The 138,838-nt window shown below is 43.2% G+C and overlaps 13 protein-coding genes and 1 long non-coding RNA gene across 26 annotated transcripts in view; 12 read left to right on the forward strand and 2 right to left on the reverse strand.

The window, feature by feature from the left end:
• The window catches only part of LOC119017231, a 14,145-nt gene extending 3,083 nt beyond the window's left edge, over nt 1-11,062 (forward strand). The window contains exons 2-10 of one of the 3 annotated variants that reach the window (XM_037093769.1): nt 323-1,089; nt 3,823-3,985; nt 4,085-4,191; nt 4,343-4,491; nt 4,575-4,711; nt 5,684-5,945; nt 8,150-8,466; nt 10,169-10,287; nt 10,410-10,657. In XM_037093769.1, the coding sequence (XP_036949664.1) occupies nt 323-1,089; nt 3,823-3,985; nt 4,085-4,191; nt 4,343-4,491; nt 4,575-4,711; nt 5,684-5,945; nt 8,150-8,466; nt 10,169-10,287; nt 10,410-10,511 (2,123 nt within the window). In that variant the 3' untranslated portion in view covers nt 10,512-10,657. Of the gene's footprint in view, nt 1-322; nt 1,090-3,822; nt 3,986-4,084; nt 4,192-4,342; nt 4,492-4,574; nt 4,712-5,683; nt 5,946-8,149; nt 8,467-10,168; nt 10,288-10,409 lie in introns of all 3 variants that reach the window. The other 2 variants (XM_037093767.1, XM_037093768.1) reach the window with 2 other exon arrangements.
• A 4,620-nt stretch (nt 11,063-15,682) lies between these two features.
• Nucleotides 15,683-22,612, forward strand: matn1 (matrilin 1). 2 transcript variants are annotated; one of them, XM_037093280.1, is made up of 10 exons: nt 15,683-16,852; nt 18,217-18,401; nt 18,491-18,655; nt 18,744-18,966; nt 19,805-19,927; nt 20,016-20,188; nt 20,273-20,504; nt 20,612-20,764; nt 20,863-20,943; nt 21,068-22,612. In XM_037093280.1, exons 1-10 carry the CDS (start codon nt 16,759-16,761, stop codon nt 21,115-21,117), a joined length of 1,479 nt encoding a protein of 492 aa, XP_036949175.1. In that variant the 5' UTR covers nt 15,683-16,758; the 3' UTR covers nt 21,118-22,612. The 2 variants fall into 2 exon arrangements, with proteins under 2 accessions (XP_036949175.1, XP_036949176.1); XM_037093281.1 differs by lacking the exon at nt 19,805-19,927.
• Nucleotides 22,613-22,791: 179 nt separating this feature from the next.
• sesn2 (sestrin 2) lies at nt 22,792-32,521 on the forward strand. Of its 2 annotated transcripts, none has more exons than XM_037093278.1 (11): nt 22,792-23,611; nt 24,887-24,952; nt 25,567-25,755; nt 27,747-27,929; nt 29,515-29,733; nt 29,951-30,089; nt 30,184-30,299; nt 30,433-30,516; nt 31,287-31,393; nt 31,503-31,647; nt 31,901-32,521. In XM_037093278.1, exons 1-11 carry the CDS (start codon nt 23,270-23,272, stop codon nt 31,985-31,987), a joined length of 1,677 nt encoding a protein of 558 aa, XP_036949173.1. In that variant the 5' UTR covers nt 22,792-23,269; the 3' UTR covers nt 31,988-32,521. The 2 variants fall into 2 exon arrangements, with proteins under 2 accessions (XP_036949173.1, XP_036949174.1); XM_037093279.1 differs by lacking the exon at nt 22,792-23,611 and adding an exon at nt 23,996-24,146.
• A 1,130-nt stretch (nt 32,522-33,651) lies between these two features.
• On the forward strand, nt 33,652-52,552 carry yrk (Yes-related kinase). Of its 4 annotated transcripts, none has more exons than XM_037093363.1 (14): nt 33,652-33,794; nt 33,987-34,170; nt 41,025-41,068; nt 42,753-43,007; nt 44,597-44,699; nt 45,843-45,941; nt 46,179-46,282; nt 46,454-46,603; nt 47,917-48,081; nt 49,380-49,559; nt 50,266-50,342; nt 50,439-50,592; nt 50,758-50,889; nt 51,360-52,552. In XM_037093363.1, the coding sequence occupies exons 4-14, from the start codon at nt 42,776-42,778 to the stop codon at nt 51,566-51,568; spliced, it is 1,605 nt and encodes a 534-aa protein (XP_036949258.1). In that variant the 5' UTR covers nt 33,652-33,794; nt 33,987-34,170; nt 41,025-41,068; nt 42,753-42,775; the 3' UTR covers nt 51,569-52,552. The 4 variants fall into 4 exon arrangements, with proteins under 4 accessions (XP_036949258.1, XP_036949260.1, XP_036949257.1 ...); XM_037093365.1 differs by having other exon boundaries at nt 33,718-33,871; nt 42,753-42,998; XM_037093362.1 differs by having other exon boundaries at nt 33,719-33,871.
• A 516-nt stretch (nt 52,553-53,068) lies between these two features.
• Nucleotides 53,069-70,669, forward strand: ahdc1 (AT hook, DNA binding motif, containing 1). Of its 3 annotated transcripts, none has more exons than XM_037094088.1 (6): nt 53,069-53,650; nt 63,826-64,020; nt 64,304-65,617; nt 65,733-67,438; nt 67,900-69,619; nt 70,385-70,669. In XM_037094088.1, the coding sequence occupies exons 3-5, from the start codon at nt 64,421-64,423 to the stop codon at nt 69,611-69,613; spliced, it is 4,617 nt and encodes a 1,538-aa protein (XP_036949983.1). In that variant the 5' UTR covers nt 53,069-53,650; nt 63,826-64,020; nt 64,304-64,420; the 3' UTR covers nt 69,614-69,619; nt 70,385-70,669. The 3 variants fall into 3 exon arrangements, with proteins under 3 accessions (XP_036949983.1, XP_036949984.1, XP_036949985.1); XM_037094089.1 differs by having other exon boundaries at nt 63,826-63,939; XM_037094090.1 differs by lacking the exon at nt 63,826-64,020.
• A 2,513-nt stretch (nt 70,670-73,182) lies between these two features.
• On the forward strand, nt 73,183-79,857 carry LOC119017463 (methyltransferase-like protein 24). Of its 2 annotated transcripts, XM_037094201.1 has the most exons (6): nt 73,183-74,119; nt 75,058-75,156; nt 77,320-77,456; nt 77,656-77,923; nt 78,802-79,056; nt 79,274-79,857. In XM_037094201.1, exons 1-6 carry the CDS (start codon nt 73,832-73,834, stop codon nt 79,295-79,297), a joined length of 1,071 nt encoding a protein of 356 aa, XP_036950096.1. In that variant the 5' UTR covers nt 73,183-73,831; the 3' UTR covers nt 79,298-79,857. The 2 variants fall into 2 exon arrangements, with proteins under 2 accessions (XP_036950096.1, XP_036950095.1); XM_037094200.1 differs by having other exon boundaries at nt 73,198-74,119; nt 78,802-79,857.
• Nucleotides 79,858-80,709: 852 nt separating this feature from the next.
• wasf2 (WASP family member 2) lies at nt 80,710-89,881 on the forward strand. Its single transcript, XM_037093595.1, has 9 exons — nt 80,710-80,867; nt 82,542-82,705; nt 82,849-82,983; nt 83,195-83,348; nt 84,760-84,877; nt 85,019-85,140; nt 87,314-87,460; nt 87,665-88,155; nt 88,481-89,881. The coding sequence occupies exons 2-9, from the start codon at nt 82,573-82,575 to the stop codon at nt 88,636-88,638; spliced, it is 1,458 nt and encodes a 485-aa protein (XP_036949490.1). The 5' UTR covers nt 80,710-80,867; nt 82,542-82,572; the 3' UTR covers nt 88,639-89,881.
• A 432-nt stretch (nt 89,882-90,313) lies between these two features.
• Nucleotides 90,314-93,943, reverse strand: gpr186 (G protein-coupled receptor 186). The gene is made up of 2 exons (XM_037093292.1): nt 93,677-93,943; nt 90,314-91,981 (listed from the first exon to the last, which is right to left on the reverse strand). Exon 2 carries the CDS (start codon nt 91,951-91,953, stop codon nt 90,961-90,963), a length of 993 nt encoding a protein of 330 aa, XP_036949187.1. The 5' UTR covers nt 91,954-91,981; nt 93,677-93,943; the 3' UTR covers nt 90,314-90,960.
• A 3,417-nt stretch (nt 93,944-97,360) lies between these two features.
• Nucleotides 97,361-98,861, forward strand: LOC119017366. Its single transcript, XR_005074411.1, has 3 exons — nt 97,361-97,500; nt 97,800-97,910; nt 98,281-98,861. It is a non-coding gene; the product is annotated as an uncharacterized LOC119017366 (long non-coding RNA).
• A 15-nt stretch (nt 98,862-98,876) lies between these two features.
• On the forward strand, nt 98,877-102,183 carry cd164l2 (CD164 sialomucin-like 2). The gene is made up of 6 exons (XM_037094029.1): nt 98,877-99,146; nt 99,590-99,676; nt 100,112-100,204; nt 100,295-100,336; nt 100,536-100,695; nt 100,946-102,183. The coding sequence occupies exons 1-6, from the start codon at nt 99,068-99,070 to the stop codon at nt 100,959-100,961; spliced, it is 477 nt and encodes a 158-aa protein (XP_036949924.1). The 5' UTR covers nt 98,877-99,067; the 3' UTR covers nt 100,962-102,183.
• A 1,602-nt stretch (nt 102,184-103,785) lies between these two features.
• On the forward strand, nt 103,786-112,995 carry sytl1 (synaptotagmin-like 1). Of its 3 annotated transcripts, none has more exons than XM_037094026.1 (16): nt 103,789-104,256; nt 104,719-104,818; nt 106,110-106,235; nt 107,155-107,303; nt 107,425-107,545; nt 108,236-108,293; nt 108,380-108,416; nt 108,497-108,537; nt 108,778-108,897; nt 109,037-109,203; nt 109,303-109,405; nt 109,593-109,754; nt 110,127-110,205; nt 110,303-110,402; nt 110,603-110,808; nt 112,548-112,995. In XM_037094026.1, exons 3-16 carry the CDS (start codon nt 106,111-106,113, stop codon nt 112,688-112,690), a joined length of 1,611 nt encoding a protein of 536 aa, XP_036949921.1. In that variant the 5' UTR covers nt 103,789-104,256; nt 104,719-104,818; nt 106,110; the 3' UTR covers nt 112,691-112,995. The 3 variants fall into 3 exon arrangements, with proteins under 3 accessions (XP_036949923.1, XP_036949921.1, XP_036949922.1); XM_037094027.1 differs by lacking the exon at nt 103,789-104,256 and adding an exon at nt 104,372-104,419; XM_037094028.1 differs by lacking the exon at nt 104,719-104,818 and having other exon boundaries at nt 103,786-104,256.
• Nucleotides 112,996-115,315: 2,320 nt separating this feature from the next.
• Nucleotides 115,316-116,685, forward strand: efcab1 (EF-hand calcium binding domain 1). The gene is made up of 6 exons (XM_037093557.1): nt 115,316-115,494; nt 115,643-115,801; nt 115,917-116,021; nt 116,110-116,261; nt 116,374-116,478; nt 116,574-116,685. Exons 1-6 carry the CDS (start codon nt 115,419-115,421, stop codon nt 116,622-116,624), a joined length of 648 nt encoding a protein of 215 aa, XP_036949452.1. The 5' UTR covers nt 115,316-115,418; the 3' UTR covers nt 116,625-116,685.
• rbm48 (RNA binding motif protein 48) lies at nt 116,638-118,377 on the reverse strand. Its single transcript, XM_037093556.1, has 5 exons — nt 118,217-118,377; nt 117,858-118,048; nt 117,613-117,758; nt 116,907-117,472; nt 116,638-116,814 (listed from the first exon to the last, which is right to left on the reverse strand). Exons 1-5 carry the CDS (start codon nt 118,343-118,345, stop codon nt 116,752-116,754), a joined length of 1,095 nt encoding a protein of 364 aa, XP_036949451.1. The 5' UTR covers nt 118,346-118,377; the 3' UTR covers nt 116,638-116,751.
• Nucleotides 118,378-118,471: 94 nt separating this feature from the next.
• pex1 (peroxisomal biogenesis factor 1) lies at nt 118,472-129,895 on the forward strand. Its single transcript, XM_037093555.1, has 24 exons — nt 118,472-118,691; nt 119,602-119,748; nt 119,821-119,904; nt 120,240-120,354; nt 120,572-121,236; nt 121,328-121,447; nt 121,598-121,727; nt 122,603-122,709; nt 122,825-122,910; nt 122,998-123,130; nt 123,278-123,374; nt 123,487-123,657; nt 123,785-123,939; nt 124,032-124,218; nt 124,323-124,489; nt 125,323-125,457; nt 125,550-125,614; nt 125,800-125,942; nt 126,434-126,537; nt 126,687-126,863; nt 127,253-127,492; nt 128,520-128,714; nt 128,857-128,987; nt 129,571-129,895. The coding sequence occupies exons 1-24, from the start codon at nt 118,584-118,586 to the stop codon at nt 129,653-129,655; spliced, it is 3,747 nt and encodes a 1,248-aa protein (XP_036949450.1). The 5' UTR covers nt 118,472-118,583; the 3' UTR covers nt 129,656-129,895.
• The last annotated feature ends 8,943 nt before the right edge of the window (nt 129,896-138,838 follow it).

Consider the following 138,838-nt stretch of genomic DNA (forward strand, 5'->3'; position numbering starts at 1 on the left):
TGATTGTTCTGTGCATCTGACATATTGCACATCTGTCAATCCTGGGAGACTTCTCCCTCCTCTGTGGCTCTTCCTGAGTTTTCATCCATCTTTTTTTGCCCCGTTAAAAGTTTTTTTTTTGTCAATATGGCAAGCTTTCTGGTACAAGTTACAAAACCATGAAGAAGTCTCTGCAGGTCTGGTTTAGGTTGATAATCAGAGTTTTAGAGACAAAGTGCTGATAATTGTAACACACATTATGTCTGTTAAAGAGGTCCAGGCTTTACAGATCGTAGACAAGAGTAAAAAAAATAAAAATTCTTCTCACTTCACTCTGTTACAGACTGTCCAAGCCTTCTGTGTGAAGAACTGGAGGACTTTGAAACAAAGAACGGCCGAGGGATTATTGGGAAGAGGAGGAGGGATGGAGAAGGGGAAGTGTTTAATCAGAGGGAGGATGAAGAGCCAGGAGGGGAGACAGGGAGTGAAAATAAGGATGGGGAGGGGGAGGATAAAGAAAAGCAAGTTGTCATGTCAGAAGAGGAAGTGATGGAGACAGAGGAAAAAGAGGAGGAGGAGGAGGAGGAGCAGGTGAAGCTAGAGAGTAGGCAGGTAGTGGACGATGCACAGGAGGTACAGATGGAAGAGAACAAGATTAAGAACAATGAGGAAACACTCGCTGCTATACAAGAGGACAAAGACACAAAAGGTCTAGAAGAGAGCGATGAGAAGAAAAAGAGTAGGAAGAGACGAGGTAAGAAGCAAAGTGAGCATGTGAGAAACAGGAGAAGTTTAAAAGATGTCAGTGAGAGGCTTGAGGAGGAAAAGAGCTGTATGATACAGGAGGTGACAGCGGTGAGCTCAGAGGACAGCTCAGCTCTGTCGGAGCCTCCCATTGGACTGATGAACAGCTGCGACCTGTCTGATCCTGTCTATCTGGGTTGTGGGGGGACTGGGCTGTACTGCCCGCCAGTTCCTGTTCCCCTGCTGTACTCCTCACAACCTCCAGTCCCGATCCAGCCTGCACCTGCTCAGCCTCACGGGACGAAAAGGCCACACAGCCCCATGCTTCCTCACAGTCTCCCCCAGCAGGGCCCACAGCCTCTTGAGGTGAGAATAGAGTGTCACTGTGTACCAGCCACACACAGTAAACACAGATAGTCAACAGCCTTGCACCTGAACTTCTTTCCAGCACATTTGGACTCATGAACACGCATTATTTCCCTTTATCTGCCCTTTAAATGGTACTCGACAAATAAATTACTGTGCTCTTAGAATGTTTTCAGACTCACAATGGACAGTTTTAAATGTGCATCTAAACATATCATCTTTTTTTGAGTACCATGTGGTTCTTATGTCTGCCTGCCTGCCTGTTGACATATTTTGTAAGCATAAAGAACAACTGTAAAATATGCAGTCACAAAATTTTACAGATTTTGAAATTTGGCATGGTCCAAGCAAGGGTGGCAGAACTAGGGAGGTAGGAATTAGGGAAGGGGTTATTTTTCTCCCACTTTGTGCCCTGGGCCCACATTTATTTTAATTTGCAGATAACTGTATCACAGTTTCAATCATTCCTGTCAACTGTTGTTTAGCTGTTGTTTTTGGCCTGTCTGTATACATATTTTTTCATTGCAATAGAGTCACAACCACGAAACATGCACTATCGTTGCATTTGTGGAATTGAGAACAAAATGAAGGCCAAGTTGAAAGATCGGAGATCCAAGCAAGGGAGCTGAAAGTCTGTCAGAATGTGGGGTCTACACCACCCACAATACAAAAGGTGGTAAATAGTTCAGTCAGGTGTGTTTAATGCAAAGAGCGACTTATATAGCCTTGTGCCACTGGCCTCAAGCAGAGAGAGGAGGAGGCTACAAAGAATTTGTAAGCTCATTCCTCAAACTCCAAATCCTTGCACTGTTATTTCCTTTTCAGATCAAACTGATGCAATTTATTAGATTTTATGAAACTCCGTCTGGAGTCATGAAAGGTTTTATATACAACCTTTTCACGTATGCGATAGTACTCCCAAAGACATGTAAACAGACTTTGATGTGTAAATGTGGTGGAGTTTCCCTTTAAGTGGCTTCACGGTTATAACAAATCCAACTTCAGTCTGCTGCAGCCCCTGCAACAAACTCAGTTTTGGCTGATATTTTCAGACACTGATGAATACAATTTTATGTTTACTATAGAGGGAAAGCGTGAATGTAGTGTTATTGATATCAATCCAATATATAGATGTGTTCAAATTGTTTTGTCTGTGCAGAGTATTGTAAACTCTATATAACATAAGACAGACCAGTACAGAAACACCACTAACAGCAACCTCCATGCTAGAACATCTAATTAAATAAACACATCTATAACAGTGTTGAAATCATCAAAATAGATTATATGGCAGCTGTACCAAATGGCATCAGATTGTATGTATGCACTTAATTAAGTTTAAACTATTGGATGGATAGAGGGATGCTTGGATGGATGGATTGATTGATTGATCCCCGAGGGGAATTTAGGTAATCATAGCAGCGGTACAAATAATTACAATTATTATTAAGAATTATTCATTCCAGTTGAAACATTTTGATGTCTGCTGCTTCATTTTTGTTCATTTCAGCTTAGACCCAAATTCAGCCGGACAGCTTAGAGATATTTGGAAACTTTGGGTAAATTGCATGAACTTGAAAATAAACGTCTGTGGTTTTGAATAATGTTTGATTGCAGAGCAGCATGGCAGACATTTATGCATCTTCTAGTTAAGATCTCCATGTTACTCATTTGTCACACATAATTACAGTGTGATGTGTATGAAATGATTAACACCTACAGTCTACTGCAATATTAATGATGTAGTTGTGAATACAGCCTCCTGATTTAAATCTCTGGCTCAGTGTGTGATCTGGTGTTATATCAGTGGGCGAAAGACTTTCATTGAAGCATTGGAGTACGCACATGCAGAATTTGATCATGTCAAACTGTGTCAAATCATTTCTTCTAACTCTGAAAATGTGTGAGGGGAAATGTACTGTAATAATTTTTTTATTATATGCCAGTATAATCTACTGTACCTACACCATGAAATTTGTCAGTAATCTTTATTTTGTAAGTTGGCATTGTTCACCATCCACAGCTGCAGATAATCATAAAGTCACATTATAAACAGCAAAAAATGTAAATTTTCCTGATTTCAGGCTTCAGCTGCACTCATTGGAGAAATACAGCAAGCAGAAAAACAAACATAAACCATAAAATACAAACATGCCTGTTTTGCTTGTCCTGTGAGTCGGGTTGTGGATAGGGCCAAATAATACAGCTGCTGACACTGAAACAATAAGTCAATTAATTCCTATATTAACAGGAAATTAATTGTAACTTATTTTGAGAACTGTTTAATAGTTCAAGCCTTTTTTCTAGCCAAACAATGGCAAATTAAATATCTTTGGGTTATAGTCTGTCAGACAAATGAGGCAATTAAAGAAATGATCTTGGGCCCCATTTTTTATATAGTCTAAACAATTAATTGGTCTGTCGAGAAAATAATTTCAAATCATTTAAAGATGAAAAAATCATTACTTACTCAGAATCTTTGTTACTTTGCCTTCTGTGGGCTGAAACATTCAACTGCGCTCTTTTTGCAGCACTTCAGTTGTGTTTTGGCAGACAAAGATCCCTGCTGGCTTTTGGTTTACACCAAATTTTTTGCCATCCTTCAAACTTGAGTTCAGCTTTAAAGAAATGTGATTATTCACACTTAACAATGCAAATAATTACAATTTTTAATCAGACAATATTTGACCGAGTTGAAGAGTACTGAGGCAATGTTTGTCTGGTAAATGGCAGATGGAGATAACCCAGGTCTACTCCACCCGGCGCTCCATCCGATACAGCACCAGGGGTCGAGGCCGCGCCCTGAGCTTCTCTCTACTGCCGGGGTTAGAGACTGTGGACAGCTGCCTGCTGCCACCTGCACCAAAGAAGAAAACACGAACACTCTACAGTACTGGTAAAGTGTCAGTTTATCCAGGTGTGTTCAGATTTGACTAAGCAAATAGTTTACCTCCATTTGGTGTGTGTGTTTTTGTACATTTGCATATGCGTGCAGATCAGTTAGAGCATTTAGAGGCCTTGTTCCTGGAGGACCACTATCCTGATGCAGAGAAGAGGAAAATCATCGCTGCTGCAGTTGGTGTCACACCTCAAAGAATTATGGTTTGACAGCCATTTTCCGCTTTTGATCCTCTGAGAAATGTCCCCTATGAATGTAACTCTAAGAACAGATTAAGTGCTTAGCAAACAGGGAGTTTCTCACGACCATCCTAACATTCTCTCCAATATTTGACTGCATGTTTTTGTGTGCCAGGTCTGGTTTCAGAACCGCAGGGCAAAATGGAGGAAAGTGGAGCGTTCCATTACGGCAAAGGTTGAACACAGACAGAGTAGAGCTGGATATAACAGCAGCCCTATACATCAACCAATTAACTCCACCCTACCCACACTGGCACCTAACAGGTATCACAGTGTCATCTTTGTGTTTATGTAGTTTTTTAGCTGTCATATGGTGTATTATTAGTTATGTTCACTCTCTTTTTCAGTAAGGGAGCTCCCTCTTTTTCTGGTCACTTTGCCACCAATGTGCCCCAGCTCACCTCCACAGCACCTTCTTTCCCCACCGTGTCCAACCAGACTGTGCCTTCCTACAGCAACCTGCTGACCAGCCTCAACAGCCCAGGTCTCTAAATCCTCATTGATGTACACATTTGCTCAAAATGTACTGCTCTTGATGCATTCGATCGTGCTCAATAGTTAGTATTCAAAATCAGTATGGTTTCTGGGGGAACTATGCTATTTCCCTTAACCAACCAGACTCAGGATGTCTTTGTTATTTCATTGTGTGAAACCAGAGGTTGTGATAAATGGTGAAATTAGCTACATTAGCTTAATTAATGAAGGTCTTTGTGATTGAGCAGCATTCAAATGACACTTTCTCCACAGCTGAGAGTTTAATAGTCTTTGCTCAGAGGTCTAGCATTAATAATCTTTAATTAATTCATGTTAGATTACATTTGTTGTGTGCACACAGCCTGAGGTTGTGTTCAAATGAAAATAATGCAGCTGCCTTGTTCTTGTTCAGTTCAGTGAGACCACGATATGTGGGGATACTGATGCAGAGGGCATCAGCAGAACAACTGCGGGGTTGTCTGGCAAAGATAGGAAACTGGTGAAGCTGTAAAATCCTGTCTCATAATTCAGCTATAGTCATGCTAAATGCAAGGCTTGTTTTGGTCTGAATGTCCCACCGAGAGGTCCCACTGATGGCACCAACAGCCCCTTAGTATGTATCATAAAAATGAAGAAAGCATATGTTGTTGGACACAACATTAGTATATGTCCCCAAAGTGCAGGATGAGTCATCAATATTTTTATTGAATTCTTCTAAAATACCTACAAAACGACTTTATTTTGCTGTTCTTGGGCCTGATACTGGCATATAGGTGGGATATATAGACATTTACACTTAATGGGAATTTAAAGAGAGCTTTATCTTGATTCTGTAGGAATCCATGCTTTGAGTTCAGCCAAATTTAATCTCAGTGCTCAGTGAACCCTTCACACTGCATGCTAAGAAGAGTAAAATTCCCCAGAAACCAAACTACAGTATCGCTTTAATCTCAATGTTTAATCTCTTTGTATAATCTCCAAGGCCAATCCAGAGGGAGAGATGGGGGCCAGCACCAGCTTTCATCTCAGGGGGGGTTGGCAGAGTACCACCCACGCCCCATGCACAGCCCTCCCCCACTGCGCCGAGCCAGTCTCCCCCTTTTCACAGCGACCTACAACCCTGCCAACCCAACTCCGCCTCTTCTCAACACCCTGGCTCACACCCCACCTCTGTTCCTGGATGCTGTGGAGGCTGGCTCCTCCTTGGCCCATCGTGACTCCCAGTCTCTGCAGACAGACACCAGGTCAGCTCAGCTCACAGCCGGCAGTGACATGAATACTAGAAGATGATTTGAACGGGGACAACGAGTACAAGAGATGACAGGAGGACAGTGGGTTGGCAGGCTGCAGACACGAGCAGGGATCCTGCGAAATACTGATATAATGATGCCTCAGACAGCGCCTGTAATAGAGGGAGTCAGTTTCAGCTGGTGCTCTGAAATATCTCTGAAATCATGCTGTGAGACGTCTCAGTTGCTTTGCACAAAATTATTTTTGTTTGTTAGATGACATTTATGAATCACAGCACTAAAAGTCCCCCAATGCAAGACGACACAAAGACAAACATTGAATATTAACACATTTTCAATCTGGTCCTGCTATTAACGTTAGAGGGTCAGTTCACTTAAATTACAACGGAACATATTTTCACTGGTACGACTTTGAACATAAATAATAGTTCCTTTGAGATTGGTTGACAGTGTGTTCTGTAGAGTAACTGGGACATTCTGCCTCAAACAGTGAGAGCACTAATAACCCAATGACTCCCTGCAGTGTTAAACATTACGAGGTAATTGAGAAAATGTTTGTTTTGTATAGCTAGAGGCATGTCTCTGGATGGCAATGTTGGTTGGTCAATCTGCTTTGCCATGAAAGAGGATGAACCCTGCTGATTCTGGCGATCTCCTGACAGTCAAAGTTTTCGCTTAAAAACATGCCTGATTGGCACAAAGTTTATCATCCTCAGACTCTACTTCTCTCATAATAGTGACGTTTAAGGTAAGTACAGACTGTAGACCCAAACTTAAACTATTTTTTTCAAGATAACGGAATGGCTTACTTTAGTACAATATCTTCAAAAATGTTGATATTGCAGAGAAAAATTGACACAATACTGAGTCATAAAAATAACAAAGGTTGGTGTTAAGATAGAGCGAGTACATGCAGTTGATACGGGTAGATCTGTACAGTGTAAACATTCAGAATTTTTGCATTGGTATTTCGATGTTTTTGACGACACTTTTGCACACATACACATAGACGCAGAGCAGTATGCTGTAATTTAACTAGCACATAATTTCCATGCTCAATTGTGTCTGACATAGCCACCATATAGCACATTCACTAGCAAGGACCACACATTCAACAAGATTCGTTTAAAAGATTTATTATGAAAGAAAGAGAAAACGAAATGTTGAGGATCTTGGTACTTCGAGTACATTGTGGGGAAGCTCTGTAGAGAATCCGCCGCCGTACCCGGGCAGCGACAGACCCCATGGTCCTACGAAGGGGAGGAAATTAAAGAACAAACAGGGAGAGAGAAATTGGGGGGGGGGGGGAGGGGCGCTGAATACGAGAGCGAAGACGAGGAGAGGGTCAGGTGGTATTTATAGGAATATCGGAAGTTGGCTCTGTTGAGGTGTGGTGCTGCTCCTGAAACTTTGCCATGTAAGCTTCAACTCGAGGAAGATTTTCTTTTCTTCGACAGTTTGTGTCCTGAGTATAGAATAGCTCTTTGGTTGTTATTTTTTATATAGTACCATAAATCTCTGTGCAGTATACATTGTTGAAACTGTTTTAATACAGTGGTACCTGAGCTGACAAGATTGCAGTTCAGTCACTTGAAACAATCCTCACTCCACTAGTGGAGCGGAGCAGTAAACAAGTCTCTGTGTGTGGCTCTCATCTGGTTGTTGCTTGGGGTGGGTATGGCGGAGGATATTTGCATTAACTAGAACTTTTTTTCAGCTGTCCCCAGAGCATCTTTCAAATCTCAGTAGCTCAGCTGGGCATGGTGGGCTGCAACACTACAGGTCCAAATCATAATTAGCGGCAGCCTTTACTGTCCCTGCTCTTGATTAGATATGTGTGAACAGCCCCTAAATCTTTGGGTGAACTGACCCTGACCCACAGGGAGCTGAGATGAGTGATTTATAAAGTAATCGTAAAAAATATCACAGATTTCCGTCTGGACCCCCTTTTCCAGATAAAAATGTTGTCAGTCATTTTTGACAGTCCTGTCACTGCACAGCCTTCACCTAATGTCTCCTTGTATGACTCCCTTTCTCTTTGTTTTGGAGCAGAGTGATACAGATGACAGATGATTCAGAGATATATGGATTTATCAGAGGAGAGACGAGTTTATGACCATATGGATCTCTCTCTAGTAACACTCTATATTCATGGGTGTGTGCGCCTGAGACTAAATTCTTCTTTGTATCGTCCTCAGTTCTTTGTTTGACTTTGGGGAGAAGCTCGACTATCTGACTTCAAGCCAGCAGAACAACAACCTCCCCTATCAGCTGCAGACCTCCTACCCCACCAGCCAGCCCCAGCATCAACCTCAAGCATCTCTGCCCCGCATGGCATACCTCACCCCCTCCCCCTACCTCACCCCAAACCCCCCAGATTCTAACCCTACATCTTACCTGACCTTTGGACCTGGAGGAAACTCCACTGGCATGGTCACCTACTCGACTGGAGGCCATGCCTACTTCCAGTCCCAGAGCACAGGGCAGATCCTGCTGCAGACGGCAGGCCATCATGGTGAGTCACAGGGATGGCATTTGATTTATTTATTTTTGGAACCAATCTTACATGTTGAGATGAGAACATATTTGCAAAATACCAAAAAAAAAGGAAACCAAAACATGTAGATTTATTTGTGAACACAATATCTCAGAAATGCTTGAAAAGTTTGACACCAATCACCACTTAAACTTGAGGAGGAACTGATCAGAATTTGGTGGTTAAAGGTCACTTTGACCTCCCAAACAGATTTTTTGCCATTTCTCAAGAATTCATACAATAATTACAACTAAATTGTACAGAAATGTCTAATAGGATAAAATGGAGTGATGTCATTTACAAACCAAAGGTCACCTTCAGTGCGACTTCATAATGTTCTATTAAACATGTTGTCCACATTATTCCGTGCAATAGCTCAGGCACTGCAACTGGGCAGACACGAACATGAGGCAGTAATTCTAGGTCTTATTTGTTTGTGACAGTGTAATAAAACACCTGTATGAAAATGGAGAATCTGGTTGCATGGACGCACAATGGCCTTGGTGTTACAGTCATGTTGAGTGTGGAGTCAAAGTTTTCTTTCAGTTAGTATCTCAATATTCCTCAACATAGAAACACAGGATTTTCATGGTAATTGTAGTTGTCAACTATCCAGTCAGAAGCTTCCTTTCTGCAGTTGGGAATAAAATACTACATGTTCATCCAAAATTAACCCAGAATTTCAAAATGAATTGTTTTATCATGCTGAATGTATTATTGGGTTTCTAAAAGTATAGTTGTATACTTACAGATATATCCTAGTTGTTTATCTTTTTATACTGATGATTTAAATGTAACAGTTTCATACCGTCCAAATCTTGGAAGTGCTTAGTCAACAAAATTCCTCTATTCAGTTCTTCTCTACTCCTTAATGACCCCATAAACTCTTCCTGCTGAGCAGTTGACTCTCGAGTAAAGACCACAACCAACAATGAAAATACAAATGTTTATTTTGGCGTTAGCATTTGGCCTTTTTATTTATTGAGTAAACCTGGACAGTAAAGTACAATCATTGCATTGCCTAATTTAGTGAAAACAAATGGGAACTTGTCCTCCTGTGCTCTTATTATCTACTTTATTATAATGTACACTTAATTTACTTGCATTTGAACCTCATACAATATAAACATCTTGGGTAAGCAAGAGGGAAGACATGATACAGATGTCCGTCGTACAAAACAAAACTAGAATCTACGAATTGCATAGCAGGTGGCTGAATCACTCAGACACCAGGACACCCCATTATAAGTGTTTATTGAACTTTAAACGAAGGATTAACAATGATAATGATGTGTAATCTAATCACACTTAAACCCATATTTTTATCTACTAAAGCCTAATCAAATTTGGCACAACTACATCGACCATGAAATATGTATTATTAAAATGGTTCAAGAATTCATTTGAAACTTTGTAAAATGACATAAAAGCAGCAACGCAGATTTAAACCAGACAGGTCACAAAATTAAAAATGAGGTGAGCTGCTCCGTACAACAAAGCAATCCATTTTCCCACGTTATCCTCCTTCACACCGGCCGTCAATCAGGGCCTTTGATGTGTCAGACTCAAATAATTCCCACTACCAGACAACTGAATGAATGCCAAATGCGTACAAAGTACCAATATAGGGAATTAAAAACTCATTACTTACTTGTTGCGTATTTGTGCATTGCAATAATAGATCTCATGGCACACCATCAACCACTTATGGGCTTATGGGGACCAATGAGAGAGGAGGGAGATAAGAGAGGAGTCAAGGTGGGGAACAGAAAAAAGGGAACAAACAGGAATGCAGGTCAGGTAGGCATTTATAGACATATTAGAGGATGAGGTGTGTTTGAGATGTGGCCCTGCTCCTGAGCTAAAATACCCTCGGTAAAGTTCAGCTGTCACGTCTGTGTTTTAAATCTGTTTCCTTGCAGGTGGGATCACAGCGTACCAGTCGTACCCATGGGGTAACATGTACAGTCAACCAGCCATCCACCAGCACGCTCAGTGCCCTTCAGCTTACCCCGCCAATCTAGGAGGGGCTCGAGATCATCAGCCACCCTCCTCCACCACACTGCCTCCCCCATCATTCTTCTCCCGGGGAGACCACGGGCCTTTGCATGCAAGCTCTCAGCGCTTATCACACACCCATACACACAGCACCACCACCACAACCACCAGCAGCACCACTGTCCTCCCTCCTGTGTCCACCCTGCGGCCTCCTTGCCTCAGAGCAGAGATCACTCCAACCAAGGCTTCTTCCCTTCTGCCTTCTCAGGTCAGCCCTACCTCTCCAGAAAGCCCTCCAGTACCCCCTTGTGTCAAGATTGAGTATGACAGCCCTCGAGAGATTCATAGCCACTTCCACTGTGACTTCTCCCCCATACATTTTTGACTTAATATTTGTTTGTCTGAGTGTGTGTGTGTCTTTGAAGTATCTATGTCAGTGTGTTGTGTGTGATCTTCTGCTTGTTCTATTTACATTACTATTGGGATGTTTTCAGTAGAGATGTTAATGCCAGCATACTTGTTCTAGGTTGCATGTGGCTTGGTTACAATAAATGTTCATTGCTCTGTTAATCCTTTATTTAATATGTGTCCAACATATTTTTAGTTTTAATGAAGACAATTTTGTTGCAGACCAACAGCTTGTACATAGAGGGGTGTGGGAGGTCGGGTAAAGCGTAGTTCTACATATCCTTTTTCTAAGTATGCATACATGATTGTGACCACCTACCAACACCCACATAAGCCTTGATTACAAGTAATAAAATGACAGATTGAAAGAAGAAAAATGAAAAAAAAAAAAAATACTCAACAGAAAACTGCTTAGCATTTCCCATGTAAATAAACATTTATAAATGGGTTATAAGACACTCTAATGGAGTTGTGATCTCCATAAGTAGAGGCTGATGTAAAAACGCAGTTACGATAATTTAAAAATATTTTTTAAATATATCTTGACATTGTCCTTGTAGTAGAAGATTATACATACATTTTTAATTATTTAATGATCTTAAAAGGCGTATTAATGCTAAATAGAGGGGTTTGGGAGTTCACCTAAGCATGAACATTTTATCATCGTGTACCCCAACCTCAACCCCATGCTGATGGAAAGTTGGAGTTCACAAAATCTCTGGAGCTTCACAGCAAAACAGTAAATAGTAGATGAGTTTTCATTTTACAGTTAACTTATCAAGTGTTACCCAAAAACATAACTTGGTTTCTTAATAAGTCAAAACTACAGATAGTTCTCAGGAACACTAGAAAAAATAGAAAAATCACTATATTGTTCACGATAATTACTGCACAAATAGACACTTTATTAATCACAACGGAGATTCAAGTATAGACTGCTATAATCTCCAGTGTTATATGATTATAATTGAGTTTGTTTACTTCATTTTATGGTCTGCTCCTTGCGGCACATCAGCAAATGTTCCAGGGCCTTATAATGGATCACAGATGAGTGTTGGGAACCGCTGATTCAAGAGAGATGTTCTGTTTAAAAGCCTTTATGCCTTAAGATGGTGCTGTTCCTTCATGTGAGATGACCACATGCTGCGTTTGATTAAACAGCATGTTTGTCAGCCTCAACTGGGGGGGGGGTGTACACACACACTCACTAATCTGATGGTGGAGAAGGAGGGCGGAGTGGTTTCTAGGGTAGAGGTATCCCAGACAATCAGTGATACAGCCCAAATCCTTAATCTGTGTTGCCATCTGCTGTGTTCACACACTTACTGCACATTCCGCTCTGTTTGTTCTTAGTATGCAAGTCAGTCATGAGTGCTTGAGGAAACCAAATCCCTGTATGAAACTCCGCCCCTGAAAGAGCTGAAGGAGTTTTCCTGAGACTAGAAAAGACGTCTTGGGACCAGCGTGTCATTTTTTTGCCCTCAGTGGTGAAAGTAAAACAAAAAGTTTCTTGTTTTAACTCTAGTTAATATTCCTGGTTCGTAGTCCTGCCGTATGTAGAAGTAAAGTTTGAAGTGAAGCTTGGATGATGATGATGTGGGAGTAAGAGAAGGAAGCGTTTGATGAGAGCGAGGAGGAGGTGGCAGGGACCAGGGGAGCACATAAAGGCGGGGAGGAGGGGGAGACGGAGGAGTGAGGCAGCGTGTGTTGGTCTGGGAACAAGGGAGGAGAGCTGAGATGAGCTGTTGCTATGGGAGGAGGAGAGGATGATGGGTGGGCTCTGCCAGCAGGCGTGGGAGGGAGAAGACGATGGGCATGAGGGAGGAGTGTGTTCGTAGCACGGGGGGTTCTGGGATGAACAGAACTGTTGGTTATGTAACTGCTGTATTTGGGTTTTTAATGAACCTCTCTCTTCCTGCTCACTGGCTACTGAGCTGTTACTGTTGGCAGGAGGGGTGCAGCATAAACACACACACACACAAATACACACACACATAAAAACTTATTTTGCAGGGCAGAAATTTGTCAAACACACACAACACATTCATTTCAGGAGTGAAACCCAGAGTGTGAGAGCTCTATTCAAACTTAGAGTAGCAAAGATTTCACCCTGGATTTTACTTTCATGTATGTATAGGTGAAGTCTCTCATTTTGTCTTTCAGTGTAGTTTTATCTTTAGATTCATGTGTTGGTGAGGTGAGGGTGAGGTGAAGGTGGGGGGCATGTGTGACTGAGGAGGGCTTCATGTCGGTTTAACTTTGCTATTAATTTTTCCAGGACTTCCCTGGTGTGAACAGAGAGCGCTCTGAGCACAGCAGCAGCGGCGCAAGAGCATGTGTGTTCGTGCATGTATGTGCATATGTGAGAGTGTGTAAAGTACAGGTATGGGATGCTTCAGTTCACCCCGATCCTGCCGTGTCAATATTTACTCAGTATTCTGAGATTTGAAGAAAGGGAACTTGTTTCAATATTTATGGATGTGGTCGAACACGAAATTCTCGCAGTCTTTCCAAACCCTTTGAGTGTACACACGCACGCACACACACACACACAGGCTGCAGTTAAGCACTGTAGTTTATTGATATTAGTGGATAAAGTTTATTGATTTAACTGATTGAGAGTGATAATGTTTGTTGTGGAACAAAGCTGAAACTCGGTTTGGAGATCCTCCAGTCCTTTGCTTCTCTGGTTCGGCTGCCATTAGGTTGTTGATCTGTGGTTTGGTTTAAAAAGACACAACAAATAGACTTGTGTTGGGTTTGGAATAAACAGGGAACACTGTGGAAAGTGGCGGGGGACAAACAACAACTTGCTTGATAAAGTTAATAGATTTTGTCTATAAAAATATTGTGTAAAACTGAAGACAAACAGTTGACGGTCCAGATTTGACAGATAAAATATCTCACCTAACCATGTTGATAGTCAACATGTTTACTGAAGGTGCTGTTATTTGAATGTGGCCTTGTATAAAAATGCCTAATGGCATGCAGTGTGTCTGAGATGAGGTGTATGTTTGTTTTAGACGTGTTTCCATTTACTCTATGGGTCTGGTAGTACTATTGTGATAAATATCTTCTAAAATAAGCTCCGTGAGGTGGTTTGGCTGTTGGCAGTGAAGGAGGACTTACAGGAACATTTCCTTTTTCTGTAAAAAAGCAAATATGCCATGTCTTTATATCAGATTTATATTTTGCTGCTGGAAAGGAAACGGTGGAGAGAGGGTAAAACAGAAAATAACTGCCCTTCTGTGGTTATGGTAAATATCTGGTGTGTCAGTGTCCGTACAGCTGAGTAAGAGGAAAACATCTGATTACTGCTAAAAATGATGATATTAGGGCTGGACGATTTGACCTTAAAATAATATTGCCGCTTTTTTTTAGGCTACATCACAAGACATGATATATATCTGTTTTGAAATCTCCACAAAAACACTTCATAAATGCTCAGAATGTGTGAGAAAATCAAATATCAGTGTTTTTGACCAAAACACCTCAGTGTCATTATTGAGACAATATTTTAGGGATGACTGTCGGAACTTTCACACAAAATGAACAGATGAGATTTTGATAAATAATCATCAGTAATGTGGATATAAATACTAAGTGGATAAAAGCAGGTATTAGAAAAAGTGGAGCAGTTTCAACAAGGTAATGACATAATGCAGATATATTGCCCAGTCCAAGATGACATTTATCAACTACAGTCTTGATAATCAGTCGCTCTGGGGGTGAAATTAATGCTGTTTTTTCAATTATTTATCTATATGCTAATTATTTACGCGATTCATTTGATCAATAAAATGTCAGAGTCAGGAGAAAGGAGGAAGGAGGTCATGGTGAGGTCACTAAACAGCTTGTTTTCTCAAACCATCAGTCTAAACTCAAATGTATCCAATTAACTATCATAGAAGACTAAGAAAACCAGAAAGAAATCATATTTTAAGGCCTGGAATCAGTAAATGCTGGGAATTTTCTGTTGAAAATTGACTTAATTCACTATTGATCAAAAATAAATATGTCTTGCTGGAGTCTAGCAAATTATTTCAGGTATTTTTGATTATTTTCCAACATTTTGTTGACTAAATGATGATGGGGAATCTCTTTGTGAAAGAATGTATTTGAAACTTCCATTTCTTTTGATAGCACATTAAAAACACACAGTAGTTTATCATTGTTATTTGTTTAGACAGTTGTCAGGCCCCAAAGTTTAACGCCCACGTCTCAACAGTCCCCCTCTATTACTGTGAGACTAATCATGTGTAAACACACAGGATGAAAAATGACTGAATTTCGTGGCGTTGTGAAATATAATCACAGATGCTGATGGATGCAGGTACGGCTCATCCAGCTACCTGCATATGTTTATGTTTGTCCTGCCTGCCAAGCAGACGCTGTTACATAACCCGTTAGTGTGTGTGTGTGTGTGTAAATCCACTGTATGTCTGTGTGTTTGCATGAATACGCGTATGTTGTCTTTTAAACCGAAGTCCCAGAGATGACACGCTGTCCAGGAATAACATCTTTGATCTCCAAACCATCACCACCATAACACATGCAGGCACACACGAACGCACACACACACACACACACACACACACACACTGTTGATTTTACAGCTTGTTCAGTTCAGTAGGAAATATGTCTGGCTAGTTACTGTACAGCCTGAGCCCCAACTCCTCTTCCCCTCCCAGACTACCCCCTCAATCGCGGCTTGTTCAGGTCGAGTGTGTGGATGGAGGAAGGGGAGGTGTAGAGGAATGCAGGGTTGGGTCGGGTGGAGCGGGATGTTGGAGGGAAAAGAGGGGTCTCTATGTGGGCCTGTATGTGGACTCTATGGAGAGATTAAGGATGTGTATGTGAGCACGTTGATGAAAGTGTGTTTTTCTACTGTGTTTACTCCACTGGGGCCCGCTGCCTACCTGACAGTGGAGCAGGAGGTGAGAGGAAGAGTCAGGCCGAAAGGAGGATTTAGATTTTGGGCTGGTTTGCAAACTTTACCTTCTATTTTTATGTTTTTGTGATCTTTCCTGTGGTAGCATTGATCTCAGTATACTAAATTCAAGTCTGAGGCTTTAGAATTTCACAAAAAACGCAAAGCAGGAAGGATGAGAGATGGAGGAGAGAAAAGTGGCAGAAAATGTCACAAACTGAACTGAGCTGAACTTGAATTGGCTCGTACGCTCCAGGTTATACAGAAAAAAACGCCCGCTTATGCAAAAATGCGCGCACACATCCCGACGCGCGGGGCGGCGGGAACACTGTAGGCTGTGTACGGCGGCTCTCCTTCACTTCCGCACCATAAATGTGTGTTTGCTATACGAGGGAACTCGGGGGAGAAAAGAGGAATTCATGTTGGTGTTTATTTGAGCTTTGGCCAAATCCAACCTGGGGCGGCTGCGTTGGCGCGCGCTCACTCTGCACCAAACCCCAGCCGCTCCTGTACCCCCAGCCAGACACACACACATACTGTACACACTCAGGTACTGGAGTGCACACACAAATTTTACTATTCACACACACACACCTACCTGTCCATCCTAGCCATATCAAGGTGTGTTTGTCTTTCCATGCCCACCATTTTAGGTCCTCCCCAAGCAGGTATTTCCCTCTCTTTCCCACAGACACGCACACATTTTCACACACACACACTGCTACAGAGGGGGCCTGTCTGTGGGCAGACTCATGTGAAGCACTTGCATTGATAACCTGCAGCTCAGAGTCACTCAGTCTCACTTTGTGGCCGTCCCCCTCGCCTGGAACTCCCTTCGCCCTGCTCTGTCTCCTTTCTGGCTTCTAGCTCCAGGACTGTCTGCGGACACACTCGGACCCCTGCGTTCACTCGTCACCCCTTCTGTCGCTGTCGCCATGTCGCCTACCCCACCGTTGTTCCTGCTGCTGCTCGGCCTCATCGGGGCTCAAGCCACCACTGCTGTGGACCTCCGCACTGCCGCTGCCATGGGTAAGACTGACGACCTTTAACCTTTGAAGTTTATCCTAATTCCACTGTGTGATGGAGTGATATCTGTGATCTCTATGTATCTTTTACTCAGTCTGATCATCTTTGAACTGTAAACTTCAGAATAGATACCACGATTAAGCTAAATAAGTAAAGTTGAGGGGAATAGTCCACTAAAAGTTTAATTTGTGTAATGTTAGTCACTCACTGTTCTTTCAATATATCCTTAGTGGTATGATGTGTGTGAGATGCATGTGATATAAACTCCCAGAGGTAACACGTGAAGGAAAGAAATTAATAAGTTATGTTTTTTACTGAACTCAATCACATTTTAATTTAAATTTTAATTTCATTATTTTTTTTTTAGTACTGTGATTTTATTAAATACTTAGTTTAATTCCACATTTTTAAAAATTGAACGTTCAGTGTTTTTGGACAGTTATTGATAAGAAGTGATTGGTTTTGAGTGATGAGTCTGTCAGTATAAAAGACAACAGTGTTTATTGTGTGGCTGCCGGTGGTCGGAGGGTGTACGTGCACAATTTGGATGACTTACAGGAGGTAGCGTGGCAGTTGGTACGCTGCGTGTGAGTGTATGTGTGTGTGAGAGAGAGAGAGACAGAGAGAGAGAGAGAGTGTGATGGAGATGTTAGATGGAAGAAAAACTGGAGGGAGGGAGAGAGGTGAAGGGTGAGAAGGGAGATCGGTGATGTTAAACAGACTCTGGACGTCATAGCCACAGTTAATTAATATAGACCTCAAACACCTGAAAACCCAATACATCCTCCGTTTTGTTAACAGTCTCTGTTTATTATAACCACACACTATGACAGAAAGTTTTCTGCTCCTCATTCACATAGGGTAGCATGCATACACACATACACACATAGCATCATTAGTTACATTTGTAATGTGTAGTTTTGACAAAAATTCTGCTTTTTAACAGTTTTTAACCACCTTTCTCTGTCTTAAGTCGTTATTCTGACATTAATCTATGAATATTATGATCTTAGATGTACGCTTTGAAAATGATATTTAACATTTTAAGTGGCTTTTTGTCAGATTTTTCTCTTTCCTTAATCCTTGTTTTTCTGGCCAAGCATTTCTCCATCTCTCCCTCCAGCCTCACCTCTCTCCTCCCTGCATCCTGTTTTTCAGTTTCCTCCCACTTTCTCACCAGTCTCCATCGCCTCCACCCTCCCGTTTCACTCAACACCTTCGCTCTCCCCCATGCTCCTCCCACTTCCCCTTTTTCTCCGTTCTCCGTCAGCTTTATCTATGGATATTTTTTGCACATATAGTTGTTATGGAAAGAAGAAAAAAGAAAATTAGTCATAATAATGTCTTTTCTGTCTCTTCATGTGTAGCGGCAGGTTTGTGCAAAACTCGTCCCACAGACATCGTGTTCATCATCGACAGCAGCCGTAGCGTTCGCCCTTCTGAGTTCGAGCAGGTTAAGGTCTTCCTGGCGAAGGTCATTGAGGGGCTGGATGTTGGACCCAACGCCACTCGTGTCGGAGTTGTCAACTATGCCAGCCGCGTCAAGAATGAGGTATGGGTCTCAGCTAGAGTTCACCAGTGAAGTTTCAATTTATATGTCAAGCTATTAAAATCACTAACTGTGCTTTTATGCAACTTTAGGTGTCTTTGAAGACACACAAGACCAAAGCCGGACTGATTAAGGCCGTGACCAAGATTGAGCCCCTGTCCACTGGAACCATGACTGGTCTGTCTATCCAGTTTGCCCTGAACGTGGCCTTCAGTGAAGCCGAGGGCGCTCGCGTCAAATCTCCTGACATCAGCAAGGTCAGACATGCATTAACATATGAAATGCAACATATTCAACAATTCCGGTCATTGTTTTTTTTCTAACCTTGCTAATCTTCCATCACAGGTTGCCATTATCGTGACAGACGGGCGTCCCCAGGACAATGTGAAGGATGTGGCCCAGCGTGCTCGGGATGCTGGCATTGAGATTTTTGCCATCGGTGTGGGACGTGTTGACATGAGCACCCTGAAGCAGATGGCCAGCGAACCTCTGGACGACCACGTGGACTACGTGGAGAGCTACAGCGTCATCGAGAAGCTCACCAAGAAGTTCCAGGAGGCCTTCTGTGGTAAGATGGGAGGAGGAAAGATGAGGGCTTTATTGGTTAAATTTAGGGATGGAAACAGACAGTAAGGGTTGAAAAGAAATGCTGTCAGGATGGGTTGTCGTGTTTGTCCACCGCCTTCATGCCTGTGGAGACAGCTGTCTGTTAAGGGTAAGGTGTCAGGACTGTCATCTTTTCATTCCACTATATTGTTCCCTCCCTTTTGTCCTCTCCCATCTCAACAACACTACAGTATATTATTTCAAACTCGCTAAATATTCCCAGTGCACGAGGACAATAGGGCAGGAACAACCTTCTGGAAGGAAATTCGCTCCTGCTCTTCAGTCAACTCTCACATAACCGAGAGGCGAGACTGATCTCACTGTAATTACAGATTCATTAGTGACAATCATTAAACTTCTAATTAGTAATGCCCCTTGGCTCTCCCCAGTCTGCAGCAGTTTTGACTGCTGTCAGCCGCTCAGTCTGCAGCAGCCAATCTCGGTGCAGATGCTCCTTGTCCAAGGGCAGAGCTGCATGATCGCAGTGTTGGATTGTTATTGGATGAGCCACGTTTAGAAACAGACAAACAGATCTTGTTCATTTGAGGCTTCTCCAATCTTTTCCACCTGTTTGTTTTAAGGATCCACTGGATTCATGCAACATCTTCATATTAACAACTGTTCAGGTCGATTGCGGGTTACAGTGGATCATTAAAAGAAAATCAGTGCTAGATTTTCCCAAACTGACATAGTTTCATTCTCTCCTCCTAACCCCAACCACCCTCCCTCCTGTGTGTGTATGCCTCAACATATACTCTACTGTGTGCACGTGTGTGTTCTGCATGCACACACGCACACAGTGTCGGACCTGTGCGCCACTGGGGATCATGACTGCGAGCAGGTATGCATCAGCAGCCCCGGATCATACAAGTGTGCCTGCAAAGATGGCTTTACCCTCATGGATGATGGTCGCAGCTGCAGTGGTGAGTGAATGTGTATGAAGGTATTCGTCCAAGTAAGGTCACTGTGCTCCCCGAGTAACATGCATTGTTGTGTGTCTGACATCACCAGCTTGCAGCAACTCTGCGACAGATGTGGTGTTTCTGATCGATGGCTCTAAGAGCGTCCGTCCTGAGAACTTTGAGCTGGTCAAGAAGTGGATCAACCAGATCATCGACAAACTGGACGTTTCTGACAGCAAGGCTCATGTTGGACTGGTGCAGTACTCCAGCTCAGTCAGACAGGTCTGTGTTCGGCATCAAGTTTCACCCAAAAATGAGCTTATTTCTCATGTGTATTAACATGATGTTTCTGTCTCTTTCCTGCAGGAGTTCCCCCTGGGCCGCTACAACAACAAGAAAGACCTGAAGGATGCTGTGAAGAAGATGGCCTACATGGAGAGGGGAACCATGACAGGCCAGGCTCTCCGCCATCTGATAGACAACAGCTTCAGCGCCGGTCAGGGGGCCCGGCCCGGAGTCACGAAGGTGGGCATTGTCTTCACCGACGGACGCAGTCAGGACTACATCGGAGATGCTGCCAAGAAGGCCAAGGAGCAGGGTGAGGGGGAGAAGAGCGATTACATTTACTGTGGTAGAAGTAGATACAATACAAAGCCTACTTTTACAAAACAGATAAGGGGGAACCTGTTTGTTTTAATGCCACAGGTTTCAAGATGTATGCTGTTGGAGTTGGCAACGCAGTGGAGGACGAGCTGAAAGAGATCGCCTCTGAGCCGACTGGAGAGCACTACTTCTACACAGCCGACTTCAAGACTATGACCCAGATCGCCAAGAAGTTGCAGATTAACATCTGTCAAGGTCACACATGAAGATTAAATACAAAATGCTGGTGTTATTACCTGTTACTTCACTGTACAATAACTCACAACTTGAACTTGTGCCTTCTGTTTCCACAGAGGAGGACCCATGCGAATGCGACTCCCTTGTAAAGTTCCAAAAGAAAGTAGAAGATGCCCTTCAGGCACTAACGAAAAAATATATCCTTGACTTCAGGTGAGATGATGTGAGAATATGATGTCTGTCAGGAGGTTTTTAATGTCGTTATCATATTTTCTGTCTGGTTGTTTGTCTTCATTGTTGCTGTCCTTGACAAGATCTTACTAGAGAGTATGTCGAAGAGGATCGCTCTGCTGGAGAACAAAATTGTCTGAGGACTCGCATCTAACTCTTCCTCAATCATCTGCACACACACACCCACGTACACACACAACCACACACACAAACAGTCTTAACTTCCTATAAAATGCTGGAGAGGAGCCTGTGTGTGTGTGAACCCTGACCTCTGCTTGTCTTCTGAGCTCCCCCAAACCACCTCTGCCCCCTCCTCTCTCCGTCTTACCTCTTCCACCCTTGGGTCTCCTGGGACACGAAGCGCCGGTTGCCATGGGGACCATGCCTTTGTGTGTGTGTACGTGTGCTCCGAAGGTTATCCTCCATAGCCAGCCTGTGTGTTTGTTAATAAAAGTCTTCCCTCATAGGGAAACGGTATATTGAAGGGTTTTTCTTTGTTGCTGCCACAATGTTGAATTTCCCCAAACCCCCATCGAATCTGCCTTGTCATGTCAAACGGAGCAGCACATCACCCCCACTTGTCTGTCTGATTATATCTGTCACTGTCATCTTTCCCTCTCTCTCCTCTCACATATGAAGACTTCATCTTTCCTCTCTTACCTCCACACAAAGGTATCTGATATTATATATGGTATATATATATATATATATATAAATACAGGTTATTTAATATAAGATATGTCTGATAATAAGGGTATACCAGTGATGTCTTTTTTATTTTCCTAAATAAAGGTGATTCAGGAAGTACTTAATATAAACTGTGAAACAAGTGTATGCCAAATTAACCTTAGAGACACAAATGCATGCATGGACACAAAGAATTTCTTACTTATACACCATTTATGTTGATGATTAAATATAATTAAGTATATAAATTACCCAGAATATTCCCCTGGTGTTTGGCTCCACAGTGTGGGCTGCGAGGATCACAAGGACACAGTCAGGCGTGCCCAGCAAAATGGTTTTTCTCAACAGCATTCCTTGTAAGGGCAACTTCATCATAACTTCATCTGCATTCATTTTTTGAAATACAAAAATGTGGATCTAAATTCTAGTGGGGATTTGTGGGGTTGGCTGTCCAGAAAGAATTGCAGAAAATGACATTGATTACTTATTCGACTGAAACAGAATGATCAAGGTAGTCCTTACGTTTGTATTTATTTTTTTCAACTAGCATTAACATAACATTTGCTGTTACATATTATAAAATGGAGATGGAGCAAGGAAGGACATTGCCTCAGGCAGTGGTGAGAATGATGCGTGTTTTATTGACATTGTATAGTTTGTGTAATTGGTTAATAAATGGGTTCAAGTAATAAACGCAGTGGTGGAAAGAGTAACTAAGAATGTGTGCTCAAGTATGAGTAAAGTTATATACTAACTGCAAGTAAAACTACTGGTATTAAAAATGACGCTTAAGTAAAATCAATTATCAAATTATGATTATAAAAATAACTAAGCAGATTACATGGTGTAATGCATATGAGTAGGAGTAAAGTTACAGACTTAGATTAGTTATCTAAACCAGAATATTTAAATTAAATATCACAAACATACAGGTATTTACAGCCAGTAACTCATCAATAAACGATAGAAGACCAGAAGTCATCAAAGTCCTATTAGTTATAAAAAAAAAAAGAAGAAAAAAGCTAAAGTTAGTTAAATGTTGCTTATCTGAACGTGCTCTGTAGTTCAATTCATTGGCTTCGCACGCGTCGTGATGACGTAACACGTAACTGGAAAAAAAGCTCTCCAGCTGAACGAAACCAGCGAAGGAAGTCTGAACATGTCCATTGGTGCCTCATGAAAGACTATCTTATACCTAGACTACATTGTGCTCTGGTGTGGGAATCCAGTCCAAACACAAACCGCTGGCTCTCAGTGTTTTCTATCACCGAGTCATCGTCAAATGCGCCGTTTAAAAGAGTTTGCAGCATCTGCTAACAGCAGCTAGGCTAGTTCAGCGAGCTAACCGGCAGCAGGCTGTTTACGGTCAGAGAGCCGGCTGGGAGAAAGCCTTGCAGGTGGCCCGTTGGCGTTAATGATTTGTGGGACAGATGGTTGCGCAGTGAACGACGACAGACACAGGACACCTCAAGTATTCAACAATTCGGGAAAAAACCAGCGTGTGCGTCAGGCTAACATAACAGTGAGGTAAATACTTTAGCTAACAGCTAACGTTCGGTGGGTTAACCCCCGGGGGAGTTCGAGGTGTTTCTGGACCAACACGAGATGGCCAGTAATCCCGTGGCAGGCTTTAACGGCCAGGCTAATGGAGAGAAAACACCGGGACCATTGTCCGGTTCTGGCCACTCATGTCATCACCAATCCGAGACAGAAACCGACGCTGGCCCGAATGTGAAATGCTTATCGCGGCTGTGCAGCAGGGACGAAGACGAGCGAGCGGCGGCTCTGGAGGAGCTGAGCCAAGGGGTTGTGGTGCGTTTAGGACTGGACCGGCGCGGTTCGGCGCGGCTGAGTAAAGAAACACTCCTGCATCTGCTTCGGCTGTCCCGGTCGTGTCCACTGCAGGAGGTGCGAGGGAGAGCGAGCGAGCTGCTGCGGACCGCACAGGTAATGTTGGGGAAACTGTTCAGTAATTTCTGCGTCATGTCCAGGCGGAGCACAGAACGATCCGACTAGCTCACCCATCATTTCACACCGAGATATCTTAACGACAGGGCAGAAGTTCACGTTATATTAAGGAGCATTGTCATCGCTTACTGTTACATAATCCCAAAAATGAGACGAGTGATTCATTAATAGCCGTGGTAATCTTGCAGTTGACTTAGCTATCAGCTGATTACCATTTTCGACCAGATTTCTGGATATTTCGTCAGACGTTGAACTGCAGGAGGTGATGCAAGACCGAGCTGCGGTGTGCACAAACAGGCAGTCCGGACACGCCCCCTCCCGGCGCCCTGAAAAACAAAGTAGTCACACCCCCGAGCTGCCTGCTCTCTCTCAGCCCACCGGAGCTTCTAGAAATGAGAGCCCAGCTGCGTGTTGTGTGTGTGTGTGGCATATATTCAGTTTGTTTTTTTTTTAAATGTCAGATATAACAAGAAGTGGCTTTTGGTGTTGTGCTGCCGGTCCCCCGATAATGTCGGTGAGTTTAAAGCATGGTCTAGTTACAGTTTTCATGGGCTGCAAGTTATGAAACGGGTCTTTCCAGATATAGTACAGCTGCTCCGGGCGACGTAGGTCTGAGTCAAGTTCAAGGGGATTGAAGGTGCCTGCAGATTTTCGGTTTTATCTTCAAAGTAGCTTTATTATAATGGCTGGGAGACATTAATATCAGTAGTGTGATATTCACACTGTATGTCATTTTATTTTTTGTCTTATTTCGGATATTTTTATGTCATGACACACGCATTATAATAATATGATGTAATTTTAGACTATTGTACTTGTTCTTATACTTGTCATTATAACCCACTAGGTATATTCACGTTTCTGATGATTATGCACCAAACACACTCACTGTTTAAATATTTTTTGAATGTATAAATGATAATGGCACTTTGTCCATGCCAAGTTATTTGTCTGCTAATGTTGTGATGTTTCCTATGCCTCTCTTTTCTCAAGTGCATTCGAGGTATTCAGAGTATTGAGATATATCGAGATATAAACTAAAACTATTGCAGTATTAAACATAGCCCTATATTACACACATGGTATAAACAGACTTGTTTGCCCAAATTTCAATTTTTTTCAGTGATTTAAATTATATTTTGTGTATAGATTGAATGATCAAGAACAAAATTGGGAGATTATTCAGAAATGAAATTTATCATTATTTCTCTGTATGATTGACCTAACTCTCTGTTGTCTTCTTCTTATAACTAGGAACAAGGAGTTGAAGTCCCTCGATCTCTGGCATCAGGTCCAAGTGCCTTTATCCCTGCAAAAGAGGTGTGTATGACATTTTGCTGACAAATGTTAAGAGGACTTCTGACTATGGACATAAGTAATTTAACTTGTATACTGTTGTGCTCAACACACGGTACGCAAGTCTTGTTAGATGTATTTTGAAATAAAAATCTAAAAATGGAAGACCTCAGTGTTGCATCATGTTTCCCCCATGGTATCAAACACGGTATCTCACCTTGATAATTAATCAAAGTTATAAATCCCAGTATCATGATACCACTGCCTGGCTCCTAGATAAACGGTCAAATCAATGTACTTGTGACGGGTGTTGGAAATTTCCAAGTCAGTGCTAGTATTAGCAGGGTAGCTAACTCCTCTGCTGCAATATTGTAGTGCCTGTTGCTTCATGTCATCAAGAGAAGCAACACCAGACAAGTGTTGCCAAAGCTGGTGACTTTCATGTGTGAGTCACTCCAGTTTTTTCCACTGGAGAAAGTGGGAGTGTTTTATCAGCTCTTCAGGCTTGCTCATGTCTGGCTATAACAGGAACTTTTTCAGTGTGTCCTCAAGCATGGTAAAAATGTAATCGTAGTTAAGTTGTCAGGGAATCAGCTGTCCGTTTCAAACACACATTTTGTCTTGTCCTTCCTCCTCAGATGTTGAAAGAAGGGCCTGACCAAGACATCCTTATCGAATCGTTTCTCTCATTGGGTCGCGTGGACCACATCACCATGGTGATGGCGCTGCACCCTGCTTACCTCAGCTGCTTCCTCAAGACCCAGCATGCTTTGTTGGAGGTGGATGGCCCCTTGCCCCGTCACTGGAGACATTACATTGCAATCATGGTAAGAAACCAATAATTTATGACTTTGGATTAGTCATCAGAACTATCAGAACATTAGATTAACTCCAGTCACTACAGGAATGGCCTCATGTACAAGTGAATTGACACTTTCTATCTTAAACAGAGACTAATAGAAAGAGGAATGATCCGTCTGAAATTGCGCAATTAAGTGGGGGAAAAAATGTCAGCAGTTTCTGAAAGAGCTTCATTAAGCATAGGACAATGAATCATGTGCCTGTTGTCATTGACATCAGCTTGAGTAGTTTACATTGTCTGATGATTACTGAAGTTTCTTTTGTTATCTTGTACAACCAAAACCAAAGTAAACTTAAGCTCAGTTTAATAGAGTGTAATGAAGCAAATGTCTAGGAGCAATACACCTTTAAATTAAAAGAAATTATCCAACCAAGACTGCTTTTGTTGAGGACATAATTGTGTGTTCTTGTGTGTGATCAGCTCCCTATGAGGTATTAGTCTTTTGTTGACTAACTATAGCTGGGTAGCTTGTAACTAATTTTTTAAAAGTGTTTTGTTGTCTAAGTTTGTTTTTCCAACAAAACAAATTCACCTAAAGTACATAATGTTCTGCAGGTATATTGTTACAGTGATTAGTATGTTATTCTACAAAGTTGCTTCTAGTCTCTAGAAGCTGAAAATAGTATTCATATTGTTCTCTAAATGTTTACTATTTGATTTGTTCCACCCATAATAGACCAGGTGAATAAAAATAAGTCAAATCAATATTGGTACACATTAAATTGTCCTGTACTGTCAACAGAGGAAATTGCTTGTGACTATATTTTTGAGAGCTCAGGACTGCAAGCCACTTAACTGCAGGTTAAATCTTCGTATAAAAAAAAACAAAAAAAACCCCACAACTTTTTGATCTAATTCATAAGCCTTAATCGAGGTGTTTAAGCCGTAGTGACCATGTGTTTATTTGCATCTTAATCAACTGTTTTCGGGTCTTATGAAGCAACCATAATAACCGTTTAAATGCTCTAAAGCCTTTTGTCAGTGTAAGGCTACATGTATAGTCTGTTCTTTTAACATTTAAGCATGATATTGCATGACTAATGAACACCACATTCAAATTAATGGCAGCACTCCAGTTATTATTTCCTCTTTTTGTCATTGAGTCAACAGTGGACAAGTGTTTTTAGCGTTTTCTTTCTTTTCGCACACACATCTAATTTTTTTGGCTTCATGTCGATGCCATTAAACCTGCCTTCTCTAGCAGTTGGACACAGCCAGTATTACAGTTCAACAGTTGTAATAATATTGCTGCAATGCTGTTTCCACTGCTGCCCACAGTTTTAACAGTTCCAGTCAGTTCAGCCGTCGTGAACAATAAACTAATACATTCAGACTGGCGCGTTGGCTGAAGTGGCCCTCTGAGTGAAGTGATATCATTACACTTTTGCTTTCCTACATTTCCAGCAGACTTTCACAGAGCTACAGCTGGGTGGACGCAGCTAAAATGGATGGATGCTGCAGTAATTGAAGTTATCTATTACACAAATATGCATGTTTGCATATGGCAAACAGTGCACTAAAGCCTTAGGAAATAAGAGATTTGGGGCTGAAGGAACCGAAAAAAGGATTAAAAATTGAACCAGCTTTACTTCAGAGAAATAGGACGGATGCAAAGTGGACTTGGCAGGTCAATCTCTTCCAGAGGGTTATCCAGCTACTGTATCATTGCGAGCCAATAACAGGTCTGCCAAATACTGTGATCCTCATAAATATTTAATGACTCTCATCTCTCATACATACATCACATTTTCTGCCCTTTCACTTCAGAAATGGAATTTCATTAGACTCAAAATGATCCCTTGATGAAGAAGTTTAGTTGTGTTGCTTTAACCTTTGAGCCCCGTATGAACACAGCCGTTTTCATGAATTATAGAGTTGTAATCCACGAAGAATTGACTGAGCTTTCGTTTTTAATGAATGGGATGGCATGCTTGTTTCCTCCCGGATGTTTCACAGGCCGCGGCTCGACACCACTGCTCGTACCTGGTGCAGCAGCACAGCGCTGGCTTCCTGGAGGCCGGAGGGGAGGAAAGCTGGCTGAGCGGACTCAAGCACGCTCCAACCAAACTCCGCAGTCTGCAAACACTCAACAGGCTGCTTGCACACAGACCCTGGCTCATCACACAGCAGCACATCCAGGTCAGACAGAACACCCACTCACGTCCTGTCTCTCTGCTCTCTCTTTTGCTCTGAGTCTGTCATCATATCATACTAATATCATTTGATACTGTTGATTACTGAGTGTATCTGAAAATTCATTGACTCACTCGCCTCTACCTGTAAAAATAGGGACAGAATAGTTTCACCCAAATCACCCAAAAATTTGAAATTCAGTCAGGATCTTCTGACACTGGATGTGTGCCAGATGTGAAGTTTCATGGTCCACAAAACATTTCTGCAGCTTCACAGTGAATAAGTGTTGCAGGATTCTTCAAAACAAGTGAAGTAACTGGGCTTTTTTACATAAAAATGTGTCCAGTGTCTTTGAAAGCCTTGAGATCTAAAATTGATTTGCAAAAAGGTTATTAGCACCCTTTTAAAGCCAAAATCTTGACTGTAGCCTCTGAGCTAAAAGTGTTAGTGTGCACTATGTCTGACATGGGCGCACACCCTTGATGGTGTAAATAATGTCAAATCCATTTGGGACTTCCAGTGACCTGGATTATGCCAGATGAACTTTAAGGAGTCTTTTTATATTTCCTTTTTTAATGCTTGCTTTTTTACGTTTTAAAACAAGTCCTACTTCAGCAGTTTAGGAGAATGCTGCAACGCTGTTTTGCTCTGAAGCTCTAGAAATGTTTTGTCGACTACATAACTTCACCTGATTTTCCATCAGCATGTGGGTTACGGTTTGAGATGGTAGATTATGACTGAATTTCCAGGGTAAGTGTTAGAGTTGGGGTCAGACAGAGCTGCTCACAGCTCAATGTTAATACCAGTGTGCTAAAACAGTGCTAAATGATGCTCAGTAGTACTAAACATTTATTTAATAGTGGTGCCACTGAGGCAGATGGGAACATCATTAACTATACAGTATTTCTTCATAAACTAAGGAAGTGTCGTCACGATATTGGAACTTCTGGCTTTGATACAATTGCTTCAAAAAGATCGATACCATTGTCAAGGCCCCAGGGAAGAAGCTGTCACCATTCTCTACTTCTTTAGAGAGTACAGATAGTGTGTCCTTCAGGTGTTTTAGCACCTTTTTGTTAGCACTGGTCTGTAGCATGGCTTGCATTTGAACATGCTTAGATCCTTTGCCTTAACTCGTTCATTTGCCTCAAATGCAAAGCATTTCCAAACAGCACTCCTGCGGTTTTCTTTGTCGGCTGGGAGTGGATACAGGCGCTTTGCACTTTCCATCCTTCAGAACCATGAGTTAGCACAGTGAGCTAAATGGAATGAATGAGACGGGTGATGAGGACAGAACAAGCTCGTACCGCTGTGTTGATACTGCAGAAAATGAAACCATTTCAAATATTAATTATTGATTTTTGTATGGATAAATACATATTTTTGACAACACAAAACCAAAGTAGGGGACTCCTTCTTGACCTGATGATAGTGCTTTATGAAACATGAAGGATGGCCATAGTCATTACAAGTCATCCTGAGGGGAACATGAATATCTATGCAACATTTCAAAAGTGGCAGCCCCTAACCAGCAAACATTGCCCAGAAACAAACCTTAACTCACCCAACACCTGCCCCCTCTGCCCTGCAGGAGCTGGTGTGTCCCGGCGCAGAGCCTCGCTGGTCATTGGCTGAACTCATACACGCTGTGGTCCTGATGGCGCAGGCTCACTCTCTCTCCTCATTTGTGTGGGGCTGCGGCCTAAACCCTGAACCCGACCACATCGGAGGTTACACCTTCCAACCTCCATCACCCAGCCACCTGCATCGCAGCCCTCATAGTCCCGCCCACGAGGACAGCAGGCAAGAGGTGAGTCGAACAGGTGTTTTCACCACAGGTATGACAGTTGTAAATGTAACTATGTCAACAGTAGGAGAACAAAGAGGAAATGGGTTCCTTCCTGCTTAGTTTCACTAGACACGCCGGTTTAGTAAGAATAGAAGACATGGCACAATTCACATTGTTGATATAAGGTTGAAAAACAAAGTAAGTGCCCCAAGCCTTTTTCTTTGTTTCTCTTCTCCAGTTGGTTGACGGAGCGATGGAGGTGGAGGTGTTGATGAAGAGGATGGTGGAGCTGCAGCAGCAGCAGGAGGAGGAGGAGTGCACACAGGAGGAGATGGTTACTCGGTTTGAGAGGGAGAGGAGCGAGAGCATACCAACAGGTACACAAATACCTTTTTATCATGTGCAGCACGCTGTTTATCACTTGGCTGACATATGTTTACTCACTCCTTCCTCATGGTTGTTTGTTTTTAGCGGTGGTGCGGGGAGCACCGCCGGAACTGGTGCTGCGTCTGGTGGAGGATCCAGAGTTCAGATACGAGGACTTTGCCCCCAGAGGAGAGCAGGCGCCGCCCACCATGAGAGCCCAGGTAGTTTGGAGCGCTTGCTTATATTTTCAGACACCAGCACTCATGTTTTTTCATACTTTTCACAGGGCATGTTGCCTGTCAACTGTTTGCACTAAGTTTCACTGACCTGTGTGTGTTTGTCTGATGTGTGCAGGACTACTCATGGGAGGACCACGGCTTCTCTCTGGTCAACAGACTGCTGCCAGACATGGGCCAGCTCCTGGATGAAAAATTCCAGGTACACTCACCTTTGACCTGGAAGAAGTACACTGATTAGAGAAACAAAACTGAACAAGACTAATGTGTGGATGACATGACAGGTCTATCTGCACCATCGAGTTTAAAAAGAGTAGTTTGAGTATTTTGATGTGGGGTTTGAGGTACTTGTCGCTAGTCAGTGTGAAAACCGGCATCTGAAGCAGTGTGCAGCAGCAGAATGAGGCAAGGCTTTGCACTGCTGAAACTGTACCAGCAGCAAGTGGAGAGTGTAGTCTGTTGCAAGAAAATGAATCACAAAGTATTTTTATTTTATGTATAGGTATATAATACTTTGTGTATATATGTATATGTGTGTATATGTGTTAATCATCTCAGTTGTTTTTCAAGCAAAATGTCAAATATCTAAGAATTTGCTGCTTTTCTTTGTCATTTATGAGAGTAAATGAAGAGTCTTTGGGTTTCGGTCTGTTGGTTGGACTGACAAAAGAACAGCTTAAATAATCACTCTGGGCTCTCATGAAATTGTGATAAGGTTTTTTGTTTTATTTGTAGACTAATCAATTAATGCCGAAAGTAAAGAGTCACAAGCGATTTATTTATTTATTTATTTTAAAGATTGCGAACACACAGGGAAATAAAAATGCCTGATTTTGAATGTGGGTACAAAAACAACCATGTTGGGCAGTGGGCATTCTGGCAGCCAGCTGATTCAATTGTTCTCTTGTGCATAACCTATAGTGAAACGTTTGATCCACTATGTTATAATGAGAGGAAACTATGTCTCTGCAGATTGTGAGCAACTTGACCTACCACAGGATGGCAATGCATGAAGGCGTAGACACCCACACGCTGAGAAAAGCTCTGTGGAACTACATTCACTGTCTGTACGGGATACGGTCAGTGTCACACTCACGTCATCAGTTAACTTTGAAATGTTTTGTTTTTTGTTTTTTGTTTTCATTTTTATGCCGTGTCACTAACCTTTTTATCCTTACACCTGTGCAGCTACGATGATTATGACTACGGCAGCGTGAACGTGCTGCTGGAGCGCTCCCTCAAGGTGTTTGTTAAAACCATGGCCTGTCATCCAGAGCAGACCACGGCGCGCATTTACCACACCTTCTGGAGACACTTCAGGCACTCTGAGAAGGTAAAAAAAACAAGTTTGAACGCCACCTGACCTGGCCTGTTCAGCCTCAAGGAATGAATCGTTTGACATTTTAACACATCGTCTGTCTTTGGGACCCTCCTAACAAAGAATGAATCCTTTGACATTTAAACGTGTCGTCTAGTTTTCCTTCCTTTTTAAAAATATCATAAGAGAATGGAGCATTGCAGAGAGGATTTGAAAGTGTCACCTAATAACCTGAAAGTAATGACACTTTTCTTGTTGTTTTTTGCAGGTTCACGCAAACCTGATAGTGATGGAAGCCCGGCTACAAGCAGCGCTTCTTTATACCTTACGAGCCATCACACATTACATGAGATGACGCACTCGATCACACACTTTAATGCAGATGCTGAGCCAGCTGTGAATTAACACAGCCCAATGCATTACTTAACGCGGATAGACCCATACATGCACACACTACAGTGAATGTTTGTATATGCATATCTTATGTTTCAGTGTTAATGTTTTGATGCTGCTTTGCGATATATGACATTTAAAATATGTTACTTGTTTTGCACTGATGCTGATCAGGTTAGATTTCCCCACTTGAGCCTCAAGTGTTGTTCTGAATATCGTGCGCCTGTTTCTGTCACATAAGCACATATCTACATGAAGGTAGAATCGGGTCAAGTATGACTAAATCAACATCATTCAAGTGTTTTTCTTTTGCAGAGTTTTAGTTTTTTATTCGACACATCTGTTCAGGCCGATAACTGACCGACTACAGCTGTTTCTCCCCCTACCATGACTACTCATGCCTCAGCCCTCTGTCTCTAGAGGCTGACATCAAAAAAGACAAAATAACTTGTATTTTTATATACAATAAAAAGTTACATTGTTATCAAAATTAAAACTGAGTTTTGTGTGTTTTGAATCACTGATTGACTGGAAAACAAATTATTACTTTGTGTTTTGATATGATGGCTAAATTAATGTTTATATTTTCTGAGAAGTTTCTTATTTGTTTACAGTAGTTGATGGAATGTATCTGTATCTCTGTACTAATGTGTAATTCTGACATACTCGAGTATTTATCCTTCCACCTCACTATATTTTGAAAAAAAGCCAAAAGTGTGTATTTTAAATTGATCTAGATGGGCAATCAGACAACAAAAATTAACGCTGGTTCCAATACTCAGAAAAACGTTGAATAATGGATCCAAAAATTGGTCGACCCATAGAATACAGTACGTACATATGTAAATATGCGTAATATACTTTTACTTGTACTTTTGATAATTAAGTGCAGTCTCTTGTCAGATACTCAAACAGTGCTATTCAAATGAGTGACTTTAAAGGGGCACTATGTAGTTCTGGAGAAGAAATTCAAACTCAGGATTTTGATACTTACAATATTAATGAGGTAAGAATACAAACTCAGAAGTATTTATCTTTTTATAACTGAGTGAATAAGCTGCTCTCAGAGAAAAAAAAAGATCCCCAGAGCACTTGCCAGAAGCCAGAAAGGTGTAAGTAAAACAGTATGAAAGTGTGTTGTGCTTTTAAAGAGTTGTGCTTTGTTTATTCAGTGTTTATTTACTTTATTCAATTTGTTTAGGCATACGAAAAAAAAAAAAAGAAAAAAAAAAAACAGGCAATGAAGAATCTTTCTCTTCTGATTAAAAGTCATTCCCTAAAACTGCATAGTGCTCCTTTAAGTACATTTTATTATCCGATACTTTGAGGTCTCCATTCATATGAGTGACTTTCACCTTTTCCGAACTCATATTTCAACACGATATCGTCATCATTTTTACTCAAGTATGACCTTTTGGTAATTTTTACAACCCTGTTTCTAATCCAAGAAGCCCAAACCTGCTGCGGGAGTTACCTCGAACCGCCGCTAGATGGAGACAAAGACTTGGAAGAAATGTTACACCTGTCACCCCACAGCTCCCCCCCACCGAGTCAACTCGCTCCCCAGAGTGAACTGTGACCGCGCGCCGCTATGATTGTCCTCTTTGTTGTCTTACAGCCGAATGTGCACGTTAAACCCATGGTGTAATCCATTTTGGGGGTAATGGCAATATAAAAACAGGGACTTTACGATCACCGAGCACCATCCTTCTTAGTTTCTGGGTTTGTGACATGTACGCGGATATCACACATCTCTCGGCAGTCTTCCTGTAAGTTCACACCAGGGGAGTGGATGTGTCGCATCTTGCACTTGCACTGATGTCAGGCAACATCTCCCCGGCTGGATGTGTGTATTTAATTATTTATTTATATTCATATAAGATATTTTTAATATATCGCCTGAAAAAGCTAATTATCCCTCTAAAAATTATTTAAAATGACTCCCGTCTTGTCTCTGATAGTAAACATCACAGGTCCTTCTTCCAGCTGGCCGCTGCACGCGCTCCTCTGGGGTGGACCTCTGCGTGCGTGAGCTCTGTACAAGCCTTCCGGACGAGGCGCGCGCTCACTTCTTCTCCTTCGCGCAGCGCAGTGACACCGACTCGAGGATTCCCCGGACGGGATAACGGACGGATTTTGTGTCAGGTATGTCCTCTTATTTTATCGCATCATGTCTGGAAATTTTGAAATACCGTCAACCAAGAGTGGCTTGGGTTTTTTCTTTCTTTCTTTTCTTTCTTCTTCTTCTTCTTCTTCTTTTTTTTTTTTAAAAAAAAAAAACCCCTTTTATCAGTAAACTTCGTGAATCCCACGTCAGAGGTGATACGTGTAGTGGCGGTTGTCTCCACAAACCTCTTTTTTTTTTTTTTTTTGGAAAAGATGTCACTTGAACTTTTCACTGTTTTCTCTCTGTATCGACGGAGGAAGCCACCTTTGCTTCACATCTCTGCTTGAGCACTTTCTGCTGTGAATGTAGCCAAACAAACCTAGATGAGTGTCTTCAGCAGCCCAACACCTCACAGCCCTGAGCATCTTTTCATGTTTTATAAAATGGCAAAAAAATAAATAAATAAATAAAAATAAGTCAGAGCTCCAGCGATGAGTTTCAGTGTGTGACCATTAGGTAACTTTGGAGTGCTTACTGTTAGATAAAAGGAAGTTTGTGAGAGGTTAATGAAGTGCAGCGATCAGTACTTCCACACTGTCAGTGGCTGATATTTAGAAATCAAACAGCCGACATTGCAATGTTACCGAAAGAGTGGAATTTTCCAGAGAATTAAGTCACAAGACCTTTCAATTATAGATCTCTTCCTGTATAATATGTGTAGGGTTAGAGAAAAGGATCGTAGAAGTGAAATAGACCTCTTTGGTGTTAAATCAAAGGGGTCAAAGGTCAAACAAAATTTATAGAATCTGGATTTGTGGCCTCACATTTGCTAGACTTTCGGAAGTTGTGTTGAATTTTCTCCGGCGGCTTCGTATTCCTTTTGTAGGCCTCGACTGGGACTGCGATTTATTTGGCAGTGCACCTACAGGAAACCACCTTGAGGAAAAGGCAGGGCTGGATGTTTCCTCAACATCTCCATCCATCTGAGGTGTTTCTGTGGCTTCAGCGTAGGTGTTTATTCCTTCATTGTGATGGACGGCGGAGACGTTGCATAATCGCGCCACAACCTTCCTTCTAGATTATCAATCTTTGTGTCGCCGCTGATTTCAAGGGGAGGTGGTCGTGTGTGTCTGTGTGAAGAGGAGGAGGTGTCGTGGAATTTTGAAGGTTGGATGGGGAAAAAGCACGATTAGGCCGTCCAAGGCCGGACTTCATCACTTCCTGTTTCTTTACGAGGTCAGTTCCTGTCTTTAGCCTCTGGGCTAGGCAGGAAGGAAGGGGGCGTAGAGAGGTTTTTTAGTTGGTGGGGTTAGAAATGGACGCCCCCCGTCATTACTCAACTTTCCCACCCCTGTGACAGTGAAGTGAGCCTCACAGTCTGATGTTATCATATCTCTGGATGGAGGCTGTCAGCTGTCAATTCCATCAGGGGCTTTGCAGTTTTTGTTAGAAGACTTGTCTCGTAGTTGCTTCCTAGTGCTTAGGAAACAGGACTGGACGTGTAAATGTTCATGTATGCCGTCCAATAATCCACCTCAGTCCCCTGTATCTGGAGGATGTGATGACTTCATGTGGAAACAGGACGTCCCAATGACCGAGACACCTTACTTTTCCATTGCCCCCACCTCCTCGTTTCTCTCCTGCTCCTTTCTGAGTGTGTGAGGGTTCGGTGACAGCCTGCTTCCCATTGTCCTATCATTCCTGCCGCACTCACACTCCACATCCTGTGGGGCTTCCTGCTAGCAAGTGAGAGACTGAGGGAGAGAAAGAGAGTTAAGATGGAGAGAAACGAGAAAAGAGGAGGATTGAAGAAAGTCTGAGCTGAGCAGAGAGTTGGTGCAAAAGTACAGAAAGTCAACAGATCTGAATAGTTGTGTGTGTGTGTGTGTGTGTGTGTTGACCCATGTTCCCGTGTTGAATTCCCTTCTGGGAGCAGCTTATCGGCAGGCCACTGTGCAGGAAAGGGTGTGTCATTTTGGATTTGGATGTTTGCGAGTGCGACGATGGAGGGTGACGTTATTGTGATTTTATAAGAGTGCAATGAATGTGCGGCAATGCTTCGAGGGTCAGAATGTACGTGCTTCTTTATATTGTTATATAGGATAAGAATACGTGGTAATTTACTCGAAAACAATGAAATTTTTATGCCGCTCTATACTAAATGATACTGTGTGAAATATAATGGATTGTGATACATTAAAGCTCCACATTCATCAACCTCAACATTAAAGGATGCTTAAGCTCACCCAGAAAATGAAAATTCAGTTCATCATCTACGCACCGGTCATGTGAAGTTTTGGAGTCCACAGACCATTTCTGGACAGTGTAGTGGTGATCTCCTAAACAGCTGAAGTAGATGGGGACTTGTTTGAAAGCATAAACAAATAAATAAGATACAAATATAAAATGGGTCCGTCTTGCATAAGTGAATCTCCTTAAGCCCAGAGATCCCAAACTGATTAAAAAAGATGTCCGGTCGAGCACACTCACCTACTTCAGACAGGGTGGAAACAAACACATTTAGCTCAGAAGTCGTGTCATTTCAAAATCAATATGGGATCTCAGGCCTGCTGAAGACTTTGATTGAAGCGCTCCATGGAACCATTTTATTTTATGATGAGGTTGTCCTCATCTACTTCAGTTTTGTGGCTGAGCACTGCACCGCTGTTTTGCTGTGAACCTCCAGAAATGTTTTGTGGACTACAAAACTTAACTTGACTTTCCACCAGATAACTGGATTTACAGTTTTCGGTGGAACTTCTCTTCTAAAGTAAAAAGGGACTTTTACAATGGGTTCTTTACGTAAACTTTGCTGATGATGCTTTCGCTTAAACAAAGACTTGAATGCAGGATTTTTATAATGGAGTGTAGTATTGCAGCTCCTATAAGGTACTCGTTACCTTACGCCTGTACATTATAGACTTGGTCCATTAAAATACAAATACAGATGGCCATGCAGATATGTTTACTTTTATTTGCACCTGCGTCGAGATCACTTTACAACCCACAGTTGAGATGAATTGAAATTTGTTGTGGATTCAGCATTGAGAATTTAAAAAATTCAGCAGTGTGAACTCCCCATAACTCTGAAAAATCCACTGATCTTACGGACAAGGGTTTTCTCAGGGATGACTTCTTTGGTAGAAGTTACTTCGTGTGATGTCTGTATATATCAAGATTCACCTCCGTCGTATGTCCTCATACCACCAGAGGTTGCTGAGAATATCAGCGTTTTTGCAATTTGGATGAAACAAGCGTTAAAGTACATGAACACTAATGCTTATTTATCTATTAGTCTGTGCTGTGAAGAGCATGTTACAGCAGAATTACCACAAAAACCATTACCGCCTTTCTGCCAGAGGAAGCTGCTTCTGTTTCGTGAAGTATTCTAATTATTTCTTCTTCTGCATGTCTGCCAGCTGCTATAATAAAATGTGCTGTGACCGCCAGCACCTAGTCGGTGCAGAGAAGTTTACTTCAGAAACGGCTTATTAACACAGGATTACTGGTTTACCTGAGAAACAAGTGTGGCGTAAATGATCATTGCATCACTTGGCTGTTACATCAAATGTAACAGAGGTTTGTGCAGCTGTGAGCGGGAGGCTAAACGTGTTTTAGAGAGGGGGAAAGGTAGCATGTGTGCACGACTGGAGAGCATTTTGAACGCATCACTTCAGTCAATTTGTTTATGTTTGCAATGATACCACTAAAACTTTCACTGCCCTGGATGTGATGCAGCCCAAGACGCTGCTTAACTCCTCATAAACGGAGCTGAGTGTGTGTTTGCAGCACACTACATCTCCTTTTCGCTACTTGGTTTCAAGCAGCAAAGAGGAACTTTGTTCTTAAAGTACACAAGACACTGGGAGGACTTTTCTCACATGCGTAACAGGCAGCAACTTTAGGGGCCGTGTGCCAATTTGAATGTGCAACCACCCATCAGCGCCTCACGCCCACACACTTCTCTCTTGCACCTTTGTTGCTGGTGACTGATTGAAGAGAGATCGTCATCCTAAAGCGGGGACAAAGGTGAATCGGGTAGCTGCACAGTTTTACATTTCGACGCTCGTGCATGCCTGCTTTGTGAGGCCTTTGTCCAGTCGGCCGTGAAACTGTGCTGCATGTGTTAAAAATGTGTTTGATGTGACCTTTATGCATTAAAACCCTTCAGTTCGACTCAATTATCAGGTGGCATTTATGAGCTAACACGGTTTCTGCGTGCAGAGAGGAAGAGAGTGAGAGGATTTGGTCAACAGGAACCCGACGGAGAACAATGACTGTAGGGCCAACTTGCAAACAGTCTTGTGCTTGTGTGTGTGTGTGCGTGCGCGCGTGTGTGTGTCTGAATACATATCCATCTGTGGTGATGTGCCCGTCTTACAAAAGCAGAAAAAAAGAGTCAGAAGCAAGATGAAGATGAAAGGGAGGAGGCCTCTTCTCCACCGTCTGTCACTTCTCCTTTCTCAGATTTATCAGAGAGAGAAACCGGGCCGGAGGGTTATTGTTGGAGGGGTGTGGGCACGGAGTAGAGAAAAACAGCAACAGAGAGGAAGATGTGTTGTGGCCCCGCAGCTGCTCGGTGTATATTTGTGTGTCTGTGTGTGTGTGTGTGTGTGGATGGACCCTGTCCTCAGTTTCCAGGAAAAGGGGGGGGCCATCAGAGGGCTGGACAGGAAACTCTAACAGAGCTTACTTCCTGTAGCACTCCTGATGGCCGGCCTGATAGCGCACAAGTGTGTATGTGTGAGTGCGTGCAAGCTCGTGTGCACATTAAATTTTTGCGTATTTTGCCATAGAGTCCTCTGGTTGAAGCCCATAATAGCTTTTGTTGCTTCAAACAGGAATTTCGGGGAATTCATGGTGTGGATGAGACGTGGAAGCTGATGCTGTCCGCTGGGAGCTCTGCTCTTCTCTCAGAATGAAAGCGAATCTCTTTTTCTTTTCTTGTCCTTTTTTTTTTTTTTTGTTGCTCCCTGCCATAACCTGTAGTGTTCTTCCTGTGTGTGACTTCCTTCACATTCCTCAGTAGGTGGGGAGGCTACAGCCAGGAGTTTTGTGAGGTTGCCAGTCCGAATCCTTTGGTCGTTCTAGACTCAGTTGCCTGATTATTTCGAGCTAAAACGGATGCTGTCAAATTCAACAGATCTCAGTGAAGCCTCCCTTCATGCCAGTTATAATGTTCAGGGTTGGTGGAACTTTAAACAGGTGTTAATTCAACTTAATAGGCTTTATAAAGGCTCTATTGGTGCTGCTGCTGAGATGTAATATTCTGTCCGCCTCAGTTATATCAATGTCAATAAATACTGACTATAGAAACTACAGCCTCCAAAATGATCAAGTTTAATCAAGGGCTGCATCTGAAGATTATTGGCAATTAATCCGCCATTTATTTTATCAATAAAAATTCATTCATTCACTCAAACCTTTGTTTAAGCCTCAAAATTGCCCAGGTTTCCTCATTTGCCACAATGTTGAGATTGAAAATGTTGAAATTGTGTTTTTTTGGCCTTTGCATGGGCTTATTTGAGAGCCCAGTTTATAGTGATGACAGGAAATTGGATGAGTGAGGAGGGCGGATGACATGCAGCAAAGGACCCCAGGTCAGATTCAAACAGCCTCTGTTCATGGGGTGCACACTCTACCAACTAAGCTGTCAGGGCAACCAAAACCTTTTTTGTTCTTTATCACACCAATCATACAAAGCACACAGCTCAGTCTTACATTTAAAAAACACTTCAATGGAGGCAGGAATAGATAAAATATCAGAGGTTTAAAGACGTAAAGGGTCTATTTAAAACAGCGAAGTGGAAGGTCTCTGAAATGTGCCAATTTTTTTCCATCCAGAAACCGTAAATATTCAGTTTACCATCACATGAGATGATTAAAGCCTCAAACTCTGTCAATTTAGTATCCGCACCGAAAGTTAATGGGGTCTGTTCTGGGCCGAGACCCATCCTCCATCTAAATATAGTTGAAATCCGCACAGTAGTTTTTTGTAATCCTGCAGGCAACAAAACAACCAACCCATAAACGGCCATGGGCAAAAACATGGTGGAGGTAATAAAGACTGAACACTGGAACCTAAATGGAGATTAGTAAGTGAGCGTTGGAGGTGGATCTTGTTCCTGTTGGCCAGAGCCAGCCTAGCAGTTTCACGGTTTCAGTGTTTCTGCTAAGCTAAGCTAACTGGCCGCTGACTGTAGATCATCTCATCTGTCTCTCCACCGGACAGCAAACATGATTTTGAAAAAGTCGGTTTCGCGTTGATCAGGATCACTGCATGCAGGCGTCTCAGCAACACAAAAATGTGTTTCAGTCTCCTCTGGGTGTTATTTCCTCTTGATGCTGGCACCGACTTTTGCTTTGTCAACACAGCTTCTTTTCAAACAATGCGGTTCACTCCAAACTGGAAGTCAGGATTGCGCACATGTACGCTTTGTGAAACACATTTCACATCGACAGTGACTGTCTCTCTGTGTCAGTTACTTCTGCCTGACATTTACAAGCATGTTTCACCCCCCCCCCCCCCCACACACACACACACAGACACACAAACACACGCACACATACATGCACATCCAAACACACACTCAGCTGTTGACCAGAGAGAATGACTGAGTACCCTCTCTCGAAACTGCAGAGCAAAAAGGGAAGTGGCTAACCTCAGGTCTCTCTCTGTCTTTCATTATCGAGCTGTCTCAGTTTTTTTTTTCTTTAGAGTTCACTGTCTCCTGGCGTCCCCCGTCACGCATCTCTTTATTCACGCTTTACCGCCCTTCAGCCTCTCTCTCTCGCATGCCCTATCGCCTTCCGCGTCTCCGGTTCTATGCCACTCATCCCCTCCTGCCCTGCTCTCTCGTCACTCACCTCCTTCCCTCTCTTTTTCTTCCAGTGGCGATGGTGATTGACAGATGATCTGACAGAGGAAGACATCAGGTGAGAAAAAGATAACTTCTCCTTCCCGCCTTACCTCAACCCCCCCCGCCCCCTACCCCCCTTCCGCTCTTCCTCCTCCTCTTCCCGCTCAAGGGAAGTTAAGTTTTTTTTTTATTTAAAGTTTGTTACTTCTCTCTTCACGGTTCAGTTCTTCACACCCGGTGGTTTGTTTCACAAGGGTGACCCTCTGTATGTTGTTGATACGTGTTGCTTTCACTTTCTACCAGCGTCTGTTTGAAGTCTCAGGTCACGCAGGCAGGAATGAGAGGAAATCGAATACTTATCGTAACACTAAAACTGACTTACCTCTTACGTGGAATCTTGTGATAATCCACTAGATTCTAGTGTTTCTCATTTCACTGATAAGCAGCGATACTGCAGTTCATTAAACCGGCAATAGACAAGTCTTCAAATGTATTGTTATATGTAAATGTTGATGACACCATCTGCATTTAGATTACTTCCTGGCAAACTTTGCTTATCTGTTTCCATTAAGTAATGGATAATTACTGTTATTTAAGAGTCAGTTTCCTGATTTTAAACATTAAGTGTCAGTTTACTGTCAAAATAGTGCTCAGCCAGTAAAAACTGTTTAATTATAATGTCTACTGTCACTGGAGGAGGGTTTCATGATTTGAAAGAATAAACCTGATGATGTCATAGTGATGTCATCAGGAATATTTTGCCCAGGTTGGCACCTTATGTCCTACAAAACCAACAGTTTTGTGTGCTTGATGCACATTCTCGTCAACTCACATTGTAACCTCAAACAGAGTTGTTTTTTAAAAATGTTTCCTAAAGCTAAATATGTAGTGTTGTTGTCTAAGTCTAACCAAAGTTGTTTTACTAACCTGAGTGAACCTAAACAAATAGTTTTGTTGCCCAGACCTAATAAAACTACGATTGAAAACTGAAAATATTCTTTTAAATACCTAATAAATTCACTGAGTCTAAAGTCAGTATAAGCCTCTGGATACACACAGGACACAAACTCTGGTTGCCTGCATGAAAGTCAGGCGAGTAGAAGCTACTTGTCAACCAGAAGTTAGAAACGCCCTAAAGCATACCCTACTTTATTTTACTGTAAATAGGAACAAAATGCACAAAACATAATCACATCAACAGGAACTCATTAGGAAACTGTATAATGAGGTAACAAATCAAGTGAGTAATGGGATTATTTCCTCATAAGCTTACATGAAAATCAGACATATTTTTGCAACCAGTGATGTAAGACACATCTTCTATGTTGGCTTAATTTTTTCAGAACGGAAAGCTCTGTTCAAACTGGAGGTATGCAGTGTGAAAGATGTGGGGCTATTTATTATCAGGCAGTGGTTGTCTGTGGAATGATTCTATCAAGTTGCATTATGGGATATGTAGGAACTCATGTTAAGGACTACTGTAAAAGTCACCATGTCTTGGCCTCTGCTGCCTCAGCTTTGACCCCTCCAGCATTTCCCTTTAAACATCCAGTTGTTGTTCTTGTCTTTGTTGTTGTCTCTGCAGACAAACATATTGTGATTGATACTGTAATTACGCCAGGTTAAAAAAATGTTGATGGTTAGCTACATTCAGCTTTAATAACTATCATATAGCATCAAACAGCAAGAGACAAAAGCAAATATGACGTCCTGTAGAGGAAAGTTGTGGCGTGTTTGGTTAACTCTGCTTGCATCCACAGACGCTGTCTCCGTGCTGGTTATTATGGGGTGTGTCTGTTGCAAGCAGAAAAAGTCCGCCAAAGCAGCAGCAGCAACATCAGCAGACGTTACAGATCTGTCTCCTAGCAACGCAGATGGAGGGCTGTTTGCGGCCTCGAATCACGGCCGTTATTGTCCCGACCCCACTCAGACTATCCCAGACTTCAACAAGGGCTTCCCAGCCAGCGCCATTTTCCCCAACACCAACACACACCAGCGGCCTGGAGGTATAACAGGTTAGGCTCTGTGTGTGTGTGTGTTTGTGTATTTGTGTGTGTGTGAAACTGAAATTAGAATCTTGGAATATTACTAAGACTCTAGTAGGTGAAAATCGGTACACCTGTTCACAAGCACAGATTTGATTTCTCAGTTATGTCTTTTGTACCTTTTGACAGTGGTCTCAAAATCAGAAATATCTATATTTTAACGATCATGATGTCGCGTTTTGACCGTGTTTCTCCACTCTCAACATTTTTATATAATCATCATAAGCAGGTGGATTGTCACATTTTACAGTGATGCTACAGAGTTCAAGTCTTTCTTTAAAACTATGCTCCTATGCTCCTACTTACTATGAAAGAGACATTGATTGCTGTGATTGTCTCTCCTTTCCATAATGGCCCTGAAGTGATCAACTTCAGTGTAGGATATAAGGCACAAAATCCATAGGGCTTGTCTGCGGGAGAAATTGCTGCAGTTTAACATTCATTTGAAGTTTGTATGAGGCTTGAATGACATTTATAAGCCTCCAATTCCCTCTGGCTAAACACAGGAATGCAATTTTGCACTGAAAGAGGACTCTAACACTGAAATCACACTAAGAAGGGATCTCTTCACAGCCAGTTTGAACTATTTTAATGTACAAATATGGCAAGGCAAAGACATTTATTTATCAGGCACCATGCAGACACAAGGCAATTCAAAGTGCTTCCCACACGCGTAGAAATAGATTCAAAGTAAGACATTTAAAAAACCTAAAAGTTGCATTGCAAAAAAAGTGAAAGTAAGCAAATTCATAGCCACAGTTTAAAAAAGTTATGCTTCCAACTTATTGGAATACTAATGTAGATGTGTATGCTGTAAGCTCTGATTTAAAGGCATAATAAGTAAGAATTCTGCATTATTATTTCTTAAACAGCTACACTTTTGTTATGTATTTTTTGTTGACTTTGGTACTTACATTATCTCAGCGTTTTCCAGAAATGTTCGAACCAGAGAAATCTTCAAGTCTCCCAAAGTACCATCATGTTTGATTTGAAGGCTTGTTGCTATAACTTTCAGGAGAACACTTGTGCATGAGTCACGACGGATAGCTTTTTATCAGGAGCTGTTGTTGTTTAATGGCGAGTTCACTACCAGTGAAGCAAATTTGACCGCCTGATCACTTCTGGTTGTTCGCTGAGCCAGTAAACAACAGCAAGCGCCAAGTGTATGGTATCTGTGTGTTTAAATCCAGGTCAGCTCTCACTATTTTCAGCACTCACCAGAGACACCAGTTCTCTCTCTTCTTTTCCCCCTCTCCTCTCTATGTTACATTCATAAAGTAAAGTATTTTCTCACTTCAGGTTGACAAACAGGAATGAAGATAAAAACGCATTTTAATCCCACAAATTTAGAAGTAATCTCTGTGCTATCTTCCTGTCAGTTAAGAGATGTGTATCAGAGCAGAATCTGTTTCAGTAAAGACTTCAATAAATGTCAATGTAACCTTCAGATAATTTGGAACAGCAAGAATAGCCTGATGTGTTTGATGGAGTTCGTTGGTATAGACTATAACTGGAAGCTGATCACACCTCTGTCTCTCGTTGTGTGAACACATACGCAGGTGGTGGAGTCACTCTGTTCATAGCGCTGTACGACTATGACGCTCGCACAGAAGATGACCTTACTTTTCAGAAAGGAGAGAAATTCCAGATCATCAACAACACGTGGGTACAAATGCATACTGAAATGCACGCAGATGTGGTTAACAAACATGATAACGTGCATCAGGAGCTGAATATTGTACTAATACTGTACGTGTTCAGAGTTCTATGTGTTAAATAAAACTCACAGAAAGTAATTCATTTTGTTTGCATGCATTAAATGCCACCCATTAACACCAGGAAATGCTGCAGTGTGTGATCTCAAACAATAGTTCTGTCATAGAAATCTGTTTATATAATGATGTTTGAATCTGACTTTGTGGAGGTGGTTGGAGTTACTGTTACTCAAACTAAGTTTAAACATTCGCCCTTACATCTTTCTCATCTGGACTCTTTGATACTTCATTTTGATGTAGATTTGCAGAAGTGCATGTTGAGTCTATTTTTAGAGGTAAAACAAGTGAAACTTGAAGGGTTGGTTTCTACACATTTTACACTTATGAATAGCCAGCTTTCTTTTTACTCAGTCAAATGAAAATTGATCCTGGTTTCACAGAAATACTGTACATACCTACACCTAAAGGGGAACTCTACCAATTTGACACTAAAGTGTGTAAATGGGTCTTGGGGAGTACAACTGCATATGTGAAAAAACATAATATGAAGTCTTTTGTGGCTCCGGAGAAAGCTGCTTGAAATCACTTAACGACCTACAGTGATGTCACTAGGAGGCCACATTGCATTGTGGTTAATGTGGGTGGCAGGTTTTGAAAAGGAAGAAGGATGCGTGGAATAAAAGAGGCGATACCTCTGATTCTGCTGTATCGAAACTGTCCACAATGAGTCCACAACAGTGTTATAGGAGGGCAGTGCATACGTTACCCACAATGCAAGTCAGACACCGGGGGACATTTTTAGATTACATTCGGCTATCTTTGCCACAAAAGGCTTTTCACTGCTTTTGTCACATATGTATCACTAATGCTGAAGTTTGGGGGAAAGAATAAATAGTTTGTGTAGTCATTGTGTAGTTTCATTTCAATGTCACCTATTATTAGGTTGTTAAACTTCAGCATGAAATCTCTATTAAGCGTCATACTTACCTGTGAGCTGACAGTATTCTTTCACCTTATCTTAGATTCTCTGAAATGCATCTGATGTTTTGCGTCTCTACACGCAAATTGACTATTGTGTGTGTTCCTGCAGGGAGGGAGACTGGTGGGAGGCTCGCTCTTTGGACACAGGGAACTCAGGTTACATCCCCTCCAACTACGTCGCTCCCGTCGACTCCATACAGGCTGAAGAGTGAGTACACACACGAACACGAACAGGCACACAAACACACACACACGCACACGCACACACACACACACACACACACACACACACACACACACACACACACACACACACACACACACACACACCACATACTGCAGTGAAAGCTGCAATTTCATTTCTTGATAGTTTACATTTTCTCAATGATTGACATGCAGTCCGAGGGCAGAGGTCACATGATGTGTGTTGTTGTCATGGTGACAGGTGGTATTTTGGGAAGATGGGGAGGAAGGATGCAGAGAGACAGCTGCTGGGCCATGGCAACCAGAGGGGAACTTTCCTTATACGTGAGAGTGAGACCACAAAGGGTGAATATAGGCCACACGCGCGTGTGAACATGCACACACACTCTCAATATTGGTGTGTATGTGAATGCTTACAGTACTTCTCCCTTTTCATCTCCCATATCTTCCCACCGCCATGCGTCTTTGTCCACCTCCTCCCTCCTTCGTTCCTCTTCCTCTCCGACCTCTTTACAGGCGCTTACTCTCTGTCTATCCGTGACTGGGACGACAACAAGGGAGAACATGTCAAGCATTATAAGATCCGCAAACTAGACAACGGTGGCTACTACATCACCACGAGATCTCAGTTCGACACGGTGCAGGAGCTTGTAGAGCACTACACAGGTAATGCACACAGTAATACATCCTGTTCTTTCTGCTTCTCCTTCAAAGTGACTGTAATTGTTGTGTTGCTCTTTTCTAATTCACCTTTTTGCCCAGTCATTCTCTGCTAAAATATAAGAAAGGGCTTAAATTCTACCTGTCAGTGGTGGAAAGTCTGGACTTTTACTCTACAAATATCAATTTGGTTTACTTTACCTGAGCATTTTCATTGGATTCTATTTTCTGATCCGTTTGAGAGGGAGAACTGTTCTTTTTACCCTCCCTATATTTATTTGACAGCTTCAGTATCAAGTTAATTAGCAGGTTTTTAAAGTATATCATTACCTTATGAAATTGTCATAGAATTACACAGCAGTGAGCAAGGGTGTGAACAGAAAAAAAATGTTGACACAAGTGATTTGTCTCTGTTCATTTAATGTTTTGGCCTCCGTTTTTTTTTTTTTTTTTTTAGTATTTTACCATTTAAAAAGAGATGAGGAGAAGATAAATAGGCTTATAAGTTATTTCTTCAACATTTATAGATAGATAACATTAATTTCACTGAACATTTATAGTTATAATGCAAATTGAATTCACTGACCGGAGCTAAGACATTGTCCTGCAGGTACGACTACAGTATCTAGTAAGGAAAATGACTTGGGACTTGCTTGAGACCAAATAACATGAATCACATATCTGACTGTAAAATAAGCAAAACACGCTCCACCTTGATCAGCTACAACATTACAATGAGCCAGAAATAATAATCTACCAATGTAATACATATAACAATACAAAGATCCCTGGATATGAGTACTGTCACTTTTTCTTCTGAGTAATGTTTTGTAATTTGAGCCTGAAATTTGACTTGTCATGGAGTGTTTTTACTTCCAGTGAAGTAAGAGGTTTGAGTTCTTCTCCACTCCTCCACCACAGACTTTTAGTGACTTTAAGCTCAGTTGAGAGTTGTTGCAACAGGCAGGGTTCACACCCTCTGCTTCCTCTGCTCGCTGCAAGTATTAATCTGCCACCTAGTGGCTTATGTTGGTATAACAAACTTGCTGCATTTGTGCTGATTTAAGAAATTTGGCCACAGACATCATCAGCTTTTTTATTTGTTTTTCTCATAAGCTGATCCTATATTTTTGTGTCTGTTCCTGTTCTGCTTTATTTTTTTTGTGCCTTTGTACTTCAGTGTTTGTTTAACCTGCCAGTTATGAAAGCACATAAGCAACCTGTCTTGTTCTTTCTTTATCTCTGCATTTGCTGCCTCTTTCCCTCTGTTTTCCTTCTCTCTCGTTTCCTTGCCTGTTTGTCTCTCCCCTCTCGCTCAGAGAGAGCGGCGGGTCTGTGCTGCCGTTTGATTGGCAGCTGTAAGCGGGGCATGCCTAAGCTGGCCGACTTATCGGTGAAGACCAAGGATATGTGGGAGATTCCCCGTGAATCCCTCCAGCTGATTAAAAAACTGGGAAATGGCCAGTTTGGAGAAGTCTGGATGGGTAGGAATGGTGGTGCTGTGTTGCGGTGGGGGGAAGGTAACAGCTGGAGCACACCTGGATAAAATAAAGTGTTAAAAGATGAGCAGGCGTTTGTAGTCTTCGCTGTCTTCAGTTGACAAGAACATCAGTAAACGCTTCAGCTGCACGCTCAGAGAAATGCACTGTAAAGCCCTGTTTATCTGTCTACCAGCAAAAGAAAAAAACTGCGAACACAAACATGCACACCACACACAGCTTCAAGATGTAGTCTTGCCTAGTTTTTAAATGTTTTGTTGTTGAGTAGAAACTGCAGCAGTGAAACAAATCCTTAATAAATCCCTGCAAGAACCTCACAGAGGCAGCAGCTAATGAATAAAAATGTGGCTTTGTTTCACGTCCAGGTGTGCAGAGCTGAGCCCTTCCTCCGCTGCGTTTGCATGTGCATGTTTCATCATCTCACCTCACCTCTTTGTCACCCCCCCCGACCCACCCATTTTCCACCCATCACTCCACTCTTTTCTCCCATTCTTTATCACCCACTTCCAATCTTTCCCCTTTGGCTCCCACCTCCTCCCCCTAATAGGCAGCAATGACGGACTGTGTTATTACCTGACCAAGCCCTGTCCCAACTCCACCCCGCTCACCATGGGCCTCGGGCGGGACGCATGGGAGGTGTCCAGGGATACGCTGGCACTGCAAACGAAGCTGGGACAGGGCTGCTTCGGGGACGTATGGATGGGTGAGAATGACGCCCTCTGACGCCCTCTACAGGCTCAGAGGGATAACTGTCTGTCCAGCGTCGTGATCGTTGTACTGTCCTGTAGCAAAGATTGTTGGTGATGCACAATGTCTGGCTGTGGCTGACCATTTGTGTCAGGTTTGATGTTTTTCCCAGGTACATATGTGATCAGTTCATGTAGAAAATGTTTCCTGAGCTGTGCAGAGTTTCTCCCTGAAGCCAGCCGAGCTTTCAGCCTGTCCATGTAACTCAGGTGCTGCTGGTGTTGATGTAAGACCAGTAAACCTCCCTCCCCCCCCTCCCTCCTAACATCACCCGTCTCATGTCATGCATGCTCTCAAAGTTAACAATCATTAGCATGCGCCAGAGGTTCGACCATGTGTGTTTGATGCAGCCTGCAGATTGTGTACCCTCTCAGTGTTTTTGATATTTATATCCACATGTGTGGGTGTTTGCATCCCTGTATAAGTAGTATGAACATGTACTGTATATACAGCGACCACGCTGTCAGCATGCCTGCGCAGCACGTTTCTGTGTGTGTCCGTGTGTGTGCGTTAACGTCCCCTTGTCGGTATGCCAGGCATGTGGAACGGTACCACCAAGGTAGCAGTGAAGACTCTGAAGCCAGGGACCATGTCCCCTGAGGCCTTCCTGGAGGAGGCTCAGATCATGAAGAGACTGCGCCACGACAAGCTGGTGCAGCTCTACGCCGTTGTGTCTGAGGAGCCCATTTACATTATCACCGAGTTTATGAGCCAAGGTATTATGCTGACTAAACTGTCATGCCTGTGACTAGCTGTATATAAGAATCACTGTTCTTGGTTTGAACCCTGAAGGACTCATAAAGTGAGGTTGAAACTTTGTTTTTACTTCAGTTAGATGCACAATTGAGAAAACTGATAAGTCAGTGCGTACACCACCTCCACCTTAGAGAATGAACACATCTACAGCATGATTAATAATGCGCTCAGTTGAAGTGATTGATGAAAGAGTATGGTCTAGACCTGCTCCAATTGAAAAGTGTCATTAGATGACTTTTTTGTGACTTAACACCATGTAAATAAGACTGACTTGACTTGATATTCTTTAAAACAACAGACTTTTGAGGTGTCCAACTTGGCACCAAAAAGACAAACTAGTGAAGAAAGAGGAACAGAAACATCAACCCCGACAGTCGAGACATTTACTTGACATAAAAAAATTGTCAGAAGGGTGTTAGAGTTATCAGGAAGACCAGAGTTCAGCGCCCATGCCTCCACTGCTGGGCTGAACGTGACCTTTGACCTCCCTGTGGAGGGCAGGTGAAACTATTCTTCAATATTTATTAAATAGAAAAACATCTAAATTGGCATTAAGATGTATTCATGCAGAAGAAAAGACAATATTTACTCAAATGTGTTACTCTGTATTGCCTATATTTTATGGTATGAGTGGCCAATCAGGATGATTCTGTCTTGGTTTTTCAGGGAGTTTGTTGGACTTCTTAAAAGACGGAGAGGGGCAGAATCTGAAGCTGCCTCAGCTTGTCGACATGGCTGCACAGGTGAGGTTACCATAGACAGACAGTGGCTGACTTAAAGGAAACACACACTTTTATCACTGCTCCAAGCTCTTTATTGTCTCTTTGTGTTGATTTCAGATTGCGGCTGGCATGGCATACATCGAGAGGATGAACTACATCCATCGTGACCTGCGAGCAGCTAACATCCTCGTTGGAGACAACCTGGTGTGCAAGATCGCCGACTTTGGCCTGGCCAGGCTCATTGAGGACAATGAGTACACAGCCAGACAAGGTAACAGCATGACTGTGTGTGTGTGTAGGGGGGGTATGAGGGAGGAAGAGAGCCACGCTTGCACAATGATTGAGAGTGCTGCCTCTGCCTCCATGCCTATATTTTTATACATAACCTGTCCTAATTATATGATTATGCATCTTCACTGTGTTGCCATGGTTTCAGGGGCGAAGTTCCCCATCAAGTGGACGGCTCCTGAAGCTGCGCTGTATGGACGCTTTACCATCAAGTCAGACGTGTGGAGCTTTGGCATCCTGCTGACTGAACTCATCACTAAGGGACGGGTGCCATACCCAGGTACCAGCTGCCTCAGTGTTTCTTATTCATACACAGTAAGAGGTTGAACGTCTTTGGGAGTGGAACTCCTCCTGGTTAGAGATTTTGCTCACATTTTGAATCAGACTAAAGTGACTGACAGCACCGGCTGAGTTCAAGGCCTCAGTGTATTGTTTGCAAAGTGACTCAGAAGAAGATAAAAAGAAAAGGAACATCCTTTTCCTAATAATCACCTGCAGCCCAGTCGCCGGAATAAAATGAATGATACCAGATTGATCAAATAACAATAATAAATATATCATAAGAAAGAACATTAAAATAGATACAAATAAATACATAAAAAGATGCATAAAAACCTCACACAGATAATCAAGCATGTTTAAAATCGCAGTATGTCAGCCATATGTTGTTGTTTGTTAATTTACCTTTTAATCCGACCCTTTCTTCTTCTCCTGCATCCACACCCCCCACTTCTTCATCCATCCCTTTAGGCATGAACAACCGTGAAGTGCTGGAGCAGGTGGAGAGGGGCTACCGGATGCCCTGTGCCCCGGGCTGCCCCGCCTCTCTCCATGAACTGATGTTGCAGTGCTGGAGGCGGGAGGCTGATGAGAGGCACACTTTCGAGTACCTGCAGTCCTTCCTGGAGGATTACTTCACCGCCACAGAGCCGCAGTACCAGCCTGGAGAAAACCTGTGACCGACCACACATCTTGTTGGACAGATGTGGAGCAATAAACGGACAAACAGTCAGAGAACGACAGATAGATTTACATGCAAACACACCGAGTACATGTACACATGCGCAGCACACACACACACACATTAAGATACATATCATTGTTTAACTGTTTAAAAAAATAAAAAAACGTTTTTGGTCATTGATCACTGCAGCCCGTTCAGGACCGATCAGTCAGCCATGCTGGAGTCGGAGCTCTGCTGGTCAGGCCTTGCAGTAATGTTGCTTTACTCTGTAACCATGACAACAAGGAACTGAAAGAAGATGTAGATGGCTGTGTTGAGGTGGGGGGAAGTCGAGTTGGTACATGATCTGTTCAGCTGCCATATATGTTCAGGTCCTTTTTGATTTCTGTGTCCGAGTGGAGCTGTTTAACTGTTTCAACAAAACGTAAGTGATCGAGGGTGCAACAGGTTTCATACAACAGTTACTGTCTTTAAAAACACATCTAAATGAACCCACTGAACCTGTGTGGGAAATGAGCAGACACAGACGCTCCTCTGTTACATGCCTCTTCTCACAAACATATAAAGAGGCAGTTGAACTGATCCATGTCCATGACCTGAAAGGGGGAACTGATTCCACATGTGCCTTAAAGTGGCCAAATTAAGGGCTGTTTTACATTTTAAGTGCCTTTAAAACTGCCTTAGTCAAGTCTGAGAGATGGTAAGGAATGCTCTTTGTTAAAATTTGTATGACAATTTTATGTATGAGCTGTCTCTTTTATTGTTTTTAATTTAACTCGGATATATCTGAAGACTTTTATATCTAGTTGGCATGTATACAGTTTTTACCCATTGGGAGGGCAGGGTGAAATGTTACACATAAACAGGGAATGATGCTTTGTCTTTGTTTTGTTTTTTTGACAAATGTAACCTTTATGTTGAGATTCCCCTGTCATGTTATTGCAATAAAAATCAGATATCATTTCTGGATTAGGCCACACCTCTTGTTTCTATGCATGTGTGTGCTTTATATCTTTGGAGTTTCCTCACAGGTAATGTCAGACAGGTGAGGACAAAGACAGGTGCCATCACACAGATGCACGTGGATGAGGATTCTTTTTGTCTGGTCCTCCTTTGAATTTGTAAATTAATTTTTATAATTTTCCTGACGTCAAGTTCTTGGGATCATTTATATATACTTTTTTTTTCACATTTCCAGTCACACCAAGAATTAAGAGTGCATTCACCAAAAAACAAATTGCTTTAGAGCAGGCTTGAACTAGCTTTAAGCTTTCTAATGAAATATCAAATATTAGCTGTATAGGAATCCCTGGCACTGCCAACTATTAGCAGTCCTCCAAAATTCCTCCCACTCTTGTCTGTCTCTCCCTCCCTCCCTCTCCCTCCTCATTCACACTCGTTCTCTTTCAGCCCTCCCCAAACTACTCTTCCCAGAGTTCCAGAGGTGTAAAGTGAGCGCCAGCTACGGGTACCCGGATGGGTTTGACAGTCAGGCACGTTGGAGAAGCACAGCGGAGACTGGAGCGCACGAGAGACAGAGGGCTGGAATTGCAGAGGCAGAGGCGCACGGGCGCACGGTCGATTTTCGCCTCCCGCATACTGGGAAGTCCCGTGCCTGTCACCAAAAACGGAACACAGGGCTTGAGCGCAGCTATGTCAGCACCTTAATTTGGAACAAGACTGTTAAGCAACCTCCCCGCGCCCCGTTTTTATCCCATTTTCCATCCTTTCGTGCTTTTGCTCTCCCATCTCTGTGGGTGCAGATATTGATGTGAGCCAGAGGAGCGGTTTTTCCGTTGAGCCGCACGAGACGGCGGCGCGCGACGGCAAGAGGAGACAGCGTTGAAATTGATGTGGGAGGACGGTCTCTCTCCGAAGAGGGGAGCCCAGATGAAGGGGGAACACTGCGCTCGGACGGCTGCAGCCGCCGAGGCGACAGCACCGTGACCCGGGCGAGGAGAGGAGCGAAGCCCCGCCGCCGACGCGAACCCACAGCCCCGCCAGCCAGCGCTGACACCGCAGCAGCTCCAGCGACACAGCCAGCGCGAGCCCCCCAAGACTCCCGCTCTCTCCCCTGGTGAGTGCGCGTGCAGCGTCTTGTGTACACAACACCAAAAAAATAAATAAATAATAATAATAAGAAAAAAATGTGCGTACTGTCCGGTCAGCCAGCTGTGCTGCGCACCTCTGGCTACGTTTCGAGTTGTTCACATTTAACCTCTTCGGTGCCGCTGACGTAGGGAGCTCTGCATTTGTTCTGCTCGTGCTGCTTGCTGGGTCATCTGGGCTTTAGTGAGGGTATGCAGCGCCTGTGGTGAGATCTCAAATTATGATGTGCAGTCACACACACACACACACACACACACACACACACACACACACACACACACACACACACACACACACGTAATGTGGCTGGTTGTGCGCGCAGTGAACCCTGTGTACCCCCACCTGTTCTGGAGTATTTACAGTCTTCTCACCTATTAGCCTCATTATCACTGAATTTATATACAGTGTAGGCAGTGCAACAGTATACAGTACCTTCCCAGGTGCTGTTACACCGTTGTCTCACACACAGACACACACACATACACACTAATGTCTTGTTTATTTGCTGTCTCCATGGACTGTGGTTAACTTTTCTAACACAGATTTTACACACCAGAGGTCTGACTGTGAGCCCGACTCCTCATGATGGACACATGTTCGCTTCACATATAAACAGGAGAGTCCCTGCGAGCATCTGTCAAGACTCCAGGGTTTCCATCCCAGCAGTCCCCTGAGCTGTCAGGGCAGTTAGGCAGCAGCAGCACTAGCAGCAGCGGCAGCAGCAGCAGCAGCACATCCTGCAGTGGCTACAGACACGGCGTGCTCATGCTGGTGATTATCAGCTGTTGTCTGTGGCTTAGAGGGGAGGAAAAGAGGAGGAGGAGAGGGTGGGGGGGGGCACAAAGGAAGAAAGAGTGCATGAGAGACTGAGGGAGAGGAGATGGAGAGAGGATGAGAGGGGGAGAGAAGTCAATGTCGACGTCTGGGCAGTGACAGTTCGTTATTTAAGGGCCCCTCGGAGACGTGCACAGGCTGCCCTAGTGCAGGTGCCGTTAGTATGCAGAATGGTGCTCTGTCTGTCTGTCTGTCTGTCTGTCTGTCTGACACAGTCTCACTCTCTCACTCGCTGCTTGACGAGTGAGTTCTCTTATTGCCGGGTCCACTTGGACACAATGAATAATTTCAGCCCTGTGAAAGCCGGAATGAAAAGGAAGCAGCCTTAGCTCGGCATGAAGCCGCTGTCTGTCAGACTTGTCTTGAGTGCATGGCCCTGTGTGTGTGTGTGTGCGTGTGTGTCTGTGTGTGTCTGTGTGTGTGACACAAACAGAGAGAATGTGAACATATAACAGCTTAGGCCTATTGTGCTTCCTACCTGTGTGAGCTGGGCTAGTTGTCATAGCAACGGCCTTGTAGCTCCGTTGATGTTCCTCCTGTCCTCATTGGCAGGGTCAGCGCACCTAACACACCACATCTCATCTCAAAGCTGAGTGTGTGTGTGTGTGTGTGTGTGTCCATGCACATGTGTTCTTCCAAGTGTGTGTGTGTGCTTGCAGTGGAAGTACCTTTTGTTTGCGCCGTGCTGCAGTTAGTAGGTGTGTGGGTTGATGGCACAGAGGAGCCAGTGTGTGTGTGTGTGTGTGTGTGTGTGTTACAGTGTCACAAAGATACACCCTGCTGATATGACAGCCGACAGCTGAACCAATCACCTGTTTTCTCTCCCTGCCTATCAGCATGTGAGGTTGCCGTAGTTAGACGTCCTCTGGATGCGGAGGTCGTCATGCAGATGGAGACGACAGAATGGACACACACATTCATGTTGCTGCACACACACGCGTGCGCGTGCAGACAAACATTAAACATTGATTAGCACAATATGTTTATCAGCTTCCTCTTGATTCCCTGGTGTTTGGGGAAGTTTTGAGTCACGTTCAGTATGGTGCAACCTGTTGAATGGTTATGAAGAATGATGGCTTATGGATTCATCATGTCTTAACACAAAGTAGGTTAGATGGGGAGACAAAATCAGTTAATAGAGCTGCTTCTACACAAACATCAGAGAGGACACCCTACCAGAGACCGAGTCTGTTTCTCCAAAAGACAATCGCAGACTACAAAGTGTCTCATCTCATGTGATTGGCTTCTAGCTGTGCGCACGATTTGACAAATGCAACAAAGAGCCTTTTGTGTGCGTGTGTGTGTGCTGTTACAGATGTTTTGTGAAAGTAAGCTGAAGATCATCCTGGCACTCCCCTTTGAACTCTTCACAACAGATATATTATCGCCATTCAGGAACAGATTATTTACACCAGCGTTGTGAATGAGTCAGGCCATTATTACTCAGCACTTGAAATGCCTCCCAAAATACATGAGAAATTAAATTTAGGGCACGGATTCACATTTCACAATTCACATCAATGCACAGGGCTTAGAGATAAATCATCTGAGGGCTTTGAACTCAACATACAGATGCAAATCACATAAGTGTTTCTTCATTCAAGATGTTCTACTGTACTGGTGTAAAAAGAACTCTAACTCTAAATAAGACAGTTTATTTTAAAGGGGCACTAAGTAGTTTAGAAAGAAATTCAACCTCATTAATATTTACAATATTCATTAATATTTATAATATTAATGAGATAATAATACAAACTCACAAATATGTATTTTTCCATAACTGAATAAACAAGCTGTTCTCAGACGGAAAATGATGTCCCCAGAACACTGCGTGTAGCTAGAAAGCTGGCAGGGTCCGCCACATATAAACAAAGTCAAACAGTATGAAATTGTCTTGTCCTTTAAGGTCAGTTTGTTTGTTCAGTTTTTTCAAACATGAAAGTGAAGAGAGTGTACTTATTTAGGCATTAAAATCACTCACTTAAGATCTTTCTCGTCGTATTAAAATGTCTTACCCAAAAAAATTTCAAGTAATAAAACGTTCTCTGAATATTTTAAAAATGTATAATTTTTACCACCACGCATCAAGCTACCAGCCAAAAATAATTACTCATTACTTTGTCCTTGGAGTGATGGGTCCCCGTCTTTTACGACTCCTATTAATCCAATCGTCACCTGAAGTGAAATAGCTTTCGCCACAGGCAGGTAAACGTGGTTCAACTCCCACACACACACACACACACACACACACACACACACACACACACACATACACAGGCAAACACACACACACACACACACACACCCACACACACAGCAACCATTTAGCATTAGTGTAAGCAGTGTTTGTATGCTCCATTCTGTCACCTCCCACACGATACATTCATAAAACGGCTCCTCCGCGCCAAAGGCACTGACTCAATAGAAGACATCTCCCCTTCTCTTTTCTCTCGCCTCCTTCCTTCTTTTAACCCCTCTGCCCCCCCTCACGTATCCGTCCTTCTTATTCTCCCACTTATCTCCCCCTCCTCGCCTCCCTCCTTTCCTTTATGTCCTTCCTCACCTACCTCCTCATTCTCTCCCTCACGCCATCACTCCCCCCCCCCCCACAGGGCTGGTTGCAGCCGGTTTGAGTCTGACAGTACGAGAGGAAGCTTCGACCTCTCACCTCCGGAGGATAGAGGGAGGGAGGCAGGAGGAGAGGGATGATGGAGGGCAGCGGGTTGGAGGAAGAGAGGAGGGGAGGGGGCTGAAACTGCAAGAGGCGAGGGAGAGGTCAAAGAACAGGAGGGATTTGAGAGGTAAGAGAGGCAGAGGGGGAGGGGACAGAGCGAGAGAGAGAGAGAGAGGACGGAGGGGTCAGCAAGGAAGAGGAGTGATAAATGCAGGGGAGAGCGGCAAGACGGATGGACGAGGAGGGAGAGATGGAGCGCATGAGAGGATGAGAAGGAGACAGAGTGTGAAGCTGCTGTGTACCTCCCTAACAAGCCGGACAGAATCAGCTCAATTATTAAAGAGGAGCGAGAGATGGGGAAAACACGCAGACATACACACACGTACAAAAGCAGCTCTCGGTGTCTGGCACACACAACACATACTCGCCGTCTCTCTCTCACACACACACACGCACACGCACACAAACACCTATCTGCAGATCAACATACTTGAACATGTGCGGTATGTCTGATTTTTATGTTTCTTATCCTCGTGCGTCAGCTTGCTTGAGTTATCTTTGTTTTTAGCGATGTGCGAGTGTGCGTATACATGTGTCTGGGTATGTGTGTTAAAAACAGTGAGTCAGAGGATAAGCAGAGACTTGTTAGTGATTCTCCTCAACACACCCCACCGCCCCCACCTCCCCCCACCACTACCCAATTTGGCTTCAGCAACGTCTCAGCGTTCCACCGGCATGGCTTCAATGTCGTCCCATCAATACGAGCAGATAATCAGAGCACTAAGGGGTCTGTCTATAAATCCACGGCGTGAATATAGTTCTTCCCCCTCTTCCCTTCCTTCCTCCCCTTCTTCCTCCTCTTCCTCTCTTGCCCGTTCCACCCTTGTTTCTAGCTCTCTTTCTTCTTCCCCTCTTCCCTCCTTCTCTGAGGAAGCGTATGCCCCCGAGGGACGAAGAGATTTGCTACCTTCCAGGAGAAAAAGAGAATGTGTGTGCCTCTCTCTCTCTCTCTCTCTCTCTCTCCCTCGCTCCCCTTCGTGTGAATGTGTGTCCTCCACATGTGTGCGAGCCAGGATGATAGTGTGTGTGTGTGTGTGTGTGTGTGTGTGTGTGTGCGTGAGAGTGAGAGTGTGAACACACACTTCCTGAGACAAGAAGGGAGAGAGAGAGAGAGAGAGAGAGAGAGAGAGAGAGAGAGGGAGGCAGGGATGAGCAAGTGAAGAGAAAGTGAAATCAGGGGGATGTGGAGGGGGAGGAGAGAGAAAGAGATAAGAGAGAAAGACAGAGAGTAGTCGGGGAGAAGGGGGAAGATGGATGAATGCACTGCGCACTGAGAGTGTGTGTCTGTGTGTGTGTGTGTGAGAGAGAGAGACAGAGAGAGAGAGATGGGAGAGAGAAGCAGGTAGACAGAGAGGGACGGAAGGGTTTCTTATCCTCTCAGCAGAAGTCATAATTTCTTAGAGCGTGCACAGATGTGTGTGTGTGAGTGTGTGTGAGTGTGTGTTTGTGTGCGTGCCTGACAGTGTTTGTGTCTGGGAGTGTTACCTCGCTCAGGCTTGAGGCCAAGACTCTGAGAGGTACAGTGGTGTAGCGTTGGTGTGTGTAGTGAGAGCGGCATGTGTGTGGCTGTGCATGTTTCTTGAGCGGCGTGTACGTCGAGGCACTGCCTGACGAGCTGTCAGTACCTACAGTTGGAATGTTCACAAGGCGGCCATTGTTGTTCAAACAGCCAGCAGCCTTCTCCTTGGCAACGGGCGCTGCAGCAGCGTCTCCCACAGCAACTGTGGAACAGGAGTATGGAGGGAGGAGGAGGAGTCAGGAAGTCAGGGCCGCAGCACAGAGGCCCCTCTCCAAAACACTGGCCTCAAGGTCTGAGCGTGTGTCGGGGTCCAAGTATCTGGTTTGTGTGTGAAGTAGAGATACGTGACCGTGTTTATACGTGTCGGCGTGTGTGTTTTCAAAGTGCATCTCCAGCCAGACTACATGGAGCGTACGTCAGCGTGCGTGTGTGTGTATGTGTGCACCTGCATGAACTCTAAGTGAGAGCATTTCTGTGTTTTCCTGTCTATAAGTGGTTGGTTTCACCTTCCCGTACTTGCATGTGTGTCTGTGTTTGTGTGTAATCCTGTATGTACGCACATGTGCAACACACTCCTCGCTGTTCCCAGCTGGCATGGTTGGTCACATGACCTGACTAAGGGGCGGCCATCAGCAGCGCCAGGAAACTGCCTGCAGGAGCGAGAGAGAGATAGAGGAAGAGGAGAGAGAGTGTCAGGCTGAGTTGAAGATGAGGGAGGGGTGTTGGGGAGTGGGAGCGTGTGTTGTGGGAGAAAAACTGGGGGCGGGATGTGTGGGGAGGGGGGGAGTGCTAGAGAGATGAGAGAGGGAACAGTGAAGAAGAGAAATGAGGAGGGGGGGGATGGAGGAGGAAGAGGAAGGGGTAATACAGTCCTCCTCGTCTTAAAATAACTACAGCATGTAGGTTCCTGCAGGAACAACAGGAGAGAGACAGTCAGACAGTGAGACAGTCAGATGGGGGTGGGGGGTCCTGGTTTTGTGTTGTCTAATGTTTGGAGCTACTTCTCCTGTCCCCTGTGTGCATCCTTGGCTGAGCCACCACTGTATCTGGTCTGTGTGAAGTCTGTTTACGTTAGATGTGTGTCTGTCTGTGTGAGCGTCTGTCTGCCTTTTTGTTTGTCTGCACATATGGTTTATGTGTTGCTCTCTGTTCATTTATGTGCTTTGTGTTTTGTTGCGTGTGTGCGCGTTAGTGTGCGTGCGTGCGTGTGCTGGCTCTTGGCAGGAGCAACAGCACGCACACTGATGATGGAGATCATTAGGAATTTCCTGCAGCTGGGGAGGTGGTGGGCTTCTTTTTTTTTGGCGGGAGGGGTGGGATGTGAGTGGGTGAGAAGGAGAAGAGAGGTCAGAATGGAGGAGAGTATGAGTGGGTGGGGGGTGGGGGTCCGTGTGTAAGTGTGTTCGTTGAGCTGTATCTGTTTGACTGACATGTGTGTGCATTGAGCTGCAGCCCACCAAAGCCCAAAGTTCAGCTCAGTTTGTGAGGGTTGCTGTTGGTAAACTGTGTGCAAGCATGATGTGTGTGTGACATCCCTCGCTCTCACAAAAAAAAAAAAAACACAGGTCGCTTGATTGTAAGTTTGGATGTGCTTAAATTTTTAGCTGTTCGGCGTTAGTGCCTGTTGGGCTACAATGCACCACAGCAGAGGCGAGACCTTACACCTTGAAGCTTTGCACAGTTTGTCTGACTATTGAGTAAATATTGCAAACTTTTTTCCCACAGTGGGAGGAAAAAAATAAAGCCTTTAAATCCAACATGTCCATCTATCAGTTTGAGATGATCTCCAGGTTCTGTTGTGCTCATGATAAATTACTTGCTCTCCGTGATGCTGCTGAAGTTGAATAAAGTTTCTTTTATCCTCGAGCGTATACGAAATCTCATCAATATGTACTAGAAATACATTCGGCTTATAAGTATTTGATTTGATTACTGTGCACAGTGAGTTTACAGTTCATCATAGGCCATTTTAAAGCCTGCTGATGTCATGGAATGTGTAATGTTTCATTGACAAAGTCAGACAGACATTTATCTGGAATACAACACGACACGACACTTGGAAACAATTAGTCATCAAGTTGTCTAACAGTTTTGTTTATTGTCTTTTGCATTATTTATCATTTTTGTCTCTTGATTGATGATGTTTTGTCGTGTGCTGAGGGTTGGAGGCTGCTGTAGCTGCAGGTGGAGGTTGCATCAGGGCTGAGGTGGTGTGGAGGAACGAGCGGCTGATGGTAGCTGAGTTTATGCACAGTGTCACTCAGTCTCTGTGGACCCCCCCTCCCCACTCCTTGTCCTCTCCTGGCCTCACATACACTTTCTCCTCTCTCCCTCTGCCCCTCTCTCTGTTTTATCCTCCCTTCTTCTTATCTGTATAAACCTCTCTGTGGAGCCCCCCCTCCTCCTCCCCTCACCACCTCTCTCTCACTACCTCTCTCTCTTTCTCCATGCCCCCCCCCTTACACCCCCCCATGCTGTTTCGGTGCTGCTGCCTGTCTCTTAGCAACAACTGCACACCCGTTAGAGCTCAGTGAGTGCTTTTACAAACACACCCAGGAAGACACACTCATACATGCGCACACTCGCAGACACACACACACACATGCGGGTGAGCGCAAACACATCCACACTCTCACGCAGGGTCTAGTTCCTCATTGAGGGTTGCTACTGGCAGGCCTGTGAGTCTGCAAGCCTTTGTGGCAGTGAGATAGATGGGAAGAGAATAGATATGCTGTACAGCTTCCATGTACAGAATGATTGTTCCTCTCAGACTATGCACAACAGGGCAACTGCCCAAACTGGAAAATGACAGGCTCTCGTCTGTTATTTCACACTGGCTTTCGCGAGCACACACACACACATACAAACACACTCTGTGGTGTGTTGTTGCCTTTCCCGTAAGCACACAGTAGCACCAAAAACTTTTTTATGTGCAGATGAAAAATATGCAAGATGAAAAATCTTCAAAGAATATCGTTCATGAGAGAGCTGCTTCTTTGTGAAACAGATTCAACAGATCGTCATGTGAGAGCTGTGCACACCATCGGCTGTTTTCACAGAGACAATACAACGCCACTGTGTGTTCCAAAGCCCCTGAGCCATTCTCGCTAAAATGCACCAAAACGCATTTGCTACGTATGACGGTGAATATATTGGAATGGCGGCTGATGGATGTGCAGGAGTGTTTGCTTAAACAATGAATCATAGTGGGAGTGTTTGATTGGCTGGCATCTAAGCCCTGTCAGAAATGCCCCCCGCCGAGCACAGTGGAGGGATATTTGCATGTGTGTCTTTGTTTTGTGTATGATTGTGCATGACTGTGTCTGTGTGTGTGTGTTCGTGCGCGCATGTGGCAACATGTATGTCTGTATGTGCAAAATGATGTGTGAGTGTGTGGGAGGATGAAGCTGTGGGGGCATATTTGAATGTGTCTTTGTATGTTGGTGTGTGTGTGCGTGTGTGTGTGTATGTGTGTGAGTGGCAGTATGTGCATGTATGTGTAAGCACACGTGCAGCAATGTTTAATTAAAGCATGTGTTCCTTTCTGTCTCTCACACGCCGGTCAGATGGAGCCTTAATTAATGAATTCTGTTAATTAGAGAAGAGAGAAAGTGAGAACGAGAATGGGAGAGAAAAGAGAGAAGGAGAGAGAGAGAGAGAGAGAGGGGAGAGAGAGAGAGAGAGAGAGAGGGGAGAGAGAGAGAGAGAGAGGGGAGAGAGAGAGAGAGAGAGAGAGAGAGAGAGAGAGATGGAGGCAGCAAGACAGTCAAGGGAGGAAGTGGGTGAGGGGGTTAAAGAAAGTATGTGTTGTGTGTGTGTTCGTCTCCATGCTTGTCTGTCCCAGTTGTGTCATTCCTCAGAGCAGCACTGAGGTTGGTCTGTTCCATGTGTGCAGCCCAAAACTCTGCTACAGCAAAACTCTCACACTCCTCCTCTCGCCTCCTTCAACTTTTTCTCCCTCTGTCTTAAATCTGTCTGCCTCCGTCTCTCTCTCCACCTACCATCCTTTCCCCTCCCAAGTCTTTCACCTCCTTGTACTTTTTCTGTCTCTCGCACTCTCTCATACTTTCTCATCCGATCGTGCACTCATTCTAGTGTCTTTCGACCCCTCCCCTCTCTGTCCTTCTCCCTCCCTCATAATCGGAGCCATATGTTGGCGAGAGAGGCAAGGAGTTCTTAAAGGATGGACAGTGTTGTATGTAGAGAGTGTGGTACAGCGTTGGAGCCAGCTATACAGATATACCCATGCTTGTGTCTCACTTGTGAATCTCACTTTGGAGGTTTTGTGTCTGTTGTGTCTGTCTGTACTTCCATTTCCCCTCTGCTCAGGGTTTCTATAATCCCTCCATCGTTCCTGTCTTTCTGTCACCTTCATCTCTCCATCCTCTTAACACCTCTCTATTCATCACCTCTCTGCTTCCCCCTGGTGGCTGTGATTATTCACACATTCTCATTCTTGTTGCACCCTCCAAGTCTAGTGCTTTGTAATGCATTTGAATAGTTTTGTGGCATGCAATTTGAATGTGTGTGTGTTCTTTTCCCTACTATTATTTGTTTATTATAATTCATTGATCTTTACAACATTACACATCTAGTCACCTAAATATGGTGAGACTGAAAAATGTCAAAGCCTGGTCATTATTATGTCGTGATCTTCAGCATATGTTACTTAACATAATAAAAAAGAAAACCATGAGACTAGATGAATGTGGCCCTGGTTTACATGTATGCCTACAATCTGCTGCTGCACATCGACATGAAATACCAACTACAATTAGAGTTAAAAATTTCATATTGCAAGTCATCTCCTAAAATAATTGCATCTGTTGTGAGACTGTGCAGCCCTCACCAAAATACTGATTCTAGTCTGGTCTGATTCGTGCTGTGACATCATGTACTAATCTCTTATTCTCTTTTCTTTTCTGCTCCACCCTCCTCGACACTCCTTTCTTATTTTCCCCCACCTTCTTCAACTCCCTGTCCCTTCTTCTGTCTGTCTGTCTGTCCTTCTGTCTGTCATTTCTGTCTATCTTTCTCACTCTTTCTCTCACTCTAGTAACCATGGGCAAAAGACAGGAGCAGAGGGGAGAGAGAGAACTATGTGAGCTCTCCACTGCAGTATTGATGACCCAATGATCCCCTGCAGAACAGAGCCAGTCAGGCAGACAGAGTGAGGCTCAACTCAGAATCAAAATCAGAATCAGCACCACAACCATTTGGTAAAAGCGACCAATTGAGCAGGAAATGAATGGTAAATGTAATCTAATGTTGTAATGCTGCTGTGTGGGTGGCACAGTTAATAGAGTGGAGTGCATTTCGGATTAGGTTTATGGCCCATTGCCAAAAACATTGACGGTTCTATCACACAATTTTATCTATGCTGCAAATGTTTGATTTTTATGTACGGTGTTTGGTGCCTTACAATGACCAATATGTTCAGAAACACTTTGTGGATTAAATGCAACAAGGAGATGTTAATCTATTTGTGGATATACTATCCAATTGATAATATGATTTTCATTTCTGTGTTTTAGGTTCTTGAATGTTCGTGCCAGCCTTTAGAGGAAGACAAGGAAGAAAAACAAAATTTCATACAGCAGAAAACATCACCGTCTTTCTCCTCCCTCAGTACCAGCAAGACCTTCCACTGAATGAGTAGCTTGTCAGATCACCTGCATTCAGGCCAAACTGGGGCTCCAGTGGGCTGTGGTGGGACTCAGGCAGAGGGAAAAGCGTGTTTGGGAGGGCTGGAGGGGCTGGCAGGACCTGAGCTCTGGACCAGGGAGCTCGGGCTCCAGGAGGGGTCCCAGGATCCCTCTAATGATGGACTGGTATCGGTGACCTCCGACCACTTTCTGCCCTCCTCTCCTTCCACCCTGGCCAACGGCATTCATCTACAGAGAAGGGCTGGGCACAGTACCTGCAGGCGGAGGCAGACAGAGACTCATACTATCGCTGAGACGCATCCATTTCCAGAGACACTTAGTAACATGCAAACGCACATAGATCCAGATGTGCATGCACAAGCTGTTTCACACTCACTCATGGACAATTGTGGACACATGGATATCAACACACATACAGGTTCTGTAGCACCAGAGGGCTCCAGAACTCTCACACCAGAGGCCATACACACAACCTCACCTCAACCCCTGTCTTTGGCACTTGGAAATCATCCTGCCTCCTCCAATCAGCTGGCAGCTCCAGTCCTCACTGCAGAGACAGACATACCCTCAACCTTTTGTCCGGTCCCTATTGGTCCAAACCCAAACACAGGCTCCTCTTCTCTTCCTGTGGAAGCAGAGAAGAAGTATGCACTCCGCAGCTCTGGACGTCCCAGATTTCCCTGTCACCTGCGCAAATCTTCCCGTCTCCGTCGAAGTATGGAGGATGGAGAGAAGAAAGCAGTGAGGGAGAGGGCAGAAGATGATGAGGGTGAAGTCTTGGAGGAGAAAATTTGGAGGGTTAAAGAGGAGGAGGTGGCTGTTGGTGTGAAAGAAGAACATCCATCTGTGAAGGTTGTTCTCCCAACACCTCCCTGCCCTACAGACATGGTTGTTGCTCTAACTGTACCCAAACCTGTTCCTAAAGCTATACCTAAACCTGGACCCAGACTTGGGCACAGACCCGGACCTAAATCCAGGTCTAGGCCCCCACCGAAGCCTGTCCATAAAGCAGCTCCTAAAAGTGTCATGAAAAAGCGTCAAGCAGCTCAACGCGCTGCCTCTCAGCTCTCTTTTACAAACACATCCACCATCTCTCCACCTCTGCTAACTTTGAAGGATGAACCTGTTGCAGAGTTGGTGACATCTCCTTCTAATGGTCGTAGACGTGGGCGCTTTGTAGGCGTATGTCAAATTATAGTTATATATTGTCATTACTACTTGACATAACAACAATTTCAAATCATGTATGAAACAGATGCTTATTTGTATATGTTTTGTGTTGGTCTCTGCTGTACAGGTGAGGAAGATTGTTGTAAAGGTGGCTCGCATTCCCGTCAGCCTTAGCCGCAGACAGAAGAGCTACAAGATTTCCAATTTGGAGACAACTACAGCGACAGAAAAAGGCCAGGATGGTGCTTTGGATGGCTCAGAGGCAGTTCGAGAGCCGACCGCACTTCTTCGCATGAAGAACAATGGGAAGAGTGTTATGGTGATGTTCCCTCCTGGAGAACTGCCTGTTATTCTCAAACGCAGGCGGGGACGACCACCTAAACAGGCTCTGCCAGGAATACCGGGAGAGCCTCAGAATGTCACAAATGCAAGTGGTAATGGAGATCAGCCCAAGAAGCCCCAGAGGCGACGCCGGACTAAACTCCCTTCCCCTTATCCATCTTATGTTAATGACACTAACGATGTGAAAACAGAGTATGGGGATGTGCTGTCCAAACTAGCCTTTTTAAACCGCCAGCCCCCTGCCACTGGCCGCTGCTCTCCCCCCCGGTGCTGGACACCTAGTGAGCCAGAAAGCTTTCATACCCCCTTGGAAAACCCTGGAATATCCACCCTGCTCCACCGGCTCACTGGATCTAGACGCCCCCGAGGTGGCAGAGGAGGGGGCACTGGCAGAGGTGGAGGAGCAGCAGGGGGTATTGGGGGCAATTTGGGCAATAAAAGCACCTTTAGTGACTTCTTTGAATCTATTGGCAAGAAACGGAAACCAAGCGTCCTTTCTGAGCATGGATTACCTAGGAAAAGGGGAAAGTGTGGAGGTGGGGTTGGTAGGGGAGGGGGCGTGGTAGGAACCGAATCTGGGGGAGAGAAAACAGTCAAGAGGAGACGTGTAAGAAAAAATGGTGCATTTAAAGGGGAGGGGGTGTCCATGGGGCAGGACTGGTCCAATGGGGCAGGTGGCTGGGGTGAGGAGGGGGGTATGGACAAGGAGAAAGGTTTGGGTGGGTATCAGCTTTGTGGATCTCCCAGGGGGGGATTTTCCTCCTGTGAACTGGGAAGGGGAGGTGCCTACAGCAGTCCAGGAGGAAGCAGAGGGGTGGGGGCAGCAGGGGACGACTCACAAGGCCTGTTTGCTGGATACTTTCGGTCACTCCTTGACTCAGATGATTCGTCAGACCTGTTGGACATCTCCTCGCAGACAGACCCTCGCAAAGCTTCCTCTACCCCTGGTTATGAGCCATCCAGTCCAGCTACTGGTCAAAGCTGGTCCCCAGCATTTCCCAAGTGGAGCACCAAGGGTGCAAGTTCTGGGGCAGAGGGTTCAGCCCAGACACACTCCTCGGGCAGGTCTCCATTCAGCTATTGCAGCCTCGCCCAAACATCGCCCACCACTTCAATCTATCCCAAATCCACTCCTCCATCTCTCTCACACTCTCCCAGCTCCCCTCATCCAGCCTCTTATGGGCACTACTCCTCTGGCTATTCCTCCTCTTCTCCTGCAGGGCCACAGAGATCCTCAGACTGCAGCTTTGCATATGGACCTGGCAAGGCCATGGCTGGTGGTCAAATTAGTTATTCTAGCTATCAGGCAGCAGTCAAGCGAGGCTTTAGTGGATATCCTGCAGCTGGTCATTCCTCCATGGTGCGGGGGGAGTCGACTGGACCCACATCACCAGGAGGAGGGTACATGTCCGTGGCCAAAGGCAGCCCTTTCAGCTCCTCTTCCTCTCCAGAAGGTTACAAACAGTATAATTCCAATCAGTGGGGCTACAGGTAAATCACTTGTGACAGCCTGTCACCACAAAGAAATACTCACTATACAATGACATTTCTTACTCAAAAATCAGACTTGATGTGATGAGCATTTTGTTCAACTAACAAGAGAAGTACAAACTAATAAATGTCTGACTGCAGCAGGTTCAAAAAGATGTGAATTACTTAAAATGTTTCATTCATGCTCATCATTTTCACATTGATCATGTACACCATGTGTTAATTAACAGTCATTACCTTACATTTTATGACTAGGGGCTAAAATGTGCACTGTGTTTATCCGGCTTAGAAATCCATGGTCAGAAGCTGCATTTATAGTTTTCTCTCCAGGTTCTATTTCTAATCAGTGAAACTGCAACCAAGAGAGGTGTTCATTAAGTGTCAAGTGCACAAATGCTCTGTAGCTGTTTGTGTGTTTTACGGACTGTGTTGCTATAATAATGTTTGGTTTTGTTTTTCAGACAAGGTTTTGGTGGCTGGTCAACAGACAGCTTTGGGCATCAGTATCATGGCTACAGTGAATATGGCTCCAATGAGTCCAAAGACATCTTGGATATCTCTAACTACACCCCTCAGAAGGCGAAACGACAACCTTTTTCTGAGAGTCTATCAGAATCCTCCTCTGACTCTTCACATCTTGGCTCTGTAGCCACTGGTAGTGGACCTAGCTCCACAGGTGGCACTTACAAACATAATGAGGCTGCATCTGTCACTGGAGAAGGGGGTCAATCAAGTCTGTCCAGCCTTGAGAAGTTGATGATGGATTGGCATGAGAGTGCTTCGGGGCCCTCATATAACTGGAGCCAAAATGTCCTCTTCCAGGGTGGCGGTACCAGCAAACCCGGTCGTGGTCGCAGGAAACGGGCTGAACCACAATCAGAAAAAGAAGGGGGTTCTGCTTTTCACTCTGATTCCCCATCCAGTCCCTCTCCAACACCTACTCCAGGACCTAAGCGAGGAGGCGTTGGAGGACGGGGCAGAGGGTCAAGAGGAGGCAGAGGGGGTTTGTCCCCATGTCAGAGAGAGCGCCCATCAGGGGCCAAAGGCAGGGGAAAGGCTGCCTCTACATCTGGAGTCGGAGTAGCAGTGACTGCTGGAGGTCCAGACGGGTCTGGGCTGTTCCACGATGGGCTGGACTATTACAGTGGTGACAGTAGTAGTCTCTCTCCCCTGGCCACTCCAAATCCTGCACCAACTTCTAACTACCCCCAGGACCCCTGTGAGTATCCTTCCCCTTACTCTGCCCACCCATCCACACCTTCCTCTGAGGAGCGGTATCCAGCTTTGTTCCCTGGAGAGTCCTCCTCTTCCCTCTCACCCAGTGTCTCTTCTCCCCCTTATCCTCCCAAGCCCACCCCTCCTCCGCCTCAGTCTTATCACCCTGTCCCCTCCAGGACCTTCTCCCCCTCCTGCTCTCCCTCACCCCGGTTAACACCCCACTGTGGCACTGCACTGAGTCCCTCACACCGCCCCCCTCCTAAAGACCCACAATTCTCGCAGTATGACTCTCCCAGCTATTGCAGCTCCCCCTACTGGTACGGACAGACATCACACAGCAGCAGCCCCAGCCCGCACTCGCACAGCGCACACACAAACACAGCCGTGCACACACACAGCAACCCGCGCACAAGTCCTCATGGAAATACACAAAGTAATCCGCTTTCGAGCCAAAATGTGAACACAAATATGAACCCAACACCCCACGACACACACCATCACAATACACAGTCCCACGCAAACCTGAGCTCACACACCAACACTCATCCCAACTCACACCTCCAGAGCAACCCCCTCTCCCACGCAAACCCTCACACCAACAATCAGCCCCACCACAACACACACTCCAACCCCAGTCCCGGCCTCCACCCCCACTCAACACCTGTGCTTTATGAGGAGTGCAGCCCTCCTACTACCGTACCCCAGCACAAGCGAGATCTAACCCCCCATGCTTTGAGCACAGGCCATCGCCAGGGTCCCCTGCCTCACTCCCCATACCCCAAACCTCCCCTGGACTCCTCGCCCCATCAGGAGGACACTAGCGGCTTCTCCTTGTCCCATCAATCCTACCAGGGCATGGGACACCGCTACCCCTCCCAGGCTGCACAGGGAGGTGGGGTGCTGTGCCAGCTCCTGGACCCAGCCAATGATGACAGCTTCAGCGTCACCAGCCTGTAACAGCAGGTGAGCTTAATTAAACTTCTTACAAACAATAAGGCCATCTATGGATGCCCACTGGAAATGTAATAGACATTTCCGGGTGAGTGTTTGGTTATGGAGGATGATTATGCTTTTGTTTCTTACTTGATATTTAATTATACAGGAGGAAAAACAGACATCAGAAATTAATGAATTAATCCATCTGCAGAGTCACTAAATTACAAAGCACTTCATTACTTGATATTCAATTGGATGATAAAGCACAATTACTAGTAAACGAAACACGATCAAAACATTTACAGTGAAAATTTAGCATTACTTTCACAAAAGAACCATACAGGGTGGGTAAGAAAACTTGTGGTTACATGAGAATTTACAAATTGCTTCCCTAGGTACTGTATAGGTTCATGTTTGCAAATTGTTGCTCATTTCATGGAAATCAGTAATGGATTGGAATGCTTTTATGGAAGCTTGTGTCTCAAAACATGTTCAAGCGGTCAAAGTCCATGTAGACTATTTAGCTGAAGCACAAATGTACATCACTACAAATTGGCATAGTACAGCAAAAATTTCACAGTGCACACATACCGCCTTGCCTTTAGTACCAAACTAAATGACAGAAATACTGCGCCACTTACAGTTAAGAATGTTGACAAAGAACTGTTAAAAGTGTCAAGGTTTAGTTCATCCAATTCAACAGAGTTGCATTTTACTTTACCACTATCAGAAATACCATAGTCTCTTATTACTCTCTTCATCTCTTTCTCTCTCCCTCTGTTTTTCTTTCAGGTGCATTCAATCCAAGCTTTTTCAAATTTGCAAACATTTTTTTCTTTATTTTTTTCGTAAGGAGACTTTTTTTGTGAGAGACTGTGAAATGAAGGGTGAGAATTTAGCTGCCAGCTTTGGACAGTAGAGCTTTAATTCTCCAGCACTGACAATCAAGATCAACCGCAACTTAAACGCCCAAGCATGCACGCGCACACACACACACACACACACACACACACACACACACACACACACACACACACACACACACACACACAGGCATGTGCAGATTAATCCACTACCTAAACATGAACACATAAAATCATACATGTGTACATGCACTCACACTCTATGCTGGAACGAGGGAATGGCTGAGAGGAGCTGACAGATGAATACCAGATGCTAACGGACAGACACAAACCTATTTCTCACCACTTCGAGTCCTGCTGTGACTTCTTATTCTGCTGCCCAGAATTCTGTATCTCATCAAATCTTTCTGGTCTTGTTCTGTACATCTGCAATATGAACATGCTAGGATCAAACTGCTCTCTCTCTTCTCTATTTCTGTGTTGTTCCTCTGTTCTCTCTCAACCTCCCCTCCTCTCCTGCTCTGCTAAACCAGCAACTGTGGTCTGCATTTGACCTACACTAACACTGCATTTCTGTCTTGTGCCCTATCCTGAACCGCGTCTGAGCCCAAATCTTTTTAAAAACCATGAGCCTAGCAAATGTCCCGCTCTGTGCACTCCTTGTGTTGTGTACCATAAAACAAAAGTGGACTAAACCAGTTTCTGCTCTTGAAATACCAGCATCTGTACATACGACTCCAGCTCCAAGCCAAGGGCCCCCTCTTCACTCTGAAGGTCCGTCATCAACATGCCCTCCTCAGCGTTCTGCCATGGTTTCCCTGCTCTGGGGAGGGGGGAGAAGACTGCAGCATGGAGACCCAACATCCTGTGTTTTTGCTGTTTTAACTACAAGGGAAAGAGACATTGAAATCACACAACGGCCCCAAAGAGACTCTTGTTTTTTGTGTGCGAATGTGAGAAAGAGAAGGGTGTTTTCGCGTGACTGCAGTAATGCATGTATTTGTGTGTATGTGTGCATTTATGTGTGTTTGAGTGTGTGTGCGTGCCTGTGGGGTCAAACGGAGTGAAGGCCCCCTGACAGCAAAGTCTTGGCGGGGTCTCATTCTTTCTTTCACTCTCTCCCTTCTTTTTTCTGTGGTCTTGTGTTGTTTAGTGGTTTTTGTGATGAAAAAAAAATTGTATATCTGTCTGTTACATATCATGTATGTATCTGAGGTGCAAAATATTTAAATACACATTCTGTTCTTGCCATTGGTAATCTTGTCTATAGCATACTGCTTCTTTAAGGGATTAAGGGGAGGTGTGAGCGTGTTTATGTGTGCGTGTGTGTGTGTTTTAGAGCCTCCGTGAGTATTGGGCTTTGCCCAGGCTGTCTGGGATTGTGTGCGAGAGAGTTCAGTCAAGGACACAATTCGACAGGGAGAGAAAGGGAGGGGAGGAGAGGAATGGATGTTGGGGAGGGGAGGATGTGTTGGAGGGGAAAGAAAGAAACCAGACTGAGGAAATCAGAAAAGGGTGTCGGAGAGGTTTTAAAGCCACTGAAACAAAATGCACAAAAATGCACGGTTTGAAAATTCCTCTTCCAAATAAGGAAATGCATTAAAGCACAGCGTGGAGGCTGGTGGTACCAGAGAGCTGACAGGAAGAGACCCCATGCTTATTTCATCTCCGCACAGGGAAACTTCCTATAATAGAGCAAATATTGTACATCTGCAGCTTGTGTGTATGAGTGTGCGTGCCAGACAGAGAGAGTGAGGGAGAAGGAAAGCAGATGGGGGGAGTTTACTAGCTGCATATTGTGTACAGTTTGTCAACAGGCTGACTAAATAGACTCAGACATGGCCGGAGGAAATGTGTTTGCTGTGACATTCCACTGTATGGTGGAAGGGGACACGCACTGTCAACAACACTACATGACAGATGGGGAGGAAGAGGGTGCAGAATGACAGCTCTCTTTCAGACTTCTTTTGTACTATATTTATGCAAAATAACATTTCGATTAAGGCTGCAGGCTGTGTAAAAAAAAAAAAGAACATTGCGAGTATTTTGACGGATATTGCAATATGATTTACGATTAGTAGAAATGATCATTTTTCCATCACAATTTTATTTGTCACTGAAAAACTATTAAAATCATGATAATGTGACAGTTGTTGGGATCCGTACCAAACTTATTTTTTACATCTGGGGAACAAGATTTGTAGGCCAACAAATCTTTTCAAGCCCTACCATACTTCATTATAATGCTGTTTTGTCTCGAGCCTGACCTATATATTGGTTGGCCAATATTATCAGATGATATCAGCCTGTTACAGATATATCTGTGCCATTGTTGTCGAGCATGACGACTCGATTATAGTGCATAAAACAATGCTTAAAGTAAATAATTATCAATAAATTCCCAATGGAGTTTACTGTTTCAGTGAAATGATGTCATTTCAGGCAGTAAAGAATATTGTTTAACTGTAAAATATACTGCCTCCATTACATCTCTTGAAGTGTCTGATAACCACTTTTGAGGGATCACAGAAAAAAACGTATGTATATCAGCCAATATGTTGATAACATAATGTTTTGCTCGCTACTATCTCTATTGGCATCAGTCCCAAAAATCAGCTTTTGGTTGGGCTGTAGTTTTGCCAGACGTATTGCATCTTTTGCTATTTGGCAACTTGGCCATATTGCCTTTTGATAATATTTCGATTGATAGTAAGGCCCTAACTTCAGTTAATCACAAATTATTATAAATTATAATGTTTGCGCTGAATTGAAACAAAATAGGTCATCTGTTATATGTTAAATTGTTTCTAATTTTTACATACATAAAAAGTACAATGTGTTGGGGAGTTGAGGTAAGAACTAGCATAAATTATAAGTGTACTTAAATGAAAATAGCCAGTTTACCTCAAAACAAAATCCTAGTTGAGTCCAGTTCACAACAATGTTCTTACATAAGTGGTGAAATATTACCAGTCAGCTTTAGCATCAACTAAAAAACCATTAGCTAGCTTAGCTGCATTCTCTTGCGAGTTTATTACTTTGCTGAACAACATGTGAGAGTTTTGGGCCTGTTTCGTGAGTAAATAACTGACTAAAGGGGAGTTTTAACCAACATTTGGGCTAATTTTAAACTGTATGAGTCACTTAATGGGGGTAATTAAAATGGCGGTCACTGTGCCAGTAAAGCCACCGTTGGCCGCGGAATGCGCTTCGTCATCACAACTTTCCCCTGGGGGTAGGAGGAAGAAGAAGGAGGAGGTCGGGGAGGGAAGAGGAGGAGGGCTGTTCTCAGCTGGGACTTTCCTCGCTGCCAGTAAAAAGTTTAATCACAGGGCGCCACACCGGAGATGTTCCCCGGCGTCTCCACGGTGGAGGTATGCGGACCTGTGCGCGCGGTCTCCCCCTCCGCTCGGGAACACTTCTCCTTCTTCTAGTCCCAACGCTTCTGCTCGCGCTCCAGCTCCTGGTCGTCGGGACACGGTTACCCCGAGCCGCTCAGGTGGGGCTGGAGGAGCAGGGGGTCGCCTTTTCCGTTATCAGCATCGAACCGGAGAGGAACTCACGCCAGTGGGGCTCCCCGTTCCGGCGACCGGGTCAGGAGGAGGAGGAATTGGAGGAGGAGAGGAGGGCGTATGAGGATGAGAACGAGATGCACTCGCGCCAGGTAAGTTCAATAAAGTTTGATTTCAGTGTGTCTGAATATTTTCATCATTGCTGAATAAACGTATTTATTGAATAACACATTTATTTTGGGAACAAATTACAATATCTCACCTTCACTCACAACAATATCACCTATTTACTCATAACCTGGTTGATTTTTTACCATATTACTTTCCTTAAAACCTAGTAAACATGATTTCAAAATGTATTTTTGTAGTTATATATAGCTACTTATACATGCTGGGTCAGTTTGCGCACGGCTCTGTGAATTGTTACTGACATGAATGAACAGGTGAGGGCAGGGGGGTGAGCGCAGCACTGACCCCAGATCAGAGAGCGGTGACAGCTGTTCTCTCTCTCTCTCTCTCTCTCTCTCTCTCTCTCTCTCTCTCTCTCTCTCTCTCTCTCTCTCTCTCTTTACCCTTCAGCTGCAAAGAACTTCAACCTTAACCTGCGCGTGTGTATATGTGTGTCTATGAGGTGTGTGTGTGTGGGTTCATCTGTCCTCTGATTACCCCAGTGCCCCCACCCACCCCCACCCCGCTGGGTGCTCACCCCCATCTCTCTTTCATTCTCTTTTTCTCTCACTGTCTCTTTTTCTGCCCAAGGCTAAACTCTCTGACTCATTCTAGTGAATCATCACCACCCCCCCCCCCCCTCCCCACAAGGTTGCCATGGTGACCACAGGGTTCACTTATAGTAGAGTGGGGGGCTTTGCGTGAATGCGTGTGTGTTTTTGTGTGTTACAGTGCCTCAGGCAAAACAGGACTGAGGTCAGAGCCTGTGACCTGCGCCCCCTCCCCTCGTCACTCATACCTGGGGCAGGGGGTGCACACTCCCACACATTACTGTCATTCCTATGCATTATTCACATGAAACCGTTAGTATTCCTTCCACTGTAGTATCAATATATTGATATGTATGTGTGCACATTCCCAGGGGGGACCCAGAACGTTGGAGGTGCAGCCGTGGGCGGAAGACGAGCCGTCCTTCACAGCAGAACTCAATCGTATCATCTCTTATATCGCCACTCCACAGGTAGGCTTCACAGAATATCACCGACTGCAGTCAAATCACAAGTTGTCATCAACTGAACAGAAAACAACAAAAATTAAAAAATAAATAAATAAAAAAAACATGTCATCAAACAGAAGGTGCAAAAAGTGCATCAATGTGTGAATTGTTTGAATTGGCAAATATCATAAACACAGCATTATGAAATGTGGACATTTCTAGTTTGTACTAAATGTTACATTTTGAATGTGTAAAACTGTTACATTCTGTTTTTTACCCTACTTTATAGACTGCAAACAGCGTTTCCTGTGGAGTTGTTTTCTAGCAGCGGCAGTGGTTTTTTGATCGTTGTCAGGAGATACAGTAAAAATAATGCCCAGCTGAGTTTTGGTTCTAGTGGCTGCAGCACTGTTGTTCATATATGGTATATCTGATCATGATTAAAGGGCTAGTTCTACACATTTGGCATCATGTTTTTTGTGTTTATTGTTTTGTTTCACTTTCTTTTGTCATCTAGGTTTAAATTTCTAATTTCCCATAAAGTCCCATGTTATGTTCTTACTTTGGTGGCCCATCACTCCTGAATGAATGTAGAAGCAACACTGGCAAACAATAGTACAGACAAGCAGTGAGAAATAACAGGATGAATGAGGGTAAACTCTGATATGAAATAAAAACGCTGTTAAGGAATTATGAACCCCATAATCACACATCTAGTAGCCCCATGACGCCTCATCACAGGTTGCAAAAGACAGTGAGCTGTGGAAGTCTTTTTTTTTCACTAGGATAATGTGTGTATGCTGGGAAAGGTATCATTTCGAGTCGCAGAGATGTTTTTCTTCCTATTTTCTTTCCCTGTGATTAGTTTATGATTCCTCAGATTCATCTTGCCACCCCTTGCGGGAAGTTTATTACCTCCACCAAGAATCCATTTGTTTGTTTGTTGGTTGGTTGGTTTGTCAGCAGTACAACTACTGAACAGATTTCCTCAAAACTTAGATGGGAGGAGGATGGGTCTCAGCCCAGGACTGACCCCATTAACTGGATTATTACTTTTTACTTTTTTTTTTGATATTGCGAGATATGGTGTTTTTTGGTGTTTTCTCAGGGAATAATGCATGGATCTTTACGTTAAAAAAACAGACATGTTGAGTTGACTGGATCTATGAGTGAGTACAATTTGATGCAGATCCTAGATCTCGTGAGTTCAAATTATGGTTAAGTAGTTAACTTAGATCGATAAAGGGATATCAAGTTTGATTTCCGTCATTAGATTGCAGGGGACTGTTGGATATTGGCTGAGGTATGAATACATTTGAAAAAGAGGCTCATTTCCCAGAGCCTAAATTAACACCTTCGAATTGCATTTTTGGTAGAAAAATGACTCAAACAATTAGACGATTATCAAAATAGTTTTCGAAAATGTTTCTTTTGCTCGACTAATCGGTTAATTGCCAGAAAGCTGAAGCTCCAGGCCCAACTCTCATGTTGGGAACCACTGATAAAACATTTTGGGCCCTCCTCGAAGGGCTCCAGCAACACTCACAGCACATAAGGGACCAGCAGGAACTGTAGCCAGGAGTTAGATTTTGCCAAGCCTGAAGAGTAATCAATAAAAACTTCACTTTTGCAACTTCTACACTTCTACAACTGCAGACTTCCAATGTGGGGGGTTAACATAGCAGTAATATGATCAGTCAGGCGCTGTCAGTATTCTGGCAGCAGAACTCTGCAAAATCTGGAGCTAGTGAGGACTTTCAGTTCCAGACTGGAAACTCCCATATGAGAGCTGAGACTTAAGTAACACCAAGTGCTGGGGGACTGAGAGGGAAAATGATTAAAGTATACTGTAAGCGTAAGAATATAGTGTTGATTTAGTTCTGTAATTATTCCATACCATACCATACCATTAAAATGACTCTCAGAGTTGCTCAAGTTGAAAGATAACTATCAACTGAAACTTGCATTAAAGAGTCAAAATGACCAGAAGATAATTTGCTTTACTTTAAGGTACTTGAAGACACCAGTCACCGTGTGAAATGCATTTCACAAGGCGAGCTCTCATACAACTTCTTGTTTTTTAACTTCCTCTCCTCTTAGTTGTATGCTAATTCTGAGTAGGGCTGTTCTCAGTCCTTTCTCCAAACCACAATCTCATATGATCTCCCCTCTCCTGTCCACCCGCAGCTAAACTGCTCCAGGGTTTTGTCTCCAGGTCAGGCTCAGGCATCTCAGCCCCCTGCAGACTCACCCCGCTGGCTGCTGTGTGCTGAGGACTGGCTCCTTCCAGCGGCAGAACCACCGTGTGTTGCATACTCCTTTAGGTGTGCCCATATGACTGTATACTACGTGCGTGTGTCTGTGCACGTGCCATGATGCTTATGCATTCATATCGCTGTGGCGGAGCTGGAATAAACAACACAATGCATATTTAATCATGCATGCAATAATCTTCAAACCACCTCTGTGCTCCCCTGCCTCTGTGTCGATCTTTTTTTTTCTCATTTGTCTTTGTCTCTCTAGTATGGATCGGGGAGATGCGGAGTTTCTAAAGACTGTGTCAATGCTGGGATGTGAAGTCCACAGTTTTGATCCCAGCAACTCCTATGCATCTGGTGGTCACCTTGGCAACAGTTTGGCCAGTAACCATGGTGATGGAGGCGTGGTCAGCCAACACAAGATGTGGTTGGAATGGCGAGCACCAAGGAAGCGCAAGCACAAGACAAGAGGCAACCTGGGTAGTGTTTCTCAAACACTGGCAGACATCATGGCAGCTCTGGGACATCACACAGTAAGACACACGCACATGCAACCAAACACAAACACAACACAACACACACACACACATACACACTTAGAGAAACAGTGCCAAACAAACATACCTTAGAGTCTTTTCGACCCAACATACCCAGAAAGCTCTCTTACTTGTACGTTCCCATAGCAACAGGGCTCTGCGCCATCCCTGGCTACCATGGCAACAGTTTAAGTGAGTGAATCACATACTGGCCCAGTTACATCTTGCAGCCACAAGAGGGAACTACGTACCTGCAGTTGAACATGTGCTGGCTGACATTATAAGAAGGAGTCTACTGTCATGAATTAATATTCAGTCGTGATTACAATATTTACAATATTTGGCTCCTGGAGGGGACGAGTCCAGTCCAACATCTGAAAATGTGAAGTTCTCCCCACAAATAAATGATTCCTCAATAAATTATGTAAAGGAAAATATATATTTAATAGAGGCCGACACTGCTTTCGAAATTATTCACACGCAAACAAAACACGACATTTTTGTTTCATGTGTGTCTGCTCATCTTACGCATGGATCTGAACCGTTGCTTGTACCAAACTAAGTAGGGATTTGGGAAATTAGAGCTCACAGTTTAGGTCATCATGATACCTTTACTTGCTACAAACCTAAGTTCCCCAATTCCATCTCTGTAGCATCTATTTGCAAATGAGTAATGTCTTTAATGAGTGGATTTAGTGACTGATGACTTGAAAAAAAAAACAAGCTCTTGAAATAGTACCCTTTTCTGAATCGAAGGCATGAAAAGTAATTTGCAGAACACATTGTACTTTCAATTGGTATTGTGAATATACGTTATAGTACAATTGCACGGAACATTAATGAACCTGTTTTTTTTCTGTTTTTTATCTCTTTAGGTTCACTTCCTGTATGCTGACCTTCTCAGTGCTGAGTGGCGAGTTTTCCAGAACTGGATTGAGATAGGAACACTGCAGCGTGTCCATCATCTGGTTGCAACAGTGCACCTGCAATGGGCAGGGTTTGAGGTGGGCGGAACCAATGAGGAGGTTCTCCGCTATTGGTTCAGCGTCCTACAGGGTCTCCAGGCTTCTGGACTCAAGCTGGTCCACAGCTCTGCAGGAGAGGGTCACAGCATCCTCAAACAGACTGCAGTAAATGCCCACAGCTCATACACACTCAGCTGGGTCAACACGGGACACTGACACACACACACACACACACACACACACACACACACACGAATGGACACAGGTGTACACACATGACCAGACAGTGTGGATGGGTTAAAACAAGAGGGAGGAAGTCAACTCTTCAAGTACGTGGTGGAGTTACATTTTTCTTCCAGTGAATGTTTTCCCCTCTTCTCAGGCACACACAGTTGTCTCCCTCTAGTGGAGACAGAAGGATCTGTCTTTGTATGACTCCGCCTTCAGAGGGAAATACTGCTGTCTCTCTACGTGATACTGGCTTTGACCAAATATGGAGCGGAAGGAAGGATTGCTGATTTAACTGGGCAATGATGTTGTTATCAGATCTACTGATTGTACACAAAACAGCAGATTTTTGTATGTAATTTGTAGCCACAGCTTGATTGTGTCCTCTTTGCTCCTAAATAACAGCTGACAGGTGCTGACAGGTTTTATCAATATTATACAATTTAATTAGTTCAGTGCAACCCCTTTCATCAGTCATTATTTTGATCCAGCTGTAATTTGAATGTAGATTGAACAGATTATTGTATGTATTTTTTGTACATTTGCAGCGCTTTTATGTGCAATAATTATTGATGTTGAAGAGAAGCCTAAATTATATTGAGACCAATAGTGCCTACTGTGACATATATTGAAATGCGTCCATACACTGATGCAGTTTTTGCACATTACTGTGTATTGTATGACAACAATGAAAACAACGCAACCACGTTGGACATAATAAAATACAGAATAGAAATCTTTGACTGCTATTTTGTCTGTCCTTGGGAAGTCCTGATCAACAACAGGTTGTAATTCCGTAAGAAAATGGGTTACATTTTACAGTTTTTGTTATTCATAACAGATGTGCATTGCATTGACAGCTGTGACATTTTTTTAAAGGAAATAAGCTCATTAATTGTCCCTTTTGCTATGTAGATACTCTTACTCCCACGCCTTTTGATATAGTAGTATACAGTTAAAAGTCCTAACTTCATAGATAAATGTATTGTGTTATAGAAGACTAATTGTGAATTATGTGACACCTACATTGATCTGAAGTGTATGTATGTGTGCATCTCCTTGAATTGTAAGTCCAGTAACAGTGCTTGTGTTCCCTTTCATATTTGCACATAATCCATAAAGCAAAATAGTGGCCATTATGAAAAATGCTATCTCATTGCAAAAGTAAAACAGGTTGGGTCGCCTCAATACTTTTACCGCAGGTTCCTACAGTCTCCTTGGGATAAATGATTCGACCTTTATCATCGCCTCCCTAAACCCTGTGTACTTCCACGGTGCAGGCTGGGTTAAGGTTAAGGATGCACTTAACACTCCCCCGGTGAAGCTCGCAGGACAGTTATTCATCTCCGTGAGTGCTTTTCCCCACAGTGAGCTCTTATTCATAAAAGGCCAATGCCAGTCATTCCTCGGACGCGTTCCAACTCGCTGGAGCGCACATTGGAATGCGCTTCTGCCTCCACCCTGCGTTACGCACATTACGGACAGATGTTTGCCACTAGTCAGGGCGGAGTTGCGCTTTTTACGTTGAAATTTCCACATCCTGTTCTCGGCAAATACAGGCGACAGGCGCGACGGCCAATCAGCTCTGAGGAACCCGGCCACTCGACCAATCAGAAGTTCACAATCCCGGGACTTCTGTGCTCGGTTTCGTTCGTCCGCATACTGTACCGCTCTACATTTCTTGTGGAAATCTTGAGACAGCACAACAACCAGACTATAGAGAGGGCTAACAGTTGGTAGTTTTGACGGTAAGTAGAAAACGATTCATAAATATTGTTTTCATAAAGTGGAGGATTTAAAAATAGGTTCATTTGGTTGTTTCTTCGAGTTAAGAGGCGCCTGTAAGTTACTTCCTGCTCTGACAAGGCCGAAATCCCAAGATACAGTTTAGCCTGTTTTAGCTAATGTTTTGGGCGTAGAAGTGTTACATTTCCGATTAATTTGATTTACAAGTTGTTACTGGTGCAGGCAAAAGTTCAGTTCAAAGTCGTCTACCATATTAAACGTATGAGTTAAACCCTTACAATTTCGGTTCGTGTATTTGACAGAGAGCGGTTGATTGTACGTTACTGTCGGAGCATACCAACTAACCACACAGTGCAGGGCTGTGCCTCTACTGGGATTCAACTAGAAGCTCGCCTTCTCTTAAAGAAAGGCACAAACACGACACTGTTCTACTATCCTCTGTTTGAATATACGTATCAACACTGTGCCTGTCAACCGAGGAAAAGTGCAGACACTAGAATCTACCCAGAGACGCTTGAGTCGTGACCTCACCATTCTGTGAAAGCCCCAACGTGAACATGAAAAACTTGTAATTAGGCAGCCGAGCAGGGGAATAGGAATCACCGCAGGGGTATACTTACAGCCAGCTAAAAATCTGCCTGCCTGCACTGTGTTGGTTGACAGTGGAGAGTCTGAAGTCACTGCAAACCTCTGAGCGCCTGTGGGAGTTGACATTTTCTGAGCAGATGCCATATGGCACTGTAGAGATAATGGTTTGTGTGTGGGTAGTTTACACTGACACACACTGGCAGTGATTCGTCCAATATAATACAATATATAAGCACAATGGAGAAGAAATCTTTATTTTTCCTTTCTTTATTTTTTTTTTTTCCGGTTTCACATCAGCTGGGTGGATGCTGGGTGTTTGCTGAGCAGTGCAAAGCTTTAGTTTTGCTTCTGCTTTAGCCCTGTCTGTCCCTGGTTTTATTTATACATGCATGTCTGGGTGTCGCATGAGCATGTGACTTAAATAGGGATGGAAGTAACTAGATAAGAAACATAAAGTTGAAAAAAAATGTGATGAACCCATGGCAACTTCTCTTTGTTCAAACAAATGATTCCTAAACAAAAACCTGAAATGCTGGAACTTGTGTTGTTCTGTACATTTTGCAAGAGAAATTTAGAGCCAGACTGATACTCTGGTATTTGAGAGTGAAAAATTCCAATATTGATATATCCAGCCAATGCACACACATTTTTTGCTCCCTCAAACATGGTTATCAAACACTTGATGTAACAAAGATGTAAGAAAGGCAGGGTTTTTACAGTTTACTTAATAATCTAAAATGACATCAGTGCACTGAAACAATAAAATTCAATTTTATGATTATAAATGAATTCAAGATTTGACATGTCTGCTTCATAATCTCTTTTTATAAATAAGGTTTGATATCAGCTCATATCGGACAGCATAAGTGTCAGTACCGATGTATCTGTGATAGGCTAAAACTAGCCAATATTATCAGTTGGACTCTATTAAAATGATTGGCAAATTTTCCGAATGGTTGTTGATTGAGCTTCTCAGTGTATTAGTTTCACAGCTGTGTGTAATACATGGTAATACGTCTCTCGTCTTTTAGTCCTTTCATGTTTGTATGTCTTCGGCTCAACTGACCCATCTCCTCTTCCTCCTTCAGGGTTGGGCCCCCCTACCCACGACACCTCACCATGCCTCTGGTTACGAGGAATATAGAGCCGCGGCATGTGTGTCGCCAGACCATCCCGAACAACATTCGCAGTGAGCTGGAATGTGTCACCAATATCAGCCTGGCCAACATCATCCGCCAGCTTGGCAGCCTCAGTGAGTGAATGCTGTGTGTGTGCTTGGGTGTTACTGAAATACAGTGTGCATTTGCACGTTCAAGCAGCATTTATTATAATGTAGTTGTGGAGATTTTGAGACAAATACTGTAATCGATACTAATCATAAACTTGTCTGCGTAGGCAAATATGCAGAGGATGTGTTCGGGGAGCTGTTTGTCCAGGCTGGAGCATTTGCGATTAGAGTGAATTCACTGGGAGAACGAGTGGATCGTCTGCAGGTTAAAGTCACCCAGCTGGACCCCAAAGAAGAAGAGGGTAAGTACACCCACACGGTACTACTTGTCTTAATATCACAGTAGTTCATTAGTGTGAATACAACTGAGTATAACATAAAATTGTATATCTTCAGTTTATTCAGTAAAGCCGCTTTTACGCTGCAGACTGCAATTCTAATTAAAAATTCGAATTACTTTCCCAATAAAAGCTCCATAAATATTCAGTAACATCCCCTCTGTTTCCCTCTCAGTCTCTCTGCAGGCCATCACTACCCGCAAGGCCTTCCGCAGCAGTCTGACCCAGGACCAGCAGCTGTTCACCAGACCTTCGCTGCCCATGCCCATAAATGAGACCTACACGACCTGTAATCCGCCGCCACCGCTCAACTACCTCAGCCAGTACCGGTATGGCTCAGTAGATGCACAGATTCACACCCACGGCTCATCTTCATTCACTGGAGCATAACATGCAAGGAATAATAAGGGGACACGTGCATGCACATGTGCACACACATGCATTCTATAATTCTGTCATGACTAATCGTTATTTAAACTAATATCTCTATTGCGTATGCTTTCAAACATCATCAAGGAGTGGGTATCACTATTGACTGTGTTTATCTCAGTGATGTTCAACAAAAGAATCACAATTTTTATGCTTCTGAATATCGAGTAAATGTCAAAAACTGTGTTAGAATGTTTTTGCTCATGCTCAGGAGACTCGTGGCCAACCTTTGTGAAACCCTGTAGGTTCATCATGTTGATGAGTACTTGTTTCATTAGTGCATCAACATGTGAAAAATATTTTTGTGATCAACATCTAACCTGTTTTTGCTGTTCTGAAAGGCATACATGATGACAAATCACGCCAAACTCAGACACACGGCAGCCATTTTCCTCACGTCATGCTCAGTAGTATAAACATAGGGAAGTTTACTAATAGTATCATTTCACTGCTTCCTGATTTATCAGCAACTAAAAAGACAATAGATAAAAAGTAGAAAATCTGGGGGGACAAAAGGCTTTATTTCCAGGTAGAACATTATATTTTGTCATCAGTAAGGTAACATTAGAGTTCACCCACTTCCGAGTACTGTTCGATTACTTTCAGTACATTTCTCCTCTAGGCTTAAATAAACATGTCCAAGACAAAAAATTAATTTTGAGAATAATGTTTGATAACCCGTTAGCTTTGATTGGACAACAGCTAACGTAAGCATTAAGCCACTTCCTAGCTAACATTACCATTTCATAGTATTTTAAAAATGATAGGAAATGCATAAACTAATTCTAAAAAAATAAACACATCATGGCCATTCATTCATTCAAGCAGAGAAGAGACACGCACTTGAATAAATCAAACCACAGTGTTAACTAGCAAGTGGTTAAATGCTAACAGAAGTGTTTGCCATCCATCAACAGCAAGTGGTGAAATAGTAGCGATTTGTCAGATTTGCTATTTTTATATGACAGCATAACATTATCCCAGCATTTGAGCTTCTAACCCTAAGCATGACGTCACAGGAATATTGCCGCCTTGTGAATATGGTCTCTGACCAAACAAACTGGATTGTTTTCATTAAATGTAAATGGCTCCACTCATAAGGATGTCCTTCAATTGAATCAAAGCAGCACGTAGAACGAGACTGAAGAAAAAAGCCTGTTGCTAAAAACAGGAACTTTTTAATGAAACATATGCCAGTTAAGGATCTGTCCGCATAAACGTCATGCCATTTCTGTCTGTGAACACAAGATAACATAAAGTGTTACTCGTACCTAGAATGTAATTCTAATGTTTGTAAATGCTTCTCTACAGTGATGATGGAAAGGAGGCCCTGAAGTTTTACACTGATCCCTCCTACTTCTTTGACCTGTGGAAGGAGAAGATGCTGCAGGACACCAAGGACATCATGAAGGAGAAACGCAAGCACAGAGTGAGTTACAAAAACATGCTGCTACACACTAAACAAATGAACAGTTAATACATTGAAACAAACAAACGTTAGTTGTATCAAATTAAAGGATTTTTTATCAAACCCTCCATGACACGTTTTCTCCATTTCCTGTCTGAGTAGAAGGAGAAGAAAGACCATCTGAACCAACGGACGCTCAATCCCCGAAAGATCAAGACAAGAAAGGAGGAATGGGAACGCCGTAAGATGGGGGAGGAGTTTGTGGTGCCAAAGAATGATTTGGGGTAAGTTGAGAGAGATTGACTGAAATGTGGTTAAGATCACTTCAAGTTGATATGTGTGTGTGTGTGTATGTATGTGTTCGTACAAACTGTGTTCAATAGACCCAGGAGGCTTTTGAATTCATTTCATCATTAAGTAAAAATTGATTGCTTGATTTGTTATTTCAGCCCAGAAATCTTTGGATTTTCACCTGATAATGACAACATTTTCAAGTTATTTTTAGAATCAAAGTACTACTCGGATACTCTCCTCTACTTGGCCTTTCTTCTACTGACTATTGAATGAGTGCAATTAACATATGCCAGTTAAAATCTTAATCAAGTCTCATTTTTTGACACTTTAGTTTTACAAAAGCAAAGAAAGATCATCCTACTTTCTTACTGTATTTCTTTCCTGTGTTCTATACTAATTACACAGTGAGTGCAGGCTATATAGACCAGTAGGTTTGGGAAGGGGGGCTTTGGGAGCTGGTCAGGTAAATTACATGGATATAATCAGTGGTGAGAGAAGTAAAGGTAGTGATACTAAAGTGTAAAACTACTCAGGTAAAAGCAGTGGGAGAAATAGTACTGAATTTGTACCCAAGTACGAATACAGATTACTGGAATATTACTCTAATAAAAGTAAATCTACTGGTAGTGAAATAATACTCTAGTCAAACAACAAAGTATTCTTCTCAAATGCTACTCAGAGTATTGGTCCCTTTTTAACCATTGTTAAAAGGCATTCAGTCCAAGAGAGTTCTGCTTCTTGTAATCTTCCGTCTACATTACTCCCAGCTCCTGCTCTGTTCTGCACAGTGGTACAAGTACCCAAACAATGACTTAATTAAACTAATTTGAGTAGATATAATCAGTAACTTTCAACCCTGGATACCAATAATACTACATAATCCCTCTCAAATGTAGTTAGAAAAAGAATAAAGACGCGTAAAGGAGAAATACCCAACTAAGTAGAGGCACCTCAAAATTATAAGGTACTTGAGTAAATGTACTAAGTATTCCACCACTAGCTGTAATCATATGTAACCTTGGAAACCTTGGGAATAGGTGAGTGCTCTCACATCCTGACTCATCTGCTGCTACGGCAACAGGAGACAGCTCTTCATGCTCGTCCTCGAGCTTTACCTGTTGTTTTTGAAGCTTCCTCCATCCGTAGCCTACACATTTTTAATTGGATAGCTAGCCACCACAGATGGCTTTATTTTTCTCTGACTAGTTGCCACAGTAAAAGCACAGAATTGGCCCTCTCATGTTAAATTCTAGTCTTTCTTGTCTTATCGGCCAATCTGCACACAGTGATATGGGTGGTACATCCTGTTAGAAAATGTTCTCATGGGGTTGGGTGTGGTGCTGGCTGTCATTAGGGAAGAAGTGTGAATCACCCCGGGAATGTGATGTATAATGATCACTGTAAACATGTAAAGTAGAATTAACATAAAAAAAACTAATATCTAAAAATCTCTGATGCATTAAAAGAGCAAATTAGAGTCTCACTGGTAGGATTGACTTGGCTGCTTGCTGTTTTTCTGTTGTGTTATTTTTTCTACACCTTATAGACAATTAAAAACAATCCAGTAGGGACAGAAAAACTGCACAAAATACTTTGCACAAAGTTTCTGTACACAAACTAGTTTATGTGATTCTATTTTTTTTTACTATAAATACATCTTTTCCTATATGCATACAAATTAAAAGTAATGTTTTTACAAGCAGAACCGTGCAGTAATAGTATAATACTATCAACTAGCTGCTGCTGAGATGGGTTGCTTAATCTATTTTAAAAGCGATTTACCGTTTCATTTGGCCGCTTGTGTTTTACTCTATCACAAGCCAGCACTAATGAGGAGAAAAATATTCACGCTGTTAAGCTGAAGGGCGAGCCAACCTCTTACTGCTGTCTAAGTGACTGCACTCTGTGTTATTTTTATAGTGGTGTGAAGCTGTCACCACCAGTGTCACTGTTACTATTTGCTTCATCTGCTTTAAGTGATACTTCCCCATAAATCTTTACAGTGTCATTTCTCACAAGCAAACTGTTGTGTGCTTTGTATATGCTGATTAGATCTACAGAAGCTTGCTGTCACTCTCAAGGTTGTTTACATTTCCAGGTTTCAAAGAACATTGATAGCACTGTATTTTGGGCTGATTAAGATGTCTTTAATATGCTTTTAAGGAATTCCTCGGAGGTTCTAAATGGCAGTATTGGATCTGGAGATGGATTCACTTCTGAAGGCCTCGAGCAGAGTACCGGCTCCTATGCCTATGACCCTGGCTCACCACCCGGTGATGACTTCTTGCCTCCTCCACCCCCAGACATGGCGTAAGTAACCTGCCGCATGTCATTCCACATGCTGCCAGCACACACATGTTGCCAGCACATTGCCGCCCCTGCCAACACGTGCTGAACGTACATGAAATATACAGCTGCATTGCGGATTACAGGGTTCAGCAGAACCAAAATAGATAATGAACCTGGTGTTTACTTGTTGAACCACATGTCTAACCTCCTCTCCTTCACACATAGGTATAATGACGGAGGGTACGGAGCACCAGCCCAGAAGCGTACCAGTGTGCTGAGTCCAACCCACCCACCTCCTGCACCCCCCATGGCCTCTTCCCCACCCAACTCTCGCCCAAACCTTGCCCCTCCCCCTGCACCTCCTCCCCCTCCTCCATCCTCTGGCTTCGGGATTCCTCCGCCTCCCCCTGGCTTCGACACCCCACCTTCCCCTCCTCCGCTCTCCAGCTCCCCCAATGCCTATCCTTCCCCACCTGCTCCCCCTCCTCCACCTTCTATGTCCGCCATTGCTCCTCCTCCTCCGCCGCCTATGCCTGCAGGTGGCGGGCCACCACCTCCTCCTCCTCCTCCACCTCCTCCTGGCCCCCCTCCACCATCTCACATCTCTGCTCCCCCTCCTCCCCCTGGTGGTGGTGGGGCACCCAGCTCTACTCCCAAACCACAGCCAGAGCCAGCTGGGGACGCTCGCAGTGACCTGCTGCAGGCCATCCGACAAGGTAACAGGAAACAGATCAATATATAATAGACATTTACAGTCCTCACTGCTGATTGGCTGGGTAATAAAACAAGTAAAATACCCTAACAGCATCTATATACCCTGAAGAACACTGCTGAGTTTCTTGTACTGTATTTTGTGCTGCCATATATTTCTACTCCACAACATTTCAGAGGCAAATTTGGTATTTGCACTGTCACATTCATTTGACAGGTAATGCTAAGACATACTTTTTAAGGTTAAGATTTAAAATGGCTTAGTATTTTGACATATGACACTGCTTGCAAATTATTACATGCACTCACCATAACTGTTCTCCCTTTCAGGCTTCAATCTACGGAAGACGGAGGCACAGCGCGAGCAGGAGAAGAGGGATCACTTTGGCAATGATGTTGCTGCCATCCTGTCCCGTCGTATCGCCGTAGAATGCAGCGACAGTGAAGACGACTCGTCCGAGTTTGACGATGACGAGTGGTCTGAATGATCACCATCACTTTTCACCTTCATTACCTAACTCTGTATCTTTCCTCAGCTGTAAACAACATCAGTGTATTTCCTTTCCGATTACGTTCAAGTACCAGTGAAGCAGGGGTCCATTTTTCTGTGCGTCTGTCAGATTTTGTGTGTGTGAGCACACTGTATGTACAAGTGAGCTGTTAACAAATCACATTCCTCGACCCATTTATTTGTATTTATCTAAAATTATTCAGATCAGCGGTGCAAAATTCCAAAGATTGAATTAGGGTGCCTTATTGTGTCCAGATTTGTCATTGCTTTCACTGGATGACACAGCAATGTTATTGATGTAAGAGTATTCTCTGATGTAAGTCTGTGCGTCACCTCTGCCTTTAACTTGGTGTCTATTAGAACAGCAGATACCCTTTGCTGCCGGCCAGATATCTGATTTTATCTGCTTTTGTATGTTATGGGTAAGGGTAATAGAGAAGAGAGAGAGAGTGCGCACACACCCAAGCACGCAAACTCTTCCATACACAGTATTTGTACGTAGTCAGTGGACACATGCAGAAACACTCTCGCTCATTTGTAGGTTATATGATATAGATGTAAAGTTTGAATTACATGAATCATATCTTAAAGATAATTGATACTATCCTTTTTAAAGCACAGTTTCTATCACTTTTACTTTCCTCACTTTATTGGTTTTTCTGGGAACAGTTCTAGGATGAGACGTGGTTGTAGCTCATAAATAGATTCATAAATTAATTATTCAGTGTTTTTTGTATCGGCTCATGCCAGACACCTGGGGTGTTTGATGAGATCACCGCACTGAACATATGCAGACATTTAACACCATCAATCATGATTCATTTTGTACTATGTTTTCTGCTCTGTTCTGGATTTCTTAATTTGACCTTTTTCTAGGGGTGGACTAGGCTCTGATGCTTTAATCACGGTAGAATCAGGCCGATTTTTTTTGCCTCATCCTACTGTCTGTTAAGTGCCTTTTTTATATATATTGCATTTCTGTGTCAGTGCAGGTTTATTTTTGTTATCCACGCAGCCTGCTGATCAGCTTCTTCCAAAAATATTAACAGCTGCCACGGATGAGTCAAACGTAGAGCTGACTGATGTTTTAGCGTGGACCACATATTTTCCAAGTGCCTTTTTATTTTTCATCACACAGCATGCTTAGCCAAAGCTGTTTCTCCTGCCTTAAGTATTCCAAATGATTAGTAATTTCAATAAATAAGAGTGACTTACACTGATTGTTGGTATGTCTTTTCTGTGAGAATGAACAGTGTGTATGCTGTCATGAGTGGGATAACACGTTCTTGGCGTTAAGGCCCCTCGTGCTTTACCCATGACTCATCATCTCTGTGTCAGCGCTGGAGACTTCTTCACACTGCCCTGTGCTGACTGTGTGGGGAGTGTGAAAACAAAATGATTGGACAAAAGTTGTAAAAATGAGTAGACTCTTGCATAATCTCTGCGTCCTTGTGCCAAGGTTGCTTTGAAGGTTTTTCAAAGGATGCCGTGGGTGCGGAGTGATTGTGATGAAGATTTCTTTATCCACCAAATAATTTAGGATACAGAGAGCAGCAGTCTGTGCCTGATTGAATTAAAAGAGTGAGAGATGGAGAGACAAACGCACTAAAAGCCTCGGCTGCAGTGAAGAGAAGAGTGCTGACATCACCCAGTAGAAAAAAAGCATATTTATTATTCATCGGTATAAAAAATTCATCTCAAAAAGGTTGTGCAACACGAACATATGGTCAGTACCTTTCAAAGTGCTTATAACAGCATGTGCAAAATAGAATCTCAAAGATCTTAAACACTGTGTTTTCTCGACATTCAAGTAAATAAAATTGGGCTTTGGATCACATATGTCATTACACTGTGATAGGCTTACATGTAAAACCCTTCCCTCCCTCTCGTCTTAAAGTGCCAACACATACAAGATCAACTTTTTTATGACTGGGGATATTTAGAGCATCCCTGTGATTTTGCCAGTCTTCTGATCCAGTGGATCTACAATTGATTGAAAATGAGGCACAAAGTACATACAAGACAGTATGTATAGTCTTTAATCCCAAAATGGCTGCCAGCCAGGACAGTCCAGGACATTCTGGTTCGCAGAAGGACTTTTTCTCTCTGAGAAAGTGCTGATTGCACGTGTGGGAGTATGTGTGTGTGTGTGTATGCGTGTGTGGGGGGGTTTTGTTTGACACTCAATGTTCTGGATTTGGATGATAGTCAATGCAGCTATGTGTGTATCTTGGCACACAAACAGTGATATGTCTGGCATAGATTGTGTGGTGGTTGGAGTCTGGCGAAGTTTGGCAGTCTACACATCAACAGGGTAGTGTATGTGTGTGTTTTGTGTGTATCTGTGGGGGCAGCAGGCCTGGAGCAGCACTTTGCGAATGTCCTTGTTTCTCAAACTGTAGAGTATCGGGTTCAGCAGCGAGCTGCCTGCCGCCGGCACCAAGGTGGCATAGGTGTAGAGAGGAGGGCTGGACGCGTCTCCCAGCAGCCCCCAAAGCGAGAAAGGCATCCAGCAGCCCACAAACACACTGAGCACCAGGATCAGCCGAGAGAAGCCTTTCCCACGGCCATGTTTGCTTGCATATGATTGGTTGGCAGGGAGAAAGTGCCTCTGGGTTGCGATGGCATGGGCATGCCGCCTTGCCACGCGGCAGATCCCGACGTACAATTGTAGGGTCACCATTACGACCACCAGGAAGCCACCACACAGCAGTGATAGGTATGTCCGGGTCAGAGGTCGTGCTACAGAACAGGAGTTTGGATTATCGAGACAGTGCCATCCCATCGCAGGCCCCGCCCCGATGATGCATGCACCCAACCAGACCAGCAGCAGGAGGATGGCGGCTCTGTGACGTGATTGGCTTGAGCCGTAGGTGAGGGCGTGGCTCAAAGACAGGTATCGGTCCAAAGCGACACCCATCAGGCTACAGAGTGAGGCAGTCAGCGACGTCACCAGCAGTCCAGAGGTCAGCAACTCTGACCAATCACTGGGCTCCACGCAGAACAGGAAGAGGAAGTGCAGCACCAGAGCGACGCCCGCCAGGAGATCAGCCAACCCGAGGCTAGCCAGCAGCAGGAAAACAGGGGCGCGGAGAGACGGTGTGGCCAAGATGGTGGTGACCACTACTGCATTTTCAGTGGCAATGAGGGTTCCCGAAACACACAGGGCGATGCCCCACACTGTGAGGGGCGGGACTTCATATGGAGGTGGACTGTCCATCTGGTCCAGAGGGAAGAAGGGGTCTGTGCCCGATGACTCATCCCAGCCTACGTCAGAGGCGTTCAGGATCATGGCTGATCAGGGGTCACACAAACACAACCTGAGAGAGAGAAAAAAGGAGAGCAAATGTTGCTATTAGCTCTAATGGGCCTTTAACATCTCCATCTGTGGAATTAAACAGCCTTGACGTGGAAGCTGTGGTTTGAGCCTGTGGAGGCCGGATGTGGCAGTAGAGGACTTGGGATGTTAAACTCATAAAAACAGATACAGCCATTACTGGAAGTTGCAGTTGTTCTTGCCCTGGCACTCCTCTGCTCCTATCATTTAAAATAGTATATTGTCCTGTATTGCTGTTTAATTATAATTATAAAAGAGGGATAATAAATTGATTTGATTTCGTTAGTACTGTGACAAAACATTCAGCGTTCATTGATTAGACTAATAACCGATACAGTTGTTGCAACCTTGTTGCATTTTTTTCTGTGCAGTATCATGTGCACCATTCTACTGTTGTTTGTACTGTTAACTACTGTCACTTATCACAAATTGCAATACTACTTTTCTTTGCATCACTATTTCTCATTTCTTTTAATCACTTAACTGTATTTTTTTCATATGAATTTATATAGTACTTAGTCTTACTTACTCTTTCTCTGTTTATTTTCTCTTATTATCTGTTCATATATTTCTTTTCTAGTAGGAGCAGCTGTGATCTACCCAATCCCCCCCTTGGGGTTCAGTGAAGTATTTCTGATTCCTATTCTGATTAAGCCCCATATCAGTCTGTTTATAGCCCAGATAATTTAGAGCCAAAGCCCTTCTTGGTTATTTTGAATTTGAAAAAAGCCTCAGGGTTATAAAAAAAAGAAAAAGAAAACATGCAATAACAAAACAGAAACAGCTGCATGTTTCGATCTCATTGTGAACTTGCATCATTTCCCCAGCTCGTACCAACATCTTCACATTATTCTAAGTCGCCACAAGTACATTTTATGTAACAATCCTGCTGACTCCTGAGGTGTCTGTGACGTCACCATCTATAGTCTTGCGGGAAGTCACGCCAAGCGTAATCAATAAACATTTAGGCGTATTAGTGCAACGCAATATGTGGAGTTACCAGAACCTGGATGCATCACTACGATATTGATCAACCTGACCTTAATATACAACAGCTTATATTAATAATATATGTATTAACATTGTCACTTTGAATCCTTTCGTCGTCTACCTTGATTTTTAATCCTGCACACGTTTTCGGGAGCACCTTTGACATGCATCTAAAATGTCATTATAGCGTTAATATGATGTACAGTGTGACTGGTTAAATCTGTAAACACACTTGCAGATGAAGTGAGTGAGCTCCAGTCTGAGGCTTCCCTCACATATGAAGCTCACCGTGTGAACACGGGACAGAGTGTCCATGTACCGTGCACTGCCGTGTATCTTTAATGAGAAACCCTGTGCTGTACATTAGACCACGATCGGGATATTTCAGGAAATCTCCCCCTTGTTATTTAATACATCATCCACTGCATGCCTTCCATTCTATATACATGTTATTTTAAGATCCGTCTGGTCCCACGGGAGGAGGACTGAGGAGACATTCATCCTCCGCCCTGTCACGTCTCAGAGTGAGGAGGTATATCCCACCTGCCTGTGCGGAGGTCCCTGTTGTATAACACTATTGCAGGTTCATTGCACCAGAGGAGGACGTCCCCGGCACACGCACGGACACATGGACACGCAGACACCGCACAGACACGTACACATGCATTCAACGGAATGTCAGTCTCACCTTTGCTGGCACGATTTCTGGGTTCCTTTGCAGCAGAAGCCCAGGTCCGTTCTCTCCTCCGACAATGATGGAGACGCGGAGATGTGGTGACGGTGTCGGCAGCTCGGTACCGGTTTAAATAAGGACGTTCCCAGTGTGTGATACCGCTCCCTGCTCCCTCTCGTCCTCATCAAAGTTGCACCAAACTCTCTCTTGGCGTCTCCAGCATCTCTTCTTCTTCGGTCTCTTCGGGGCGCGTATGGGAGGCAGAATGGATGCTCTTGCGCGCGGACTCATCCACAAGAGAGCCTTCCTGACGTCAGCGACTGGGAGGCTCGACCAATGAGGGGCGAGCGTAGAGGATGCGGGGAGAGTAAGGAGGAGGGGGCGTGCGCGGAGTAATTTCATTCAGAAAAATGCGGCATCTCAGTCGACCCCTCCCACTGCGGTTCATTCTTGTTCTCGTTTCTGGTAAATAATAATGACCACCACCACCACCACCACCACCCCTCCATCCCCTCCACCCCACCGCCTCGTGCTCAGAGTCATTTTCTCAATCAGACCCAGGGGCCCGGCTGAATGAGAGCAGATTGTCTCGCGTTGGGCTGGGCTCAGAGGTGGCGGGCTGCCGGGACGGAGCTGTCAGTGGAGCTGTCCACGGTGCTGAAACGCATCAGGATGACTCATGGGGAGTCGTCCCGCACTGTAAAAAAGACACACACACACACACATACACACACACACTGAATACCGTACAACTGTCCACTAACAACGAGTTATGTGCCATTTGTGTTATGTAACTCCTCTAATCTATATCTAAAATCTATAATTACTTAATATTTATGTAATCTATACTTTTAAATGCAGTTTTTAACATTTTCATCTGGTCTTTTTTTAAATGTATTTCTATGCTTTAAAGATAAACTTTGCCTAAACACATCATTTGTCTTCTTCTTGTTGTTATAATAGTAATATTTATCATGACTATTATTATCGCTTGTGATCTACGACGTATCTTTTATATATCTTATATAGATATCATATGCTATAATATGATGTGCTATGGTATGATATGATGTGTTATGACATAAAATTATATTATATTATATTATATTATATTATATTATATTATATTATATTATATTATATTATGTTATATTATATTATATTAATGGTATTTTAATCAGTACGGACAGCCTTGAGGTGAGACTGCCTCCTCAGCACACAGCACTTTACATTCCTTAACATCGAGTACATCTTGTCCTTCATTGTGTTCATCTGTAAATGTGCCTTGATTGCGATATCTTGTGTTTTGACTGTACCCTTTAATTCTGTACCTGCAAGCAAAGACACACGTCTACATCATTTAGACAAAAACATTTCCCATTCTGGCCAATTATGAGATTCCCATATGTGATCTAATAATCCCTGAAGCCAGTGAGTATCTGCCTCTATGCGAACACATTAAGATGTGTATGTGCCATATTGTGTCTCTTATAATCGAATAAAAGCTGGCATATGATTAATAACGCGTGTTGTCTAATGTGTTGATGTTCCCGGGGTCCCTGACACCTGCAGTGTCCTAACAACAGCGGGGAAATCGTTCGGCTTCCCCGGTTTGATAGTGAGTGGGCGCTGCAGGATGGGCTGTAACGATTGACTACGTGGTCGCGCATATCAATGCGCCAACCGGGGGGGATCTCTGCAGCCCGAGCCATATTAGGACACGCTTCCTGTTGAAGCTAGACCCCTCCTACGTCACTAAAAGTGCAAAAAAAAAAAAAAGAAAAGAAAAAAAGAAAAACACACACTGACACCTATATTACAGCTGTTTTTGTCTCGCTCACCTCAGGAAACACTCTGTCTGCGTCCCATTTCTCATGACACATAGCACCACCACAGAATATCACAGGTTTTATAATAACTGTTCCTATAAACATCACAGACTGACACGTTTCCAAGGAATATCATGAATCCAGGTTGTCACACATTCAATGGATTCCTATTTCCTGTGTCTGAATTATGTATTTTTGTTACTTCACATGCAGCCTACATATGCACTGCGACTGACAAGTCGTCTCGCCGCCGTCGGCTGTTAAATGGCATCATCATCCTCTTATTTGTCCCTGCTGTGTTGTTTTTTTTGGGGGGGGGGGTTGGTCGTGGAGGAGGGAAATCATGTCCGACAAGACTGCGGAATATCCCTTTGTGTCTTCTATTTATCTATTTATTTTTTATACACGCCGACACACAAAGCAGTCACCGTGCAGAGGAGCCCCAGACAATGTGTGAGTGAACATATGAGAGGTGGGAGTACAAGAGCCACGTCGGTGTGATGGAGGAGGAAGGAGGAGGTGATGGTGATGGTGATGGAGGTGCTGGTATTCACTGCACAGAGCTGAGAAGTGTGTCGTGATTCTGGGCTCAGCGTATCTGATTTCGAGGGCTTGGTCCGGTGTTACTGCAGGCGGTGACTCAGAGCATCTCCATCACAAAGAAGCACTTCGAAAGGTCGAAGCACTTGTTCCTTTTGGCGCTGGTGCATTTGCATGTTCGTGTGCAGAGGTGCAGCTGGGACTTGTGGAGCACTGTCTAAGCAGGGCACTGTGAGACCTGTTTTTGTTGTTTTGTCATTCCGTACAAAACGATCAGTCAGACATTAAAGGGTGAGATCGATCAAAATTGAAATTTCAGTGATGATCTGCTCACACCAATGATGATGGAAAGTCCATCACAACACATTTCAACAACATTGCAGCATGCCCCTAACCAGCTTAAGTGACTGGGGACTTATCTTTAAACATAAAAAAAAACAACCCCCCCAAAAATAAAAAAATAAATAAAATATAATGGCTCCAAAGAGGGTACGTTGACACTTGTTGCTTAGCAGATACAGTGAAGATTTCAGCCTTAAAGGGGTGTGAAAACTGTCTCTTTGAATCAACTTGGGATCTCAGGGCATCACAAGACTTAGATAACCCCGGAGGAGTGGCTTTCAGTTGTTTAAAACAAGTCCCCATCTACTTCTGCTGTTTTAGGAGAATGCTGCGATGCTGTTTCGCTGTGAAACTCCAGAAATGTTTTAATCATCAGTGATCATTAAACTTCGCCAGACTTTCCATCGACATGGGGTGAGTAGGTGATGATGGAATTATCCTGTCCAGATGCTGCACATTTAGCTCTGATCATAATTTGTGTGTTTGTCCATCCATCCATCCATCCATCCATCTGGTAATTAGTCAGTATCTTGCTTCATACATGGACCCTGAAACCTTGTCTGATTAGTTTGTCATAGACAAACCAATTATGTCTGGGTGGACTGACAAGTGATGTGGCAGCACTTCATCAGACAGTGACACATTTGAAGTGATAATGAGAGGTGATAGACTGTTGACGCACAGACTGTGAAATGTACGTTGGTTATACGGTTTCCTGAGTAAGTTCCGCTCAAACGTCAGCGTGTGTTCGCACCGACAGTATATTTAGAGCTGTCTTTACTGGACAGGATCCATCGAGACATATTTTGTTAAGTACTACAGATACATCGCTGATCGAAATGAGTGCCCTGATCGTGCAGATGAACAGCTTTAACCTGACTGTATTTGTTCCAGTCTTCACATGAAAAACGCTCAGTAGATTCCTGCTTATTTTATCTTATGGTTGCCATTGGTTACCACCTTTATTTGGCGTGTAAGCACTTAACAAGAAGCATTTTTGACACCTCTTGTCACAGTGTTTGGCCTTGATGTGAACATTAGTTGTGCTCAGTTTGCTTTCTTAGAGGGTTTCAAAAGGCCCAGGTGAAAGGATCCAGTATTTCTACTTGATAAAGAATTGAATAAAAGGTAAGACAGGCACATTTTAAGCCACTGAATGCTCAGAATCCAGAGGGTTTTTAGAGATCACGTACAGACTCGTCTCTGAGGTTCGAGGGCTGGCAATGTATGAAAGGCAGGTTGTGGGCATACTGTATACTGTGCTGTAGGTAAAAATGAAAAAGGCAAGGGTCTGAAGGTGTGTGCTTGCATGTAGAATTGATTGATTTTATCCTATCTCTTGTTCAGTGCAAATGAGCAAATGCCGGTATGCTTAAACACTAAACTAATGTGACAACCCATCTGCTGCCTCCGCCTTCTCTCTACAGGTCTCTACAGACTTGCAGGAGTTAATCTTTACACCTGGGAATACCCTACGCATAACAGCTGGAGTGAAGCCAGTCCACGATGTTCCCCCATCTCACACACCTCCACATTCGGTTTTGTATCGTTTCCTTTGTTTTCACGGCACCACACTCCTACAGCACACTTCCACTCGCCCACTCCCTACACGACTGATCATACAGATTCCTCCTACCTACCAGAATGCTTTTATCGATTATGTTCTTTCGGTTAATACTTTGTTCTTTAGTCTTATTATGGTGCTTCTCCCTTCTGTTTGAGCAAGGTCATATTACTTAGATTGTAAAAAGCATGAGCATCAACACCTGCTTAAAAATGGCATATTGGCATTGTCACTGTGCTTCAGTTAGATGCTATTTAATGTAACGTAGGAAAGAGATACACCGAAAATGTGCTGTGACCATAACTAATTTTTTTTTGTTTGTTTGCTTGTTGGTTTGTCAGCAGGATCCCACAAAAAATACTAAATGGACTTCAATGAAACTTAGATGGATGATGAGTTTTGCCCCCAAAATAATGCGTGGATCCTGTTTAAAAAAGTCAGGCATATTAAGGTAGCTGGTATCTATGTGTGAGTATAATGTTAAGCGGATCCAAAAGAAATCCGGATCTAGCAGATTTAAATGTGTTTTATTTGATTTTGCATCAGGCTCGATTGAATTAAAGAGCACTTTTGGGCTTTGGCAGAGGTATGCACTCACACTACTGAGTGCCATTCTAGTCTTATCTTTATCTCAAATCTTACCAGGACTTTCTCTGTCAGCTTTAGTCATGAAAATTAACAAAGGAAAAATGGGTTTAAGTATGACTATAAAGGCTTTTTTGCAGATTATTTGAACCTAAATGACTGTCTGTCCTTTTGTTAATGTGGGTACCTCTGCAGTCAGTATTGTCGTTTGTCCCACTGTTGTTTATGTTTGTAACGATTTATATGTTAATATGTGTGCATGCACTGCCTGTTGAGATAAACAGGTATCACTCCGTCCAAACCGGTGTGTATTTCAGCAGGGTGGAGGTGGTACCAGTCGGTTGCCAGGAAACCAAGTTTGTGTGTCGCTCATGTTACACAGATCTCTGTGTCTCCTGTCTTTCTCTCTGTCTGTGTGTTCCAGCCAGGAGCCATATATATATATATCTCTTTTTGGAACATTCGGACGCTATTTTTCATTGAGATCCAACCATTTCTTCTCCAAGCACCAACGTTTGTAGCTGTTGGTGCTCTGTGACTGTCAGGATGCAGCAGCTGGTACTGAAGGTCCTCTGCTCCACACTGCTGCTTGTTGCAGTGGTGCCCACTGTGTACTCACAGTCAGGTATGGGTCCATCCTCATCCGTCTTATTTGTTTTTTCTTATTGTGTGAACATCTCAGTATATTTTGGTCTTTTAGAAACTTGTTTGTGTATCTTCCTACACTTCTGATGTTTCCAGTATAATTCGATCTCATTCGCGGGGCCTTTCTCTCAATTTTTTTCTCTCCTGTATCTACCTCTGGTGATGGTCTGTCCTGAAGTATTTCTCACAACCTTAAAATAAGCAAAAACTATGAGACATGACTAAGAATCTGCTGTCTTCTCTCTGGCATCACTCTATTTGCCTACTCACTTTTGTCTTTTTCCGACTTTGTCCAGACTCGTGGGAAGTCTGGCAATATTCAAGCTGCAAAAAATGTTTCTCTGGGAAGATTAATGTGAGTTGGCCAATCAGTTCGTTTTGAGTGACTCTTCCACCTGACTGCCAGCTTTATCCCTCCTACAGATTGTTCTCAAGCCGACTCATGTGACCTGTGCGTTGGAGACTCCATGCTCAACCTGACTGGCTGTGTCTGGAGGCTCTGTCCAAACGGTGACACACACACACACACACACACACACACACACACACACACACACACACACACACACACACACACACCTGACCTCTGATAGTAATTCAATCATCACAGCTGCTGTAACATAAGCTTCCCAGGTTTGTACAAGATGACTGAATTATTTAGTATGCCAGGAACACACACGATACACACACAATTACACAGTGGCAGAGAGCTTGAGGGGAAGGGGCAGGGGGAAAAAAGGGGGCACCAGCTGTATGAGGTGGGGCACCAGTGAGCAGGGAGTCGTGAGACACTTAAAAGTGAACTAGAAGGGCACCCTAGAGGGCACTTCATCATGGTTTATCTACCATAGGGGGCATCCAAGAGGGGACCGTTGCTGCGGTTTTCTTTTAACATGGGGGCATCGGTGCGCACACGCAATAAAATGCTTGTTATTTCTCTCGCAGGTAATGACACAGGCACGTGTGTGATTGACGACGGCAACTCAGCAGACAACTCCATGAACTGTAGCTGGACCAGAGTGTCTGACCTGTGCACAGGTTAGCAAACAGCACACTCCAATATGAACACAGGATGTTTCCCAGCAGCCTCAGTAACTCAAATATACTTTTTGTGTTTTTATTTCCCAGTTGTCGAGACTGTAGCTGAAGGAGGAGGGGACGGTGACTCGGGTAAATTATACCTTCTCCCCTCCAGCATCCTTTTACTCCCCCTCCCCTCTTACTTGCGTCAGACATTTATGATTCCCGTTAGAGCTGAGTAAAAAATGTACCCTATTGCTATTTAGTCAGAGCTTTCACAGAAAAAAGCCCTGGCTTTCATCTAATTTCACCGTAGATTAATCAAACCCATTCGTCTCTGTTCCCCCAGGTGACGGAAGCAACACCAGCTCACCCCCACAGTTCTCCCAGGCCAAGTTTGACATGTCCAGTTTCATCGGGGGAATCATACTGGTGCTGTGCGTGCAGGCAGGCGGTCTCCTTGCCATGCGCTTCCTCAAATCCAAAGAGCAGAGCAGCTATGACCCCATGTGAGTTTGTGTGCACGTAGGTGCCAGATAACAGAGTATTTCGCGTGACTGCATCAGTTTAGGTGCCTGCATGTAAATGTGTCACTGTGTGAAGAGATTTTCTGTTGGTGCAACAGTGGCCTCTGGTGGCCGGCGTCAACAACAGCAGCAATGATACAGTGATTCACCTTTAACACCCCTCCAGATTGTATTTAGATTCCATCCACAAAACCCATCAGTCCATATCAGGATTCTGTGTGTTTCCATACAGAGAGCAGCCACAGTGAAGACAAGACATGTGAAGGGCAAGAAGATGAGGCTGGAGGACGACAAGCAGTGACTCATCCAGTTGTGACGACAAGAGTTTTTTTTTTTTTCCCCTGTCCCATTTCCCATTTTTGGTTTGGTCCCCTTGTGTACCCCTAGAGGACTGGTGTGTTTATGAGCGGACATTTCATCCTGTAATGAGAGTATCTGCATGTGTTCACTGTGTTTGTATTGTATTTACATTTCAGACACGTTTTGACTGTCGGTGTGCCACCAAGGAGCAAAAAAAAAAAAAAAAAAAGACTGATTTTCTCTCCTTTGTGATGAAACCCACTGCGAGTTTTCACCAATACTACATGTTACAGGTTTGTCCTCTTACAAACAACAAGCCACTAGCTGAATCAATGTTTCAACTGTGTAAATAGTACAGTGCAGCTGTGGGAAAGGTTGATATAATCCCATGTAGAGAGAAGGTCAGACAAGGTCATAACAGATGGTTCAAACTTTTTTCAAGATCCCTGCAATAGACCAAAATAAGATTTTGTTGAAGAATATAAGTATATAACTCACTGAAACAAAAAATTAGATTATTTACGTTTGTTGTACATTCACTCTATGCTTTAAGCTGCAGTGAGTTAGGTAATTAAGATAGGAACCCTGAGGAACCATCTTAAAGTTTAAAGTTCACTGGTCCACAGAAGTATTACTGCATGTGTGAAAAAAGGTAGTATAAAGCCTTTGGTGGCTCTATGTAATCTGATAAACCAGTGATGTCACACCATGCATCTGTTCCAGCAAGTGACACAAACGAAGGCAATTTATACCCCTTTTTTCACATATGCAGTAGTACTTCCCCAAGACCTGTAAACACATTTTAATGTGTGAAATTAATAGCGTTACCCTTTGAACAACTCATAGGAACATAGAAGAATACAGCTCATCATCTAACACAAGGCCCAAAGAGCAGCAGTAATAGTAGTAGAACTTTACACTTCATGAATAATCCTCTGATGTGCGTGTGATATCTGTTTTTTTTTTTTAACAAATTTTTGTTTCGACTGCTTATATTTACACTACATAAATGCATAACAGCTTTAACCCCTCTATAACCAGTAAAAGAGATGTGATGTGACCCTGTTTACTCATGCTAATGCTGGTTAAGTTGAGCGATATGAGTATGTTTGATTTTTTTCTTGTGATGCCACTAGAATGAGAAATGCTTAAAAAGGCTGGCAGTCTCAATAAACTGAAGACAAACACCTGTTTCTGTCTCTGCCTGTGTGTGTCATGTCTGCTTGTTTGCATGCAAATGAGGAGTTGGGAGCAGCTAATCACAGAAAGAGATTGTACAGTACGTGTTGAGCGTGTGTTTGCAGAACAAGTGAACTGATTCTGGGTGCGGGCAGGGACACACCCCCAGTATCTGCTGATAAGATCCACCTATTAATCTATAAGCCAGCAGGGATTCCCAGTCCACAGCAGGGTCTGAGCGCTGGTAGAGGCCTTCAGGGGAGCAGCAAGATGGCTGTTTGGATGAAGCAGTCGCCGTCCGAGCCAGGACCTAGAGGCTTGAATAAGCCCACACAAAAAAAAGTTCCCAACAGGGCAGACTGTGGCTGTGATCCAAGTCTGATGACAAAGGACAGGACTGAATACAGATCTTTTACACTCCAAATTGACCCTCCCCCAACGCACACACAAACACATTTCTAATGAGAGAAAGGGACGTCAGGCACACACACATTACCACAGTGCACACTGAACAGTTGAGGCAGGCTTCATGTGCTGCTGGCTATTTTCTCTTCTTCTTAAAACCAGTGATGGCATTTAACAGATTAGATTGACATATCAGTATTGTACTGAAGTACCCTTTTTTGGTGATTACACTGAGTGCTTCTATTATCTGAGGCAAATGTCAAACTTTTCACTCACTACATTTATTCAATAACTTTAGCTGCAAGCTATTTAGCAGATTACACGCTGCTTCAGAACCACAGTGGCACAAATTTGAAATCAATTTATTCCATCTGCCCTTATATAAAAACAAAACTGATTCCTATAATCACAAAAATTGTATCTGAAAGTCCGCCCGGTGAGTACTAGGTCAGCTTATAGTATGCAGCACATTCATATAATGTTAAAATGCAGGTTTATTTGTACTTTTCACACTTAAAGGATCAATTTGTAAGACATGACCAGCAGCAGATTGTGAAGAAAGAACAGTGTTGACAGTATGTCAAAAACGTCTATGTACTGCGCTGAAAAGATGTTTGCTGACGTTAGCACACTAGCAAGCTAGACAGCTAGCCCTGGCCTGCCTTTTACTAATACAGCATTGTACCGTGTCAGTTGTTAGCGTGATAAATTACATACAACATAAACTCACAAAATGTCAAGAAACTAAACACTCATTTCTATTTTCTTTGAACAGAAAAATTCACCATACACCATCTAAGTGCTTAACTGCCTCACTAGCTCATCATGAAACATGGGTCAGTCAAAGTTGATGAAAACTAAATTAAACTTACCCATACAGTCTTCACAGCTATCCGGCCACGAGCTAATTAGCGGTAGCTAGCTACAGCCAAGTAGAGCTAGCAAAGAGCAGCAGTTTGCTGTTAGCCGCAGCGACTCTGGTGATTCGCTGCCCCCTAAGTTTTTGGAGCTACAACTACCTTTGAATTTATCTGACAAACTACACCTTTAAGTTATTGCTAGAAAATGACTTCACTTACATGAGTACATTCAATAGGATATCAGATACTGACATAAACTTTTACTCAAGTAGTAAGGATGACTTTCACCTTCCAAAGTATTTTTTTTTTTTGCTCATGTCTGCTTTCAAGGTATTTTTCTTCGACAAGGTTTAAAACAAGCAAAACGTTGTGTCTGTGTGTGTGCAGTAGAAGTTGTAGGCTACAGGTGTGGGTGCAGCAGCTTCGGTGAGGGGGCAGGTGTGTGTTTAGCAGGTGTGGACAGCTACAGAAAGAAAGTTACAGCCCACCTCCACCCTGCTATTCGCTAAAACATCCGTGTTTTATGTGAGTCATATCATACAGTCAAACAACACACTGTCTGACGCTCCTCACACACACACACTCACACACACACACACACACACTCACACACACACACACACGCGTTTGTGTATCGTGTGTGTTGTGTTTGCTCTCGCTCGGCTCCCAGCTGACCGTGGTGTCTCAGGAGGGCGTGTTCACGGCGCTGCACACGGAGCTCGACACGCACACACCGCACACGGAACAACTTTTTCTCCAAACTTTCCACGCATGGAACGGACGGAAGCTGACGAGTGAGGTAACATACTTTTTTTTTTTTTTTTTTTTTTGGAGGGAGGGAAGGGGGATTTACGCTCGATTTTGTGTGTACTTTTAAGAAATGCAAGGGGGGGTTAAATTTTGCTCCAAAGGCGGAAAAAGTGGTAACAGGTGTCCTCTCTCTCGCGCATAGCTTGTTCGTGGTGAGTTCAAGTGCTGAACCGGCCTGTTTTACCTGCAGGGAAACGTTATTTAAATGGTCATGAGCAGGCACTCTTGACAGCTTGCGTTGTGTTTAAAAAAAAAAAAAAAAAAAAAGGTACAGCAGCTGTTCAATTTCAGATCAGTACATCACTGCGTGCTGTCAAACTGGAATATCATTACTACTACTACTACTACTACTACTACTACTACTACTACTACTACTGCAACTACTATCATTATTATTACCTCTTATCTTCTCTACCACACGCTGCCATTTTAATGTTTCTGTGTTGTTTAGGTGTCAGGTTGTGAAAGTAGCTACGTTCGTTGCACTGTTTACCAAACTCCCAACCGCTTGGCAAGGATAATTGATTTGCGCATGCGTTAAATACTCAAAGGTAAGTAGCCCCAAGACAGGGAACACACGCACACGCCCACACTCACTCACTCAGTCAAAGAGATAAAAAATGATTGTACTGTCGTGCTGCAGGGTTTATTTAATCATCAGGCTACTCGGTGTCAAACCACGTAGTGGCAGTTTAAAGGGACAGTTCAAAACATACAACAATGTATACTTTTCAAAATAAATTATTGATCCTGGACATACATGTATATTTTTCCAATAAAGCAAGGTGTTATTTATCTATCTAGACTGTTTTGTTGTAAGTAACAGAGTTTTGGATGTATTGGCTTTGAAAGCCTGAACAGCAATGTGCCATTACCCTGACTCAAAATACCCTACTTAAAATACATTTACCAAAGTTACACTGAGTGTAATTTGGTGGAGAGAAAATAGTTCTGACTTAAAATTAGATTACTCACAACAAAGTCTGTGGATTATCATGAGTAACCTGATCATGATTTCTGGAGAGAGACATTACAGTTGAGCTTGAGCTGTTTTGTTTTTGGCTGTTTAAGCACCACAACCCAGGTGATGTCTAGTTGCTTTATATTCAAGAGAAGGCAGACATCTCTAAAGCTGATATCTCCAAAAGTCTTCAACTCACAGTGAGAAAATTTGAAATGGATAAAATTGACAGTTCAAGGGGAAAATATGTATTTTTGATTTTGGGTAGAAGTGTCCATTTAATTACTATTACTAGCATTTATACTCAAGGCATTGTAGATGAGAGAGTCTATACAGGGGAGTATTTGGAGCGAGCCTGGATGAAAGTAATCGAAGCAGACAGGAATAGCCTACCTGACACAGCATGTGTCCTCACCCACAGGTCCCAGAGGTACTGGAGGAAAACATGATTTCAAAGTGTATTGAAGGGTTCAAAAAAGTGGCTCCCAACCACAGGAAGAGATACACCTGAGGGATGATTTACAGGATAAGCTAGAACACAATAAATGTGTCAGCTACACATAATATTGTATATTTTCCTGAAATTTCCTTGCTTTTTTTTTAATGAAAAACTGGAAACTTGTATCTCCTCTGGCCCCTAGAACCTGAGATGGAAAAATCTTTTCTGAACTCACTGACATATCCAACATGTGACAGCAAATAGATAGCAAATAACAGTGCTTCATTTGAAGGGTCATAGAGCAAGAAGATTGGAAGCACTGGTTAAGCAGAAACAACAAGTTTTACACTAGACTCGGTTTAGGTTTCAGTATTGTTTTTACAGCTCGTTTGATAGTAATAAGGGATGAATAGGTGACGTCTGTTTGTGGTTTTGCTTCCAGGATGGAGGAGGAGCAGGTTGACCCTTCTCTTGACTTGAGCCATCTGACAGATGAGGAGCAATCCACCATCCTGCAGGTCTTACAGCGTGATTCGGAGTTGCGTCGTCTTGACGAAGGACGTGTAAGGTCAGAGGTGACTGTTAATCCTTCTTTAGGGGTCCAGTTATTAACAAAAATGTACAGAATATCAAAAGGGAACATGTCAAGTCAAGACGAGTCAAGTCAGAGAGTGGGCTGACTGCTTTGCAAAAGTGTTAGTTCTGCACATTCTATTTATGACTTTAGCTAATTTTAGAATCATTATCTGCCATCTCCACTCCACATTTTTGTTTTAGACGTCTGGCTTTTCCATAGTTTCACTTTATTTATGAGGCACCTTATAGTTTTAACAAAGCACTTCCATTTAACCACCACTTGCTGTGAGTCTGCCAGCTGATGAAAGCCAAATAACTGGGCTTGATTGGTCGTTCAGCCTCTGCCTTAGTGAGGGAAGTTCATGAAGTATGCAGTGATTATTTCTGCCTACAGTGCAGAGCAGCTCCTGCATGTGAAGAATGTTTGTAATGCTGTTAACGACCACAAACCACATGATCAGAGAGCCCCATGGAAGCTCTGAGTTAGTTCATGAGAAACCTGTTGTCTCCAATTGTGATGCTTTTGATGATTTGTCTTCAGCTAATGATAGATTATCATTATTTTTTATTGTGTTTTTGATCAATTGTTTAGTCTATAAAACATCAGTAAATAAAATTAACTTCCCATCACAATGTCCCAGCTCCTAAGGTAGATAGCCAGTCCTTAGTTTTGTGAAACTAAAGAATATTTACAGAATCCTGTGGTTAATGTACATGTAAACCTGGCGAGTCAGATATTGTGTGTTTTTCCTCTCGGTATGATTGACACAGGTCTCAGTGCTTTATCTGCTCAGTAAGAAGTGGAAATAGTGACTGTTTAGTTTGTGACCTAAGTTATCATCAGCTGACTTTTGCCAACCAGAGGTTGTGATTGTTTGCTTTTTAAACTCGGCCCTGTGTCAACACGGCAGGATCCTCGAGGAGAAAGAGACAGACCCGACGCGTCTGCGCTCTCTGTCGGGAGCATGGTTCACGGAAGAGCGCAGCAAACGCCACCGCAGCCGGTCGGGCAGCTCCCTCGTCGGCGCCACCATACGTCACAGGAAGACAAAGAACAGAGGTCTGTTTGCAGTTAACACACCACCTCTAGGCTTTTACAGACCTGCGGGTGCCTGTTTTCCTGCTGTTGTATGGGATGGGATATCCCAGTGATGGTTCTGTGGTTGTTGCTATGGTTACAGATGTGGCCCTGACTGAGCTGTTCAATGGCGAGAGAGAGGAAACCTCCCACAGCGGCAACACGTCTCCTGAGGCTGAGAGAAGACTGAAGGACAGCAAAGACGAGGAGAGCAGTGATGGAATGTAATGAAGTACATTTACTGAACTACTGAAGATACTCATTTCTTTAATCATTTGAGTATTTCCATTTTCTGCTACTTCATACCATTCCACAATTATTGTGCTTATAATTTAGATAAAATGCAATTTTTTTTCTCACTGATTCAGATTATTACAAAAATGCTGAATTGTATGGAGGACTGAAACTGCCAAGATCATAAATGAATAAATAAATAATGCCTTTATGATACTCAAGACAAATTACAAAATGTGATTTTAGAAATCTACATCAAAAAGGAAACATTAAACACATTAAAAACATACAGAAAAAATGACATCATCAGATCAGAGAAACAAACTAATATGCAGATAAATGCACAAAAAATAAAAGTAAAAATAAATGTAGCATGATGGAGGTAATTATTAGAATATTTATATTAAATATAAATAATTTATTTTTGGATTTTGGCATCTTCAGTCATCCGTAGAATTGTACTAACATGTATTATATGTGTAATTTTCTTGTCATACCCCTTTTTGCCAGAAAATTAATTTTGATACACAAAATGTATTGTCAGACACTTTTACTCGAGTAAATGACTCTGGGCTCTCTGTACAACACTGGTTGAAGTGTCTGTCACAAAAGAATCCCCCCAAATTTCAGTGTGTGTGTGTTGCTGCATATCCCCTAATATCACTTGTGGGTGTTTTCAGGAGTGAACAAAGTTTTAAACCGAAGCCTGCACCCAGAACAAAAAGCCCTGCAGCACAGGTCTGCGTACGCATGCTTATTTTTCTCAGTTCTATTCTTGGCAAGGAAAAAATCATCTACATACAAACAATCGTTTCTGATTCCAGGTTCTCAATCAAAGACATAATTCCACATCATCCAAAGGTATGAAAGCTTCTCTCTCTAAGTGTATCTGTAGCTCTCTGTCTCGTAGTTTTGATATTAACTTATCATTCTGCTTATAGAGTCTGAATGGAGAAGTAACGGCCATGCAGAGGAACCTGAGGTGATGACAAGTCACACCCACACACAGATTACCACTGCTGATGGTTGTATCGGGCTATTTATTTCACCTCCTATTCGGAGTCCATATTCTTCGTTATCTAAATGCATTAATCGATCACATTTTGACTTTTCACATGCAGCAGTGGAGTATAAAATTGACAGGTTATATAGAGAGAGACAGGTTATATAGAGAGAGTGATGACGGCTTGCACATAAAACGCGTGTGTGTTTGTGTGTTTAGGATGACTTTGACGGTCACAACGGGGAAACTGACTCTCTGAGCAGCAGCCTGACAGAGCCAGAGCCAGAAAGCTCTCTGAAAACCAGCAGCTCCACTGGCAGCCTTCAATCAGGCTACACGGTAGGTGCAATACATGCATGCACGCACACTTACACTCACACACACACTTTAGATTAATTGGTCATCCAGTGACGCAAGATGACTCAGCTCTGGACTATGACGTCAACACTGATCTCTGCTCTGCGTGTGTGCGCTAAAGCTCAGTGGAAGCATGATGAGTCTGTTCAGCTCGGGGGATTTTGGAGTGGTGGAGGTGAGGGGCCGCATCCAATTCTCATTGGTTTACGACACCCAGAAGGAGGAGCTGCATGTCAAAGTGTACCGCTGCGAGGACATCGCATCGGCACGCAAGAACCGCTCAGACCCGTAAGTGACAGTGTATGTGGAAGGGCATCATGCAACGACAAGGTCACATAACAAAATCTGTCAAAAATGTGTGTGTGTGTGTGTGTATGTGTTTCACAGATATGTGAAAGCCTATCTCTTACCTGACAAGTCGAGTCACAGTAAGAAGAAAACGTCAGTGAAGAAGAAGACACTAAACCCGGTCTATGACCAGATGCTCAGAGTGAGACACAGAAATCTCTTACTTGCCATTTGTCCCTCAGCTGTCCTTCACGTGTCCTGCAACACGCTCTTGAATCTTTTTCATGAATTACCATATTTCATGTTTTCTCCTTGTGGTAGAAGATAACATGTTATGCTTCCTGCACTCGCCCCTTCCATTTTTCAAATTTCTGGCTCTTATCTCGCAGTATAAAGTGCGGATCGGAGAGCTGCGTAGCCGGACCTTAAACCTGTCTGTGTGGCACGCCGAGCCCCTGGGGAGGAATGTGTTTCTTGGGGAGGTGGAGGTGTCACTGGGCCTCTGGGACTGGACCTGCAGTCAGCCGCTGTGGCAGGACCTGCAGCCACGGGTAAGCAAGTGTAGACATGCAAATGCACAATGATGTATTCATGTAAATTAGAATGCGAGTCGGAATCCTCCCAGACAAATATTTACCAGAACGCTATGCCGCCTGCATGTACATTTGCTTAGCATCTGAGTGTCTGTGTGACAGCAGCTTTGGCAGCTTTGTTTGAGACACAGAATACTGGGAGGAGTGTCTCTTGTGTCTGGGAGAGCTGAAGGGAGACGAAGACATGCTGTGAATTTCAACTAAGGTTTTTATGTAACCTAATCTTTCCCTGCTTCGCACTCCCCCTTGCCTTTCCTCTCGCTTCCCTTCTGTGTCTTCTCCTCAACCTTTATCTTTTCGCTCATTCCCCCCCTCCACCCTCCATCAAAGGTTCATGTGAGTCCAGACTCCATCAACAGCCGCGGGATTATCGTGCTTTCTATTAAGTTCATCCCAGATGGATACGAGGGTGAGCAGAGCACACACACATCACTGATGCAAGCTGTGTCCCAACTCAATCACACACTGTCTGGCTGTCTCACACATCTTCTTGTGTTTGTGCGAAGGTGGTGGTCTGCCTCTGACAGGAGAGCTTCACATCTGGCTTCGGGAGGCTCAAGGTCTCCTGTCCAGCAAAGGGGGCCCAATAGACTCTTTTGTCCGCAGGTGTGTCAGCGCCGCAACATATTACGTGATATTTTTTTGTTGTGAACCCGACATGTATATTCATCAGTAGGCTGTCATAATTCTTCAACTTCACATGCACATTTATGATTATCATATTTAGGTCTATCTCTGTCATAGTGTCAATGATTTGACAGAATTTTGGTTTGATCGTAATGTAATCATAATCTACACCCCACAAGCTACATACTGCCAGACGCCAGTCGGCAGAGTGGTCAGAAGACGCGGATGGCCAAGCGCTCCATCAGCCCTACCTACAACCACACCATGGTGTATGATGGCTTCCACACCAGCGACCTGAGGGAGGCCTGCGCTGAGCTGACTGTCTGGCAGCGCGAAGGGTTAAAAACGCACGTCCTAGGAGGGATTCGTCTGAGCTGTGGAACTGGTGAGCGTCCCTCTCTTTTTATATATGTCCACAGTACACGTTGGTGCAAACTGTTTGATTCCAGTATTATTATATACATTTAACATAACCTGTGTGTTTTGTTGCTTTCATTATAAGCATACAAAAGTGAAAAATGAAATGACTGGTCATGTGTAGGGTCCTGTTTTCCAGTTTCAGTGAAGGCATTTGTGACAGATGATGTAAAAAGCGACCAGAGAAGGGAACAGCACTCATATCTCTACCTTGTTCTGAAAGCAGCAGTCAGTATTTGTTCTCTTGTGCCTGGTCTATGCAGAGGCTCTTATCTCTTATCTCTTACCTCTCAATTCCGGTCTGGTGTTTGCAGTGTGCTTTTTAAATTAACTCACTCACATATGTTTGTCTTAAGTCAGTAGTTGAGTGGAGATTTGACGCAGTATGGCAATAGGTTTACAAGGTAGTGAATAAAAGTGCCAACCATCTCATTTTAACATTCAACTTCGTGTCCTATTTCCTGTGTGCTGAGCTGTGATTACAGATTCATTGCCATCTCATGGCTCCCCTGACATTTTTGTTGGCTCGTAGGAGGGCAGCAGTTTCTGCATCAGAGGATGCGACATTAAAGTTTTTGTTTGACTCTTTGGTTTATTTTATGGATTTGTAGATGGTGCCATAAAAGTAGTTTTATGCTTCACCTACAGCGGTGCTTAGGAGTTGTGTGGTGACAATATTTCAGACGAGCGCTTCACTTTGCAGTTTGTCCTGTTGGCATTTCAGGCATTTCAGGTGGTCGTGTCATCACAGCGAGGTCATTTCTTGGTTACTGTGTCACAGTGTTACTGTGCATTTGAGATATCTCATATTGTGTTGGTGGTGGAGGATGAATCACTAGCAGAGTTCTTCATGTAAGCAATGTGCAAAACGGTTCTGGCTCAAATAATTTAGCTTTTGTGAGCCAGTTTGCCTCGATATTGATGGTGCTGTTTTGCTCATAGTTGGTGTTTTGATGAGTCGTGTGTGGCACTGACAGAGTAGCAGCCTCCATCTTGTTGTGGGTTTCCTGAAGGAAGATGATAGCATTACAGTGGTGAGAAGCGACAACCTCAATGAGGTTTTGCTTCTTGTAAACAGATATCCAACATAAGGTTTTCATATTGAGAGGTCAGAGCTGACTTGAGTAGACTTCCGGGACTCACTCACCCACCCACACACACACAGAAACACTCTTCAGTGCATTACTCGATTGTTATGCTGCTAATTCCCTATACTTTGCTAGTTACCTATTATTTACATGTTACCACTCTGAATAGGTAATCTTACATGACTGCCTCATATTTACCATTTTGTACTATCTATCTTTATATTTTTCATATAGCTCTTTTTTTTCATCAGGGTGTGCCATTGTATTTTTGTTGATACGACACACTGTGGTATGATGCAATATGGTATAATACAATATGATATGATTCAATATATATAGATATGATACAGTATGATACGACACAATATACTTTATTAAGTTGTAATGCACAGCTTCGATCAGAAATTGTATTTGTCAAACCTAAGAGTTTTGCACAGTAGTACAAAACATGACAATGGGGTATCTTAAATATTTTATATGTATGTTTAAGAATAGTGGTCAGATATTGGGATTGTTTCCATGGCTTGATTCATAAAAGCATAACTCCCCAGTGTGTGGATTGTGCCGAGATAATGTCCTCAACATAACTGCTGAATCCTTGTGTGCTTTCTAATGGCAGGTCAGAGTTACGGGGAGGCTGTCAGCTGGATGGACTCCACAGAGGAGGAGGTCGCCGTGTGGACCTCCATGATCGAAAACCCAAACCACTGGATCGACACATCACTGCCAATCAGAACTAACCTTGCGCACCGGTCGGACTGACGCTCTTTGTGCACAAACATTAGTTCATATAATGGCTGGACTGAAAGAATACCCCCTCAGAACATTTAACCTTAAGCTGGTTATTTTCACTTTTCATTCATACAAACACACACACAGGCGGCAGTAGTGGTGCAATATTGTGAGTTAATGGTGTAGGTTAGATATATTTAGTTTGGAAACCAAATCTGTCTGCATTTGAAATGTTTACTTGTTACGTGTTTTGGTTCGGTCTGTATCTTATCTGACAAAAGTACATTTGTAATCATTGTAGTTTATTAATTAAATTTCAAACCTGAACTGATGAATCAGCTGGTATTTGTCTTTACTGACTAAATGAAATATTATGCCAAGGAGACAAAATAGAGATCATTTTATGACATCAAAAACCACATATTTATTTCAAGCTGTTTCCCACACCTCTTGCACTCTTTGTTCTCTAAAGGAACAGGAACATGTATTTTGGTTATTCCTTCAGGCAAGAGTAATTATTAAATTCTTAGGTGTCACTTCTGTAACTGGATAGGAAAGAAAAAGCCTGCAGTTACATGCATTCATTTTTGCTTTTTTTTAAACAGATGGGCTGACTGCCATCTTGTGGTCACATTTTAAACTAACACCTTATACTTTTTAGGCAAATTACAGAGAGAAGATAATGTCTTGTATTTTGTCTTTGCATCAGAACAAACTGTTTCACATCAGGTATCAACCCTTTTTTCTCCAGAAGACAGTTAAGTAAACCCTTTATCATAAGTCAGAACACCTGTCGAGCAGAGAGCAATCTTACCTGCTTTAACCACAAATGAGACTGTAAATGGAGCTATTTGGCCTCCAGAACAAAGTCTTCATATGGACATTTGGATTTTGTGTCTTAACCATTGTAGGTTATTAATCTCTTTAAATGAGAATCAAATTGAATCAGAATCTCCGTAACATCAGACATTGTCGTAACTTCAGAACATATTAGATAAATTGGCCAAATCATCATTCTTAAAATAATATCTGGTGCTAATAACTTTATAGACTTTGACCACATTACTTGAGTAACATGTCTGGTATGTACTGGATGTACATGTTATCCAGCATCGTGTGATTTGGTCTAGATCTGTATGATTTTTGCACGACAAGGTCTCTCTGAGGATCTTGCATCTGTATTTGATATTTTAAACATTGTTAAGTGATTTGAGGTCACTATATTAATGCAAACTAGATGGAAATTAATTTGGAGTTTTTAATTTAGACTTAACTGGCAGATGCCTACATTTTCCCAGTAAGTAAAGTGGTTGAAGTTTCCGTTGAACTGCAGCCTACTGCACAGAATTCTAAACTAATTCACTCATTAACATTTTCACGTTAAAGGCTATAGCTGGATGCAGTTACATTCAATTTCTATGCTGCGTAACAGACTGACGCCGCTGGACTGTGTGTTGTCAGTGAGGGCTGACAGCTGTTCAGAGATGTCTGAGACGCTGCTGCTGAGGCTGCTCATCAGTGAGCGGCTGAGTGTGGCTGCTGAGGAGATCTATGCAGCAGTACAGACGATGATTAAAGAGATGTGAGCAAGACAGGGACCAGCATGGACTTGAACAAAAAGTGCATTTACACACTAAAAGTTTTTTTTTTTTTCACATCTTTTGTTGGGTCCTAAAGCAATATTAAAGGGGAGCCCCACTCATTTCTCACACCCATGTCTCTTCACAGGCCTACTGCATATGTGAGTATTTTTACTGTGTTGTGGTGACAGGACCGTCTATCATTTTTTTCCCACACACTATATAAATCAATGATCAGAGTCAAAGTAACAGGTACACAACTCAGTGTATCTCATATCAACAGCATTGAACATACCTAATATAATGTAGTATACTTTTGAAAGTAAAAAGGAGACATATTATGTTCATTTTCGAGTTCATGATCTTATTCGGGGCTTACTACTAGAACAGGTTTACATGCTTTAGTGCTCAGAAAACACATCAGATTTCTCATACTGTCCAGTGCTGCAGCACTGTTTGAAATGCTCTGTTATAGCTCCTGTCTCTTTAAGCCCTCCCTCTCCCAAATACCCAGCCTGCTGCTGATTGGTCAGCCCACACACATCTGAGCCAGCACCACTAACAACATCAGAGTAGCTGTGTTAAATTTATTTTCATGTGCCACACTAGCTGTAAGGTATTCATTTTGAAAACATGTGACATGGTCACTGAATTAAAGAAAAGATTCCTGACAAGGCATTTCAGGAGGAATGTTTTCTGTGGGAGAGAGGAGATTCTGTTGTTGCGGACTTTGACATTTGTAATTATTATTATTTTTTTTTGATCTCTTACATGCACAAGATGTGAAAAAATGTAAAAGCATAGTAAGTGATTTTAATTCCATTATGAATTTAGTTTTTATTCAAGCATACATAGCTAAATACTTCTACAGGTGCGTCAGATTCTTGAAAGGCTGGTAAAGGGTAAGTTGTATGTAACTTCCTGCAATGTCCTAATTCATGCATTAGTTTAGAAGCCTATTTGTACCATTATTGTAAAGCTTACCGGAAATGATATAGTAGCGTATGTAGTAATGTAGTTCACTACCTATTTTTCTCTTTTTATGTTTTTTATTTCTCTACTGTCCACCTCACAGAGACGTCGCCTGCGAGGCTACTTGGTTGCCATGGCGACTGGATGTAAACATCGCGCCTGTCTGAGGTCTCGCGCTGCGGCCGTGCTACGTCCCAGCTGTAAACATGTCGGAAATGACCGCTTTGACCAGAAAGCTGATCCAAACTCAGGCTGATACCATCTCGAAACAAGTGGACCACTGTGAGTACACCTTTACATTAAGCTAAGCTAAGCTAACCCGCTAATGTTGCGTTTCGTTGCTTTTAATCGACGGTACCGGCTAGCGGTGCGACCATGGAGAACTCCGAATGTTACACAGCGAATATAACTCATATTTTAATGACCCCAGTCAGTAAAACAGAGGTTAAGTGTCTCATCCGACACTATAACCAGCTGCTGGGGCAGCCGGCTGTCCCTGGAAGAGCAGTTAGCGGCCTGGACAGAGGGAAGTTCAGGAGCATCCTGCACAACATCTTCAGGATGACCGATGACATGATCATGGATGGAGGTATTATTCTGTCTGCTGGTGATGATACTTTGGCATGCTTTAAGTATTACACATATAGACAATAAAAGGAGTATTGTTCAGTAACCTGGATATGCTATGATTTTCTGTCTTCCAGTCTTCAAGACATTTGACAAAGACAATGATGGCTACGTCAGTATGAAAGAATGGATCCAGGGACTGTCTGTTTTCCTTCGAGGGACCTTGGATGAAAAAATCAAATGTGAGCCCTCATCCCAAACACACAAAAAAATCAGACTTGTAATTTGTATGATCCCGGTAATAACCCTCACCTCCTCTGCGCATCTCAGACTGCTTTCACGTCTATGACTTCAACGGTGACAACTACATCTCCAGAGAGGAGATGTTTCGCATGCTGAAGAACAGCCTGATCAGTAAGCCCACAGAGGAGGACCCAGACGAAGGAATCAAAGACCTGGTGGAGATCACACTCAAGATGATGGTGAGGCATCTATAAAACGTTTATTAACTTCTGTGTTCCCCAGACTGCCTCCACACTTCAGATTTAATGTTTCAGAGCAAGCAAAGCACATTCATTTTCATTTCTTTCACAGGACCACGACCATGATGGCAGACTATCTTTTGCTGACTTTGAAAAGGCAGTGAAAGAGGAGAATCTGTTACTTGAGGCTTTTGGAAACTGCCTCCCTGACGCCACGGTAACCAATTCTTGTTTCTTTGAAACTGTTAAAACTTATTTTCCAAAAGGGAGATTTTTACTCTTATTATATTCTCTTTGTTTTTTTTTTTACAGAGCGTTGAGAAATTTGAGCACGACGTATTGCAGGAACAACTGGAACAATGAAGAAAGCATATTCTTGTGTGTTTTCAGCTGTTGTTTTTAATAAAAAAAAAAGTTAAAACAAGCTGAAGAGAGAAACTGTTCACTTTTGAAAGTAGTTGCAGTAATATCTCAATGTCAGCTTGCTTGATCATATCCGCCGACGTAGTTTCACCTTTTTCGCTACTGGTTTAATGTTGGGTACAGATTCCACCTGAAAAACATGACACAAATGATTCTAGTGAGACGAATGAGGGGATTTGGAGTGCGGCGAAGAATTTGTTTTATTCTGAATTTACAGCCTACCTGTTTCATTGTGTTCCTGATCAGGCTCACAGTTGTGTTCAGTGACACATCCTCCATGTCTAGTTGAGCTGGCTCCGGTAGCTTTGGCCCAATGAGTGGCTCATTGCTTCTGGGCACATCAGTCAGCGAGGGCTCGGCAGCCTCCGCCATCTTGCGTTTCCTGCTCTCCAAGTGCGTGGTCCGTGGGACAAATCTGACTGCGGGAGGCTGATTTGAGGCGAGTCTGTGTTCTGTGTCTCTGTCTTTGTGGGAAGAGGTTTGGCTGGAGCTTGAACCCTGCAGTGGCTGCTGATTTATGTCAATGATGGCATTATGTAATGTCCCCATTTTATCCTCTGTTGGTCTAGTACCATGCTGATTTGTATGTCTGTGGTAATGATATTCCTGGGGAGGTAATGGCAGTAGAGGAAAGCTCCAAAAATGGCTGTTGTTTGAAGTCTCCCCTGTATCATCACTGCGAGAAGTTTTATGATGTCTGGTGGCGGTCGTCTGTGACGTGGTGGCTGTGTCTGATGAGGCTGGCTCCTCGTTTACTGCCTCCTTCTGTTCCTTTTCCTTTTCTCTTGCTTTGTGACAATAATATTAGAGAAAAAAAAAACAGCATCAGACAAAACAGAAAAACATCTACAACATATGAGCGCTTCAAAGATGCAATACCTGTAGAATAGAGGGTATTTATTTTATTTCCTTTAAGAGCAAAGTGTACCTTTATTATGAACAGTCCTTATTACATATCTCCTCCTGTCCTGCAGCTTCAGCCTGGTGTCTTCCACAGTCTCATATTCTGGGACGTAGCACACATGCAGCACGCCTCCATAGAAACTCTTCTCATCCATGCGTCGTTTGGCTGCTCTGAAACACAAACCGTTTGAACAAAATTATCCAGCGAGCCTTTCCAGTGTTGCAAACAAGTGCAGTTTAATGGACAGCAGGGTAGGTCACAGCCCGAACCTGGCGCTGGTGAGTTTCTGGAACTTGACCAGGTAGACCTCAGTGAACTCCTCAGCAGGGTACTCATCCAGCGGCCTGTATTCCTCCACAGCTCCGTACAGGGCACACAGCTGGATCAGCTCTGTCATCACTCCGATAGCTGGGACCCCTTGGACCATCAGGTAACGAGACTCTAAGTTGATGGTGTAAACCTGATCATGCACAGGACAAATGTAATCATATTTGCTTCGCGACGTATTAGCAACACGTAGCTAAATATATTGTTAAAATGAATTATGTAGCTACCTTGTAGCTAAGAGTGACACTGTCATAGCTAAAGACAAGTCACGTTTTTTCCACTAATACTTTCAAATTCTTACCTTAACAGCTTTAGCATTCCTTCCCTCTCTATACTTTGGTCGAGAAATGCACACTCTCCGTTGTTCGTGGTGTTTATAAATCTCTGGGACATCCCAACAGCCTGAACTCTTCCTGAAAGGGGCCGCCATGTTTCTGGTAATGATTTTCCGGTCGACAAAAATTCAAAATAAGAGCACATTCTATCTCGGATACGCAGTCATCGGTTGCGTGTCTGTGCGCAGTATCTTATTTTGAAATTTGATCCGGCTCCGTATCAGCTGCTTTGGTCTAGCTGGGCACACTCGGAGCACATCGATCAACTATGAGTCTCTTGCAGAATTTGACGTTAGCAGTGCCACCTGACTTGTATTTGTTCATGTGAACACTATGTTCTGTAATCAGGGCATTCAACCCGTAACTGTTGTTTTTAACAACACAAAAAACTGCTTTCTTCACCTCTCCTCGAAGTTAGCGTTGCATCTTTCCTTGAACGAGGTAAGTTAGCCTAGCTAGCTGTGCAACTGTCATGGTATCAGCTGCTGTTAGTGGAAGTTCAGTTTTGGGTGAAAACCCTCAGTGCTTGTTGGGTTTGTTGACGAGTGCCTTTCGTTTCTTGTATTTATTTATGTAATAAATGTTGCTGTCAATAAGAAACTTTGTAGTGTAAGTTATACCCATTGTTTACATTACAGAATTACTCAAGGTTGGGCTCATTATGTCAACGTGCTCATTAGCATAAAGCTTACGACCCCATTACATGCTGAAAACAGACCTATCAGAGGGTTTGATTTACAGTTAAATGTACAGTATCTCAGCCAGAAAAAAAAAAAACACCCATCAACATAGGGGGGCAGGAAAGCTTTCTTAGCAGTGTGAAATGAGGATTTAGTTCACGTTGTGTCTCCTTAGGTATAATAACAATTAAGGTAATTACAATTCGTAACAGATATCGACAAGTAGATATAAGCCATTGTCATATCAAAGATCCCAGTGATATGGTATTAAGTATATCCTACTATTCTTGCAGTAGTTCCCTTGCAGCCTCACTTGGTGGTGACAAACCTTTAAATTTCAGATGAAACAGGGGTAAATGCTAGTGTATTCTCACAGATTATTGCATGGATCGAATCCTGTGTGGCTATGATCAATAAGCATTGATAAAAACACCAGGTTTGAGGGAGCATACATGAGGATGATATTCCCATGATGCTTGGACAAGCCCTTCTGCTTCTCTGTTTGGCTTGTGGGTGTGGAGAATTATTGGCTCAACCCTCCACTTTGACATCTTTACACAGGAATCAAACTTTGATCTGTTTAAAAACACTTACATGAAAATTATATTATGAAATGAGATTGATAGATAATCAAAATGTGCAACATTATATCTTTGTGTGTCTTTGTTCAGAATCAGGCTTTGGAGTTGTCATGGGACCACGGATCTCCAGTTTTCCTCAGCTGGACTCACAACAGGACCTCCTCCAGCCTGGACAGCCATAAAGTGGAGCTATGTCGACAACTGGGAGAAAAGCTAGGCCTGAGAGATGGAGAGCAGGTATGGTTTCACAGTGAGCAGCAGTTTGATCTTTGCCCTGTATCATATATAATGATTGATCCTTCCTCTCAGGGTTTCCTGAGACCATGTCACCAGGTTTCATCAGTGCGTCAAGTGTTTGTGGAGCCTTTGTCAGCTGATGATTGGGAAATCTTGGTGGGTGAGGATAAGTGACTTACAGTAAATTGCAACCTGAGATAGAAGAGTACTAGAATATTTCACATAAGTAAAAGTACTGCTTCTTAAAAGAAATATAACTCAAGTAAAAGTGAAATTAGCTGTGTCAAAATGCACTCTGATGAAAGTTAAAACTAAGTCAGATAGAATGAACTATGGACATTACAGCTGTTACAACAAGCATCATCAAGCTACATAAATGAATTCACATGCACTTCCACCATTTCAAAGGAACACACAAGTGGTAGATTTGTGACCCAGAACGTCATCAAACAATATGTCACCATCTGTTTTCTATGAATCACCACCACCAGGAGCTCCACAGTGCCGCACTGGAGCAGCAGCTGCTGGATCAAATCAGAGTGGTTTTCCAAGATGCTGTGTTTCCTGTGTGGGTGGACAGCCACACAGCCATCTACATCCAAATAGGTTAGAGTTAATACAATAATTGTTATCTTTTGTCTTTAGCAAAGAGGTCTTTTAAATCTGCCTTGTCTGTCTTCCAGTGTGAGAAATCAAATAAGACACGTGGGTTCAACTGGTTAAGCTTACGTACTCAACAATTTCTTCATCTCCTTTTGTGTGTTATTTATATCCAGTGACAGTATTCCTGAACACAACGTGATCTGTTTTTAACTTTGTGCAGCATCACTTTCACCATCCGTGCCCTACGGTCGCCTGGAGCAGTTCACAGAACTAGTTGTCTCTCCAAAGATCCGCCCTGGAATTGGCAACCTCAGTGGTTCTCCAGGGAGAACCAGCGAGGAGCAGCATTTTCACAGACAGCAAAATATGGATCATTCCACCCGCGCAGGACCATCCCCCATTCCTCAAAACCACCAGTGGGGTGGTATAGCTGACCTGAAGAGCCTACTACGCTATATGATTAAGGGTACCTGTGGTCCAGTTAACGAGCTCCAGCCTGTACCCGACATCCCCGCCCTCTTCACAGACTCCATGTACAGAGTGTGTGCTGCACCTCCAGCCTCTCTTTGCACTATAAGCCACGTCGCAACCGGCGTCATTCACTTATTCCCTCTGAGCCATAAGTCAAATGCTGGGCTTACTGGAGGTCAGGCCCCAGTGACTTATGGCCTGCTCTTGAAGGTGCCCTCGCCTAAAGAGCAGAGGGACAGAGCCAAGCAGGCCATGGAGAAAAAGAAGAACACAGGAGTTACTAAAGCTGCTGCCACAGCGGATGGAGGAGAGGGGGTAAAAGAAGAAGAAGCTGCGGTGGTCAGGGTGGTGTGGCATGGTACTGGGGAGGAAAGACATCTCAGAAAGGGAGAGATCCATAGTGGAAGAGTGTGGGTGAGTTTGCTGTCTAATTAAAGAATAGTTGATGGATTCATCCACTCAAATTGATCTCGGTCGTATCTCTTGAACAAATTGTTAATTTCAGATCCCACAGCCCCTTGCCACGAGGTTGGATATCATCCCACATTCAACCGTTAGAATTAAACCAGTCAAATCGACTGTCAAAGTCGCCTCCTCTATTCGCCTACAGCCCCTAAAGCCACTGGTGAGTGCCGGAGTAGCCGTATGTGGTTACTGTGTGGTGTAAAGAGATTTCTTTTTTTTTTTGGTCGTCTTCCTAAATTGTCAGAGCTGATTAAGACTTAATCCAACTTTTTCCCTTATGTCCATGTGATCTTTGATATTTTCTCTTTAGCCTGAGGAGGAGGAGGAGGAGGAGGAGGAGATTCAGACAGCTTTCCTTGGTTGGCTCCACACTCAGAGTCATGAACCTTTAGCCTGTCTCACTCCACGGACTGGCAACATCCTCCTACATGGAACTGATGGTGATTCACTCGTCTCTCGTCTCTTACAAGTTATTTTACAAATCTGCTGATGGCAGTCTAATAAAATTGCCATTATACTGAATATCATTATACTGAAGAGGCTAAAAATCACAAAATGGATGCATTAAATTATAGTATTTTCAGCTACAATAAAACATCCCTCAGGGATTATATGAATCATATCTGCATTATGTTCATAAGAGACAGTTTTACGTTGGCTCAGCCGGGTTATATAGGATGCCAAGTGACATATGTTGACTCATGCAACTTGTTTTCCTTTTAAGAACCCATGTTGTAGAATTTCTTTTTTGATTATGAAATAGTTGTAGTTGCTATATGAATACTGCCAAAGGTTCAAAACACTAAATCAATGGAAAAATGCATAAAGACCATATTCAGACACTGTGGCTTCAAATAAACTGTCAGGACTTATGTTAGGTTGAGATGTCTCAACCTAACATAACATTGACCCCAACACAGCTGTGGTAGCAAAAACACTTGCAGTGCTGATGTGGAAAATCATTGGCCGGTGCCTGTTCAGGCCTGTGACAGCTGACAGATCAGAGCAGACTTGTCGGAAGGGGGGATCCAAAGAGACAGGCGCTAAAACAGACAAAAGATGAATAGAGTTGCTGCAGTAATGGCCGGTATGATGGTATTTTTCAACTTTAATGCATGTAAACATTTTCCAGTAGGCACCGGTAATGAAAGCATAAACCTGAAAATGAGCATAATATGGGAACTTTAATGTGTCACCCTTCTGTAGAGTGCTATCACAAATCATTATTTTTTTTTTATAGCACAATAACTTGTGATTTAATTTGACAAACTAATGTTTTCCCTAACTGTTCTCCTACTTTATTTCTTATGACTAGCAAAGTTAGAGTTGGCTTTGACTGTGCTGAAACCAGAAGCAGAGAGTGACCCTCCAGACCAGCTGTTTTTATTATCACCCGCGGTTATCGGGAAGGAACACCTACAGGTACAAGCATGCAGTTTTTCTGTACTGTAATGGATAAAACAAATTCTCTCCAAGCCTCTGGTGCTGCCACGGTTAAAAAAAAAATTTCACACTTGCCATTGTGTGTCATCTACAGTTAGACAGAGAGCCAGTGGCCACGCCGGCTGTGACATCTGTAGCTGAAACACCCAAACCAGATCTTCCCTCCCTCAGTATTCTTGGGTAAGCGTGCAGCTATTTGTGAGCCTGTGGATGAGCAGCTTTCACTCCTTTTTTTAAAATAAATCTCACTTCTTCGTCTGTCCCCAGTGGGATGGATGAGCTCAGTAGGACTGGGTTCCAGTTCATCTCCCACAGCCTTCTGGGTAGTCCCCTCTCACGAGAGCTTGGCACCGCTGGACGGGGTCTCCAAGGTGGCAGTCTACTCATCACTGGTGCTAAGGTATCTCATTGAGTGCTGATAGGATTTTTTCAGCCTGAACTCGCTGGAGAGCAAATAAATAGTAGCAAAATAGATATACTATTTTTAATGCATTTTTATTATATTGGTTTGTATATATTACATACACATTGTTATGTATCCTTAAAGGGAAGTGGAAAGAGTACCTTGTCCCGAGCCCTCTGTGGAAAAGCTAGAGAACATCTGGATGCACATGTGGAGGTGGTGGACTGCAAAAAACTACAAGGTTAACAGATGTGACTGAATTTGTCAAGTTTCTCCTCTCGTTCATTTCAGTTTTCCCTTTAACTGTCAACCATCTGTATTTATGAAATTGTGTTAATTTTTTTCTTTTTCAGGCAAACGGGCAGAAACCGTGAGACAGATGCTGCAGGACGTTTTTGAGCAGGCGGAGTGGAGGCAGCCTTCTGTTGTTCTGCTTGATGACTTGGACCATGTGACAGGAACGCCATCCTCACCTGAACATGAGCATGGTCCTGAGGCGGTGCTGCAGCAGCACATTGCACAGAGTAAAACCATTAATGCTTTAATTTTTTTTTTTTTTTTTTATGTGTATGTGTGTTGTCATGTATGTAATAATGATTATAATAACCAGAGGCCCTGATGCTGATTGTTCTCATCTGTTTGTGGCTGCAGGTCTGAAGGATGTGGTGGACGAGCTGGTGCTTCACTCCAGCCTGGTGTGTCTGATCATCACCAGCCAGAGTGAGCATTCCCTCCACCCCTCCCTGACAGAGGTGCAGGGGTCCCACTTCATCCAGGGCTTGGTGCACATCCAGCCACCAGACCAGGTGAACACGCTAATATACACAAAGATATGCAGACGCTGGTGAAGGAAAAAAGAAAAAAACCCAACAACTGCCTTGTTCGCTCTTGTTTGTAGGCTCAGAGAGCAGAAATCCTGCAGCGTCTGATCCTCAGAAAAAACAGCCTAGCAGAGGAGACCTTACAGACTCTAGACCTAGCCGCTGTTGCCAAGGAGACGGAGGGATACATGCCCCAAGACCTGGTACTGCTGTTGGAACGGGCCGTCCACGCCAGCACTGTGCAACAAAGACACAGTGACCAGGGTACCAGAGGCTTTGGCTAAACTATGCCACGTATTACAGAATTCATGATTAAGTTCCATTTCGTTTATTTTCACATTCTTTGTTTTGCACTTCGTGTCTCTCAGGTGTGTGTCTGTCGTCGAGGGACTTCGTGCAGGCTCTCAAGGGATTCACACCTCCCTCTTTGTGGGGTGCTGACCTCCACAGCCCAAGTGGAGTTGGGCTGGAGAGGGTGGGCGGGCTGAGGGAGGTGCGACAGCAGCTAATGGACACCATAATGCTCCCTGCTAAGGTCAGTGTTCATGTGACTAACCTCAAGATAACCAGGTCAGATGGAAGAAGGGCAGTATCAGAAAGGATGAACATGAGATATCAAGTGAAATAAAGTGAATGTCATGACAATGCATTTATCATTTGTCGAGATGTAAAAGCGCATCTTCGCAACACAAACGGGAGCGAAGTAATGAACACAGACAACGAAAATGAAAACTAATTGATTTTAATTAAAGGAAACTGATTTATTTAATCTGAGTCACATTCACCAGAAGATTTACTTTCACCACGTTCAGTTTCAAAGCCTCCGAAATTATCCCCCTCAGGTCTGCAATTCACTTTCATCTGCAAACATAAATGTGTGAACAGATTCCTTGTTGATATGTTGTGTGACAGTAAGGCGTGATGGGTGATACTGGATTTGCTTTTGGATTCGGCAGATCATCTTCCAATTTATAACCTAGTTTTTTAAGTTCCATCACAACATCATGCCTTTTTTTTTATGATTAAATTTTTCTTACTTCAGTTGTACTATCGCACAGTTATGAGAAAACACACTAGGCTGTCTGGAAATCGGATGGTTTTATTTGATCTATTCTTATCACGTAATGAATCTGCCAGCTCTCATAGTCTTCAATCTCAGTGTCTGTCTGTTGCCGACCCATAAGCAGGCCCTGGAAAGTAAGGCCTTCGGGGTGCAAGTCTTAAATCTGTCTTTTTAAGAAACAGTCTGCGCTTTATACAGTAGATGAAGAAAAGTTAGCGCTGAGAATTTTCAAATGAAAACTGAATTTTTATGCTTTGTGATACCAAATAATTCTTTTATAATTGTGTGTCTTTGGTGCGTTGCAGTATCCCATCCTGTTCGCCAATCTTCCTATCCGCCATCGCTCAGGAATATTGCTGTATGGAGCTCCTGGTACAGGGAAGACCCTGCTGGCCAGAGCTGTGGCCAAAGACAGTGGTATGCACTTCATCAGCATCAAGGTGAGCTGCCGGTCGGGATGAAGAAGATAGCCCTCTCTCTAAATCGGAGCAGCTTGTATATTCATTGACACAGGATCTTTACCTCACTGCAGGGACCTGAACTCCTCAGTAAGTACATTGGGGCGAGTGAGCAGGGAGTCCGTGATGTCTTCCAAAGGTCAGTGATCATCTACACTCCCTTACTTTTTTTTTTTTTTTTTTTTTTTTTTTTTTTATGACTGCAGGAAACCTTCGTAGTTGCTAGTTCTAATGAGTGCATCATCAAATATTAATAGTATTTGCAAGCTCCACCAACAGACACTCCTGGAAATGGAATCATTTCCTTTCATCTGTTTGCTCCAGGGCACAAGCTGCCAAGCCGTGCATCTTGTTCTTCGATGAGTTCGACTCTCTGGCCCCCAGGAGGGGCCACGACAGCACAGGTGTCACCGACCGTGTGGTCAACCAGCTCCTCACCCAGCTGGATGGGGTGGAGGGACTGCAGGGTAGGTCACACGGAAGTATACTACATATTATGTGTTCTCTATATATTAAAACAATGTTAGATTTTTCGATTTTACTGATCAGTGCGACAGTCATGGTTTGAAAGGATGTTTTGGAAAGGTTTATATGATATCGTCATGTTGGTGTGGTTGTGCTTTTTGAAGATGCACTTTGCTTTCTTGTAGAGAGCTTGATGACTAAGAGCTGGTTAGCTTAGCATTATAAATGGAATCAGAGGTGTTGGTATGCAGTTTTTGTTGCCTTTGGACCAAGCCAGGCTAGCTTTTTCCCCTTGTTTCCAGTCTTTATGTAAGCTAAGCTAACCATCTCCTGGATTCAGCTTCATATTTACCAGATAGACGTGAGTAGTATCTTTCTTCTCATGCAGCCCTCTGCAAGAAAGTAAATATACATATTATCTAAGTATTTCCCAAAATGACAAACTATTCCTTTAAATGAAATGCATGACAGTCTTTCATGTTTGCTTTTGTAGGTGTTTATGTGCTCGCGGCCACCAGCCGTCCAGATCTGATTGATCCGGCCCTGCTGAGACCTGGAAGACTGGACAAATCCCTGTACTGCCCCCCTCCTGACCTGGTCTGTTGAATCAAAATCAACCACGAATCAACACTTTTCATTGACACTACACTTTATACTGTAATTTAGATATGTGTATGTGCAGAAATCCCTAAAAAAAAAAAAAAAAAAAAAAAAAATATTCCAACTGTTGACCGTCACATTTCCAGGAGGCTCGTGTGGAGATCCTGAAGGCTCTGAGCAGCGGCATCACCCTCGCTGCCGATGTCGACCTGGAGCAGCTGGCTGCAGCGACGGAGCAGTTCACCGGGGCTGACCTGAAGGCCCTGCTATACAACGCCCAGCTGGAGGCAGTCCACAACAGCCTGGGCTCCGGCACACCGCATGTAAGTCTGTTGTACTCAAAAGAGAAGTCACTGTAGAGCTCATTTTGTGGAGACTGTGTTGCCTCTGGCTATTAAAGCAGGAAGGCAGGGAACTGTTGGCTGGTCCATTTTCAAGTTATTTATTAAGCAGCCGTTTTTTTCTGTCCCTGAAGGCTTGTTAAATGAGTTTTGTATGCATCTCGGCATGTGTGAGTTGCTCTACTTGTTATTTCATTATCAGTTCACTACATAATTCAAATTATCCCCAACCATGGAGTCCAAGGGTATGATTTAATAAGTTAAACACATACCAGAGGCAGAATGAACACAAGTGAAGCCACGTTGCTTGTTTGTGTCCTTTGTGCTTCGTGTATCTAAACTTTGAACTTCTGTTTCTGGGTGATAATCAGGAGCTGACCTCTGGCTCAGAAAGCGACATGAGCCTGTCCTCCATGATCTTCCCGAACAACTGCAGTGGCTCGGATGATTCAGTGGGGGAGGGAGAAGCGGTTGCGGGGCTGGATCAGTCCATGGTTCTCCTGGAGCCCAGCGAGCTTAAAGTGGAAGACGAACATCTTGGGAACGTCTGGAGACTCTACTTCGGAAGCTCCTACGAGTCGGAATCAGGGAACTCGCCGATTTCTGGACTGGTGAGTTGCCTTTATTGAAACACTGCCTTCAAAATGTTCCCTATGAGCCCAGTTCTTTCACAACATGCTATATAATTTCACACTGCAGACACTGTCGGCAATGCCTTTATGGTTAAGTTAGCCATGAAATTACAGATTTCGTATGTCTTAAACTTTTTCCAGAGTGAGCTGAGATGCCAAGTCCTTTGGCAACTTTTCAACTTGTATAAAAGAACAGCTCAACACTTTTGGGAACTCTTATTTGCTTACTATACAAGAGGGAGATAAAAGATTTGATATGATCATGCCAGTGCATTAACTACAGAGCTGTGGTCAGGACATAGTTAGCTTAGCATAGCATAAAGACTGGAAACAGGGAGAAACGGTTAGCCTTCCTCTGAAACCACTGACACTGATGTTCTGATTGCTGTATAATTACAAATGCTTAATGTTTTTGTTTAATCTATAGAATAATTAGAGCTCAAAACTCTAAAACCCCAACTTGTTTTTAACTTAACATTTTAGCTTTGGTGGTGTTATGAATTGGATTTTTAAACAGAGCCAGGCCTGTTATTTCTAGGTGCTTTCAGTCTGTATGTTAAGCTAGACTAGTGACACCCTGAGCCCTGCACTGCATTCTTTCATGAGACTGGTATCGATCTACTCAGATTACCTTTAAGAGGCTTTACAACTCATTCTCTCTCAAGCAGACAGTTAATCAGGCAGACCTGCTACAGGCTAATGTTTAAAATTAATTTCTGATTCAAGTTTCAGTGATTTTTTTTCATAGGAAGTTTTAACTTAACATGGTTCGGAACAAGACTACTGAAAATGCTACATTGACTTGGGGAGCTTTTATGTGATTTTCACATCTAAAATTTAGAAGCATTTACAGAATTCTGCCCTGACTTTTGCAGTGATATTGATATACATATACACCAGATTAACAAAGGCCTCTCTAATTGCGTTACCTTTAATGCAGTGGTGCAATTCAGCGGTTTAGAAACATCACCATTTTTGCATCCGTCCATTTTCGCTCCCTCGACAGATCTCCCAGTGCGCCTCTGGACCCAACTCCGGGAACCATGACTTTTCAAGGGCGTCGGTCCGTGACCCCGGGGGCTTGATCCCACCTGCATACATGTCGTCCCTCCGGAGCGGGTACGAAGAGCTCGGCCCCGAGCAGCTGGAGCGTCTACAGCAAGACGTTAATAACATCAAGAACAACTGCAGGAGAGGGAACGTAAGTAAATTGTAAATTACATTCTGTATTACTTTTGTCTCTTTTTGAAACTGGCTTATTGTTTTCTCTACTATTCTACTCATGGCTATTGCATCGACCAGTGTTGTGAGGTTGTTGTGCTCGTGTGTGTGTTTGCGTGCAGGAGGACTGTGCGCGGGTGCGTTCAGCCTCGAGCCAGCCGGGCCTCCTGCTGTGTTCGGCTCATGTGAACTCTGCCCTGGCCGCGACCAAGCCGTCTCTCAGCAAAGCCGACTGGAACAGATACACAAAACTGTGAGTATGACGACACCAGACTGCAACCGTAACGCAAAAAAAAAAGACACTAATGCAAATGTATGAAAAACCACTGTCTTTTTAATCAACGGGAATATATTAAAAATCTTTTCACAGAAAATGTGTCTAATAGTTTCAGCTGGTTATGAAATCTATCAGGCGTATAATGAGTCATTTAGAGTCTCACCTACAGCAGGAAATGAGAAACTTTTGACAAACGGGTGTTTCAAAGGTGTTGCCAAGTAGCAGCGATAGAAGGATGTGATTCATTATTATAATCACCCTCACAGTATTCGGCATTTTTTTTTTTTTTTTTTTCCTCAAGTTGAATTACTTTGTTGTGTATTTTGCGAAATTACTAGAATTATAGCCGAGCTGGAGGAGTGGAGAAATTGCACGGTCAGCTATTTATAGCCGCTGACTCATCTCTCATGTGTCGCGAATCCATAAAGTTGGGAAAAACAAGCCAAATATTGTAGATCCTTCCTTGTGTTAGATCAGTCCTTCAAACCTATTATAAATAAACTGTATTTGAATTCACCTTTCTTATTTGTTTTTTTCTTGTTTTTTTATGTATTTATAGGTATGAAGCGTTTGGCGGTGCGGGGGACGGAAAATCTCCTCAGTCTGTCACTTTTAAACCTGGGCAACGAGTGACTTTAGCTTGATCGGACGCGTCAGCTTGATGCAGCTAATTTCTTATTTTGACGCCTACTAATGAAAGTTGTGATGGGTTTATAATTTAACAATCAGTGGAGTTTAACATTTGAAGACGATATGAACAAAATGTTTAAATGTTTCCTACTGACTTGATTTAAAGACATTTGTCTACTTATAATGTAATTACTGTATATATGTATAATGAGTATAAATGATCTAATTGCAAGAATTAAACATGAATCTTTGTACTGTGTTGTCTGCATTGGTTTTGTTGTTTTCGGTTTACAGCCACTGGATGGAGACAGTTTTCCTGATTTTATGACCTTAATATATTTACAGGTGAGCTCAACCCAAATTGTTATTGAATATCCCCCTTTTTCAGATGTAGTTTTGATTTTAAGCCATGTTTTGTTTTGCATCATATTGAGAGAAATACTTCGGTAACTGGAGGAACCTGCTCACCCACATACGTGTTTTCCCTTCGTGCGTCTTAGTCGTCTGCTCAGGTTGAGGTTGGGTGGAGCTGTGCTGGAAATGACAAACTTCAGTCACTAATGAGAGCGATTAACATGTAAGTTAACCTGAGATGTGCCGCGGTTCTTAACTCAGCCACACGATACTGAGAAGAGGTCGAATTCGACAAAACACCTGTGTGGCTTAAGCGTCAATGTGAGGAGATTTAGGGGTCCAGAACCTCTCAAATAGCTATTATTGATGATACAATTTCTTTATGCTGCTCCTTGGACTAATTGAAAGTAATTCATGATGAAGTTTTACAAACTGTTTAACGGGATCAGTCTGATTCTATTGATATGGCCTCACATTTAAATACATATTAGACAATTACTGGAGCCGCTGCAGTCATTGCATTTAAATCGAGAAGCCCATTTTAAACCTCCTATACTAAAACCAGAGCATCCAGCGTAGATAATGCGATTTTGAATTAAATGTCACAAGCGGATAAGTGTTTTTCTTCACGTTTTGATTTGCGGTTTAATCTTCCTAGTTTCACAGGTGTCAGGTTGCCCAACCTAGTATCACAGTATTTTTCTAAAATAGTGATGAAAATGCAGTCTGTCGAATCTGTGTACATGGGTACATCCATTTTTGGTGTGACACTCAGCACTGGTTTAAAAATAAAACCCTGGACACTCTGTCCATGCCGACAACATCTCTGCACCTCTGGTGTGATTCATAACTGAAGTGACTCTTATGATATTTTGAACAGTAATTTAAGTTGAGCAAACAGAAAATTAGACTCCCTTAATCTATAACTTCTGTCCTTTACAGTTTTTTTTTTTAAATAAACACTACACCCTGATAATGTTAATATTCTGCACTAATTGGTATTTTATTTTATATCTGAACTTTTTGTTTTTGTTTACATTTTTCTTTTATTTGAAATTAATCTGCCAATTAATTTCCCTCTCTGTCTCCATTCCGGTGCAGATGACATACATACTTACAGCATGTGGTATAAAAATTAAGACATTGTCATCAGAAATTAAAGCTTTAGAACCTAAATTGAGAAATCATTAAATATTAAAAACATTGTTATTAAAAAAATATTATTTGACTAATATAGAACACCATGACTTATGGGAGGGCTAATGTTCCTTCACAGGCCGAAACAGCTTTTTGAACATCAGCCACAGAAGCAGCTGAGATTTAAATTAAGAATAAGCGCCCACAGTTTCGAGAAGAGGCAAAAAGAAACTTCAAAGATTGCTTGTGTTGTGCCCTCAGCAGGATTTAAATGGAACAACTGACTGGCAAGGTAAAAGAAAAGCAACAACATGAAACAGGTTTTCAAGTTTTAGAGCAGGAACTCTGCAGGTCCTGAAGGGTCCCAGGGCATCTGAAAAAGCTGAAAGTCTTACCTGAGGTTGCACCAGTAGTCTTCAGCCTGTTCATTGCAGTGAGCTGTCTTGACAGTATTTTCCTTATTGAAGCGCAATGCCCGCTGCCATCCTACACACACACACACACACACACACACACCGGCTCTGGCAGGTTCTGCAGTGGTAAATATAGACGCACTGGGCTGGATTTGGTTCACATTAGTCTCGTGTCAGTTCAACACAATGCAGCACGGAAAAAAGAAAAAAAAAAGAAAAGAAAAAAAAGGCCCAATGGGAGACTTTTCTCTCTCTATCCGCATTGATGGATCTATTGCCGTCCCTTTTTGCTCACACATGTGGAACTGTAACGCAAGGAATTCTATTTAAATACACAAACAGGGAGGAAACAAAAATGACGTCTATGACTTTGATGAGAAGCATTTTTGTCTCATGGTACTGTCTGAGGGACGTGCAGACAAGGGAAAAGGTGCTCACCGATACTGGTATTGGATATCCATCTGATACTGACTCAGATAGGTGGATAATATTATTTTGATGAATAACAATTAAGTACATTTGTATCGATGTATGTTTCTTCTTACATTTTGTTTTTAAAAAGGTTAGGAAAGTGATGGTTAAGCCAAGCCTTATACATAAGATAATGCTTCATACAGCCACTTCTGACTATTCCTGGAAGTGTATGCAAAACGATCCTAAAACACCGATCTCAGTCCAGCCCCAAAGTAAATCCAAAGCTGTTGTACCATCTGGAGTGCGGGCATGGTTTTGGGCTCTTTTTGGAAGGTTATCGTCTGAATCACAAGAAGCTCTGAAAGCGCTTCTGGCGTTTATCTACAGGAGTTTAAACACGCTGAAATATTTATTATTTTTGCCTTGATGGAATATTTCCAAGCAAAAACAAGCCTGCAGATCTGTAACTGGCCCCAATAGCACGAACATTCGAACACACACATTGGCTACATGATGCGTCAGTCAACCTGTGGCCGGTGTGTAAGTGGCTCAGGAAAGGGGGGATGGGATCACGATCACTCATAAGCTGTTGCTGGCTTTAGGGTGGGCATAGAAGCTCATATGTACTCATTTGATGTGACGTTCAAACGTGCAGAGGTCGGTCTCACTCAAATTTATGAATTTTGGCGTATGGAATGTAGTGAATGGCATTTCTGACAGATAAATTGCAAGTGGTTGCTTTTTCGTCACTATTTAGGCATGGGATATTGTGTTTTGGACTAAATATTTTACTGAAACGCAAGTACTGGACATCAGAAGGCCTCTGTGTATCAGTAGATATCCAAAGTCAGATTGGTGCATCCATATGTACTATGTAGTGATAATACTGACTGTGTGACGCAGTATTTTTTACTCTCTGCTGGCTATCTCCAGAGAGGGTCAGCTAGGAGCAGCACCAGCTGGGCATACTGACCCCCCATTAGGTCACCTAGTTGGAGGACAGTCGCCGCTTCCCACCAGGTTTCATTTGGTGCAGCCTTGGGTGGGGCTGGCAGCGGGGAAATCTTAAAGATTTATTGGTGCATCACACAGACATCTCCCGTGGTCCTCAGTACATTGCCATCCATCTTTCATTTCCCCCCACACGTCTTCTCTATCAAAGCCAGACACGCCTGAACATATGGTGACTTTCGGAAAACTCTGAAGCAATTAAAAGGAGCAAACCTCGCGGCCCAAAAACAGACTCCCGAGGCAAAGTTCAGCTCATTTGTTGCCGCGCCAAAAAAAAAAAAGTCTCCTCTTCTTCCCCCTTCCTCAGTGGCGCCTCGCGCTCTTCAAACCATCCCGAGTGATTCACAGGCTCCGGCTGACAACAAAGTACCCGTCCATTTTATAACATCAAGAGGTGTCAGCCTTCACCAGAATTAGATCCCGAGCGCCGCAGCGGAGAACAAAAGACTTGCGTATGACATGTTCACTTGTTGAGGCTGCTTTTCACCAAAATAGAAAGTTTTACGCGTGTTAAAGTGGGTAAAAGGGAGCGGCGAGGGCGGTTTAGAGACATAAAGAGGACATCAAAATAGAAAATGCCATGCTGAGGTTTGACTTAAATGTATGTTTTTCTTAAAAAAAAAAAAAGAATGAATGAGAAGCAGAGATGACAGGTGACTTTGGGACCATTTTAGCTCCGTTAGGTTTTGTTTCTTCTTGACAGATGGTTCCTGGTGTGCATAAAGAAATAAAAAGTGAAGGCATTTCAGAAATACAGACGCCATCCTTCTTTAGAATAATTACAAGGCAAACACGAGTTCTGGATGAATACATTTCCCCAGTTCACGTAGTTTTTGATGTGCACTTTTTTTCTCTAACTCAAACTTTACCCAACAAGGAAAGACATCATAAATATTTCTGAATTGTTGAGGGAGTCTAGGGGGGTCAAAGAAAGAAAATAGAAATCGAGGCATCTCAAACCCAATGATGTGAGTGGAAGCTCCAGAGCTGTGATGGGAAGTGCTGTTTCCAATAGTTTTGTCTCCTTTATGAGGGAAAAGGCGATAGAAATAAACTCAATCGCCTCTAATCTACGACAGTTTTTCTCGGGGTGAATGCGTCTTGGCAGGCTGCTCCTCTTGCAGCCTGTTAGAAATGCATTGGTCCCGGTGTGCTTGTGTAACTCTTGCAAACACCGACCGACTGCAGCTCTCCCTTCAATCAATCGCCACACCAGCACCAGGGAAGACTTTCAGATTCATCACCGAGATAGCCGAGATTAGGCAACTGTTGTGGTGGGCGTGGAAATCAATTTCGGAGTTGTGTCCGTTTATCTAAGTCACAGTTTCCCCACTCTGCAGGGATGATCTTTGTCTGGGTTAATGCAATCATTTCGCCCTACTAATCCTGGCCCAGGGCCCCAGGTGCTTCCGTTGGAGGGGCCGGCACAGCCGTCGCTCATCTTCCTCCATCCAGCGAGGAAGTTTACCGACCAGCTCTAGGCTTGCGCTGTTAACGCGTGAGACACCCGAGTTACCACGAGAATATGAAGCGTACAGTAAATACCCTGCAAATGTAGGAGGGTGACAAATCCTACATCATTATCCGGCTGCGGAGAAATGATCTGAGGGCACTAGATTTACATTCATGTGGCGGATTCAAGGAAAACGGCGCCACCCTTTATTCTACACTCCCTGCTGCTTTCAAACCTTAAACGTGCGATACATTTATGGCCACTCTGGAACACAACATTGACATATCACCTTTAAAGTTGATACGCCAAACCTGAAGAATTGCTTATTTACATATCCAGTTAGTCTGTGGATGTTTTTTTTTTAAACTGGTGAATGCAAGGCCCAGATCACAACAACAAATCACTAAATAGGTTGAGAAATATGCCACTGACGCCCAAAATATCATGTCAACGTTTATAAAAAAGGAAAGATGTTCAGGCACTAAAACTAATGAGTTAGGTTTGATAAAACATCTTGGTTTGGGTCAGATATCTGCATTACGGCTTCGTCTGCAGCCAGGCGATCAAATGAAATGAATGGAAGTGAATCTATAATCTTGAACATGAACAGACATGTATTCTGAATAAGGCCCACATCCTTGGGTGTTAAAGCGCTAAAACAGAAAAAAAAAGATAATTTGTTCTACTTTATCAGAACTATTTGGGATGGAACCATAGCAAACAGTCTTTCATTGGTCATTAGACTTAATCCAAACATTGCCACACCCTGATTGGTGCTCAGACGTCAGTGGCATTCCCTTTTTCTTGACTGAGCCCCGTCCACCTCAAACCTCAAGTTAAGAGATCACACAACACAAACAGCAGGACTCTCAGGGCCTTAATTCAGTCTTCTTCTTATTCAGAATAAAAAAGACAAACACATTTATGCAATTATGAGCTATAAGAGGTCAAATCTGAGCTACTGAAGCTGTAACTCTCTGCTCTCGCCCGATGTGTCTGCAGCACCCAGCATCGCTCAGTCTGCCCCACGCTGGCCGCCATCTTGCTCTCGGGCCGGGTGAATAACAATGCGCGAGGGACAATCGATCAGTCCCTCTACCGATCAATAACGTCAGTGTAGCAGAGCTCCTATCTGCCGCCTCTTGATGGGTCCACAAACGTCTCCGGTAATGAGAGACTGAGAGACAACAAGCTGAGAAAACAAGTCAATAGGAGTGACGGGCGGGAAAACTTGGAGCGGCTCTCGCGCATTTTCTCCTCTCTCGGCCCCTGTTAGCTGCTCCTTTTTGGCACCATTAGATTTGTGATTTACTCCAGTCGGATGACGCTTCGTCGATAACGCCCTCGGGGAACGACTGAACTGCGGCGTCGCATCCAGTAGCGAAAAAAAAGACGAGGAATAGCAAGTACAGCTCGTCTGTTTGTGTTGGCTTCACCTTTAATCCTTCTCCACTTTGAAGACACTTTGATGAGGCAGCATAAAATCTTTAAAACGTTCACAAGCTTCCTGACCTGAAGTCTGCCGTTACAGCTGTAAATATAGAAGCGAGACAGCAGCAGCATCCAGTGTGAGATGTGGTCCGGCCTTGCGGAGGATAAAGGATTTGTGTCACATGAAGACAGTGACCAAATTGGTTTTATTCACTAAACTGCTGAGATATCTGCAGCTGATAACATCTGCTGCCTCCCTAACGTGGAGGCGAAATCAATTTTGTTTTCGAAAAATGAGACGACACCCGTTGCCTCCCTAACGTGGAGGCGAAATCAATTTTGTTTTCGAAAAATGAGACGACACCCGTTGCACCCAGTATGAATTGTTCTCTGATGGCGTGTTGACCCTACAAACACCATCGGCAGACACTAACGAGGGCAGAAGGCTGACGAGTCTGGATGTCATGCCAACTTGTCTGAGAGGCTGCTCTGGAAGAGCGCGTGCCCATATAATCAGTTCCAGCCTTAATCTGATTTGATTAGTGTGTCCTGCTGGATGAGGAGAGGAGCTGCACCCTGCTGGCCGCGGCCCCTCCGGCTGCTGTCACACACTCTGCGTGAAGTCTCCGAGAAACTTGTAATGAGGCCAGCCAAGTCCTCTTCCCTCCTGTCGCTCTGCCGTCTCACGCAAACACATGATGGCAATGAGCGCCAGGGGGGATCAGGGTATGGTAAGTAAAAATAAAAATAGCTCTTTGGCCAGCTTGTTTCCTTCAGTAGCACGCACACACACACACACACTTAGTGATAATTGACGTGGATAGATATCGCCATAAGAATCCCACAGAGGTGTATAAGCGAGTGTCAAAGGTTAAATCTTGGTTTTAGCGCGCGTCAATCAAATCTGGATCAATATCTCAATAAAAGCAACGTTCACAAGGCAAAATAATAGAAAACACTTGCACTTTATAGTAGGCCTGCAATTTACGTGTCAGTTTGCTGTCACTTTTCCCGTCTGTTACATTATGTTGAGATGTCATTTCACATGAAGTTTCACTTCTCGTCACATGAAGTTGTAGTTCAGCAGTGATGAATGAATGTAACTGAATACCTTTACCACTGTGCATTAATACAATTTTAAGGCACTTGTACCTTACTTGAATATTTTTATTTCAAACCCTGACCCTATACTGAAGTACTTTTTAATCCACTTCATTTATTTGATTACTTTAGTTACTAGTTACTTTTCAGATTACACGCTGTGTTAGAGCCAAAGCAACACATTTTTAAATCAAATTATCGTATAAGCAATTAGACTAAAAACAATGATTACCAGATTCAAAAAAATACTTACCTTTACTTGTACCTTTGAGTACATTTATCTCCAGAATATTACTTTTAATACCTAAGTGGATACTTTTTTGTATGACTTTCACTTTCAGTGATTTTTAACACAGTATCTTTACTTTTACTTAAAAAGGACTTTTGGGTGCTTCTTACAAAACTGATTTCAAGTGCATGCTGTTTTTTTGTATTTAAATTTAAGGATTTAATTGGTAAAACATTTCTGCATCAAATTGGGCAAAAATCGACTACATCCTTGTCATATATTCTGTTGAGCTGTGCACTTACATTATCCGAAATATTTCCAACAATGTTTAAAGCCAGAGAAGTCTGTACATTGTTTGCGGTATCTGTGCGTTTCATTTCGGTCAGCTGTCACTGTAACTTCCTGGAGGAAGTGAGAGCACATGTGACTAGGCATCATGGGAAGAAACCTTCAGCAACGTCACGCTGTCTGTGAACATTTCTGCTATGTCACAATCCTGGCACGACCCCTGTTTTATTGCAAGTTAATGGTCTGTAGTTTGTTGGTTGGTTTGTCAGCAGAAATGACTGAACAGATTTTCACGACACTTGGATGGGTCTCAGCCCAGAATAGAGCCCATTAACATTTGGTGCAGATCCAGATAAGGGGATGGATCTATGATTTTTTCTCTCACTTTCTTTAACCGTATGAGATCTGTTTGCTAATTTATCGAGGAACAATGCACAGATATTGATGAAAAAAAAAAAATCAGGTGTATTTAGGTGCCTGGTATGTTTGAGATTTACAAAAGAGGACTGTCGGGCCCTGGCAGAGCCATTAAAGCTCTCTTTTGTATTTCTATGACCTCCCTTGAGCTCTCCCTCTTTCTTCGTCCCTCTCCATCCTTTTAACTCTTCCATCCTCGCTAACGAGTGTCTAATAGACTTTCAGCTGAGACACCGGCTCCAGCGCGTAATCCGCTTCACAGAGTGGCCAACAACACACCACAGCTTCCACTCCCAGGATGGAAATCATTTAAGTGTGACAGTTGAAACATCTGCACGCTGTGTGTGAGTGTATCAAAGTACTGGGTGGCAGGCAGGAGAGAGAAAGAGAGTGCCTTTTCTTTTTTTTGCCCAAGAGAGTGTGAGACAGATGCTGTTAGGCTCTGACTTACATTTCTAATGAGCACAGGGGCATCAGTATCCATTGGTGAGTAAACAATCTTCCCCTGAAGACGGAGCTCAGTGGAGGTCTCTGTGCTGGCTGGCAGATAGAGCCATCAAGCAGGAAATGGTGTCACACACAAAGGAGTAAGGGACTGCTACGACCTGTGTGCAGGGGAATAAATATCCTGTGACACAGCCATGCATGTAATGGGAAAAACCAGGCACCAAAACCAAGGACACTCACACACACAAAGGCAACCTGAGCTGAAATATTCAGCTTAGAAACCAAGGCAGACCATAACTCAGCCTCATGAATGACTGGAGGGTTTGACAGATTGTTTTCCATCTAAATATTTAAGGACGATGACATGTTGATTCAGTTACTGTAGCATTGAGATGATGAGCAAATTCTACGGTTTAGAAGTGGCATCACTTTTTAAAATGGCACTGACATGTAGAAAGCGTGACAACTGACATTTGCGCAGAGAAACTCTGATTTATTAAAG

Source organism: Acanthopagrus latus, chromosome 3 (assembly GCF_904848185.1).
Source record: "Acanthopagrus latus isolate v.2019 chromosome 3, fAcaLat1.1, whole genome shotgun sequence".
NCBI classification, from domain to species: Eukaryota; Metazoa; Chordata; class Actinopteri; order Spariformes; family Sparidae; genus Acanthopagrus; species Acanthopagrus latus.

Coding starts and splice junctions, on each gene's coding strand:
- pex1 (XM_037093555.1), top strand. CDS start 118,584: ATGTTCTGTAATCAGGGCATTCAACCCGTAACTGTTGTTTTTAACAAC. Junction 121,728..122,602: donor CCTCCTACATGGAACTGATG/GTGATTCACTCG, acceptor TCTTATGACTAG/CAAAGTTAGAGTTGGCTTTG. Junction 128,715..128,856: donor ACAACTGCAGGAGAGGGAAC/GTAAGTAAATTG, acceptor GTTTGCGTGCAG/GAGGACTGTGCGCGGGTGCG.
- matn1 (XM_037093280.1), top strand. CDS start 16,759: ATGTCGCCTACCCCACCGTTGTTCCTGCTGCTGCTCGGCCTCATCGGG. Junction 20,189..20,272: donor ACTCCAGCTCAGTCAGACAG/GTCTGTGTTCGG, acceptor TCTTTCCTGCAG/GAGTTCCCCCTGGGCCGCTA. Junction 20,944..21,067: donor TCAGGCACTAACGAAAAAAT/ATATCCTTGACT, acceptor ACAAGATCTTAC/TAGAGAGTATGTCGAAGAGG.
- ahdc1 (XM_037094088.1), top strand. CDS start 64,421: ATGAGTAGCTTGTCAGATCACCTGCATTCAGGCCAAACTGGGGCTCCA. Junction 65,618..65,732: donor GACGTGGGCGCTTTGTAGGC/GTATGTCAAATT, acceptor TCTGCTGTACAG/GTGAGGAAGATTGTTGTAAA. Junction 67,439..67,899: donor TCCAATCAGTGGGGCTACAG/GTAAATCACTTG, acceptor TTTGTTTTTCAG/ACAAGGTTTTGGTGGCTGGT.
- cd164l2 (XM_037094029.1), top strand. CDS start 99,068: ATGCAGCAGCTGGTACTGAAGGTCCTCTGCTCCACACTGCTGCTTGTT. Junction 99,677..100,111: donor CTGGAGGCTCTGTCCAAACG/GTGACACACACA, acceptor TTTCTCTCGCAG/GTAATGACACAGGCACGTGT. Junction 100,337..100,535: donor AGGAGGGGACGGTGACTCGG/GTAAATTATACC, acceptor CTGTTCCCCCAG/GTGACGGAAGCAACACCAGC.
- gpr186 (XM_037093292.1), bottom strand. CDS start 91,953: ATGATCCTGAACGCCTCTGACGTAGGCTGGGATGAGTCATCGGGCACA.
- yrk (XM_037093363.1), top strand. CDS start 42,776: ATGGGGTGTGTCTGTTGCAAGCAGAAAAAGTCCGCCAAAGCAGCAGCA. Junction 45,942..46,178: donor GACTCCATACAGGCTGAAGA/GTGAGTACACAC, acceptor TCATGGTGACAG/GTGGTATTTTGGGAAGATGG. Junction 46,283..46,453: donor TGAGAGTGAGACCACAAAGG/GTGAATATAGGC, acceptor ACCTCTTTACAG/GCGCTTACTCTCTGTCTATC.
- LOC119017463 (XM_037094200.1), top strand. CDS start 73,832: ATGCGGACCTGTGCGCGCGGTCTCCCCCTCCGCTCGGGAACACTTCTC. Junction 74,120..75,057: donor ACGAGATGCACTCGCGCCAG/GTAAGTTCAATA, acceptor GCACATTCCCAG/GGGGGACCCAGAACGTTGGA. Junction 75,157..77,319: donor CTTATATCGCCACTCCACAG/GTAGGCTTCACA, acceptor GTCCACCCGCAG/CTAAACTGCTCCAGGGTTTT.
- rbm48 (XM_037093556.1), bottom strand. CDS start 118,345: ATGGCGGCCCCTTTCAGGAAGAGTTCAGGCTGTTGGGATGTCCCAGAG. Junction 118,049..118,216: donor GGAATGCTAAAGCTGTTAAG/GTAAGAATTTGA, acceptor GTGCATGATCAG/GTTTACACCATCAACTTAGA. Junction 117,759..117,857: donor CAGAAACTCACCAGCGCCAG/GTTCGGGCTGTG, acceptor TTTGTGTTTCAG/AGCAGCCAAACGACGCATGG.
- sytl1 (XM_037094028.1), top strand. CDS start 106,111: ATGGAGGAGGAGCAGGTTGACCCTTCTCTTGACTTGAGCCATCTGACA. Junction 107,304..107,424: donor CAGGAAGACAAAGAACAGAG/GTCTGTTTGCAG, acceptor CTATGGTTACAG/ATGTGGCCCTGACTGAGCTG. Junction 108,417..108,496: donor TAATTCCACATCATCCAAAG/GTATGAAAGCTT, acceptor TTCTGCTTATAG/AGTCTGAATGGAGAAGTAAC.
- efcab1 (XM_037093557.1), top strand. CDS start 115,419: ATGTCGGAAATGACCGCTTTGACCAGAAAGCTGATCCAAACTCAGGCT. Junction 116,262..116,373: donor AGATCACACTCAAGATGATG/GTGAGGCATCTA, acceptor TTTCTTTCACAG/GACCACGACCATGATGGCAG. Junction 116,479..116,573: donor ACTGCCTCCCTGACGCCACG/GTAACCAATTCT, acceptor TTTTTTTTACAG/AGCGTTGAGAAATTTGAGCA.
- wasf2 (XM_037093595.1), top strand. CDS start 82,573: ATGCCTCTGGTTACGAGGAATATAGAGCCGCGGCATGTGTGTCGCCAG. Junction 85,141..87,313: donor GTGCCAAAGAATGATTTGGG/GTAAGTTGAGAG, acceptor TATGCTTTTAAG/GAATTCCTCGGAGGTTCTAA. Junction 87,461..87,664: donor CCTCCACCCCCAGACATGGC/GTAAGTAACCTG, acceptor CTTCACACATAG/GTATAATGACGGAGGGTACG.
- sesn2 (XM_037093278.1), top strand. CDS start 23,270: ATGGCCAGTAATCCCGTGGCAGGCTTTAACGGCCAGGCTAATGGAGAG. Junction 29,734..29,950: donor ACGAGGACAGCAGGCAAGAG/GTGAGTCGAACA, acceptor TCTCTTCTCCAG/TTGGTTGACGGAGCGATGGA. Junction 31,394..31,502: donor CACTGTCTGTACGGGATACG/GTCAGTGTCACA, acceptor ACACCTGTGCAG/CTACGATGATTATGACTACG.